Raw genomic sequence first — 144179 nt, 5'->3', positions numbered from 1 at the left:
GGTTACCCGGGTGGAGGCCGAAATTGCTGAATTGGAGGGTGATTTAGAGGGCGGAGTGACGGATGCTGCACTACATGTCCTACAACTTAAGCAGGCGGCCTACAGGGCCCTCGTTACGGAGGCGGCCAGGGGCCTCAGTAGGGAGCAACAGGGGCGACTGTATGATGTGGGTGATAAGGCGGGCAAACTGATAGCGTGGTTGGATAAAAAGGAGAGAGTGAATCGTGTGGTCCCGCTGATTGAGAGGACGGATGGTGTGAGTGTCACCGAGCCAGAAGAAATTGTCTCCTGTTTTGCGGATTATTTCCGCGAGGTGTATTCTCCGGTCTCCCCTTGCTCGGAGGAGGACTCCCATTCCCTGCTTAGGGATCTCGCGCTGCCCTCCCTCTCGGAGGAGGACAGGGTGTCGCTGGATGCCGCTCCTACATCCGACGAAATTGCCCTCGCCATACGTTCGGTTGCCTCTGGCAAGGCCATGGGCCCGAATGGCATCCCTATCGAGTTATATAAGTTGCGACCAGATGTACTGGCACCCCACCTCCGCGCGATGTTCCTGGCGGCCCACTCGTTGGGCTCCCTCCCGCCGGACCAGCGTCTGGCTACTATCGTGGTGATCCACAAGGAGGGGAGGCCTCGGGACCGGGTCACATCCTATCGGCCTATCTCGCTCTTGAATGCGGAGCCCAAAATTCTCGCCAGGGTGCTGGCCAATCGGCTGGTCGGCGTGGTGGGCGACCTGGTCCACCAAGACCAGTCCGGCTTTATCCCCCATCGCAACACGGCCCTTAATCTGCGGCGCTTGCACGGGGTGCTCGCACGTGTCCCATTCGTGCGGGAGCCGGCCATTTTGGCGTCCTTAGACGCCACCATGGCGTTTGACACGCTTGAGTGGCCATACATTTGGGCGATGCTGGCGAAGTTTGGATTCGGCCCGGGCTTCATCAGTTGGGTCAAATTGTTGTATTCGGGCCCATTGGCGCAGGTGGTGGTGAATGGAAGAGTTTCGGCCCCATTCGAGCTGGGCCGGGGCACGCGACAGGGCTGCCCCTTGTCGCCGCTCCTGTTTGCGCTTGCCTTGGAGCCCCTGGCGGAGTGGCTGCGGTGGCACCCCTCCATCCGTGGTCTCCGTTGGACCCCCGAGTATGAGGACCGTGTGTCCCTATACGCTGACGACATCCTTTTGTACCTAGCCTCCCCACGTAAGTCACTCATAGTCCTGGTTGATGTTTTACGTTCATTCGGCCGGAACTCAGGCCTTGTCATCAACTGGGCTAAATCATGCGTGTATGTGCTCTCTGGGGAGGCTCCTGTCCTTCCGCGGGGTTGTCCGATTCAGATTGCCTCTCAGGGGTTTCGATACCTGGGTTTCTACATCACTCTGGACCCAGAGGCCCGCTACGAGCGGAACTTGCTTCCCCCTCTCCAGCGCTTGAAGGAGGACGTCGTGCGCTGGCGGCGCCTGCCGCTTTCGCCGCTCGGCCGGGCGGCGTTGTTTAAGATGATGTCGTTGCCACGTTTCTTATACGCTCTCCAGAACACTATGGACCCAGTCCCGGCGCGCTACTTCCGTGAGGTGGAGAGTTTACAGCGCCGCCTGTTCTGGGACGGGAGGCCGCGCATTGCCCTGGCGAAGTTGACGCTCCCATGGTATGACGGGGGGATTGCCCTCCCGGATAATAAACGGTATTACTGGGCCTCCCAGCTAGCTGCAATTAACCATGGCCTCTATGGGCCCGCCTTGAACCCGGCATTTGAGATGGACAAGATGCTACTGCCCGGTGGCGACTACAATCGAGCGCTCTACTCTGGCGCGCCCGACGCTCGCTTGACGGGACCTACGCGTGTCATGGTCAGAGTATGGCATGCGGCTAATGCAGCTATGGGGTGGAAGGACCGTTTGACCCGGGCGTCACCGCTGTATGCGTCTGAGAAGTTGGGCTCTCTCTGGACCTCGAAGGGCTTCGAGAAATGGGACATGATAGGCATCAGTAAAGTGGGGGATCTCTGGTCGAGGGGAGGATTTAAAACATTCGAGATGCTGCAGACGGAGTTTCAGTTGCAGGGCAGTGAATACTTTCGATACCTGCAGATCCGTCATGCACTGGGCTCCGTCTTCCCAGACGTCGCCTCCATCCCGGAGTCTTCCCCCCTGGAGGATAGAGTGCTAGATGGCCACGTCCCAGACAGTACGATCTCCCTTATTTATAAAAAACTGATTAATGATCGATCGGGCTTGCTGATTGGCCTTCGCGAGGCTTGGGTTGCCGACGGTCTGGAATTGGACGATGAGGACTGGACCTCTGCGGTGGCCTCTCCGAAGGAGGTGGCTATACCGGCTCGCCTTCGCTTCGTCCAGCTCAAGATACTCCACCGGGTCTACATGACGGGGCCAAGGCTTCAGCGTATGGGCTATACTGAGGATGGATTGTGTAAGCGTGGTTGTGGTGCCGTGGCGACCTTCCTGCATATTTTATGGGAATGCCCGAAGGTGGAGCGATTCTGGCGCGGTGTGCACGAGGTCCTGCGAGTGGTTACGCGTGTTGCGCTGCTGCCGGAAGCGAGGAGATGCCTGTTGAATGTGTGGGAACCAACTGACTACTCGGCTCCGCAAACGTGGTGGGTGACTCTGGGATATTGCGCAACTGTGGGGATCCCAGAACCCCCCCGCGGTGTCGGCCTGGAAAGAGCACATGGACTGGTGCATGTTTCGAGAAAAGGTGGTGTATGTGGCGAGGGGTAGGCCTGGGACATGGGTGAAAGTGTGGGGCCCCTGGAACGCCTACCGTGGGAGTATTTGCGCGCCACCGTTGCTGCCTGCTGCCTCACCAGCCCCGTCCCCTTAGCTGACTCCTTCCCCTAGCCCCGGGCACAGGGTTCCCCCAGTCCTCGCTCTGTTTCCCTTCCCCTCCTTGGACTCCTCTGATAGTTGGGGTCCCCCATTGGGGAGCACGTGCTGCTACTTTCGACTGTGGGTAGCCTTGTGGGTGTTGTTTTCTTGTTGTTTGTATAAAATGAAACCGTACTGTGGGGTATTATGGCTGTGGCCCACGATGTTGATAACTCCTGCTTATGCTCCTTTGTAACGCCAAGTGTTCTATGAACGTATGCCATATGTTTCTGCCATTCCTAGCGGCCGGCCGGAAGGTTGTGGGCCCATATTTGTATATTCTTGAGATTTGTAATAAACGGTTTCAAAAAAAAAAAAAAAAAAAAAAGAAATACATACACATCTATCACTTATAGATTTTTGTGGTTAACGTATTCTAGCACAGAAACATGATGGAGTGTCGATTGGCCTGGTCTAAATCTATCATGTATGGTTGTAATTAGTTGGTTGTCGCTAGCCCATTCTTCAAACACCTTCACTAGTAGACGGGCAAATATTTTTGATGACACATCTGTTAAAAAGATGCAGGGTCTTTTACAACACTTCATAAAGATTGGTTTAATCAAAGAACTTTTTCAACTAAACAGAAGTACACCTATGCTCTTTATGAAATTATAATACCGACACAAGTGCATCCCAAAGTGCAGGTCACATTTAACATATCATCAGGTCTTGTCACTCTACTTGATTTCAATCTTTTGATCAATGTTGCTATTCCTTTACAATTAAATTAAGTTGTCAATCCACTGTTTCTCCTTAATTAGGCTAGTAGATGCATGTTGGTCTTTCTCACAAGCATTTGGTACCCACCACGAAAAGTCTTTTACATTCTTATTCTGCATTATGAAAGCCATGTAGGAACTCATCATCTTAATCATCTCTCTTTTTTCCTTTTGATTAAACACAATAAATCTTTTTTCGAAAAAAAAAAAAAAAAAAAAAAAAAGAATAAATGCTGCGCAATGATGTGCTCAGATTTATTATAACTATAGGAGAAGTGCCACTTCTAGAAGTTAGCCTTTCTGTGAGCTGTGTACCTGTCTGCCTGATGTGGAGTGCATGTCTGGCTTTTGATTGACGGGCGCTGGATAAGGTGGGGAATTCCAGGAGCCAGTGTGAGTCATCCCAGTGGTGAATAGAGAGATCTGCATCTAGATGGGAGGGAGGAGTTGCACCTGGGACCTAAATAGGACTGTGCCTTCCCTCCACAATGCTGGCTCCACCCCCTGTGGTGCGTCTGAGCACCTAGCCCCCACCTGACAAAGGGGAGAGGAGCTGAGCACAACAAAGTGCTCCAAAGCTCCCCCAAACCAGTTGCATCTGTTTTTTTTCCCCAGCCCTGTGCTTACAGACAAGGGGAGATGTGACCCCATGAAAATGTTCTGCTGTGCTTGTGTTCTTGAGGGGACACTCTGCCAGGAGGAACCGCAGCGGGACCCAGCTGCTGTTTCCTGTGGGTCCCTGCGTGGTGGCCTGCCTGGCTATGCCTTGCTGGGGTCTCCCCAGCACCCAAGATCCCCTGATTCTGCCTTCCTGGAGAATTTGTGCTAAAGCACCTGGGAAGCGCTAAATCTTCATTTCCTGAGGAGCACTTTATTGTGTTGTTGCGAGGAGCAGCGCTTCTGGTTTCAACTGCAGCACGAAGCAGCGATCATTTTTTAAAGGAATCCCCGGTGTGGAGATTCCCCTGCAATTCTACTTATTTACAGCATGGGGGCCCACCCCGCATTGCCTGCCGCATTTGTATGCTTGATTCAGTCGGGTGCCTACCCCGCCTTCTATATTTAAGTGATGAGCGGGTGCCCACCCTGCATCGTCGCCAAGACCGAAAAGAAATTCACCGCCGGGCCCGACTATAGGCGGGCCCTGCGGCGTCATTTCCACATCTCCCGCGTTGCCAAGGAAGAAGGCGAGATGCGGGAAGAAGCCTGGGGCAGCCGTCTTGTCCTCGAGGGCTCCACGTCCCAGTCCCAGGAAGAAGGACCGGGCAAAGGGAGACAGGCAGCACTGAGCGGGAAGCGAAGCGGGGTTCCCAGGGGGTGAGGAGAGCCCTGCGTACCGCCTACAGCCGCCAGAGAGCCCCGGTGAATAGGGCTCCATTGAACAGTGCACGCACTAGGAGCAGCGCCGGGGGAGAGTCCCCGCTTCAGTCCGGTGAGTGGGGGCTGCCTCTGGAGGCGAGGCACCTTGTTGGTGCCTGTGGGTGCGGCCAGAGGAGTCTGAGGCTGCATTTGACGAAGTCCCCGTGGGGCTTGGGGGCATTTCTTGGCACCCTCAGTGTTAGTGCCAGTGAAGGCACAGCGCCTGAGCGGTCCCGCAAAGGGAGCGGGCCGCTCCAACGACGGGGGCCATAATTGTGTTAATAAGAGCTCCAGTGGCGCCAGCCCCATTCTTTTCCTCTGGGCCATTGTTCTGCTTGAGTCCCAGGGTAGGGGCTCACATTCTTCTACAGCTGCCCCGCCTGGCAGTGGGCAGCTGCAACGTTGTGCATAATGGTTTAGAGAGCCCCAGGGTGGATTCCTGAGGGCACCGAAGTGCCTGTGCCTATCCTTGGGATTTTACAGCTGCCCAGCAAGTAGTGGGCAGCTGCCACGTTTAGGCCTAAACTCTTGCGCACTCTTCTTGTGCTGCATGCGCAGCCAGCCCTGACACTGTTGCACATAGGGCATTGGAGCCCTGTGAGAGGCCAGTTGGCCTGGGGACAGTTTTCATGCGTTGTGCCACCGCTTGTGGCACACTGTGTGTATGCCTAACTGTGATATCTACTGCGCAATGCCTTTATGCCCTGATCGATGCCTCTAATGATGTTTATGGTTATGAGGTTTGTGCGTAATATGGTTATGCTAAGGGTTTTTAGGCCTAATATGTTTTATGCCTAATGTGATTATTATTGCATAGTGGGTTCCTAACTTTTACCAGTAGTTACTGGTTGTGCTCTACATTTATTATTTGTGCTACATTTACAATTGGTGATTTGTGATTATTCTGACAGTGGCCCAATTGGCCCTGTCAGGTGTATATAGTCTCCTGTAGATACTTCCCAGTGCCACTTGGCACAGTGTATATTATGTGATTATGATCTAATGAATTTATTATAGTACAAAGGCCATTTTATATATATAACCTTGTGTGGAGTTCCTTTTGTGGTGTGCTGGGGTGTGCGTGCGCAAACGCTTTACACATTGCCTCCGGGATAAGCCTGACTGCTCGTGCCAAGCTACCAAGGGAGTGAGCAGGGGTTATCTTTGCCATGTATCTCCCTTGCCCTGACTAGAGTGGTGGTTTCTGCCTGGCTTTGGCACAAGCCTTAGCCAACCAGAGATCCCATTTCTAACATTTATGTATAAATTAAATATCAATATGAATACAAAAGGCAATGGTTATCCAATCACTCCATAATATTCATAAATGCAAGTGAAATGTAAATTAGCATTGGAAATAGGAACTGAGCCCTAATCTAGTCAAAAGTCAATAGTCAGTGTAGAAAAACGGGCCCCACCCATTTAATCCAACTGAATCTTTCACTTTTTGATTACCCAGTATTTTTAATTTTACTCTGCGTGAGTCTCACTACTCCAGTCTCACCCACTGTGATCACATGCTAACTGGGCTGTACATGTTTGCCGTCAGTATCTACATTTTAAGTTAAGGCCAATGTGATGCACCTACAGTAAGGGGCACTGGACTGGTTACACATGGACATAGGTGCACATGTGATTGCACAACTCTGCAGGCTGTGTGTGTGAGACTACTTTTGAGTGCATCCCAGTAATTGTGTGCAAGAAGCCTGATGCAAAAGGGACTCTGCAGGGATAGATGTTGACCTGGGATAGGCCTTATAATACTAGTGGGCACTCATAGATAGGTCAGTAGGGTTTACTGCATATCTGTAGTATCACTGAATTATACACTTTGGGGGCAATCTGCCTTAAAATTCAGTTTCGCTCCACCTAGGCATACACAGTCCAGTGAGGTATCAAACTGGGGTGAATTATGCAAGACGAATATGCAGGTTCCAAGAATATACATGTACACATCATGGGTCATCCCAAATTGTCATATATTTCTGGCTCAGCTTGGAATAAAATTTCAGACCTTTTCTCACCCTGCTGGGTCAAATTTATTACTCTGCTTCCCAGCAGAGGAAACAAAGGCCTCCCCACACAAAAGAAGTAATTATCAGTGCTTCACTCAGCTCCTGAGGAGTAAGAGGTGGGGAGGCAAATCTGCATATGGTAATTAGCTGTCACTGCACCAGTGTTGGGACAGCCCAGGCCCACTAAACAAAGAAGGAAGGCCAAACATTTGGAGTCAACCCAGTAAGGGCTCCCTTTTGAAGTTTTGGTGGGAAAGCCCCTGGCAATGATGTCATCAAGTGGTGGAGCTGAGGCCCTCAGAGGAGCTATGTAAATAGACTGTATGACAGCGCACATTGTATTGTCCCAGAATGCTGTGCAGGGGGTTGGGATGGGGTAGAGTGGTGATGTAGAATCCTAGAATTGGCATGGGGTGACTGGCATCTATAACTTTCCACCCGCAGTGATGTCATCTAGGGGTGGACCTGAGGCCCTCAGAGGAGCTATGCACATAGACCGTATGACAGCGCACATTGGATTGTCCCAGAATGCTGTGCAGGTGGCTGGGAAGGGGTATAGTGGTGATGCAGAATCCTAGAATTGGCCTGGGGTGACTGGCATCTATAACTTTCCACCCACACGTATAAACTGTTGCATAAGAAATAGACTGAGAGCTAGACCCTGGACTTGGTGGTGATGGTGACACCACCATGGAGAGCTGAAAGGCTAATCTCTCTAATGCCCTGACGGGCTAAGTATTCTGTCTGTAGCTGACATCAGGACTAGTGGGTATTTCCAGGGCCTCTAAGTCTGGCCCTCTTAAGCCTCATTTGGAACAGCTGGGGGACGTGGATTTCATCAAGATGAGTGGCACACTAGGAGATAGGCAAAGGAGAGAAGCCAGCACAGGGAGCGGCTGAGACCAGCTTGCTGCAAAGTGCATCATTTTCGAGGCCAGGATGGTTAGCCACCAGGAGCAAACTGAGCCCGGGATCAAGGAAATTGGCCCAACAGGGCCTGAAATATTCACGGGAAAAGGATTTGATCTCAAGCTCCATAAACATTTTATTACCAGTCACGTGCCCATGTCTGGGGTGGTGCGTCATGCCATCCTGCCTGTGCTTCTTTTGAGCAGGACAGTGATGCTGCTGCTGGCCAAGGCTGCTGGATGAGAAAGAGTCATAATAATACAGTTAGACTAGTGTGGCTGCCCATGCAATCTTTTTCCTTATGTGTATCATACAGTGATGTTGCAATTAATTCAGTTAAACCACAAAACTCCCTTCACTTTTCCCCAATTGACCCCTTCACGCTTCACCCTTCCCTCTTCCTCATGCTCATCCCATTTCCCAGAGTTGAAGTATTTAAAACGTAGTTTGTGTGTCATCATTGGTCAGACCTATGAATTATTTATTTAAAAACATAATATAAATGCAGGGGCTCAAAAACGTTCTTAGGAGCCTGAACTAATGCTGTTGAATGCTGTGGTCAGTGAGTTCTATGGCTGTGTTCCATGTTCTAGTTTAGGCTTCTTTCTCCAACTATCCTATATTTCCTGTCTCTTTATCTCACTTTTGCAGATTCTTTTTCAGCCCCATTTGTCACTGGTTTTCAGTCTTTCTTTTTCTCTCGCTCAGCGTCAAAGTCTGATAATGAAAAACACGTTTCTGTCTCCAAAAATAAGTGCCGGAGCAGGCCATCTGCAACACCAGCACAAATCAGGCAGTGCCACTGGCTGTTTTTATTTTGTCTGTGTTATTTGTAAGTTGCATTAGTTTCTACTTTTCCTATTTAGTTTAATTATTTATATCTTTGTTGAACTGCATCAGGTGCAAAAGTCATGCCTGGTGACTGTATTTTAATGGATTTGAATTGCCAGAGGTTGCTAGACCATATTTGCTACATGTGGGTGTTTTATTCCCACCTGCAGTGCACATCTTGGACATTAATATTTCACGCGATTTCCTATATGTCTTTCAATGATTTTCTTGCATCATCAATAAGTATATGAAAGTGTACATTTGAAAAACATCTGTTTCTGATCTAATTGCGTTCCTATTTATTTCTGTCCATTCGTATATGTCAGCTTGTGGGCTGCTGTGGCATAATACATTGTTTTTAATATATTCGCATTACTCTAAGGTGTCATTTAATAATTGCAAGAAGTGTCGGCTTGTTTGCCTTCTTTTTTAGAACGCTGAAATCATTTCTGATCTAAAAAGCAGCATTACATATCCCTTTTCTGTACGTGGATAGATTAGTGTAGCTAAATGAAATAAGAAACATTTCAACACAGGGTTAACTGCCTCGCTCTATCGACTGGATACGGTGCCTGGACTAGCCACATTTATTATTGCTCTTGAAATTCAGACGTAGGGAAATTGCAGAAATTTACAATTCAATGTGTGTTTTGTCAGGGAAAAATCCAAAGATTGTTTTGACACTCAGTTAGAAATTCAGTATGAAGATAGACGCCTCATGAAATTTGCAGTTGCTGATTGAATTTCTATATCCACAAAGGCCATCAGCTGTAGCAGCCTGCAGGGGAGGGGAAAAAATGACAACATTGTGAGTCCAGCATTTCTCATTCTCTTTATCGTTTTAAACTGCTTATTTCAAGACCTAAAATGAACCAGCATTTCAAGAACACAGAATATCTAGATGAAATGATTACACGTTTAAATAACAGTAAATTAATATATTTATTTTTGAAATATAACTATATTATGACAATTTACTCCTGGAAAGTGTAAAATGGAAGGCTGCGATTATTACAATGATTTCATTAGGTAAATGTAAATGCTTGCTAACATTTGAAGCAGGTAATTTATACCTGCATTCGAGCTGTCCCTGGGAACCTAAGGCCTGAGGCAGCCTTATAAATGAAAAATGTTCTGGGGGTTGTTGACTGAGGCAGCAGCAGCCTGGCCCCCTTCAATGGATTTAGACTGATGTTCATCATTATCACTTTCAATTTTATTGGGGAAGGCAGCTACAGCCATCACAACTAGAAGGTGTACTATCACCGCCACTTGAGTGATGTCCAGTTTGGTGAAGTCCCTTAAGAAATTAAATTCAATGAAAATAAATCCCACTCGACAGACCACCGTCCTGCTGTGCAAGAATAAGGATAGAAATAATTTTTGCACCACCAACCAGTTCAAGCGTCTTATCTGGAACAATGCTTTCTTCCTCTAGGGTGAGTACTGGCTGATTGTGACTACACAGCACTGGGCACTCACTATTAGGGAAAGGGGAGTGAAACACAGCTTGTGTTTCACTTCACCTGGAACAGATTGCGGAACTTGAGCATGGCAGATACACCCTGGCTGCATGGACTTAGATTCACAAAAATGCCAGGAGTATCGGAAGTGACGTCATACACCCTTTCTTTGGCCATAATGACATCCCAGGAAGGGACCCTGAATTTCCCCAAGAATTGATGTCACATTACCTTAACCCTGAGAATATTACTGTAATTGATGTTGTTGGAGTTCCATATTAACAGCATGATTAAAATAACAGCACGACACAGACAAATGTTTGTTTTAGAGACCACCTATAGTAGGGTGCTGACATGATCTTTGAATGTGCTGGTGTGTTATGTTGCCCTGAACTGTAGCGGTCAAACAAAGTGAATGAGGAAGACCTGTTCCGATGCAGTTTAGTTTGGGGTTCTGCAGCTGAGAACAGCTTGAAAAAGAATGAGTCATATAGTGCAGTTGAAAGCACAATTTTCATTTAAATTTACAAAAAAAATCCATAGGTTCTGAAAGGGCACTCATTAAATATTTAAGTTATTTTGTGGTGTACCAAGCCAATGAAACCTGAAATGCCCCAACAGTTGATCCCATTTCTTTCAAGACGTGCTACGTGTGTCCACATATGTCAAGAAATCCCTTCTTTGTGCCAGCGTAAATTAACATTATTTCTGTGGGACTCTTTTTTTTTGTATATATATCATCATTCTGACTCCCTCTTTTTGTATAGGAAATACTGCTCTCCATTTATTCTCAGACATATAAGATTAAATTTAAAAAAATCAATTAAAGTGCAGATGGTTCAGTGCTCAAAAGTGCAGTGGTGGGCAGTATTTACAATGAAACATATATACACTGAGATGTCTTAAAGTATTTTGTAACCAAGTAACAGTGTAAAATATATATCCACAGATAACTCTACAATTTAATTGAACAACAGACAATCCCCTTTCACATTGTTGACGTGTTGACCCTTCAATCAATTTATAAGAGTCTCCTAAGGACAAAGTGTGCACCTGTCACTTCACTTACCAGGGCAAAAATGAAGAGAGAGGTTCATTTACTGAATGTGCATTAGACTTTTCCGTTCTAATGAAGGTTTTCTGAATAAACTATAAACATGACTCCAAGCAGTGTACTTATTCTTTGCGTTGGGATAATGATCTAATACTAGACATCTGGATCACACTGGAATAAATTAATGAAATGTGTTACTGTCTTGATTTATCCTCCGTGTAGAGATAATCTCCAGATAACCACATTCTATCCATATATGGTTCTGAACAATGGTGTGTCAGCAAACGTGATTATACTGGTCGATTACAAACATAGGGGTCCAAGACCTACAACCCAACGTGAACAAAAGTGAAACTGGTCAATCCCCACCAGCCCCATCATCGCCAATATCAAGGAAAACTGGGAGGAGCCTAGCACGCATCCAAGATGGTCGCGTGAGCACAGGGCTCCCCGGACCCTCGCTGCTCCTCGGAACTTATCCTGACTTTATCCTGACTTGGTTGACGGATTCTGGAAGATGAACGTTGGCTGAACCCTAAACTCTTTTCAGAAACCAAATCGGACCTGGGAGACCTGATCTATGTTGGTTTGAACTTTTGAGGCCCAACTGATGGCTGTGCCCGGTGCGAAGGTGAACTGTGGAGCCGGGGCATAGTTGAACAACAACGGCATCGGGGCTGCGCCGGCGGCCGTCTCATCACTTTCGGTTTCACTTTTGGATCTCTGAGTGGCTGGACAGTGGAGTTGCTTTGTGCGGCTGGGTTTTCACTCGGCCTTCGCTTCGTGCCTTTGCCTCCGCCTGAAACCAGTGTGCCCATTGACTTTGATCCTCTCGCACCGCCACATTGCGGTCCCTGGTACGGCCCGTGTCGGCTTCGCCTGTGCCACTTTGACGATTCCTCGGTGGTCCCCTTCGGCGAGCGTGGTTCAACATGGGAGGCAGAGGGGATCCCGAGAGGCGTAAGACCAAGACATCCCTACGTGGGGGACCGGTCCAGACCAACAACATGGACCGCTACACTCATGGTAAAGGGTCCCCTGGGACGGCCAGTGTTCTCCCGGATGACGCTGGGGGTGTTCCGTCAGCCCCTCCGGATTTGTCACTGCAGGACATCATGGGCGCCATTAATGGCATCAAGGAGACCATCGCTAAGCAGTACGAGGCCTTGGCCCGTAAAATCGACACGGTGGCCATTGATGTTACGCTAATTCGGGCGGATCTCTCTAAGACCAATGAGAGGGTTCAATCGCTGGATTTGAGGACGTCCACCCTTGGTACGGATGTGTCGGACCTGCAGACTGCTCTCGGCGACCTCAAGTCGGCCAACGACCTGATGGCCCGGCGGCTGGAGGACTTCGAGGGACGGGCTCGACGCAATAACATCCGCGTCATAGGTGTTCCAGAGACCTCCAACAATCGCCCGGTGGATCTTGTGGTTGAGGAACTCATCCTCAAACAGCTTGCCCCCGCTGGCCTGAGTAAGTTCTTTGCCATGGAGCGGGCCCATCGAGTCCCCGGCGGTCGGCCGCGACCGGGAGCTCCCCCGAGGCCTATTGTCGCAAAACTTTTTCATTACAGAGACCGCGATGCGATTCTGCAGGCCTCACGGGTACATGGCCCGGTCCGATATGAGAACTCATCCGTTAACTTTTTCCCGGACTTCACCCAACTTGTCCAGAAACAGCGGATGGGTTTCCAGGGGGTGAAGCGCCGTCTCCGGGACCTGGGTCTAAGTACTCAATGCTTTTTCCTGCCAGGCTCCGAGTGGAATACGAAGACCGGACTACCTTTTTTGACTGTCCTGCGACTGTGAGTGACTGGCTGGATTCTCTGCCGGACCGGGGTGACCGGCCTGGGCCTTCTGGTGTTACCGAGAGTGGCGGGCCTCCTTCGGAGTGACTTTTGGTCATTGACTTTGACATTTTGTTTTGTTCGGCTGGGTTCTACTTCTTTTGTACATTTTGTTTAATTATGATCTGTGTTGGGGGCGGGCAGGGACGGGTCCCTTTCCTCCTCCGGAGTCTTTTCGTAGAATGGGGTTTGTAGGGCGACAGGCACACTGCAAGTTGGGGTGGTTTTCTGGACCGCAGGGGTGCAGGGTGGGGGGAGTTGAATTTGGGGGGGGGTTGGTGGGTGGGGGGGTTGTTTGGATTTGTGTTTTTTGTTTTCAAGGCGAGGTATTGGCTCTGCTTCAGTTTCTGGTGTCGCGCTATTTGCAGGGGGACCCTTGATCTACTGGAGGGGATGGGGGGGACGGGTTGAGACTGATGTCTTGGAACGTCAACGGATTGTGGGATCGTATCAAACGGGGTGTTGTGCTGCAGTATTTGCGTCGTTTGACTCCTGATGTGGTATTCTTACAGGAGACGCATCTGGTGGGTAATGTTTGTCATGCCATGAACAGGGGGGGATACCGACTTGTGGCCCATTCCGGTTTCACCACTGGCTCTAGAGGGGTGGGCATTCTCCTACGATCTTCACTTCCGCTAGAGATCACCAGGGTTGTCCTAGACGATAGAGGGCGCTATGTGGCTCTGACTGGGAGGTGGGAGGGACAGTCCCTTTCCTTGGTTTCGGTTTATGTTCCCCCGGGCCTCCAGAACTCCACTTTCTCAGACTTGGGTCGTATGCTGCTTGAGCTTCCTGACAGTCTTTTGCTTATGGGTGGGGATTTTAATTCGGTTGTTTCGGGTGATTTGGATCGCCACTCGCCCAGGGTCCTCCCTGCTGCCCAGGCGTGGCTCGGCGGACTCTTGGATACCTTCGGTCTGGTGGATTGTTGGAGGTTAATGCATCCGACACAGTGTCAGTACACATTTCACTCTGGGGCCCATGGGAGTCTCTCCAGATTGGATTATTTTCTTATGCCAGTGGCCCAGACTGCCCGGATTCGAGAGGTAAAGCACTTGGCCCGGGGTATCTCTGATCATTCCCCACTGTGGTTGCTTTTCGACACCGGGATGCGGTCCGCTGGGCGGATCGCCCCAATTAACCCCTGGTACTTGCGAGACCCCAAGATTCGTGATAGCCTTGTTAAGTCGATTGATCAGTATTTTCTCGAGAATGAGGGGTCGGTGGTGTCCTCAGTGTCCCTGTGGGAAGCCTTCAAAGCAGTGCTCCGCGGGCATGCCCTATCCCAGATAGTGGAGGCTAAGAGGGTTAAGAATGAGGCGGTGGTGAAGCTGGAGACTGAAATATCGGGGCTGGAGGCAGCTTTGGAGACGGGTGTCACTCAGGATGGGCTTCATGCCCTCAGCTTGAAGCAGTTTGAATATAAGTCTCTTGTCACTGATGCTGCCAAGATCATGTATAGGGAGCAACAGGGTAGGTTGTATGATGCCGGGGACAAGGCGGGTAAACTGATTGCTTGGTTGGATAAGAAGGAGAGAGTGAATCGTGTGGTCCCGGAGCTTCGGGTTTCCGATGGAGTGTGTGTGACTGACCCTGGTGAGATTGTGGAGTGTTTTGCTGACCACCTCCGGGCGGTGTACTCCCCGGTGTCTGATAGAGATGAGGACGACTCTCGTCTCTTGCTGCGGGATATTGCCTTGCCCGGCCTATCCGTCGAGGACCGTGAGCAGATGGATGCCTCTCTGTCTGTCGACGAGATTGCTACCGCGATTCGTTCCCTTCGCTCGGGCAAGGCTATGGGCCCCAACAGACTGCCGATTGAACTGTATAAACTACGCCCGGATAAAATCGCGCCCTTCCTCCGTCGTATGTTTCTGGAGTCGCTCGAGCGGGGTTCCCTTCCCGACGACCAGCGTCTGGCTACTATAGTTGTTATTCCCAAGGACGGTAAGCCACGAGACCGCTGTGCCTCATATAGGCCTATTTCCCTACTAAATGCCGAACCGAAAATCCTTGCCAAGGTCCTCGCTAATCGCTTGCTGAGAGTTATATGTGATTTGATACATCCGGATCAATGCGGCTTTATCCCTCATCGTAATACCGCTCTCAACTTGCGGCGTCTACATGGCGTCCTCGCTAGGGCGGAGTACTTCTCTGAACCGGCCATATTGGTTTCCTTAGCCGCCACGATGGCCTTTGATACCATCGAGTGGCCATTCCTTTGGGCCGTATTGGCGAAATTTGGCTTTGGGGAGGGATTTATTAGTTGGGTGAAGCTCCTCTATGCTGGTCCAATGGCTCAGGTTGTTGTTAATGGGCGGGTTTCTCGGCCCTTTGCTCTCGGGAGGGGTACTAGGCAGGGGTCCCGTTGTCCCCTCTGCTCTTTGCTCTCGCCTTGGAACCGCTCGCTGCCTGGCTCCGCTGGGAGCCCTCGATCAGAGGGATCCGGTGGGCCCCGGGCTTCGAGGATCGGGTCTCGTTGTACGCGGATGACATTCTTCTGTACCTCACCTCGCCGCGGGAGTCGCTCAATGTGCTTTTTGATGTCCTTACTTCCTTCGGGAGAAATTCGGGTTTGATAATTAACTGGTCCAAATCTTGCGTGTATCCTCTCTCCGGTGGCCTTCCTCTCCTGCCGCCGCGGCTTCCGATCCAAACATCTCAATCCGGCTTTAAATACTTGGGGGTATACGTTTCGTTGGATCCGGCGGTCCGCTACGAGCAGAATCTCCTGTCTCCCCTCCGGCGTTTGAGGGCGGATACGGCTCGGTGGTGTACGTTGCCCTTGTCCCCACTTGGTCGCGCAGCACTGTTTAAAATGATGTCCCTTCCCAGATTTCTTTACGCACTCCAGAACTCCTTCGATATCATTCCGGCGGCCTACTTTAGGGAAGTGGAGAGTTTGCAGAAGAGACTGGTTTGGGACGGTCGTGCGCGTATCGCTTTGGCAAAGCTGACTCTTCCCTGGTATGACGGGGGGCGTCGCGCTCCCTGACATTAGAAGGTACTATTGGGCCTCCCAGCTGTCTGCCATTAACCATGCTACGTACGCTCCTGGCTCGAACCCGGCTTATGAGATGGATAAATTCCTGCTTCCCGGCGATAACTATAACAGAGCGCTTTACTCTCGATCTGCCGGAAGGACCCTCACGGGCCCTACTAGGATTGCGGTACGTGTGTGGAAGGCGGCGAATGTAGCTGTGGGCTGGAGTGAGCGGTTGACGTGTGCTACTCCTCTGTTCGCCTCAGAGCGCTTGGGAAGCCTCTGGACAACGAAAGGCTTTGAGCACTGGGATACGATCGGCATTAGCAGAGTGGGGGACCTATGGGTTAAAGGCGCGGTTAAATCCTTCGCGGCGCTTCAGAGCGAGTACGAGCTTAGTGAAAGGGAGTTCTTCCGCTATGCCCAGGTTCGGCACGCCCTACTCTCGGTCTTTGGGGAGGGGACCACAGTCCCTGTTTCTTCGCCTCTCGAGGACCGTATACTCGACGGACACGTCCCCGACAGTACTATCTCCCTGATTTATAAAAAACTAATAAATAATCGGGCTGATCTCTTGGTGCGTCTTCGGGAGGCATGGACGGGAGATGGGGTTGAGTTGGACGACGAGGACTGACAGTCCGCGCTGTCATCCCCTAAGGAGGTTGCCATCCCGGCCCGTCTCCGTCTGGTCCAGCTTAAGATTCTCCATCGTGTCTATGTAACGGGTCCCCGTTTGGTCTCAATGGGGTTTTCTGACGACGGGCTCTGTAAGCGTGGCTGCGGGCTCAGTGCCACCTTTCTCCACATCCTCTGGGAGTGCCGCGAGGTGGCGGAATATTGGCGCCAGGTGCATGATGTTATGAAACGAGTCACTGGGGTCGCTCTGCTGCCGGAGGTGCGCCGATGTGTTCTGAATGTGTGGGAGCCCAATGACTATAATGCGGCCCAGGCTCGGTGGGCGGCCCTTGAGAACATGATAGCAAAGAGAGATATTGCGCAGCTTTGGGGTTCCCAACGGCCTCCCACCGTGTCCGTATGGAAGGAGAACATGGACTGGTGCATGTTCAGGGAGAAGACGGTGTATGTGGCTCGTGGTAAACCCGAGGCGTGGGGTAGAATCTGTGGTCAGTGGAATGTGTATCGAGGGACTATCTGTTCTCCCCCCCTGGTGGATACGTCTGATGTTGCCTTGTCCCCCTGATCCTTGACGGTTCCTTGCTTAATTAGTTCATCTGAGTATAGATTTGGTTTGCCCGTGGCCCCCCCCTCCCTCTCAGACCCCCTTTTTATCGACCACCCTTGGGTGGTCCTGTGTGGAGTTCCTCTGCTGTGATTAGACGCCCCTTCAATGTTTCTCGCCTTGCTTTTTGTTTTTTTTCTTTACTTTTGTTGATATTTATGTAAAAAGGGTGTATCCTGACTTCCCTTATGTGCAGCCTGATCTCCTGTCATTTAGCGGAGCCCCTGCCGGCCAGTCATTGTTTTTGAACTGCTTGATCATTTCTGCATACTAGCGGCCGGCCCAGGAGGTTGTAGGCCCGTGCTTGTACCCTTTTTCTCTGCACAATAAAATTTAAAAAAAAAAAAAAAAAATATCAAGGAAAACTGGGACCCAATGTAAATCCGGTGTCCTTCCCTGCGTACCTGCTACTAATGCAGACTCCAATGTTTACATGTGCCCATACAGAATACGTCCCCATCATTGCCCTGGAATGCCAATGCCAGTATAAAGTGAAAATAGGACCCAGTCTAATTCAGGCGTCCTTTCTTTCATACCTGTGTGTCTCTCCACTCTAATCTAACCCCCTCTGCCCCAATCTACCCCACTCCACTTCACTCCAATCTACTGACTCCGGTCTACCCCACCCAACTCCAATCTAACCCACTCCACCCTAACCGACCCCACTAAAAATCTATCCCACTCCACCTCAATCTAACATACTATAATCTACCCCTCCCCAATCTACCCCACTGCAATCTACCCCTATATACTCTACTCTGATCTACCCCACTCCACCCCACCCCACTGCAATCTACCTCACCCCACATTACCCCACTCCAATCTACCCAACTTCACTCCAGTCTATCCCACTCAAATCATCCCTTTTCAATCTCCCCCACTCCAATCTACCCCACTCTATTCCAGTCCACCCTACTCTAATCCACTCTAATCTACCCCACTATACTATGCTCCGATGTACCTCACTACACTCCTCACCAGTCTACCTTACTCCACTGCAATCTCAACTGCACGCCACCCCACTCCAATCCAATCTACCCCACTCCACTCTACCCCTATCAACCCCACTCCAGTCGACCCACTCCAGTCTACTCAACCTACCCCAATCTACCACATTCCATTTCACTCTACCCAATGTACCCCACTCCACTTCACTCCAATCTATCACATGCCACAAATCGACCCCACTTTAGTCCAATCTAACCCACTCCACCCCAACCCACCTCACTGCATCCCACTCTAAAGTACCCTACTCCACTCCACCTCAAACTACACTACTCCAATCTACCCCATTCTACTCCACTTCAATAAGCTCCACCCTAACCCTATCTCCCCCAACCCATCTCACTGCATCCCACTCCAAACTACCCTACTCCACTCCACCCCAAACTACCCTACTCCAACCTACCCCACTCTACTCCACTTCAATATGCTCCACCCTAACCCTATCTACCCCAACCCAATCTACCCCACTCCAATCTAGCCCATCACAATCTACCCCACAGCACTCTATCCAACTCCACTCCAATCTACTCCACTCCAGTCTACCCCTCTTTGCTCCAATCTTCCCTACAATAATCCACCCAACCAATTGCACTCCAATCTACCCCACTCTACACCACTCCACTCAATATACCCCACTCCAGTCTCCTCCTATCTACTCCACTCCAATCTACCCCACTCCACTCCATCTACACCAATCCACTGCACTTCACTCTTCTCTAATTTACCCCATCCCACTCCAGTCTACCCCCACACCACAACATACTAATCTCTACCCTAATCTACCTAAATTCAATCTACCCCACTCCCCCTCTCCAATCTACCCCACTCCAATCTACCCACATCTACTCCACTCCAGTCTGCCCCACTCTGCCCAAATCTATCCCACTCTACCCCAATCTACCCCACTCTACCCCACTCCACTTTACCCCACCCCTTTCCAATATACCTCACCCCACTCCAATTTACCCCACCCCTTTCCAATATACCCCACACCACTCTATCCCACTTCACTCCAATCTATTAAACCCCACCCCAGTCTATCCCACTCTAAACTCCCACAATCTAAACCACTCCATTCCATTCTACCCTATTATAATCCACCCAATCCACACCACCCTAAATTTGAGATCTAATTTCAGTTCTCTCATGCCCTCTTTAGCCAGGTCCTTGACAGTGCACAGCCACATTCGTACGAATTTTGAATGTGTTTACATCTAATATTCAAGGATAGCAGTTTGTGTTTTCAATTTTGTAACACAGTAGCAGCTCACTAATATTACTGCAAATAATCCGTCCCATTTCTCATATGTGAGGTTTTGTTTTTATCTGAACAAAACTTTATTTATGCATGTTGCATGTAATGTAAAGCCAGAACACCTCTTTGGATGTACCCAGCACTCGGGGGGCGTGGCTACGACAGCAATGGCTGCAGACGTGCCCGGGTAGAGCTCCCCTCATCAGGCACAGAACTCTGCTCATAGACATCCGGAGGGCTCCAGAACACGTCTATGCCTGCCGAGACATGACCTGAGGCTCCGCTGGGGATTTTGCCCTGCTGAGACCCTGCACGCCGCATCGGGACTCTCATGGCAGCGGGCTGTCCGGTGGCGGGCCGCTGGGTGGGTGAGATCGACTGCGGGAGCCCGTGGCTGGTCCCCGCCCAAGAGGACGCGAGCAATGGCGTTACCAGCCACGAGCAAGGCCAGAGTCCCACATCGCGGCCCCCCTTGTTGATAACTCGAGGACATTCGTGTGGCTGATGTGGAGCTGCCCGCTCCTCCCCGCTATCCTTCACCACCCGGGCGGGGAGCCTGGTATTGCGGGGGAAAGTGAAAGCAACTCACCAGGACTGCCATTGCCTCTGAATCGGCTGGAGTGTCGAGGTGCTGCTGGTACGTTGCAGCCTCGGCTCTCCTGAGACACCTGCTGCGCTGGCTCGAGCGCTGGTTCTGCTCAGATCTTGACTGAGGACGCCGGGCACTCATAGTGGGTGAGACCTATTGCTGCAGGCAGGGTAGTGAGTGGAACCAACTGGGCGTGCCAGGACCCTGCTTCATTCATGGAGCCGCACACTCTAAAACGCAAGCTACGGGGGAAAACATAAGGAGGGGCCCCTGCCATCACCCAGGAAGACCCCCCATGGTACACGCGCTGCTGATCCCAAGTGAGAGACTGGCCTCTGGACGTTACCCCGGAGCGGCAGTGGGGGTTTTCGCCTGCCTGGGCTCCATTGTGTGGTCTGTGACACGGGGACCTGTGCGCTTTGCGGTGGTGTTGGAGAAGACCGGAGCTACGCAAGCCCGGGGACGGGCCCGCCCAGAAGGCCGCCGAAGATGGCGCGACTGAGGTAGGCGGACAGCAGTGGACATCGGATGCAGCCGCTGCCTCGCCATTGGCTATTGAAAGCCTTGCATGATATCCTAACTCTGTGCCCTGCCCGCCCCTGCTGTTGTGGCCTAGGAATACCTGCTGCCGGACACATCGAGTGCGGTGGACTGAGTGTGGCAGCGACGTCCGACCTCCCCCCTGGGCCCCCCCCCCTGTTTTCCTGAGACTGCCTGATGTACGTTGCTGGGTGGAGCTTCTAGTCCCGGGTGCAACGGGGTGGCCCCTGTGAGAGGCAATGGGGTCTGTGTTGCACTGATGGGCAGTATCTGTGGCCGAACGAGGCGATGAGCCTTCCCTGAGATTTCGGGACTGTGCATGACTGCCTGGGAACTATATGCAAGAACCATAGTGGGGTCCCTGGCAGGAGACGGACGAGGCCAGTTAATTGATTGAGGGGCACGATCTACTATTCGTAGGCCAAAGACTGCAACAGCACGTGAGTTCTGGCGGCACAACGGTGGGACCACCCGAGATGTGAAGCTGCATAGGAGCATTGTCATTGCATCTGATGTCGGGGGGCACCTGGACGCAGACTGGAGTGAGGGGCGCGTAGACCCTACTGCAGCCAACTAAGCCCAAGATGGCAAAGCAGGGGAATCCGGATCAGACGGCAAACAAGCTGGATGCGGTGCTCGCGGCGGTGGAGCGTCTGGAAGCAACTATGAATCAGACCCGCACCTCACTGGAATCTAAAATCGATAAGGTAGCTATTGACCTTACCCATCTACATGCAGACCATCGGAAATTGACGGACTGCACTGCTGCTTTGGAATCAACACTTACTGATGTCAAGCCGCAGGTGGTGCAAACTAATAAACTTGTACAAGACTTGCTAAAACGTGTGGAATTCCTGGAAGGCAGGGCTGAAGACTCCGAAGGCCAGGCGTGACGTAATAATGTACGCGTGGTAGGTGTTCCGGAACACTGCAAGGGGAGAGAGCCTGCCTCGCACGTGGAAACATGGCTCAGAGATCTGCTGCCGGAGGGATCCCTCTCACCACTATTTGTCATAGAACACGCTCATAGGGTTCTGACGAGGCCCCCCCCCGCGGGATCAAACCCGCGACCCCTGCTTCTCCGGATCCTTAATTACAGAGATCGAGACTCTATATTGCAGGAAACCAGGATATCCAAATTGACAATCACAAAATAATGTTTTTTCCGGATTATACCATTCAGGTACAGCGGCAGAGACTCTCATTCATGGCAGTGAAGAGACGCCTCCGGTAAAATGGCTTGAACTACTCTCTGTTGTTCCCTGCCCAACTGCGTGTGGTCGCTAACGACAAGACACACTTTTTTGATACCCCGGAGGGAGCAGAGGACTGGCTGGACACATTCGCAGGTGAGAAGCCTCGGGATGCTGCTGCGGCGGTGGCACTATCAAAGCGGAGAGACCCCTTTTGTCGCTGCCGGAAAGAGCCTAGATCTACAAGACGGAGAGCGCCGCCTTCACCACCGGTGGGCCCCCGCCCGGAGCTGATCCTGAGTGGCCAGCGAGACACCCTGCAGGCGGCAGCAGAGATCAGCAGCTCGCTGGCAACGGGCAGCGCGTCTGGATCCAGTCAGCAGGACCTGTCTAGTGACGATGAACAGATATATGGCCTGCCGGAATCGCAAGACTCCACTGAATACCCGGATGTCACCCCGCAGACGGCAGACCTCCTAATGTGACCGCTGTAGGCTCCTGCATTGGAATGAAACATGAACTAAGGTATTGGGGTGGCTGTATGGGGGGCATGCTAAAGGTAGCAATGTACATGTTCGTGAGGTGAGACGTTGGTGCATTCATTGGTCCATTTACAGAACCAACTGGCAGAGTGTTATGTAGGGGGGCAAGGGGCTCTGATACGTGTACAGTTGAAGTTGTGGGCTTAAATGTACGCATTCCAATCGGAAAGAATCCCTGCCCTGCTATGGACTGCCTGCCCCGTTTGTATAGTAAGACTGCCTGCTTCTGGGGAGCCTCTGGGGGACCAGGCGTGCGTACTGTAGGTAACAGAGAAGAACAACACGCAGCACACCCCCTCGATCATATTGACTGTCATCTCCAATTGGAAGTTTGGACGATTGCTGTTTGCACTTTCGCCCTTTTGGTATTAACTATGTTCATATTTTTGTATTATCGTTTTTTTATGCGATGTCTGAAATAATGAGTGGAACCGTACAATGCCTCATACTGCAAATCAGCGGGCCAGATAGAGTATGCCAAACCAAGTCATATTTTATACGTGTGTTAGAGTGGCTGCTACAGACAAAAGTTAATTGGCAGTGTCACAGGGCCCATGTCTTCCTTTAAGATAGGTACATGGAATGTGAGGGGTATGCATACAACATCGCGGAGATATCAGATCTATTCATACCTTAAACTGCATCATATACAAATAGCGCTGTTGCAGGAGACCCACATGGCCATGGTAGAGACGCCACGATTACACAGCTGCTGGCGAGGTCAACTGTTTGCCACGGGGTTTTCTGCTATTGCGCGAGGTACACTAATATGGGTAAGGTCGGGGATTCCGTTTCAGGTTGCGCAGTCACTGATAGACCCAGAGGGGAGATATATAATACTTAAGGGTACGCAGGATGGCCGAGACATAATACTCGCATCATTATACACCCCAAATACAGAACAGGCTGCATTCTTTGATAGGATGACACATCTCCTGGCGCCGTGGCATGATATTCCAATGTTACTGGGAGGAGACTAAAATAGCGTACTCGACGTCTCACTAGATCGCTCATTTCCACCCCTCCCGGGCACAAGCATATATCAAATACATATGAGAAATTCAAATATACCAGTTAAATTATTACACAAAAATCAAACAGTAACATATTCCGTTATGAACCAGCATAACCGAGAAAACCACATAAGAAGACAGTACACTTTGTCATATATTGCACATCCTCCTGAACATAAATCAGATTATACCACTTATGAGATACTTATATATTCATCTCTATAGGTCGGTACTCATTCCTTGAATTGTGCCTTTTTTGCGTCGACGCGTTTCGATGGGCTCATTTGTTTGCCACTATCTTTTTCAAGACCATTGATGAGGGTTTTCTCAACTCAATGTTCAATATTTCAATCCTTTTTGCACTTTCAATTCCTTCTTATCTTGAGTTGATCTATTCTATGATCATACTCCCTTTCAGGTTTGTGATAGAGAAAATACCGAGGATACGTTTTCGCACGAGTACATCACCTGCACGCCACAGGAGAAGGCGGCCCAGAAAACAGGGAGAGACATTATAGACGTGAATCCGTCTCCCCTGCGCCAATAAAGAAAAATAAATCAGATCAGAAACAAAGAAATCTATGTGCAACAATGAGAGCAACTTGAAGAATACAGCCAATTGAATAGAAAAGTGTGACGATCTATCACAAACCTGAAAGGGAGTATGATCATAGAATAGATCAACTCAAGATAAGAAGGAATTGAAAGTGCAAAAAGGATTGAAATATTGAACATTGAGTTGAGAAAACCCTCATCAATGGTCTTGAAAAAGATAGTGGCAAACAAATGAGCCCATCGAAACGCGTCGACGCAAAAAAGGCACAATTCAAGGAATGAGTACCGACCTATAGAGATGAATATATAAGTATCTCATAAGTGGTATAATCTGATTTATGTTCAGGAGGATGTGCAATATATGACAAAGTGTACTGTCTTCTTATGTGGTTTTCTCGGTTATGCTGGTTCATAACGGAATATGTTACTGTTTGATTTTTGTGTAATAATTTAACTGGTATATTTGAATTTCTCATATGTATTTGTAATAAGTTCCTTCTTGTGCTACTAAGAAAAATTTACTGTTCATAGTAATTGCTAAGTAGGGACTTTTTTAGACTGTGTTTTTTAAAAAGTGATGTATAACATGTTTTTTATATAATAAATGCAAATGATTTCTGTACAAGAGCGGTGGAAAATAATTGTTTAATAACGATAGTACACAAGGGACTGCTAGTTGACACTTTTATGAGTACCCTATTCCCTTGAGTATTACAAGGGGTCTCTCTCTTTTATTTCATATACAAGCATATATCATGCAATGAAAGCGCTAAACAATTGGGCGACACAGTGGCGGCTGAAGGACGCCTGGAGACACCGCCACCCCCAGGACAGGATATACTCCTATTACTCAGGGGCACATGACTAGCATGTGCGGTTCGATCGCTACATGCTTTCGGACGCATTACTCCCCAACGTATCAGCAGTTTATTACCTGGGCAGGACACATTCTGACCATAAACCACATATATTAGAGATGTTATGGGACCATCCTCACCCGCCAGTTCCGACCTAGCGACTACAACCAGACTTGCTATTAGACGCACCTTTTCGAAACTTACTAGCAGCCAACATCACGCGATTTTTTGAGGACAACACTGGCATGGCCATGACCCCGCAGGTAGAGTGGGATGCATTCAAAGTTGTTATAAGGGGGGATTGTCTTGGGGCACAGGCGGGTATGCGGAGACAACTGTATGCTGGTCTGACACGCCTAGAAACTGCATTGTTCCTCACAGGTGGTCGCTCCCCTTCCACTGCTGCTACCCGACGCCTGCCTACCTGACGCCTGCCTGCCTGCCTGCTGTCACCGCTGACCCCCCTGACGCCACTTACCTCTTCCGCCGCTGCTGACCTCTGCCCCGCCACTACCTGACGCCTGCCTGCTCGCCTGCTGTCACCGCTGACCCCCCTGACGCCACTTACCTCATCCACCGCCGCCGACCTCTGCCCCGCAACTTTCAGGTACTGCCCTCCGCTCGCTGCCTGCTCTGCTGCCCTTCTTCCTCGTGCCAGCTCACCGCCGCCGCTGCCCCGGTCACTCGCCTTCCTTTCCCGCCTCCCAGTTCCGGTTTCCCGCCACTGACCCCGCAGTCCCGCCTCCCCTTCCTTCCCATTGGCCACCCAGCCTCCCGCCTCCCAGCTGACCCTCCCTCCCGGCTCACTACTTAAGGGGTCCACTCCGGGCTGGTCACTGTGACCCCCTGTTCCTCACAGGTGGTCGCTCCCCTTCTACTGCTGCTACCCGACGCCTGCCTACCTGACGCCTGCCTGCCTGCCTGCCTGCTGTCACCGCTGACCCCCCTGACGCCACTTACCTCTTCCGCCGCCGCTGACCTCTGCCCCGCCACTACCTGACGCCTGCCTGCTCGCCTGCTGTCACCGCTGACCCCCCTGACGCCACTTACCTCATCCGCCGCCGCCGACCTCTGCCCCGCAACTTCCAGGTACTGCCCTCCGCTCGCTGCCTGCTCTGCTGCCCTTCTTCCTCGTGCCAGCTCACCGCCGCCGCTGCCCTGGTCACTCGCCTTCCTTTCCCGCCTCCCAGTTCTGGTTTCCCGCCACTGACCCCGCAGTCCCGCCTCCCCTTCCTTCCCATTGGCCACCCAGCCTCCCGCCTCCCAGCTGACCCTCCCTCCCGGCTCACTACTTATGACGCCCCCTCAGCGACCGCGCAGCGGACGCGCGCAGCGGGAGTGCCGACTGAGCGCCGAAGGTGCGCCAAAGGTAAGCCCGTCTGCGCCCGTCCATGCCTGGACCGCGCCCAGCGCCAGACCCCCTGGCCCCCGCGCCCGCCAGCCCCCCCGCAGGACCTACGATGCCACCACACTCATCACACTCAACACCGCCCGAACCCCCGGGTGCCACCAAGCATCCCCGCGACACACCCACGGACCCTTCGCCTGCAGATCCTGCAAATTCTCCTGCCTCCGCACCGGCACCGCACCCACCAAGACGGACAACAGCAACCACCTGAAGTGCATCCTGCTCAACACCCGCTCCGTCCACAGACACGCCGTGGAACTCTGGGACCTCCTCGACACCGCTTCTCCAGACGTCGCCTTCCTCACGGAAACCTGGATGAACACCTCCTCAGCCCCCGACATCGCCATCGCCATTCCGGACGGCTACAAGATCATCAGGAAAGATCGCGTCAACCAGACCGGAGGAGGCATCGCCATCGTCCACAAAAGCACCATTCGCATCTCGACTGACTCCACCGACACTCTCAACGCCGCCGAACACCTGCATTTCCAGATCCACCTCAACCCCAAGACCACCCTCAGAGGCACCCTCATCTACAGACCCCCGGGACCACGCACACAATTCAGCAAAGACATCGCCGACTTCATCAGCCCGCACGCCCTCCCCTCCGCCGACTACATCCTCCTCGGGGACCTCAACTTCCACCTGGAGAACAACAACGACCGCAACACCACCACCCTGCTGGACAACCTGGCCAACCTCGGGCTGAAGCAACTGGTCAACACCCCCACCCACTACGCCGGCCACACGCTCGACCCCGTCTTCTCATCCAGCAAGCACGTCACCTTCAGCCACTCCACCGGACTTCACTGGACTGACCACAGCTGCGTCCACTTCAGCTTCAAAAAGAACACGGTCCACCACCACCCGAAGCGGGTTCCCCACAGGAACTGGAGCAAGATCACCGTCGACCAGCTCGCCACCTCCCTCAGTCGGAACCCACCTGTCAGGACATCGGACCCTAACACAGCAGCCCTCAACCTCACTCAGTGGCTGACCTCCTGCGCCGACGACCTCGCCCCACTGAAGAACCCACTCACCAGGCACAGAAGCAAGAAGGCCCCCTGGTTCACCGACGAACTCAAGAACTCCAAGAAGGCCTGCCGCACCCTCGAGAAGGCCTGGCTCCTCGACAAGACCGCCGACAACATGACCGCCCTCAAACTCGCTACCCGCAGACACCACCAGCTCATCCGCACCACCAAGAAGAAATCTCTGAAGGAACGACTGGACAAGAACGCCCATGACAGCAAGGAGCTCTTCAACATCGTCAAGGAGTTCTCTAACCCCAGCACCGGCAACAACGACATCACTCCCTCACAGGAGCTCTGCGACTCCCTCGCCTCGTACTTCCACTGCAAGATCGCCAACATCCACAACAGCTTCGGCGTTTCACCCCCGCACCCATCGGTCGAACCTACGCACCCCGCCGCCATCCTCCAGACGTGGACCAAGGTGTCCCCCGAAGACACAACACGCATGATGAACACCATCCACTCCGGATCGCCGACAGACCCGTGCCCCCACCATGTCTTCAACAAGGCCGCCTCTACCATCGCACCCCACCTCCGAGACATCATCAACACCTCCTTCGACACAGCCACCTTCCCGGAAAGCTGGAAGCACGCCGAGCTCAGCGCTCTGCTGAAGAAACCAACAGCGGACCCGACCGACCTCAAGAACTTCCGCCCCATCTCGCTCCTTCCCTTCCCCGCCAAAGTCATCGAGAAGGTCGTCAACAAGCAACTGGCCGCCTTCCTCGAGTCGAACGGATCCCTCGACCCATCACAGTCCGGATTCAGAGCCAACCACAGCACCGAGACCGCCCTCATCGCAGCCACCGACGACATCCGAGCCCTGCTTGACAACGGTGAAACAGCGGCACTCATCCTCCTAGACCTCTCCGCAGCATTTGACACTGTCTGCCACCGCACCCTAGTCCAACGCCTCAATGACACCGGCATCCAAGGGACGGCCCTGGAATGGATCACCTCATACCTCTCCGGCAGAACACAGAGAGTACGCCACCCTCCGTTCCTCTCTGAGGCCACCGGAGTCATCTGCGGCGTCCCGCAAGGATCATCGCTCAGCCCCACTCTCTTCAACATCTACATGAAACCCCTCGCTGCCATCGCAAGCCAACACAACCTCAACATCATCTCCTACGCCGATGACACCCAGCTGATTCTCTCCCTCACCAGAGACCCCGACACCGCCAAAACCAGCCTACACGAAGGGATGAAAGACGTCACCAAATGGATGGACATCAGCCGCCTGAAATTGAACACGGACAAGACAGAAGTCCTCATCCTGGGACCATCGCCCTCCGCATGGGACGACTCCTGGTGGCCCCCGGCCCTAGGCACCGCACCCAAGCCTACGGACCACGCACGCAACTTGGGCGTCATCCTGGACTCCTCCCTATCTATGACCAGACAAGTCAACGCCGTATCCTCAGCCTGCTTCCACAACCTTCGCATGCTCCGTAAGATCTTCCGCTGGATCCCGACCGAGACCAGGAAGACGGTCACCCAGGCCCTTGTCACCAGCAGACTAGACTACGGAAACACCCTCTACGCCGGTACAACAGCCAAGCTTCAGAAAAGACTTCAACGTATCCAGAACGCCTCCGCCCGACTCATCCTGGACGTCCCCCGACGCAGCCACATCTCGAGCCATCTGAGGGACCTGCACTGGCTCCCCGTCAACAAGAGGATCACGTTCAGACTCCTCACCCACGCACACAAATCCCTCCACGACCTTGGCCCAAGATACCTCAACGACCGCCTGACCTTCTACATGCCCACCCGCCAGCTACAATCCGCAAACCTCGCCCTCGCCGTCATCCCTCGCATCCAGAGAACCACCGCCGGAGGAAGATCCTTCTCCTACCTGGCGGCTAAGACATGGAACTCCCTGCCCGTCCACCTGCGACTGACCCCGGACCACCTCGCCTTCTGGAGACAGCTCAAAACCTGGCTGTTCGAGCAGTAGCAGACCCCCTCCCTCATGCGCCTTGAGACCCTTCCGGGTGAGTAGTGCGCATTACAAATTTCTTGATTGATTGATTGCTCCAGGAGGAGAGCGCAGCGTTGGAAGGCAATGCTGTGCCTCTAGCGAATCTTAGAGAGGAGCACTCTCTAAGCTAGCTTGCTCGAGCAACTCCGCAATTTAAATTATGCAGCACACTCTGCGCGCACGCATCATATGGGAGATAAACCTGGCAGGCTGTTGGAGTGGCTGATACGACAAGATGTGGTCGCCGCGCCCGTGACAACAATACAGACAGTTATCAAAAAAGGAGGGGTTTGGCCCAAAGGATTAGAGGGTAGGTAGGGCCAGTTATACTACATAAGAAAAAAATTACCTATACCTCTAGTGACTTCAACACTTATTCATATGAAGTAAGATAAACGAAAATTAATACGTTTACCTAAGCAGTAATTTCTGCCTTTTATTTATTTTTTAATTTTTTAATTAATATCTTTGATCACAAAAAGAACACATAATGAACTACACACAATACCACATTAGTACTTACACAATGAAAATGAACAACGTGAAAAATATGTTTTGACATACAATTACAAATAAACTCATAATAATCAAACATTGAAGCAACCAAATGAAATGTCACAAAGAACAATCATTATATACACAATCCGAAATACAAAGTTGTCATACAAATTGATGAATTAGACAACTAACACCCTTATATTTGGAATAAATCAAATCCTCTGAAATATCAGGAACACAAGGGGGTATATTTGCAATATTTTACCAAGGAGTTGAGTTCCTTTGTCTGCCGACGCGTTTCGAGTGCCGGTTAAATCAAATGCCGCACTCTCATCAGGGCTGGATTAGTCTTTCTCACGAACAGACTGCAATATGCCGATTAAATGTAACCATCAGCAATATGTAACAAGCAGTGGTTGCCAATCTGGTTTTCAATATTGCGTGGCCAAGACGATTTATAAACAGTAGACAGCAATTGCAGATCTTTACTTTCAGGGAGAGGGGCCCAAAGGCGTGGCCCCACAGAGGAAGTGTTGTAAGAAATGACGGTCCTTCACTCTCTTTAAAAATAGTTCGTGGCTAATAAAGCTTCAGGCTCGAGGTTTCAAGTGGGGATTTGTCTCCATTATTGCTGAAAATCCATGGAGACAAATCCCCACTTGAAACCTCGAGCCTGAAGTGAAGGACCGTCATTTGTTACAACACTTCCTCTGTGGGGCCACGCCTTTGGGCCCCTCTCCCTGAAAGTAAAGATCTGCAATTGCTGTCTACTGTTTATAAATCGTCTTGGCCACGCAATATTGAAAACCAGATTGGCAACCACTGCTTGTTACATATTGCTGATGGTTACATTTAATCGGCATAATGCAGTCTGTTCGTGAGAAAGACTAATCCAGCCCTGATGAGAGTGCGGCAATTGATTTAACCGGCACTCGAAACGCGTCGGCAGACAAAGGAACTCAACTCCTTGGTTAAATATCGCAAATATACCCCCTTGTATCCCTGATATTTCAGAGGATTTGATTTATTCCAAATATAAGGGTGTTAGTTGTCTAATTCATCAATTTGTATGACAACTTTGTATTTCGGATTGTGTATATAATGATTGTTCTTTGTGACATTTCATTTGGTTGCTTCAATGTTTGATTATTATGAGTTTATTTGTAATTGTATGTCAAAACACATGTTTCACGTTGTTCATTTTCATTGTGTAAGTACTAATGTGGTATTTCGTGTAGTTCATTATGTGTTTGTTGGAAACGGCCCTTTTTGCAGGGTTATCCCCAAACTTTTTGCTTCTTCCTCCTTCATTTTTTCTGACCCGTGGTTGTTGGTAATAAGACTCTGGGCACTTTACCACTGCTGATCAGTGCTAAAGTGCATATGCTCTCTGTATAAATTGTGATATTGATTGGTTATCCATGATTGGTATATTTGTTTCACCTGTTAGCCCCTAGTAAAGTGCACTGCGTGTGCCAGGGCTGGTGATTCAAATGCTACTAGTGGGCTGCAGCACTGATTGTGCCACCCACAGGAGTAGCGCTAAAATGATGTCTTAGGCCTGCTTGCAGTGCCTATGTGCAGTCCAGGACTGCCATGTCGACCTGGCCAGTGCACCCACTGACCAGGCCTTATCCTTCCCTTTCTGTACATGTCAGGCATCCCTATGGTGGCCCTAGGTACCCCCCTGGGCTGGGTGCAGTGTATCTGAAAAGTAGGGCATGTACTGAGGTGTGTAACATGCCCTGGTAGTGAATTACAGCCATTTTCGTTTTTCACTGCTGAGAGGCTATCTTGCCCATAGGATAGAATGGGGAAGGCTGTTTACATGCCTATCTTCCCATAAGGGCAAGATAGAAAATCCAAGTTTGGTATCTCTGTGTTCAGAATTTAATTATACATCTTTTTAGCAAGATGGTTTTTAAATTCACTGTGTGAGAATAGCACTTTTTAGAAAGTAGCTATTCTCCTGTTTAACCTTCCTGTGTGCCTGTGTGCTGGTTGGCTGAAGGGTGTCATGTGATGGGCCAGGTGGCTCCAGGAGCCTGGATGAGTCAGCAGCAGGGTGAATAGGGAGATCTGCTTTAGATGGGTGGGAGGAGTAGTCCCTGGGTTTGAATAGGGCTGTCCCTGCCAAACACAAAGCTGGCTCCACCCCCTGCTGGCCAGGCTGAGGACTCTGCCTCTGCTGGCACAAAGAAGGCTCCACCTCCTGCTGAGCGTCTAACGACCCTGCCCCTCACTCTGAAAGGAACCAGGTGCTCCAGAGCAGAGCACACCCAGGAACCGGTTTGAGCAGGGGAATCCCCCCACTGGAACAAAGAGAGACAAAGACTTGGAGGGGTATAAGAAGAGGACCCCAGACACCTAAAACTTTAGATCACTTTGGAACTAAGAAGAAACCTCTGCCAAGGAGAAAGCTGGAAGAAACTGAAGAGGAGAAGACTGCCTGCTTGCTGTTTTGCTTTGCTGCCAAGGAGAGGGGAAGGACTTTGCTGTGTCCCCTTCTTTTGATTCTGATCTCCAAGGGCCTGAGAAGAGCTGGCTCCCTGTTAAGAAGTCCCAGGAACAACAGGACTTCACCACCAGCTCCCCTGGAACTCTGCTGAGAGAGTTCTGACCTGCCTTGGAGTGCTTGCCCAGTCTTGGGGCTTCAGGAGGTCGTTTTGCTGTGTTGAGGGAGCTGGGAAGCAGAAGCGTGAACAAGAGTGACTGGTACCCAACGCATCATCCGATTGCGTGTCGCAAGACGAGAGTGCGTGGAAAATTTCATCGCGGCACCATCGCAACACGCAGGGTCTCCGCATCGCCGAGTGCGTCGAGCATCGTCCCGAAGCGTGAAGCTTCCTGCCATTGCGAGGGTTGTCGCAGAACCAGTTTGCGGGCCGCACCACTGCCGGTGCGTGAAAAGTCTCCAATCGCTGCGTGCGTCGACGCAGAGTCCCGTTCCGTGGCGCATCGAGAGTTGCAGCGCCGGAAGGCAACGCTGCGCCACGCATCGCACCACATCGAAGAGTGTCGCATCGAACCTGTGCGTGAAGCTTCCCCCTAAGAAACCTACGCAACGAAAGCCAAAGGTATCGCATCCTCCCCCTACAGATCGGAGCCGGCGCATCCACCTCTGCTGCGTGAAGCAGGGCTGCTGCAAAGCCTCCCCAGGATCTCAGGAGCATCGCATCGCCTTTGCCATCTTCCTTGTTATAGCTTTTGGGAACCTTATCGCAACTACAGGTACTGTTGGGCACGAAAGTGTCGCATTTTGTGCATTGAGAGTCGCATTGTGCAGGACACTGACTTTGACATCCTGGAGTACTTTCTGCAAACTCTTGAACTATCCTTAAAGTAACCTTTTTGAATTATATGTTGGTTTGTCTGTAATATTTGGTCTTGTGAAGTTTTTAGTAAAGATACCTTATTTTTCTAAAACTGGTGTGGAGTAAATCTGTGGTGTTTTCACTGTGTTACTGTGAGTGTTGGTACAAATACTTTACACATTGCCTTTGATAGCCTAGACTGCTCAGGCCAAGCTACCTAGAGGGTGAGCAGGGGTTATCTTAACAGTGTATCCCCCTTTCCCTGACTAGAAGCAAGGGTCCCTACTTGGACAGTGGTACCTACCCTGCCAACTAGAGACCCCCAGATCTAACAGTGTTCTTTTTGTGATCAAAGATATTAATTAAAAAATTAAAAAATAAATAAAAGGCAGAAATTACTGCTTAGGTAAACTTATTAATTTTCGTTTATCTTACTTCATATGAATAAGTGTTGAAGTCACTAGAGGTATAGGTAATTTTTTTCTTATGTAACAATACTGACAGGGCAGGGAGTTGAGGCACACACCCAGAGTGACATACACCGTGCTTTTGTGGAGCACTACACCACGGTATACAGATCTTACTCGGTAGCTACGGATACCGACATACAAGATTTTTTATCCGCCACAACGCTGCCGCAGTTACCAGACCATCAACGGGAGGAACTGGGCGCCCCTCTCATATTGGAGGAAATCAGAGATAGCATTTATTCGCTTTCAAATGGCAAAATGCCGGGCCCTGACGGGCTGCCGGCTGAATTTTATAAGGCATACTCGGATGTGCTGATACCAGATTTGCTGCGAGTATATGAGGTGGCTCTGGAACGCGCAACTCTCACACCCAGGCAGAATGAGGACACATTGGTTTCACTATTGAAACCTGGCAGAAACCCTGAGAATTTGGGCTCTTATCGTCCGCTAGCTCTGTTAAACACAGACTACAAAATCCTTGACTCTACCCTTGCCAGACGTATAGCTTCATTTGTGCCGACTCTGGTGCACGCAGATCAGAATGGCTTCGTCCCTAACAGAAGTACTTCCTTAAATATCTGCAGGCTGTTTAAACTACAGAGATACGCAGTAGAGACCTGGCCTAGATCTCGCTGCCTGATATTGGACCTGCAAAAAGGCCTTTGACTCGCCGGAATGGCCATATTTAGCGGCAGTTCTGCGCAGGTACGAGCCAGGGGATGACTATTTACGATTGGGGCAATTGCTGTATCAACGCCCAACAGTGAGGGTCCGCACGGGCAAGCTCCTGTCGGACGAAATAAGAGTGAAGCGGGGTACCAGGCAGGGGTGCACCTTGTCACCGCTGCTCTTCTCTCTGGCCATGGAGCCTTTAGCAGCTCTCCTCCGGGAGGGTGGCGCTGATTGGGGCATCCCTTTAAGCGACGGATTGCATGCAGTGTCGCTATATGCAGATGATTTGTTATTATACATAAGAGACTTACACGCTGTCCCACTGGCAATTTCAACATTGTTCCACAGGTTTGAAGTGGTGTCGGGCCTCAGGGTAAACTGGACCAAGTCTGGTGCCTACTCTTTCTGTGAGAATGCGACCGAGGCACATATAGTACTTAACGAGACTGCACTAAACTGGTATCCAACTACGGTCAGATACCTCGGAATATATATATACGAGTCCCCAGGAGATATATTGGAGGGTAATCTGGTTTGAGCCATTTCTTCCATAATGGCACAGATGCAATTCTGGAAAATGCTGCCGCTGAATGTGATGAGCCGCGTCACCTTAACTAAAATGATAGTTCTATCCCGACTCTTGTATTATTTCGCGAACCTTCCGGTATACGTCCCAGTACGATTGTTTAGAGACCTGGAGGGGCTGATCCGAGGTTTGATCTGGAATGCGGGGCGCCCCCGCAATAAATTACAGAAGCTATACGCACCCCCGGAAAGCGGCGGGCTAGCTGTGCTAAACCTGGAGCTCTACTACATTGCTGCGCAACTACAGTGGGTCGCGAAGTGGCTGAGCGGGAAAAACCTGGCGGAAACGGCGATGGAGACAACAGTCTGGACACAGACTCAGATATGCGGATTGTTTCATCCACTAGCAAAAATTCCCCGGCCAACGCAGATACATATCGAACAGATGCTATAAGAGAAGCCTCCACCTCACGAAAGATTCGCTCCTCTATGCACCGACACTACCATTTATAGGAACACCTAGGGGAAGAGATTCTATAACTGATACAACATTGATGCCTTGGACTGAGGCGGGAGTGGATACACTTGGAGATCTATACGTAGATGGCACCTTGTTGTCTTTTGAGGCACTAACGGCAGACACTGGTTTACCACGGGGCTAATTCCTCACATATGCAACCATTAAACGGATGTTCACTCTAGCATGGGGGGAAATAAACGAACCGCCGGCGCATCAAATATTGCAGTATTTACATGTCATGGGGGAGGGGTTGCATGTAATACACTGCCTAGTGCAGGCCCTCCTAAGTCATACACTGCAACCGCGACAGAGGCTCCGCGCTTATTGGACTGAAGATAGAGGCCGTCCTTGGACAGATTAAGACTGGGACCGGGTTTTAGCCAGCGCCACTCATGTACCGTGTAACTCAAGATTCAAACTAATACAAACATATATATTACACAAGGCATATCTTTCACCGGATAAAATTAACAAATACTTTAATATCAATACCTCTGAATGCCCAAGATGCCGCCTCATAGGCGCTAACCTGCTCCATATGCTGTGGGCTTGCCCTAGGCTCCACACTTACTGGTGTGAGATAACGTAAACGCTAACCACCTGCACTAACATAGATGTGCCTGTAAATTGGGAAGTCTGTATCCTGGGGTTCTATAAAAGAAACAAGGTGAACAAAGCGAGCTTCCGATTTCGAGAATTAGGTCTCATAACGGCGAAACGCCTCATAACCAAAAGATGGAAGCACAAGGATCTGCCAGAGGTATCACACTGGAAAAAGTCCCTGGAGGTGTGGGCACAAGCAGAAAGCACCACCCTACACAGGGAAGAAACGTCAGGGTTGAGGAAACACCCCATTGCGCAGACTTGGGACGATATGCTCAGAACGCTCATGCGATGTGATGCCCCACTGCAGCCACCACCTGCAGAGCAGGTGGGGGCCTAGCGCCTGAGCTATCACCAGAGAGTAGACGATGTGCTGCACCTGTCTACTATCCCAACCATAGTGGTTGGATTGGACAAGGCCCCGCATTCCATTCCCTGAAGATGTTGAACGGAAGCAGATGCACCCTGGTGACCACATGCCCGTATGGGTAATGGAAGTAGCAACCCATGCTCAATAATGATGCACTATTCTAGACATGGCAACATCAAATAAGACATACTAGGTACTGGACACATTTTCTCCCCGCACATAGACATCTTTTGTTTGCTTAGGTTTATTAATGGTTAACAGACTAATTTGGTTGAAATGTTAAAAAAACAAAAAAACAGAAAAGAGATATCTAATGCATATATGCGACATTCATTCATACATATGGATCTGTATACTTTAGGCACGTTCTAGGGTAAAATTCAAGAGTTGAGCTCCACAATGAATACCATTTTCGCATAAGTGTTGCTTACCCTTTTTATTTATATTGTTAATTTCTTGCTTCTGTCACACTATGGATTGTTGTCGGGAGTAGGCATACTGAACACATTAATCCTGGCGATAGATTGGAGATGACAGAATATGTGGGCTGTTAGTGCTCAAGACAATAAGCAACTGGATAGGCATCCACACACTGTAGAAACCGATGACATCAAGATCATGAGAAGGACATACGCCGCATTTACTGCACAGTGTCATAGAACAAAAGTTTTAATATTGTAAGTGATGCCTATTGATGTTTGACAAAAAATGTATGCAGAGAATGAAAATACACTAATAAAGATATTCAAACAAAAAAAATTTCATGTACCCAGCACTCAGATGGATCTGGGCCCCCCAGAGCCTTGAGGCCCTCACGGTTGAGTAGCTGCACTTTACAAACCACTGATTGATTGAACATTTCTCTGTAACATGTCTGTAATAGACTCTCACACATCACCCACATTGAAATCAATTAAAAGATAACAGTATTTAAAACAATCTGTTCAGTAATTATTTAAGGTCAACAGGGCAAGACTCTCTGCAGAACAGAGCTGATTCTATGAGGGGGCCCCAAAAAAGATTGGGGACCTGGGCCTAAGCCCACTTTGCCCATGCCTTAAAAAGTATCTGCGTACTGGAAGATTGTATATTTTAAGAGTGCTTGGTCTGCATAAACGCTAGTAACACAGTGGTTGGCATTGGCTTTACTAATAAGAATATATTTCTACCCAAACAAACCCTTTTAGCAACATTAGGATAATTAAAGGCTGGGGGAAAATCATTACATTCTAGCCTATACCACGTAGTGTGTATGCAGCTCTATTATGCCAGTTCATAGCTCACTGTACTATATTAGAATTGTGACTTATGAGCTGCAAGTAACAAAAGGATTTTTGTGATAGAAACAGTAATGCACTAAACTACTTAAAATACAAATCTGTGATTTGCATGGTACATGTTACTTACAGCAGGCATTTTAACCCTCTGCACTACTTTCTTTTGAGCGAAAACTGCCAATAGGCAAAAAGCTATCTCTCTCCATTTGGTACATTAATTGCCAGAGTTATCCTGACATTTTATTGTTGCCTGAAAATTGCTGGACACACAAGGAACTCTGCAGCAGGTGCTTTTAAACAAATAAGATATTTTAAAACACAGCTTCCCTTCAACCCATTGACCCCCTCAACCAGCTCAGGGTCCAGTGCTTGTCATTAAAGCTGGCCTGACACCTGGTACAACAGTGTAGACTGTGTAGACAGTGGAGACTCTTAAAAGTTAAGCCTAGATAATAAAAATCCACAAATTAGCCTGTAGAGGAATACGGCAGAAGAAAAGTACCACATGTAAAAGAATGTGTATTTATTTTTTGCTTATTTATTTATATACAATATTTGTGTAGCACAGACCACTTCCCATTTACTTTAACAACACATGGATGAGAGAAGTGTGAAGGGGGCAAGAAAGGGAGGGAGGGAGAAATAGGATTAGACATTAAGGTACTGCCTGAACAAATGTGTCTTTAAGGCTTTCTGGAAGGGTAGCAAGTTGGTGCTGCGTTGTAGATGATCCGAACGTCGGTTCCAGAGTCTGTGTGTTTGTGATTCATTGTCTTGGAGTTTTCCATTTTTTTGAATTTCTTGCAATATGTAATATTTCCATCCAAAAATGCCTATAGATTGTAATTATCCTTCAAGTATCACCCTATCCCTTCTAAAATGAGTAATTTCTTTGGGCCCATAGGTCCTGAATGAGATTTCAAATTCTGCATGAGGGTGATGGGCAGTTGCTGCTGCTACTCATTCATAAATGAAACAGCCTGAAGCTCTTATAGTACATAGGAGAATAACCCTGAGTGATCACCTTTGACTAACATATTTATCAAGTATCCCTAAAATCCGAATTCCTAGATCACCACTTTGTTGTTGGAAAGGGAGTCCAAATGGTAGAAGGAGCTCCTTCATTTTGAGACCACTGTATTCCAGATATTGAGTGGAAAGATGGAGCCAGGATTCTCTAGGGCGGGTGACTGTGTGTGGTATTGGGATGTACCTAGGTGGTTTGCTTGTAGATGTTGACTCCTGACCATTGCACTGGCAGAGTAGAGGTGCTGCAGCAGAAGCAATGAACTGGTTTCCCCAGCACTGGGCCCATGCATTTTGTAAAGTCTGTGTCCATATAGGCCTGCTTGAGTTCATTGCTTTCCAGGCCTCCTGCTTGTTGTTGTGAGTGACCATGTGGCTGGTGGCCATTTTGTGGTGGCAGTTAGTGCTGCTTTTGCCATAGGTCTGTATGTCTTTCCTTTGTTCCTCTTGGCTTATTGCTTCCATCCATTGACAGCTGCAGCTCCCTGAATACTGCATCCCAAGTGATGCACAATGCCAAACCGGGTCTGTTACATTTGTATTTTTGTTGTTGTTCTTCTTCTTTCCTATCCTTCCTGAGTGTAAAGTAGAGTACACCATGAAAGCCCACCTGTTGTTGTCAGAGTCCCACAAATGGCTACACTATATTGTTATGTTTTTTAATAACTGAGGTAATACATTTAATAATATTAATAACACTAACAAGTGTGACCACACACTAAGGTATATATTATATTATATTTGTTTGTTTGTACTAGTACATAGTAATTAAACCACAACAATGATGAATGCCACTTTTCGCGGATGTTCTTCTTTCTTCTTTGCTTTAAGGTGCACAAAAGAGGAGGATACAACATCACCCATTGTACTGCCAAACGAAAGTCCTGCTGCGCACTACATCACGTGACGTGTGACCATAGACATCTCTACAACTTGTGCCACTGCATGCTGCTGACATCTTCAAGATGGCCCCAAAGAAAGGTACCAGGTCCAGTACCAAGAAAGTTGCCAGTGAGAAGAAGTGACTGCCACTTATCAAGACCGGTATGTCACCCAAGACCTTTTTGGGGAAACCAAAAATTGCACCTGCAGCAGCGGTGACCGTGGAGCAAGCTGGGAGCAGCACCCGCGCATCAGTGGACCCACCCCACCAACTAAGGCCCAAGCCCATGTCTGTCACAGAGGCAGCCAGTCTAATCCCGAGTCCAACGCCGACGAGCAGTGATGTTGAAATTGAGTTATCGTTATCGCAAAATAGTACCCAATCAATGCAGGACACTAAGATAAGCGGGCAACAACAGCCGCAACCACCCCCAATAGTAGTTGTTCCTCTTGAAGTAGGGGCAGTGCAGGAAATTGAGCTTCCTGCAGAGGAAGAAGAACAGCAAGCCACTTTTTCAGAAGATCCATTGTCTTCCAGATACCCAGCAAGGAAAAGGAAGGTTATTCCATCAACTTCTTCTGCAAGCCCCCCTTCTGATGATCTAGACGCCACTTTGAAGCCACCTCAGTCTGAGAGTGTGACAAGCCACGAGACAAGGCTAGGGAAAAGGAAGGTTCCAGAAAGCCTTAGAGTTATGGAGGTAGATGTTGAAGAGGAGGATGATGATGAGCCAGTCATCATGGACATTAGTCCCACCCCAGTGGAGACAGACATTACCCCATCCCAAATAGCTATGAGGGATGTGGCACGGATACCACCAACACAGATGATACCACCAACACCACCTCCAGTTTCCATATTTTGCCAGCAGTGACCTACATCTACCACAACCACCTCAGTAGAAGTAGGTACCGCAGAGCGTCAAATGTCACGCCCACCTACTAGTTCATCCAACATTGCAAGTGGCACAAGCAGCACCAGAAAATTGACCTCCCCAGTTTGGGACTTTTTTTCGGTTAGCAATAAGGAGTTGAACATTGCTATATGCTCCATTTGTGGTCAAGGTGTCGGTACAAACTATGGTACCGGAGGCCAAACAACCCATCTGAGAAAACACCAATTGATCCAGTGGGAGGCACACCTTAGTGGCCAAAAACTGCATGTGTTGTTAGTGGAGAAGATGAAGAAGAAGATCCGATCACAGTGGAAGGTGAACAAAAGGGAGACATTTTCTCTGCTACACAATGCAGTCCTGTCCCCAGCAGTGCAGTGGTACCGCCCACATCATCATCAGCAACATCGCAATGCAAAAGAGTCAGGCTGAGACACCAAGGGGTCCAAGGCAAGAGAGTACCTCAGCGAAAAAACATGCATTGAGCATAACATCTGGCGTCAAGAAGTCCCCTCCATCAGTGGCACCAGAAAAGAAAAAAATCCAGGCTACCATTCTCAGCATGTTTAGGTCGGAGGGGCAGTACGAACACAACCACCCAACAGCACAATTGTACAAGCTAGCTAAAATGTTAGCGCCTGACCTCCTCCCTTCTTCTTTTGTTGAAGGGGTGGATTTTCTTGAATTTGTGGCAGCCATCTGCCCGAAATGGAAGGTTCCCAGCCGGTCCTATTTCACCAGAGTTGCTGTTCCAGCACTACATCACAATGTGCTGGAATTGCTTGGACAAGCTTTGCAGCAGAGTGCTGTTCACACTATCCACCTGGCAACAGACATGTGGACCAGTTGCCAAGCCATTGATTACATGTACATCACTGGACACTGGATCTCTTTTGAAGGGGTTAGAGAAAAGATATCTGCAGGTTTTTACACTGCTGAGATTGTTAATGCCAATCCGAAACATGCAACTGTAGCCATGTTCGCCATGGAGAAATCTCATACTGCTACAAACATTTTGGAAGGCTTTGACAGCAAGGTCTTTGAATGGCTGTGACCAAGAGGGCTTAACATTGGTTTTGTTGTCACAGACAATGGCAGTAATGTAGTTAAGGCCATAGCCGATGGTGGCTATTTCAGTGTCCTGTGTTTGGCGCACTGCATTAACATCATTGTTCAAGACTTTCTGAAAAAGAAGACTGAGTCAGCAACTTACTGACCACCTGCAGAAGAATCTGCACACATTTCAGCCATTCTTTTAAAGCCCGGAAGCAGCTGAGGATCATTTAACGTGATAATAGAATGCCAGTTAAAGCACTCATCCAGGAGGTGCCAACACGTTGGAACTCAACTTATTACATGCTTGAACGTGTTTGTGCAGTCCAGACCAATCAATGGATATGTCATGCAAAGAGGGGATGCTGCTGTGAAAGGCAGGATCATTGAGATGGGCCAATGGGGCCTAGTTAAATGCCTGAAAGCGATGCTAATTCCTTTCGAGGTCTTCACACATGAAGTCAGCAAGGAGGGCTGTACTATAAGACAAGCTATCCCATTGTTTCACATGCTACAGTAACAGCTGACGGGGGTGTCTGCAATGTATGCAGGTGTGGAGGGAAAACAAAAGCATATGAGTTGGTGGAGAGCTTAACCCTTCACTTATCCGAAAATACAAGGGTGTCAAGAGGCATTGTGTCATCCAACCATTACATTTGTGCCACAATTCTTGATCCACGTGCAATTCATTACTGCACACTTTCATTCCTTTTTCAGAAGAGGATGTTGCCAGCTACAAAACTTGGATAGCTGTGCAAGCAAGTCAGCTAGAACAAGAACAGACGGGAATTGGAGGCCCGCTCCTCCAGGGCACAACAAGTACTGCAGGTCAGCCTTAAAATACAACTTCATAGCCTGAGGGCAGTGCGGTTGGCTCCCTACAGCCAAAACCACCAACAATACCAAGAACAACATCAACAACAACAAGAACAGAAGCATCAGCCTCAAAATCGGCAGAGGAACGATTTCTATAGGCAGGCTTAAGTCCAGTGCTGAGGCAAAAGAGGCAGAGCAAAACAGAGCACCCATGAGCATTGAGCGGATGGTCCAGGCCTATTTGGATGACCCAACAGAGGTCTACTTTGATCAAAACCCATTGCTGTAGTGGTATGGGAAATGGCGCCAATGGCCAGTGCTCAGCAGGCTGGCGATAAACTATCTGGCTTGCCCTGTTGCAAGTGTCTCTTCTGAGCATGTTTTCAGTGCTGCTAGCGCCGTTCTAACAGTGAGAAGGTCCAGTCTCTTGCCCCAAAATGTGGAGAGGTTAACCATAATCAAAATGAATCTGCACGGATTACACCATACCTGAAGTAGCACAGCAGGAAGATGATGACGGCAACTCAAGTCATGCAAGTAGTGTGTTGGGTGACCTACTTCTTGGTGAGCAACCAGAGTTTGAGGACAACCTCTACTTCCCTGACAACTAGGCTTTCAAGTTACTTTCTTTCTTCCTTTGATGCCCCAGACTTTAGTTTGTAACTTGTACTAGGCTAGCCCTCCAGGCATTCTGATTTATTTTACTTTAGCGTTGCTTATCATCATCATGGTTTCTTGTTTGGCAGTCTTCTGATTTACTGTACTTCTACTACTCGTTCCCTAGTCTCCCTCAGGTGACTGACTGTCTCATTTTCTTTCTTTGCAAATGCTACTGTCAGTGTCTACTACTACCACCACCACCATGGCACCTTGGGAAACCAAACCATCACCATGCAGCCATCACTTTGCCTAAGTACAAACATCAATCACAGGTAAGAGAAGAAGTTTGGGGGAGAAATAATGTATATACTATGGAAACTAATTAGTTCACACACCTATACCCTTCCAAGTCCATAGGGGTTTTAGTTGCAGACTGCATAGACTAGGAGGAGAGACTGACAGTACTAGTAGGACAAGTCACAGTGAGGGTACCGCATCTATTGGCAAATTTCAATCAAAAACTAGCTGCGGCCCTGCAGCAAAGGAAACAGTGTGAAGTAAAAGAGTAACCCCCCACAAAAGATTTACATCATATGTAAATTATAAATAATGTATTCCCCTGACAAATAAACGAACTAGAATGAAAGAAAACACAACACCTGACCCACCACTCTCCCTAACCCCAATCAATGTCCATCATTAAGAGTCCAATGCCCATAAATTAAAATGTCAATAAAAAAAACAGTTCTCCCTAATGCCCAATTCCCACCCCACCTCCCCCCAAAAAAGGGGCAAGGTGATGGAGGTCTAGAGGCAGGCTCACCAGATCTTTCTCTCTAGCGTGTTTATCCGCTCCTTTATCATCCGGAGGAGCATGCAGCGCTGAAATGTCTTGCAGTTGCATGAACAGGGGTGGGCAGCAGTGTTTAAAGAAGTGCAGCGGGTGACTGCCAGACCATGGTTCTGTACCAGTGGAGGCACTGGGGGGGCCTGGCTGGGGCCCGGGGCATTGGAGGAGGCTGCAGCTGCTGCCACCTCCTCCTCCTCTTCCCCCTCCGACAGAACCACCAGCCACCAATATTCATCACGGATGGCCTCCAGCTTCCGTTGCCAGGCCATGGCTGCTAACTCCTTCCAGTTGGGTTGTTGTTTCGATTGAAAAGGAGTAGCTATATCAAGAAAGCAAAAAGAACATTTTAACCAATACTCTTAGCAAACCAGTACCAAAATTAATTATACACATAAAATTATAGTGGCACAGTAGCACTAACAAGTACAGTACATAATATTTGTGGTATCCTCCACTTCCTCGGCCTCTAACATTTGTGGGCATGTCAGGTATTACTAGGCGCTATGGAGCAGACAAGTCTTCTCCTCTCTCTTGTTTAGCTAAATTAACCTTGTAGGCATGCCATCTCAGTCAGCTTGCGCCCTAGACAGACATACTTGTGTCGCAGTCGCAGTCTCACGTTACTTTACTACTGTCTGCAGTTGGGGCAGCTGTAGTCTACAGCTACACAATTATCTTATTTTTCTATTATGGCCATATTCTGTTAAATCAATGGCAAGTGATGAATTCCACCTTCACCCTGACTAGTACAACAAGGCAGATGATATCTGATATTAATGATTATATATGGGACGACGTGAGATACTACTATTGTTTGATTGTGTAACTATGCAGCCAATAGGCCACTCATGACTGACATGGTCAAAATAACATATATATAGGGAGTGGGCCCCAGAGTTGAAGGGAGGCGATTGATAATGAGTGGTTATGGGTACATACATACACAATATATATATTGTGCTTGCAAACTACTGTCAAGGGAGTATTCTGAAATACAACCTTGAATCAAAAACCTTGAAAAAAACAGTCTTTGTTTCTTCCCAGCGATTTCAACATTTATCATTGCATTGCTCTTCTAGAATTTTTTTTAAAAATTCTACTCTTATTCTTATCTTCACCCTTGGCTTTGCTACTCTGGCACGGTTTATTTTTCTCTTACATTCTCTTCATCCAGTGACAGTCTCCAGCTATGCTATGATTGAAAACCATCCAGGCATCCATCCATTCAAAGTAAACATGGCTATCATTCTTCTTAATCTCTGAGCGAACTGTTCACCAACAACATACATTTGTCTTTTTTTTTTTAAACTACCACCCATGCGTCCTTGCTTGCCTTTGAGTTTGACCAATCAAACCCCCCGGAGGATTCCTATCAACCATACAGTTTTACTCACCCACCCAGGCTGCCATCCTTTCTTTGACTTTCACCCTTCCTTCAACCACTCATGCATCCTATCAGCCACCTAGGCTTTCCGGGCCCCCTTCCTTCACCCACGCATCCTTATCTGCCAGTCATATATTACATGTCACCCATCCTTCCTCCTTCCATCCTTCTTTCCCTTTTCGTTCAACCCATCCATCAAGGTCGTCTGACTCATAGTCTTCTTCATAAAACTTTCCCAGCTGAGTTGAAGTCAGATACAAGAGGCCATTAGTTACTCAACTCCCGCCGCTAATGCTATCGGTAATGCTAAGTAAAGGGTGTCTTCTTCAACCGTTGTTCACAACAACTTAGTCTCTTTCAACAGTACAGTGTATACCCTTGCAGTGAGTGTGTATTGTCAATAAGTAAGGAATATAACTTACCACTGCCCGCCACTGCTGCTGGGTCACCCCCTGCAGCTGCCGCATCTGCTCCCTTCTGGTTGGCATCGCCTTCTCTGCTGGCCCTGGCACTGGTGGTCGGTACACCTAGAAGAAACATTACACATTTTTTATTTGCTATATACGCCCTCTATTTATTTATTTTCACTAGAAATATTGAAAATACAATACATATATACACCACACACATCACTAGTACAAATCAGGTAGTAGAGTAGACAGTATGTCCTATCCTATCAAAAATAATAAAATATCTGGTTGGGCATTTAGTTGGTGCCGATTTTCGAAAAGCCTCTCAAGAAGAGGACAACCCAAAGGACTGGACTCAGTGGCTAGAGCTATTGGTGAATCTGAGATTTAAAACTTTTTAAAAAGAAAAAGAGTGGCTAACTAAGTGGACGATCGGACATGAGGTCTCTCGAGTTCTCTCTCTTGGTTGGAAAATATAACTGTGCCCTCTTACTCCTCATACTTCCTTCCTACCATGGTGCATGGTAATCAGTTGTTCACAATCAAGTGCTGCTAATAATAATAGTACTAGGCCTAGATGAGAAAAAGTAAAAATACACCACGTTGGGGTGTCTAACGTGACCATAATTTTATTTACTGATTGAGAATGAGAAAGAAAGCCTTCTAATCTCAACAAACATGCGTAGAATACCTTAGTTGGGCATGCAATCTGCACAGTAGAGTAGTAGTACTAGTAGTAGTAAAGGTCGTACCAATGTGTTCTCTGAGTCTTACAGTAGTACCACGACTAGGCAGTCCACAAAATATAAGGGGAGAGGGAAATCTGCCAGAAAGATCAGAATAAATTATAAAGCGAGGTACAGACATACTAATAGTAGTACCGAGTCAGAGGCAGTTACAATGATGTAAAATAAAACAGACAATAAAAATATGAATAACTAAGTTGGTAGGTAATGCAGGGATAACTAGAATAAAAAACAGGTAGATCGAAGGAAATTTGGTAAAAAATGGAATAAGGAAACAGAAATAATAGTTCGAAAAAAATAAGCTGCAGTAAAAGTTAAGGAAATATAATTGTTAACATTAACAACAGGAGGACTTACTGGGGCCAGCAGCACAACCATCTGTAGTAGAGGAGCCATCCTGGGAGGCACCTCTACTCCAGATGGTTGTGCACCTGACCCACTCTTCTCCATAACCCCAATCAATGTCCATCATTAAGAGTCCAATGCCCATAAATTAAAATGTTCATTAAAAAAACAGTTCTCCCCAATGCCCAATTCCCACCCACCCCTCCCCCCCCAAAAAAGGGGCAAGGCGATGGAGGTCTAGAGGCAGGCTCACCAGATCTTTCTCTTTAGCGTGTTGATCCGCTCCTTTATCATCCGGAGGAGCATGCAGCGCTAAAATGTCTTGCAGTTGCATGAACAGGGGTGGGCAGCAGTGTTTAAAGAAGTGCGGCGGGTGGCTGCCAGACCATGGTTCCGTACCAGTGGAGGCACTGGGGGGGGCCTGGCTGGGGCCCGGGGCATTGGAGGAGGCTGCAGCTGCAGCCGCCTCCTCCTCCTCCTCCCCCTCCGCCAGAACCACCAGCCACCAATATTCATTACGGATGGCCTCCAGCTTCCATTGCCAGGCCATGGCTGCTAACTCCTTCCAGTTGGGTTGTTGTTTCGGTTGAAAAGGAGTAGCTATATCAAGAAAGAAAAAATACAATTTTAACCAATACTCTTAGCAAACCAGTAACAAAATTAATTAAACACATAAAATTATAGTGCCACAGTAGCACTAACAAACACAGTACATAATATTTGTGGTATCCTCCCACTTCCTCGGTCTCTAACATTTGTGGGCATGTCAGGTATTACTAGGCGCTATGGAGCAGACAAGTTTTCTTCTCCTCTCTCTTGTTTAGCTAAATTAACCTTGTAGGCATGCCATCTCAGTCAGCTTGCGCCCTAGACAGACATACTCGTGTCGGAGTCGCAGACTCACATTACTTTATTACTGTCTGCAGTTGGGGCAGCTGTAGTCTACAGCTACACAATTATCTTATTTTTCTATTATGGCCATACTCTGTTAAATCAATGGCAAGTGATGAATTCCACCTTCACCCTGACTACTACAACAAGGCAGATGATATCTGATATCAATGATTATATATGGGACGACGTGAGGTACTTCTATTGTTTAATTGTGTAACTATGCACCTGACAGGCCACTCATGACTGACATGGTCAAAATAACATATATCTAGGGAGTGGGCCCCAGAGTCAGAGGGAGGCGATTGATAATGAGTGGGTATGGGTACATACGTACACAATATATATATTGTGCTTGCAAACTACTGTCAAGGGAGTATTCTGAAATACAACCTTGAATCAAAAACCTTTAAAAAAAACAGTCTTTGTTTCTTCCCAGTGATTTTAACATTTATCATTGCATTGCTCTTCTAGAATTTTTTTTTTTAATTCTACTCTTATTCTAATCTTCACCCTTGACTTTGCTACTCTGACACGGTTTATTTTTCTTTTACATTCTCTTCATCCAGTGACAGTCTCCACCTATGCTATGATTGAAAACCATTCAGGCATCCATCCATTCAAAGTAAACATGGCTATCATTCTTCTTAATCGCTCAGCAAACTGTTCACCAACAACATACATTTGTCTTTTTTTTTTAAACCACCACCCATGCATCCTTGCTTGCCTTTGAGTTTGACCCATCAAACCCCCCTGAGGATTCCTATCACCCATACAGCTTCACTCACCCACCCAGGCTGCCATCCTTTCTTTGACCTTTCACCCTTCCTTCAACCACTCATGCATCCTATCAGCCACCTATGCTTTCCGGGCCCTCTTCCTTCACCTACGCATCCTTATCTGCCAGTCATATATTACATGTCACCCATCCTTCCTCCTTCCATCCTTATTTCCCTTTTCGTTCAACCCATCCATCAAGGACATCTGACTCATAGTCTTCTTCATAAAACTTTCCCAGCTGAGTTGAAGTCAGATAGAAGAGGCCATTAGTTACTCAACTCCCGCCACTAATTCTATTGCTAATGCTAAGTAAAGGGTGTCTTCTTCAACCGTTGTTCACAACAACTTAGTCTCTTTCAACAGTACAGTGTATACACTTGCAGCGAGTGTGTATTGTCAATAAGTAAGGAATATAACTTACCACTGCCCGCCACTGCTGCTGGCTCACCCCCTGCAGCTGCCGCATCTGCTCCCTCCTGGCTGGCGTCACCTTCTCCGCTGGCCCTGGCACTGGTGGTCGGTACACCTAGAAGAAACATTACACATTTTTTAGTTGCTATATACGCCCCCTATTTATTTATTTTCACTATCAATATTGAAAATACAATAAATATATACACCACACACATCACTAGTACAAATCAGGTAGTAGAGTAGACAGTATGTCCTATCCTATCAAAAATAATAAAATATCTGGTTGGGCATTTTGTTGGTGCCGATTTTCGAAAAGCCTCTCAAGAAGAGGACAACCCAAAGGACTGGACTCAGTGGCTAGAGCTATTGGTGAATCTGAGTTTTAAAACTTTTTAAAAAGAAAAAGAGTGGCTAACTAAGTGGACGATCGGACATGAGGTCTCTCGAGTTCTCTCTCTTGGTTGGAAAATATAATTGTGCCCTCTTACTCCTCATAATTCCTTCCAGCCATGGTGCATGGTAATCAGTTGTTAACAATCAAGTGCTGCTAATAATAATAGTACTAGGCCTAAATGAGAAAAAGTAAAAATACACAACGTTGGGGTGTCCAACGTGACCATAATTTTATTTACTGATTGAGAATGAGAAAGAAAGCCTTCTAATCTCAACAAACATGCGTAGAATACCTTAGTTGGGTATGCAATCTGCACAGTAGAGTAGTAGTTCTAGTAGTAGTAAAGGTCAGACCAATGTGTTCTCTGAGTCTTACAGTAGTATCACCACTAGGCAGTCCACAAAATATAAGGAGAGAGGTAAAGCTGACTGAAAGACCAGAATAAATTATAAAGCAAGGTACAGACATACTAATAGTAGTACCGAGTCAGAGGCCAACCATCTGTAGTAGAGGAGCCATCCTGGGAGGCACCTTCAGCTCTCGCCTCGGCATACCCCGTCATCTTCTTGCCACTGGATGCTGATCATGTAAGACATAATAAAGAGCCAAAATTGATTGGTGTGAAAAAAATAATAAATATTCAAAAATAGCTCCGAAAAGATTTTTTGACAGGAAACGGCAATTACAATAAAATTGACATATCTAATCAGATTGACTAGTAGTAGTAGACTGGTATCATGGTCGCGGAGTGTCCTATCTCTTTATTATTCCACTGTTCCATTCTGATTCCAGAATCCTAAACCTAAGTACCACCTGGCCTGCCTATTCAAAAGACTTTGGAATGAATTGCCAAAAATTATATTTGCTTCTTCCAAGTTCCGATCTCATTTGCAATCGTCAATGAATCACCCCATTTGACGGGCCAATTCATTAAGTCTGCATTTAGTTTAGTCCTCAATAATGCATAGAGTGACAAATGCATATTACATACACCAAATTGTTGGTTGGTTGCTGATGCTGAGTTGTTATATTATTCACTCACAAACATACTACAAAAGGTTCTACTAAGGAGTCAGCAGCAAGTGACAGATGACCAACTAATACTAAGTAACTAACTATAACTACCTACCTACCACTATCTTAGTGACAGGACAAAGGAAAGGAGTCTCTCTAGTCTGCATTACCTAACTTCTCTAATCTCTCTTACATAATCAGCCCAAGCGAGCACAAAGTTGCAAACAAGTAAGATTAGTACCGCCGAGCCCCTGTCTAGAAGAATAATAATCACATAATATAAGATTTTTAAACGCAGCAGCATTCTTGCTATTTGGGATAAAAAGAATATTCGCAATAACACAGAACAGAACACACAATAGTAATAAAAATTAGCTACTCACCAAGCCCTACGACCTGAACACCTAGCAGGTCCTGCAGGTCCTGCTCCCGGTCCAGGATGTCGGACCACCGGTGAATCAGTTGGTTGTGGGTGCACCAGACCTCAGAGCAGTGAAACACTGCCCGGCGCATCCTCGCCCACCGGCGGTGACGCTCCTGGATCCCATAGCCTGAACCAGACCTGCCGCGTGCTGCCAAGGGGAGGTGGTGCTGTACCCAAAAAATTATGGCACCCACCTCTACCTCCGAGAATAAGGCCCGGGGCTGCTCCCCTTCTGGGCGCCACCTTCCGTAAGGAAGGTGGCTCCTGGTCGCTTCTGCTATGTCTTAATACTCTTAGCTATGGTTCGGGTGAGGAGGGGGCAGAAAAGAAAGAGTAGAAGTAAAAAATAAAGTCAGGAGAAGAGGTAGGGAAGTAAAATAAATAAAAAGCAAGGAATAGAAAAACAGTACAATAACGCAGTAAAAATAGAAAATAAACGCAAAATACACACATAGGAGGAGAGAGGGATAGATAATAAATAAAAATGATCAGAAAAAAAGTTTTAGAAACAAAGGGTTGAAAAGATATTGGGAGGATTCAAAACAGGCCCTAGAACCATAGCAAAGAGGAGAAAAACAAGATGGTCATGCCCATTGTCGACCGCGTGGTGAAGTTTGTGCGATATTTCCCCGAACACGCAATCCGCGTAGCCGAACATCAGAAACGTCTCGCGAGCATGCACGAGCATGCGGAACAAGTAACTCCGCATGCTCGTGGAATTCCACGTAGCATTGCAGAGTTTTTTTGCCGCTTCGCGGACTTCTGTGTAGCGTGGCTACGCGAACTCTGCCCAGGCTTAACAAATAGTCACCCCACAATGGTCTGATCATCATGTGACCATTCTTCCATTCCCCAGGTACAAACTGGTACTCCAGAATACTTTCCCATGCTCATGATGAGAAATGATTGCTCATTCTGTCCTCGCAGGCTATTTGACAAAGAGCTTATTTACTTCGTTGCTCTCCATAGATATAGTCCAAAGGCCAAGTTCCCACCATCCATACACAAAGAGGTGCTGTAAGTCTCTTGTTGCTTAAAGAATGATGCTTGAACAAGAACAAACAAAGCAACATTTGAGGAAACGTATCAAAGTCCATTTCACATTAGGCTATGAAAAAAGGCAGCCTAAGGAGAAAATAAATTCAAATGCTTGTTAAAGTTAACATTTCCTATTTAGTAAAATAAACTCATAATAAAGTGCAAGCATTTCAAAATAAATCAAGCTTACTATAAGCATTTTGTAAGGTTGTCAGTGATTGTTACACAAAAATGTCAACTTTCATTGTGGCGTACTACCACAGTTTCAAAACATAGTAACATGTAAACTATTTCTAAAAAATGTTTATATGATTAAAAGATCTTTATAATGTTAGGCACTTATACTGAAAGTTTCAATCATATAGGGCATTTAATGCATGAATTGCACCATTGTCGTGTTTGTTATGTCACTCTACAATGAAATCTTTACTAAGAATGTAAATTAATCGGTTACTAAACAGTTCAAATTTACTATTTGATTGATCCTACTATTTCTACCTAGTCAAGCACACTTTTACAGTGCTGGTACATCAACTTTTCTCAGTTTCAGTGTTGTTTTTCTAGACGGGTGCAAAGTGCACATTGGTGTTTTCTTGTCAACATTGGTTTATGTATTGCGTAAAGCATGATCAGCTTTTACGCTGCATCAGAGGTGAAGTGGTATGCTTGTGTGAATTGAGGACATGTGACATTTTCTGATTCCTGTCCCCCTCACCTCTTCCTTTTAGCAGATAAGGCAGTGGAGCACACATATTTCCTAGCTCTACCCATGGTGGCACTCTGTGATACTTGTTTCGAGTGGCTTCTTAGTCTGATTCCCTGTGAAATCAAGTAAATGGAAGTGTCTGCTGTAAATATCTACCCAAGAACTCCAGGACGGTTGTTTCTTTACATGCGCAGTTATGGGCCACTGGTGTAGTTGTAGTGTTGTAATAGATGAATCAGGCAAGTCTGTGCAAAAGTTCTTGCTTTGATGTCATCTGCCTTTTCTCTTTTCCTGATACTGCTGGAAATATAATACATATCTTGGAACTTTCCGGTGTATGTTTTATCTATTAAACCACTGACTTAGCTAGAGTTTGAAGGAATTTAGTGGATAGCTCAAGCCCCTGAATATTATCGAGTAAGACTATAAGGGGCAGATCTATTATTTTTTGACACAACACAGTGCAGCAACCAAACCATATGTTTTGTACTGGATGCCTATTGCTCTCTTACAACATCGGATGCCTAATCAAACTGTTAAATAATCCTTGTGATGTTTGGAGAAATAAAAACATTTCTCCATACTAGCGCCTACTTCAAGGAGGTGTTATTTTTTACATAAAGCTCGTTCTGACTATTAGTAGAATGAGCTTTGCGTCAAAAACTAAGGGTGCTTATACTGTAACACCCAAGTTCCATCCAAGTAAAGCCGCCTTCTCATAAAGTGGCGTAAAGCATATATACGCTGAAAAAATTGCACACTTCCAGCGCTAAATTTCTTTTGTGCTTGAAAGTAAATTCCCTACCAAGAGTTTGCATCACATAATAAATCTGCCCTGAAGTGGCAGTCACAACTTTTTGCAAATCGATTCTGATTTTGCAAGCCAACCTATGTACTATTGGATGGGTTAGCAAATATCACCATTTGTAGTGGATCGCAATTCAACCTACCTCATTTTTATTCATGAGGCTGGTTGCAACTTGCGACTCACTCTGATGGATGCCGTCATAGGGATAGTGGCCTGCTGTGGTCAGCAGACCTCAATGATTGTGAATATATTTAAAGATTTTCATTGTAATGTAGCTGGTTTTCCTTGACGAAAACAGGGCTACATTGAAAAATTAAATTCCTTTTCACAAAGTTTATTTAAGAGTTGGCAATGGGGCCTTGGACCACTGCCCCCCCCAACAACTCTCTTTACATTCACAAATGGGAAGAGTACCCATGGGGAACCCTTCTTCTTTGTGAATGGGTTACTACCTCCTTTGAGGAGTTGGTAATCTATCAATGGTTTACAACCGCAATGTTGGTCGCAAACCATTGATACATAATTTAACAAATCACTATTTAGATGGGAAGGACTAAACACAACCCTTCCAAAAAGTGATTTGTTATGATTTTCTAAACCCATTTTGTGATTTGGTAAGATAATACTGATTCACAAAATGCGTTTAGTACATTAAAAAAAAATCAATTTAGCCGTTGAAAACCCTGAGATTTAGATAATCACAGGCTTTGCAACATCTAAATAGCTTTGTACATCTGGTCCTTTGTAATTTAAACAGATGATCAACCTTGTGTCAAACTGTATAGAGGGTGAGGTTTGCAACAACTGATCTGAGATTAGTTCCACAACTCTGTACCCAACATTGAAAGAAACTGCCTTCTTTCTGTTCTTTACAGGGCATGACCATGAATTCACTGTCAGAAGACTAGAGACCTGCGCGGAAATAAAGTGTGGATAGAGCTAGGTTCTTTGAATGATGTACAGCCTTATAATTGCTCTTTTGTACACCAAAATGCAATGAAGAGGCCCTTGCTTAAGGTGGATTTTTGACAGCTCCACTAGCTTCCTCTGGATTCCCTCAGCGGCTGCCACTGTCAAGACCTTATTTTCCTTGTTGAACCAAGGTCACATCAAAAGTACCACTGATGAATGCCAGTGTTGTCATGGAAAGGCTTCTGATTCACACCTCCTTTCCTACTGCGCATACTTTCAGTGCCTCAGGGAATGTAGCTTATAAATTACAACATGCCTCTCTATGACCACTGCTTTTAAGTAAGCTCAAATTTTTTGGGGTAATTTTGATAGTGATGTTTGCCGTTCTGTCCATAATGGTGAAAGAGTCTATCCCCTAATTGCACATTCCTTCTTTTTTAATTTTTTGCAAGTTTCTATAGACTAGAGCTGGTATATAGCAGGGCGTTTCACATAGGAACAGCTTACAAATGACATGTTATGTTAATAAGTCTTATAAAGCACACGATGTCACAAGAAACCTCAGTACATAAAACAGAGATACATAGGTTACACCATGACATGACAGTCCAATGGAGTATTGGACGCAGATAAACATGTGTAGATCTTATTTAAATGGGCACTAGCACTATCTTTAGGAACGAGTTTCTGGAATAGTTCTTTTATGGCGCAACGTGATAAACTCCCCATAAAAACAATAAAGATTTGGAAGAATATCGGCCTGTCCTAATGACGAGGGTACATTTCTTTATAACATTCCACCGTCTGTTAAAGCATTTTTTAGAACAACACATTTTTGCGGCCCACCTAGCTTCAACGGACATGGGATGGGGGCTATTCTTAAATGTAATAGTAAACATGCTTTCAAAATGCTGTGAATCACCAAAATAACATACACTTTACATTTATTTGCATTCCTCACTAACAGTAATTGTTTGTAAATGTCACAATCTTGACCAGGCCCTTCAATGTGTCTTAATCACACTTTGACGAAGATACTGATATCCCCATATCAGTGGCAGATGTTGAACTGCACTGGAGATGGAACATAGGGTGCCGACCTATGATGGCATCTTTTCACTAAAATCAAAGGACATTTGAAAAACTTGGGAGCTCATTGATGATAGGCTTGCGCCGCCAGAGCATCACTTTTTCTGATGTTCTGGCAGCTCAAACCTCTCAATCATATCTATGAGGCCGGGGCGTGGCCAAACAACTTGGCCGACAGGACGTGAACCCCGGAGCTTCCGGATAACCCAAGTCGTAATCCTTCATTTATCCTGCAGTTTATCCCGTATCTTTGCCAAACCACTATGTTGAAACCTCCGCAGAGCCCGACAAAGCAGCTGTTGGTGCAATAGCGACATTTATTGCTGCTACTTCAGTGCGGGCATCGGGGGCCTTGGTCGGGCCTGTCCCGGGACGGAGCCCAAATTCACCCGGAGGAGCGACTGGCATCACTGAACCGCCATAGCACTGCTGCAACGGCCCGTGGACAGCAGGGGGAGCTCGGGTCATGCAGTGACCACAGATCACGCTAGCAAAACATAATACCTCTGTCACCATAAATCAACTTTTTTTCTTTTTCAGAAGTAGATTTTTATTTTCTACTACTTGTATTCACTGTACACGTATTGCATTTCATATTCTTACATCAAGACCTGTTGATTCTGTGCAACTGTGACTACATAACACACATATTTCACACACAGATCACAGCATACGCCCAGCAGAGTCCTTAAATTGTGCTGTGGGAGTAGCCGCCATCACGGGGCCTCAATGAAGCATAGGCCGTGGCGTGCGGCTGGGTCTGGCGATGAGCAGCAGTGAGCCCGCACCTACCTTCCTCCTGCTGCGGCTACTGAGAGTAGGTGAAAGTGGGAGTAGCGGTGCCTGACAAAGTTCACCCACTCCATGAACGCAGATCCCCACCAGAGAGGACAACCTGCTCTGACGGTCACTCGACGCCCTTGTAGTGCTGCGGAAATGCCCGGCTGAGTCTTGTCTGAGCAACAACACGTGGCCTTCCAGCGGAGCCCCCTGTGAGTGAGGAGGGCTGTGGGCTCTGCAGTAGTGATAGGAGGACAGGAGTGGGGTCTCCTCCCCGTGGACCCTTGCTTACTTACGCTGTCGGATGCACTCATCAGCCAGCGATTTGAACAGCCTATGAATCTTGGCTGTGGCGGTTCACTGAAGACGTCAGTGGGAAGAAGGGGATGCCCTGGCGCTCCTTGTGGCATTGGGTGAGAGGCTGCTGCACCCATGCCAGTGTGCTGTGTGAATGGTCGCCTGGCCTGAACAGAAGTGAGTGGCACACAGCCACAGCTTTTTGCAGTGCCCTACACCATCTCTGGCAGGAACGGGCCCTACATACACAGCTTATACATCCAGGATACCACACCCGGATCACCGGCTGGATTTCACTGCTGCGCAGGGGGACCTGGGGACCTCCATAACCTAGGAGTTTCCCAGGAGACAGGCATTGGAGCAGATTGGCTCCACATCCATGGAGCATTCCGGAGGGCTCCAACTCAGGGCCTTTGTCATAGCAGGCCGTGAGGGCTCAACTGATCGGTTGGACGCCATGGGGAAAGATCCCATGCTCACACTCAACCGATACAATCAATCAATACACCACACCAAGGCAACAACCTTACAGGCTCACAAGACAAGGGGGACAGAAGACAGAAGAACACTTCCCCAACGTGAGCCCAGACCCATCCCTGTCTGAGTTCCTTGCTGCAATACATGGCTCCCACACGGCACTTGAGAATAAAATTGAGGCAGTCTCAATTGATGTAAATGTTTTACGTCCAATCTGCAGAAAGTAGCACACAATTTAAAAACAGCAGAAGGGAAAATCACTGAACTCCAGGGGGAAGTGGCGGCGTTGAAACAACAGGTTGCCTGAATGACCACCTCTGCAGCGAACCTAGAGTGCAGAGCGGAGGACGCCGAGGGCCGCTCACGTCTGAGAAACATCCGCTTATTGGTATTTCCTGAGAAAGTTGAGGGCATGGCAACCGTATTATTATTGGAAACATGGGTGCGCTCAGACCTACAGCCACAGGGTCTCTTGCAATTCTTTGTGGCGGAAAGAGCCCATAGGGACCTGGCCCCTCCTCTGCCGGTGGGTGCTTCTCCTCGAGCCCTCATTGCCAAGATTCTTATTTATAGGGACAGAAACTGTATACTGCAAGCTGCCCTGGAAATGTCTGCCATTCATGTTTGGTAACAGCTGCATTTCCATTTATCCCAACTACACAAAACAAGTGCAGGAGCAACCCCAGTCCTTCAATGCAGCTAAACAGAAACTCTGCTTCTTAAACAATACATGCTGTTGTACAAGGCACAGCTCGAGGTTCTGTTCCAGGGGAAGTCTCACTTTTTCAACCATCCGGGGGAGGTTTGGGACTGGTTAGATATGAGAGATGTGGTGCCCGCGCCTCGACTCGAGGCGGACCACAGGAAATCCGGCCCCCGTACCAAAGAGAGGGAAAGGAGCGACAATAATATTGCGCCTGGCAACTCCAAAAAGGAACCCCTGAGCCCACAGAGGGTCACGATCAGGGTCACGATCAGTGATGAATGCACTATGCGCATACAGAACTCTCCAGAAACTGACCTAGGGGTTTCAGCGGACGTCCCTCTGATGGATCTCATCTCAGCGGAGGATGTAGTGGACACACAGATAGACTTTGTACCCAACACTGCTGCAGAGGTAGCTTTACCACTGGAATAATTGTAAACCCATAGCCAGCTGCATCCTTATTGATTGGGGTAACTTGGAAGCAGATATGGGGCAGTGCAGGCACAGAGAGAACCCAAGGGTGCGGGGCACGCCATCCTTGGACTGGGTTCTGCAGGGGGTACTGACCCTACAATTGCTGAATTTCATTTGGTGGGGATGCAACCCAAGGGTGGGCCGGGAGCGAATAGTTTGTTTTTAGCTTTTCACGTCCCTGTTGGATGACTGGAGGTAATGTGCAAGTCTTGGCATATGAAGTCGGTGGACGCAGATTGGACGTTAGTTATTCTGTGTGTGTCCATGGGAGGGGGGATAGTTTATTGCAATTGGTATGGTTGCTTTGTTGGGATCTTTGTTTGAAGCCAGTCAAGACGCATGCAGAATCACATGGGATTAGGGAAGATGATACAATAGCACTCAAAAGTTAATGGAAAGTACCTATAGATTTCTGGCCTGGAATGTCAGGGACCCGGGCTCATACAAGCAGTGTTATAGGGTGCTTTCGTTCCTTGGGAGGCATGGGATAAGTATTGCACTCTTACAAGAAACCCACCTGGATGATGCAGGGGCAGCACAGCTAAAAAGGAAGTGACAAGGCCAAATATATCATTCCTCATATTCCACTTACACTCGGGGGACACTGATATGGGTGGCGTGAGGCTTTCCCTTTCGTTGACCTACTCGGACGCAGATGGAGGGAGATATGTACTTCTGCAGGCCTATCTTGGCAGTAAAGCAATCAAACTCCTTAATATATATGCCCCCAATAAGGATGACCCAACATTCTTTCAGACTATCCAGGACTTATTGGTGCAGGAGGCAAAAACTCCTGTTTTATAGATGTTCTGAATGGAGACTTAGACAGGCTGCCCCCCAGAGTAAACACCAAGCCGCTTATGACAGCCACACCACTGGACGTCATGCATAATTTGGGACTTACTGACATATGGAGGCAGAACCACTCATCACAAAGAGTGTATACATGTCATTCCACGACACATAATACCTTTAGTATAGAGTACTGTGCTCTGACCACGTCATGCTGGACAATGTGACAGACCTGGGGCATTCCCTTTCTGACCATTCCCTCATCAGCTGCAAATGGAGTTAGGGTGACCTGCAATGGGGATATAGACATTGGAGGATGCCGGCAGAGGTCCTCACTGACCCAGTAGGGCAGGACACACTAGCCCAGGCCATGACTTCGTATCTGACCATAAACTGGGGGTGCAAAACATGTAGGCATATGGAATGGGATGCCCTAAAAGTAGTACTGAGGGGAACGTGTACAGGGTTATTGTGCGGAGAACACCGCCAACTACAACTAGACTTGCATAATGCGGAAATATAGCTGGCCTCGGTTTAAGCTGGGGATTTAACATCCCCAACCGCACAACGAGCAGAGCAAGACGTACATAGGCATATTGAGGATCTCTGGGTCAGACTTGACAAATACATTATAAAACGGTACAGGCAGTGGCTGCACAGAGCAGGAGACACAACGGGCTGCCTATTAGCATGGATATTACACAGGGTGCATCCCTCCCAAAAAATACCACACCTGCTTACCCGGAGGGCAAGCTCGTAGCTACACAACAGGACATAGCAGACACATTCAGGTCTTACCTACAGACTGTGTACATGGCAGACCCTGCCATTGCCCCAGCCAATTTTAGCAAGTTTCTGGAGAGTTTGACATGCCCACATTTATCAGACGGGGCTAATGCAGATCTCAAAGCCTCCCTATCTCTCAAGGAATTACGAATACTCCTGGGCATGCTGCCACACTTCAAGACCCCTGGAGAGACGGGATTCCAGCCAAATTCTACCAGGCCTACCAGGTGAAGGTGACACCGCACTTGATTGAAGTTTTTAATGAGGCCAGAGAGGCAGGCTTTCTTCCACTGACCATGCGGGAGGGGGAAATCTGTATATTCTTAAAGCCTGGGGGAGATGGGTCAAATCCAGCAGCATATTGGCCAATCGCAATAATAAACTCGGACATTAAAATTTTAAGCAATGCATTAACAAATCTTCTGGCCCCTCATATGTTGAGCCTGATCCACGAGGATCAGTGTGACTTCATTCCAGGCAGACACACAGGCATGAACCTCAGATGGCTTACGCGCATACTACGCAAAACCCAGGGTGAAGAGGCAGAAGTGGCTTTGGAGTCTATTGATTTAGCTAAGGCATTCGACACAGTAGACTAGGGATATCTATTGGAGGTTCTCAGAGTGGTGGGCTGTGGCCCACACTACTGGGAATGGATCAAACTCCTTTACATGAATTCTTTCGCCAGGGTCCGGGTGGCACACATTTGATCGGAACCCTGGACATTAGGAAGAGGCAGACAAAGTTGCCCACTGTCACCACTACTGTTTGCCCTGGCAATTGAACTATTGCCCATTAAAACTAGACAGCAATTGCGGCTGCAAAGTGTACACCTAGGCAACATCCACCATGTCATATTGCTCTATGCGGACGATGCATTATTTTATATCTAATCGCCCCGCACCGCAGCGCCTGAACTCCTGAGTCTCCTTGAGGAATTTGGTAACGTATTGGGCCTTTGAATTAATCACTCCAAATCTCTAATTTTCCCGCTTGCCTCTCTGATTGAAACTCTGGCCACTCACCTCCCCTCCCTGGGTTTACGCTAGAAATTAACATCAGGAAGGTACCTGGGTATACAAATAGCCCATAGTGGGATGTAACAACTGCAAATCAAGATTGTCAGACTTGCGGAGTCTCTTAAGAAATCAGTTTCTCCTTGGAGCACATTACTCCTGTCCTTGATGTGCAGGCTAGCCTTCTCGAATTTCGTTCTCCTACTGAGATGTCTATCTACACTGCACAACTCTCTGTACCCCATTCCGACTTCAATGTTCCGACAATTAAATTCACTCCTTACATCGTTCCTGTGGGTGAGTAATTGCAGTAGAGTAGCATTGACTACATTGTCCAGGCCTTACGCATTGGATGGATTAGAGGTCCCTCTCCCGGACCTCTAATACTATGCTGCCCAGCTACAACCTAGAGCTAGATGGCTTGATACGAGCCCCAACTGGGAAACATGGGTACTGGAGGGAAGGGTGGAGACAGGACAGCTGCCTGAGCTGCTAATGGAGGGAAAGAACACACCAGGAGATACTCTATAAATAGTTAGACAGACGGCCGCAATCTGGCAGCGGTTCATGGTGACATTTCTGGGCTGCGCACCGTCCCATAGAGAGCTTCCAATATAGATTCTCAAGCCTGTTTGATAGATGTCACGTAATATTTCCTTTCAGGCTTGGAGGGTGGCTGTGAAATTGGGGAGTGCTTTACCCCAATGAGCACTTTATCTCCTTTAAGGACGCCCAAGAAGAGTTGCATTGGTCCATGGTCTATTTCTGAAACATGCAGGTTTGGCAGAGATGGCTAAGCATGCGTGGCCATCCTCCCATACTCTTAAGATCCTTCTCATGTGCGGCATGAGCAGACATTTAATCACACTTCTGTACAGAGCTATGCACTCAGACACATTGGATGCTCCTCACCGAGCCCTGGCGGCCTAAAGTCTCGATGCTGAAACTCTGATAGAAGAGGCGGATAGGCGGCAAGCATGCAAATTAATGCATACTGTCTCTAGTAATGCTCACTTTGGGCTAATACATTATAATTTCTTGCAGAGAACATACTTGGCGCCAGTACATCGTCATAGAATGGATGCAACACGCCCAGGTACGTTTCCACGGTGTGATGCCAGAGGTGTGGATTTTATGGGCCTGAAATGGTCTTGCGATGCTGTATATTCCTTCAGGCAGCTGGTAGACGACAAATTGGGGCGTGCTACGTGGCTAAACATTGAATTGCCCCCCAGTGCTGCCTGCTGGGACTGTTTAGTTATTCACGGGGCTGGAAGATGACGTATAAATTCAGCCAGTTGGCGATGGTATTGGCTCATCGTTGAGTTGCTATTACATGGCTATTTCTGTGCGCTCCTACTTTAGAACTATGGCACAAAGATGTGGCGGAGTGGGCCCTAGCGGAGGAAATGCACATACACTTAAGTAGAAGGGACGGTAAAATCGAAGAATTAATAAACGCATGGCGGGTGTTGACAGACAATCTTTTAGCCCCTCCCTCTGACGATACAACAGACACAGACTCAGACAGCAAGACTGACAAGACTATCCATAATGGCACTGGGGAGGTTCAAGCTGCTGTCCCCCAATGAGTCAATAGGGTGCTGTTAGGTTTTGGCTGGAGATTAGAAGCGACCACCAGATTACCTAAAGTTAGGTCCATTTTATTTTAAGCACACAACATTAAGTAATTTGCTCAGAGCCAATGCCAGGATTTGTACCTAGTGTCCCACATCCAAATTCTGGAATTCTGGCTATTCAACCACATCCATATTTCTCAATTTCTGTGTGAAAGTTATACACAAGTGAGAGGATCGTGAATGATTACTTATAGTGCACACATTCTCCATTGAAACAGCTTTGTGAAGGAAAAAGCACAGCAGCAAAAAATACTGGAGAGTTCACCCTGACTCCTGCTTGGGAATACTTACAAGAGTTTGTTTTAAAAGTGGACACAGGGACATTGTTGGACTTGGCCCTTTTTGCAGGGTCATCCCTAAACTCATCACTGACTACTGCCAGTGGCCACTGTGGCTTGCTGTCTGTCTGTTGGGACACACCTGTGAGCAAGTTATGGTTAGGTGCTGCACAGGTGGTGTCCACAGGTGAGGAGAAGGGTTCCACAAGGGTTAGCTTGGTGGGCCCTGAGAGTATGGACAGAGGAATTGAAATGGGTTCAGATTGACGTAGAACTAGAATATGACCCTGCAGTTGCGGGCCAGGTCCAGGTCCTATCGCCCAAAGCAGGGAAGCCAATCAAGGTAGTGGTTAGTCTACCCTGCATTTTGGCTGGAAGAGGGTTGTGTTGGACTTGGCCCTTTTTGCAGGGTCATCCCTAAACTCTTTGTCTTCCTCCTGTATTTTTTCTGACCTGTTGTTAGCTGTTCTTTGACTCTGGGCACTTTGCCACTGTTGATCAGTGCTAGAGTGCATATGCTCTCCCTATGGTAAATTGATGTGCGGATTAGTGATTCCATGATTGGCTGGTTTGGTTTACCTATCAGACCCTAGTACAGTGCACCAGGAGTGCCCAGGGCTGGTAATCCAAATGCTGCAGATGGGCTTGCAGCACTGGTTGTGCCACCCACAGAAGCAGCCTGTAAAAGTGTGTCTAAGGCTTGCCATTGCAGAGCCTGTGTGCAGTCTGGTACTGCCATGCTGACTGGGCAAGTGCACCCACTTGCCAGTCCCTGACCCCTCCCTTTTCTTCATATCAGACACCCCTATGGTAGGCCCAAGGGCAGTGTGCATTGTAAGTATAAGGTAGGACATGCCCTGGTGTGTGTGGCATGTCCTAGTAGTGAATTACAGCCATTTTCGTTTTTCACTATTGCAAGGCTACCTGTTCCCCATAGACCAGAATGGGCAGTTTGATTATTACATCTTATAATCCTAACTGACTTAGGGAACATGGTAGAAATTCGAGTTTAGTATGCCTGAACTCAGGATGATAAAGTACATCTTTTAGTGAAGTTGGTTTTAACATTCTGGTGCCGATTCTGATCCGTTAAAAACATTTACCGTCCGACTCGTATCCGTATTTTTTTACGAACGAATCGTACAAGTCCCGTACAAACGGCGAAGTACGATTCGTACGTGAAAAATACATACGAATGACCTCGGGAAAAGTCTACGAGACGTCCCCGGACTGTTTTACGTACGAGTCGTAAAACTGAAGTCTGAGCGCACAAGTCCGATCCGTACCGGCGTCCCGAATACACAAGCGTATGGAAAACGTCCCGTACGGAGCCAACTTTGCACGACCCCTACCCCGGGTACACCTGTGCCCGGGGTACGAGTCATACGGCCACCCCCAGCCTCCCACCCCTCCCGAGTACGTTCGCACCGTACCCCCCAACCGCCTATGTACGGCGCGTACCCCCAGCCCCCCTGTATGTACGCGCCGTACCCCCAGCCTCGTATGCACGTGCCGTACCCCCAGCCCCCCCGTATGTACACGCCGTACCCCCAGCCCCGTATGTACGTGCCGTACCCCCAGCCCCCGTATGTATGTGCCGTACCCCCAGCCCCGTATGTACGCGACATACCCCCAGCCCCCGTATGTACGCGCCGTACCCCCAGCCCCGTATGTACACTCCGTACCCCCAGCCCCCCGTATGTACGTGCCGTACCCCCCACCCCAGCACCCATGCATGTACGCACCGTACCCCAGCACACCCGTACAACACCATTGCATATGTGATCACTGTACAACAACATAGCTATGGACGCACCTTACATACACGAAAACGACTCGTACTGAACCAGGACACTGTAAAACAGCCCAAGGAGGGTCAATTCGACTCGCACAACACCACAAAACACATCTACAGGACAAAAAACATCTAAAAGACTGACCTGGCACATCCAAACAGGCAAACAGAGGCCCAAACTCACAACCACCTCTTATAACACACCCACCAAAAGTTCAAACCCAGCCACACCCACAAATGGACCAATAAAAAGGGCCCACAATCACAAACCATGAGCCTTTGCAACAGACCCACTGCTGACAGACATCACACACAAACAACTGCATCCATACACCTTAACTTACACACCTTCACACAACCTCCTTCACACAGCCCCCCTCTACACATACACACACACCTAAACATTCACACCCACAACCATCCACACCCACACCCCACACCATGCCCACAGACAAGAATCCAAAGTTCACAAGAGAGGAGCTGGACATCCTTGTCAACAAAGTCATCAGAGTCGAGCCACAGCTCTTTGGAACATTGGTCAGACAGACCAGCATCTCCCAAAAAACTAGCCTGTGGCAGAGGATCGTCGATCGGGTGACTGCTGTTGCGCCCATAAGAAGGACCAGGAATGAATGCCAAGCCAGGTGGTACGATCTGCGGAGGGTAGTCAAGTGCAAAATGAACGAGGACTATGCCCAGAATAACATCACAGGAGGTGGGCTGCCCCGCAGACCGGTACATTACCATCTCTGGGAGGAGAAGGTGATGGCCCTGCTTCCGCCGGTGGGAGTACACGGAGTCGAAGGAGTTCGAGAGCCTGGTTAGTACACAAACAACTTACATAACATGGGGGGAAAGGGATCCACACCCCAACTACAACAAATGCACTCACCTACCCACAAGCCCTCACCTGACACAACCACACTCTAAACAACGCTCATCCCACTAACATGAGTATGCCCCATTCACAAAGCAAGGCCATGCCATGTCCCAGCCTACACAAACCACAAACCCAAGCCAGGATGTCCGGGATGCTGGGAGGGTGGGGATCACTAAACATATTGTACAACTCAGAAACAGACACCATTGCCCTCAGCCCATATGGCCCAGGTACATACCCATGCACCATGTGCAATGCACAGGGACTGGCAAAGTACTGACAAGGTAGCTGACACTTGGCCCTGCTGTAGGCAGCACAAGGCCCTCCTGTGACAACTGCAAACTCTAACACAAACACAACAAACTCAGAAATCTAGGACAGGAACTCACACTCACTGATATGGCAGCATGCGCCATGGTGGGACAGATACATCACCTGGGAGACCCACTGCCAAATCACACCACACCCACCAGCAGGCACCGTCAATCAATCAACAATCGATCAGGGTACTTGTAAGGCGCGCTTCTTACCTGTGAGGGTCTCAAGGCGCTGAGGGGGGGTGGGTTCCACCACTGCTCGAAGAGCCAGGTCTTGAGGAGTCTCCTGAAGGCAAGTAGGTCTTGGGTCAGTCGTAGGTGGGTTGGGAGAGTCTTCCAGGTCTTGGCGGCGAGGTAGGAGAAGGATCTGCCGCAGGCGGGCGTACGTTGGATGCGGGGGACAGCTGCGAGGGTGAGGCAGCCGGAGCGGAGCTGGCTGGTGGGGGTGTAGAAGCTGAGTCTGATGTGCAGGTAGGCTTGTCAGGCAGTGTGGAGTGCTTTGTGTGCATGTGTGAGGAGCTTACAGGTGATCCTCTTGTCGATGTGGAGCCAGTGCAGGTCTCTCAGGAGGGGGGTGATGTGGCTGTGGCGGGGGGCGTTGACGATCAGTTGCGCCGAGGCGTTTCCGAAGCGTTGTAGCAGCTGTTGGTGTGTGGATGGGAGTCCTGCGTAGAGTGCAGTGGCGTAGTACAGTCAGCTGCTGACGAGGGCCTGTGTCACTGTTCTACTTGTTTAGGTCGGGATCCACCAGTAGATCCGGCGGAGCCTGCGTAGGGTGTCGTAGTAGGAGGAGGAGATGCCGTTGACCTGCTTGGACATGGAGAGGGAGGATGCGAGGATCACTCCTAGGTTGCGTGCGTGTTTGGTGGGTGTCGGTGATGTCCCCAGAGCGATCGGCCACCAGGAGTCGTCCCAGGCTGAGGGTGTGGGTCCGAGGATGAGGACCTCCGTCTTGTCCGAGTTCTGTTTCAGATGGCTGCTCCGCATCCAGTCGGCGATGGCCCTCAGACCCTCGTGGATGTTTGTCTTGGTGGTGTGAGGGTCCTTGGTGAGGGAGAGGATGAGCTGGGTGTCGTCAGCGTAGGAGATGTTTTAGAGGTTGTGGCGGCGGGCCACTTGTGTGAGGGGGACCATGTGGATGTTGAACAGCGTTGGGATGATCACTCACCCCTTACACAAGCACACACCCCCGGGGCAGCCAATGGAGTCACACACTCTCACAATGGACATGTGACACAACAAGATCAAGCCACAGCCAAAAAAGCATCCTAGGCCAAATGCGACTTGTCAAAGACCCTGGATAATATTTCAATCAGTCCCCTGCAACATACCCATCCACAAGGGAACATTGATGTGAATGCTAGGCACATACAACTACCTGGAGGAATTGTGGCAACTAGAACATGTATGAAACATGGATGTCGCATGAAACATCATTAACATTGTCTCTCTCTCACACACAGGGCAATGTCATGGATCTCCCCCCAACACTGGGGGGGAACAATCACAGTCCCAGGCTTGGCAGGAAGATGATCCCACCGGCAGCGACGACTCTCAGCACTCTGTGGATGACCCCAACCAACCTGGACCCTCTGGTGCCCAAGCCCCTGCAGTACCTGCGTCAGGTACATCTGTGCCAACCACCACCCCCATTCTTGACACATCCCAGGAGACACCCAGGAGCCCTGCCCGCACAGAACAACTGAGCCAGTCTGACCTGGAGGGACAAGGTTCTCCGGCCACCCAGGAGGAGGCAGACAACCCTGCAAATGCCATCCCTCAGGGGTCCCGTAGACCCGATGTGCCCGCAACGGCAGGCCAGGCTCGTGTGGGCAGGGGTGGTGGGAGTGGGGGCAGGCGGAGGCGCGAACCTGACCAGCCAGCTGAGGGAACCGGTATGTCACACATACGCCACATCTTGGATACATACCGGCATGACAGCAGGGGCATCAGCCAGGTAGTGGCGACCCTCAACGAGATTAAGAACCAGCAGGCCGAACAACACGCCAGTCAACAACAACACCAAGGACGGATGGAGGCAAAACTGGCTGAGCTATTGGCGGTGCAAACGGACATAAGCCGTTCACGCCGTCGGATCGCCGACAACATGGCCAACCCTCCCTGTGCCCCCACGTGAAGACCACCACCAGCCACAGGGAGGGAGGAGGAGGAGGAATCGTCCGACGGAGCATCACAAACATCGTCAAGGCCTGCATCTGAGGGTCCCCCGAGGAAGGTGGGTCATCCACGGAAAAGACTGTGAGAGGCAGCAGACTATCCACATCTCCCAGGTCACCTGGCCTGGCACCTGGCCCTCATGCGCAACAGCAGCACCTCATCCAATGACATTCTCTGCCACATGGACTTGCTGGTCACAGTCTGACCAATGATGACCAACACTGTGGTCTGGACTCTGATGACTCCAAATGACAAGGATCCCATCTCCCCCTGTAAACTTTGGATTCCATGCACACTGTATAGCACCTATTTGTCCAAACTAAACAGGCCCCCCACTGAGAATAAATCTTAATTTCTTCAATTAGATGTTGCATTCATTTAGCATGAGTGCACAACCTACGTGTGGGGAAATGTCAAACTATGCCTGAGTGTTGAACTAACTCCAGCCATCCATACCCTGGAATCCGAGTCTGGTACAGGACACTCATGGGTCACAATGTATCATACAATACAGACATGGAGCACAATACTCACCCGTGATGGCCTCAAGCTGCTGAGGGGGGGCATGCAATACTGTGCGGACAGACCAATTGGGAAGAGTATCATGAAGGCGTAGAGGTCATGGCTCATGTGGATGTTGCCGGGGAGGGAGTAGCAGGTATGTCTTGCCAGGTGGGAGAACTATGTCCTGCATGCTGGAGTATGGTGGATGTGAAGAATGGTGGCCAGGGCAAGGTTGGATGCACAGAGTTGGCACAACGGGGTCTCGGATGACAGACGGGCAAGGTTGGTCTGGGGTTGTGGCCTGCCTCCTGAGTGTGGTTGTGGATTCTGAAGGTCATCCTGCAGCAGACAGTGATCCATTGCAGCTATCTCTGGTGGACAGTGATGTGGCTGGGGCACGGGATGTTGAAGCTGAGGTGTGCACATGCAGCCTGGATGTGGACAAGTTTCCCGGGAGTTTGGATGTACTTGCTCCGTAGAGGGCAGGGCAGTAGTTGACACGGCTGGTGTCGTGGGCCTGGGGGATGGTCTGTCTTTCCTTGGAGTGGATCTATATGTGGATCATGTGCATCATGCAGAGGGTGTTGCACCCTGAGGTACAGATGCTGGTGATTAGCATGGCAAATGTGAGTGACAAATCCATGATGCACACCATCTTGTGTGTGTGGGCACTGGGTGCATGTGCAGGGCTCTTGCGGGTGGGACACAAGCAGTTGACCCAGCTGTAAGGGGACAATCCTCAGATGATTACCTCAGTCCTGTACAAGTCCAGCCTCAGGTGGCTGATGTTCAGCCATTCATCAATGGATCTCATGCCTTCTTGAATGTTGGAACTGGCAATGGCTGCGTCTTTGGTGAGGGTGAGGAGCACCTGGCTGTCAATGGCATACGAGCTGATGATGAGGTGCTGTGCGCATGTGATGCCAGAGAGGGGGACCTGGACACATTGAAGATTGACACGCTGAGAGATGATACCTGGGCCATGTGCCAGATGATGCCACTATACTACATGCTGAAGGCTTGAGTCTCACTCCTATGGCCTTGCTGGTGTACGGAGCCAGTGGGGAGTAGGAGGGACATGACCTGGTTGGTGTGACAGGGCCTGGAAGGCGGGGCAGCGCTGTGTAGGCAGTTGGAGTTGCACACTCATCATGCAAAGGCGTCGTGTGTGCGCCTAGGGTATGCCTGAGAGCAGGCGGTAGATTTTCGGATGGACAATGCTTGGAGGGTGGGTGCAACATCAGACTGTAGTGTGATGTGGGTCATGAGGGTCGTGCAATGTGCACGTTGCATGCGCTGAGGGTCCAGCCTTTGGCACCGCGTTGTCGCAACAGTGGCACAGACAAGCTGATGACAGCCAAATGAATGGGTGGAGGGAGGAAGGGAGGAGCATCTTTGAGGTGTGTGTGTTGCCAAATCCGGAAACTTTGTGGGCCCTTGCTGCAGGGGCCGCAGCAGCAGGCGGCATGTCCTGGAAACTATGCCACAAGTTGCACACAAAGAGAAGGATGTCAGAAAGGACAACTGCAACAGACGTATGTAAAGGAAGGAGTGTCCGGTTTCCCATGGCACACTCAGAGACAATGGATGCACAATCACCAAAGATGACTGACACAGGATCAGGAAACTGAAGGCCGAGCTGCGCACATGATACACACCCTCAGCAGGTGTTGACGGCCCGTTGTGGTGACCAACATGCCCAAATACATACACAACCATGGACATCATGCACAATAGAGATCCTAATCCCTGAAGAACTGCATGCATGTTGCTAAACTACACATAGACTCATATGCACAATCTTTGACAACTATGCCAGAGATGTCGCATGCAAAGTGGCAAGAGACCTGCATTGACAGAGACGAGGCACCTTGGAGGGTGAGGAACACCTTTATTACTCAGGTTCACACCTTGGGAAATGCATCAATATGAACAGACTCACAGGTCATTAGGCTTAACATGTGGGACCTACACTGGACACCCCCTTCACAACACAGATGCTGTAAATCCGTTGAACTGGCACACAAGTGAAGGGTGTGAGCCAAACACCCCCTGCTGCACACGGAGGGGCTGCAATTCCCCATTGATCCTCTCATGGGGATGTCCCACACTATGTCCACCCGTAGCATCCCGTATGTTTCAGAGGGAAGTTGTACACACATTGATGCCTTCATCAGAATCCACAGTCCCATTACAGATTACTGTTACGAAGGGTGACTATCAATTCATGGGAGTCATGCAACATGTCATATGCCCCATGGTGAGTCAACATGTATGTATAGTAACACAACATGCACAGGAGCAGTGCCCACCCATTCCAAACACCTACCAACACCAAAATGCCTTGCAGCAATCCTTAACCAAAAAGACTTTTCACCATGTCCGTGCATGGGACGCTGATTCAGCACACGTTGCAATACTCATGAGGAATAGCGGGAGGCCAAGGATGACATGAGCAGACAGCATGCGCAACTACCTGGGGATGACAGACACACAAGAAGTCAGGGAAAAGATTGTCATCCGCATGCATGGTCATTTACTGTACAGGAATAAGTGTGTCACCATGCTATTTTTAAATTGAGTGTCTAAGCTAAAATGTGTGGAAGGACATCATACCTCGAGTGACACATCTGAACACACCTCTAAGTCACTTAGCATACAGTCAGCTGGACACACACATTGCAACACATGCCACACAAGGCTCCAAGCGTGCACACTCAGACCCATGGACTCACCATTATGAGAAGAAGTTGCGTATGAGCTGACTCCGGATGTCGTCGTCCTCCTCCTCCTCCTCCTCACTTACCTCGTGACCAAGCCCTTCATCCTCCATGGGTGGATGTTCCTGCTCATCCGGATCCAGGATGAGTGGCACAGCCTTTTCCACTGCCATGTTGTGCAGCATGCAGCACACGAGGAAGATTTTGCAGACCTTCACCGGTGCATATGGGAGGGACCCGCCTGTCTTGTGAAGGCACCAGAATCGGCTCTTCAGGAGGCCAAACGTCCTCTCGATCACTCGCCTGGTCTGCCCATGTGCGTTGTTGTAACGGTGATCTGCAGCTGTTCTGGGATTGCGGAGAGGCGTCATCAGCCATGACATGTTGGGATAGCCAGAGTCCCCTACATGAAAACATCATGTAAAGAAGTGGGTCAGGAGATGCCGTAAGATACAAAGATAGCGCTAAACAAAGGACAAACAGAGTATACCCACCAACAAGACATGCTCGTTCGTTGTGCAGCCGCAGCATCATTTCTGGCACCCTGCTATGCCTCATGATGTAGGCATCATGTGCTGACCCTGGAAAACGTGCACAAACATGGGAAATCAGCATGTTAGCAAGACACACCACAAGGGCATTTATAGAGTGGTAATGATTACGGATGTGATAGGCGACCTCCTGTGCCTGTGGTGGTACAAAAGCCACATGCGTCCCATCAATGGACCCAATGACATGGGGCATCCCTCCCAGGGCATAGAAATCACCCTTGACACCTGTCAACTCCTCAGGAGTCGGAAAATGGATGAATTCATCCAGGTGCTCCAACATGGCTTCTAAAACATCATGCAGGACACGGCTGAACATGGTCTGTGACATGCCACCCACATCAGCTATGGTGAATTGAAACGTACCGGTGGGAAAAAAAATGTAGGGCTGCCATCACCTTCATCTTGGGGGTCAGTGCAGTAGGATGCCTGTGTCGCGGTTGGAGGTGTGGTTCCAGCTTTGCGGTCAAGTTCTCAATCAACTGTTGCGAGAAGCGGTAACGTCTTATGCAGTCACGTTCCCTCATGGCACCCAAGTCTGGCATTGGTCGGGGGAGAGGCGGTGCCCTGCAGAAAATTGGAAGGAATAACAAAGAGTGAGTACATAACAACATCAATGTCAATGAACTGAGCACATGCTCAACTGCTACTACACATCTGCTAAATACAGAGTCTGGTGTGTGCAATACATTCAGGACACGTATGCCAGCCAGGTGATACTCCTACGAAAAGCCAGCTACACCCGTTGATTGTCAAGTTCTACATGACATGCCCCGAAACTAGCTGTGGGCCAGTGTAAGTGAACAGCCAGAGACATCACAGGAGTGACATACATCCACACATCTGCATTTGAAAGATGTCATCTCATACAGACAGCTGGCGGCAAGCTAGACGCACAGGTCACATGTCATTGAAAATGAACAGATCACACACATTGCGATGAAGGGGTACACGTGAAAAACAAAAACACAGACATGGATACGGCGCAGATATGTCCTCATGTGAAAAAATCATCTTCGAAGCATCCAGACACACGTAACGTGTGAATCCACATGTAGCATGGTGTGCGTATATGTGTTCCATGCCCATCCTTTTTGGATAGTCACATAAATCAACTTGTAACAGGCATTTACTTTAGCATTGTAGTTGATGTTACACTGTCTTTGTACATTGGTTTTTGTGGTTACCATGTCACTACATTTCTAGGACTTATAATACAAATTCATTTTCATTTTTATTCATTGTAACATAATGGTCAGTTCTCACACATAACAATTTAGATAGTTTTTGAACCTTCGTTATTTACATCAAACGTCAATTCTATAATCTTTTGTATAGTAGGTTATTTCCTACTAGTACTATTCCACTGTTTTTAATCTAGAGTTAATAATACATCTCATCAACTCTTAACATGTGCGTTTTCATTTAATCACGATCGTTTATTAATCACCTCTATTTTTGGTTTCTGCACAGAAGCCACGTTCATATTGAGTATCATTTCATTCCCTGTCACACATGGCGTCTACTAATATAGGTATTTCATTAGTAAACTTTAGTTCATTCATTTTTTAGTTTATGCGCACTCGTGCGGTAACGGATATTATTCTCGGCATAAGCCCTACAGTATATTAAGTAACGTTACTTTAACTTCAGCACTTGTCCTTCGTTATACATTCAACCTTTCAGTGCTTCATTATAACAACAGCGTATACTATAGAATCCGTCCCCTTTCCAATATGGTGTATCACACTATAGGCATTTAGAACAGGTAGTATCAGTCCGCTTTCTATGTTTTTCACATATCCTTAAGTTATTCAGTTTTAAAAGTACGACCCGCGGCTATTTGCCATCCACACTTTTGGCAGAAACCAGTTACTTTGTTCACGCTTCAGTTAACCGGTAAGCAATTTATCGCTACCAGAGCATCACCAACTAATTGATGTAGATCCAAACATCGTTCGCTCATCTTGCGTTGTCTTTCGTTTTTTCAGATTATACATGAACCTCACTTCCTTGAGGTAAGATTGACTCGTTTTCATATACTAGTTCTTTGTTATATTAGTTTCTGATTAACGTCATTCCAATGGTAGCATATTTCTGTTTACTAGCACGTTTTTCGTTTCTATACTCCAGGGCTCTCTTAGCGAACTTACTACCACATTGTGAAGGTAAGCCCAGCATTAACAATCATTTACTTTCCGTTTAGCTAGTAAATGATCAACTACACTATTTTGCTCATCACACCATTGATTCTATGCTTTCTTTTAGAGCGCCATGAATTGGCAAACTGATCTCTGACCATCCAGGTATGATTATTAACATTTAAAGGCAGCAGAAACAAACACACATTAAGAGCCACCATTACACCTAAACTGACAGGAGTGTTTATTTTTATTTCTATTGCAGATTGGCCCCTGAAGAAGGAACCGTTAGGTTCCGAAATGCATTGGGCTTGAAAATTACAGATGCATTTATGTGAATGATCAACATATTGTATAAGATCAGAATTTATGTTAAACCAACGAATGTTGTTTTTTTGAACCATTCAATTTGTAAAACTTTATTTAGCATCAGTGCTTGTCAACAAATAACAGTGAATGCATTATTGAAAAGTAAATGGTATATATTTTTCATGAATGGAATGATTAATTTTAGGTATTTGGTATAATATGAGGTGTTAGCCAAAACACCAGGTGAACAGTGCGCAGCTCTATACAAGCTCACGACTTGTAATTAACTACATCTACACACAGACACATGTTGGATGCAGCAACAGCAGATGCAGTTGACGGAACACCAACAGCAAGCTCATGGGAACACATGACACACACAGGACATAGTCACATCGGGGCACGCTGGTACTTAGATGTCAGGTGTTAGTGTCCCTGTCCCTGGCATCAGGGGACAGTTGCAGGTGTTGGTGACTGTGCCATACCAGTGATGCAGTGCTTGACACGTTTGTACTACATGCACACATGTGCAGAGTGGGAAGGGGAAGTGTGCCACATACTGCCCCATCACACATGACATGTGTACACAGGTCATCACACATCTATTGTGCTAAAACATGAGGAGACATGTGCCATATCACTGCCTGACACACCTAGGCCCTGCACATGAAGGACTGCAATGACAACGACTTGATGTACAGCCGTGCACGAGTCTGACACCTCCATTCCTTTCGTGTGCGCCTCCTATCACCAGTCTAAGCTGTGAAATGCCCCGTACACACGCTCTGAGGGCATGTGAACGGTCCATATCATTATATTGGTGTTGCCGCGGGAGTACGGGTGTGTGTACGGACCGTACACACGTACGTCTACTACCAGTGTGTACACGTATGTGTACTACGGTTGTACACGTACGTGTACAACCAGTGTGTACACGTATGTGTACACACTGGTAGTACACATAGGTGTACACACTGGTCATACACGTATGTGTACGACCATAGTACACGTACGTGTACACACTGGTCGTACACGTACATGTACACACTGGTCGTACACGTACGTGTACGACCGTAGTACACGTAGTACACGTACGTGTACACACTGGTCGTACACGTACATGTACCCACTGGTCGTACACGTACGTGTACGACCGTAGGACACATACGTGTACACACTGGTCGTACACGTACGTGTCAAACGCACTGTGCAACTGGTGCCGTAGGGGTACGTGTGAAACGCACCGTACCTGTGTGTGGATTTCTAAATTACATAGGGACACATGAGGGACAAGTATAAGGGCCTAAATGCATGCTGGTTGTCATGGATACCGAGTTTCCAGTTCAAGTTTTTCCATCAGGTGGCCTGTAAAAGTCAGTTGGCAACTAAATACAATGTTGCAAAGTGGTTGTTGACTTCACATGATGCTCAAATTTTGAACCATGCAAAGGCACTCACTGGTGTATGTTTAAAGGGATTGGAGGAAACGTAGGATGCAAATGAGTCTGACCAATCACTCTGTACTCCTGTAAATGAAACAGCCCAGCAAGGCAGATATAAGTCAGCCAGAACCCATGAGAGGGCACTTGCCTGCACAAGCTTTCAGTCGACACCACTGCTGCTGCCTGTGCTTCCTCTGGCACCATGTCAAGGTCTGTGGAGAGGGCCCAGCCTTTCACACAAGAGGAGAATGAGGCATTGCTAGATGTCATCCTCCCACAGTACCCCAGCCTGTATGGGAGATCAGGGGAGCAGGTGAGTGCTGACTCCACTACATTTGACTGTGCACCTTTTTTGTGACTTCACTTCACTGTCACTTCTGGCATTTTGTCCAGGTGTGACAGACATGCAATGTTGTTTAGAGTGGGTCCCAGATGTGGGAATGGCTTATGTCTCTCATGCAGAGCATGATGTAGTTCATGTGTGCACTCCTCACTTGCATTGTGCTTACTGTGACATTCACTGCATAGTGCATGGCACATTCAGCCTGCCCAATCCTTTGGGCCATTTTTGTATAGTCCTGAGTTGATTCAGTGCCCTCCCCCCGGTGTGACAGGTGACTGTACCCACAGATGTGTGTGAGTTGAGTGGAGCTGTGGTGAGAGTGGTGAGAGTGTCCAAATGATGTGTACGCCACCTGGACATTGAAGTGTGTGAATGTTCCTTGTCATGTGGGTGAGTGTCTATGTGAAGTGTTGCACCACAGCTGCATGGAGGGGGCAACAGCTCTACCCATCTGATGTGAGAAGTAAGCCGTGCTGTGTGTATGACTTGCTGAGCTAGCCCCACACCTGTGACACCCCACAGGCAAGTGGCACATGTGGAGAGTGAGGTTTGTATCCGCTGTTGCCAATGGCATGTGATTGATCTGTGCCTGTGTGTGTCTGTGTACTCTGCTGAGGTTGCGTCAGTGGCATGGGGCATGTGACTGCTTGGAGGTGCTGTCCATCAGCCTGGTGTTGCATGTGATGCACAGTGTGTGCCATGATCAGGAAGTGTGTTGCACCCCTCATGCCACCTGTCTACTTTCAATGCCATGTAGTGCATTGGGGCTTCCACAGAGGCTAATGTCCCTATGACAAAGGTGCTATTTGTTGCCAGCATACTATGCCCTGTTCAACATATCAAAGATGTTCAAATGTGTGTCTCTGTGACATGGAGCAGGTGTAGTGATGTAGTCTCACTTTGTCAACCTCACAGGTAACTGCCTACGAGAAGGGGAAGATCTGGAAGCGGGCCGTCAGGGCCGTGAGATCGGTGGAGGGTCGCAGTCGGCGCCTAGCCCAAGTGAGGAAACGCTGGCAGGACATCCGGTGCTGGACTCGGAGGATCGCCCGGGTCCAGCTGAAGGACTCACCTCCACGCAAGCACGGCAGGCGCCGACGCCTGACCCACCAGATGAAGCGTGTCCTGGCGGTGGTCTTCCCTGACTTGGATAGGCGGTTACAGGAGTTTCAGCAGCAGGAAGGGGGTAGGTACATGTGTGTTTGTTGTGTGTCACCAGCTTTTGGAAGTGCTCAGTCGCCTGGATACACTGCGAGGGTTAATATGTGCAGTGCATATCCTGTTCCCCAAAGTCAACCGGTGCAGTTCTTCCTCCCTTCCCCTCCTTGACATATGTTCCCTGGTCTGTGTGCAATCACTATTGCACATGGTCATCTAGGCTGCCAGTTAATCCAAGTGCACATTGCTTTCTGCATCATGTGGGGGGGGGGGTCTGAGACATGTGTTGTTACCTTGCCTGTGCCCTGTCCTGTTCAGTCATTTTGGGGTTCATATTAGTTGGCACTGATGCAGAGTCTCAACATAGGAGTGTGAGTTTTCAAATGAACAGACTTGCAGCATGCATGACTGATGTTGTGGCCTCAGACATGATGTGAATGAGTGGGAGATATGCATAGTGCCGGGATGGTTGCTCATGTTACAGTCAGATCATTCCAGGACCATGGAGCAGTGTGCCCACTACAGTCCCCTAAGACACCGTTGCCTTGGAATCATGTGTGTCATCCAACACTGTGCCCATTCTCTGTGTGTTCAGCATAGGTTGGCCTCTGTGGCATTGTTCCCTTGCCTCATTTGTATTTATCTGAAGTGTGCTACATGTGCCCATTGTACAGGCTGACCCCATTTGGCTTGTGCATCCTCACACTGGGCAGTGCCTGTGTATCTATGTACAACTATCTGTTGATGGTTGTTTGTCACAAATATGTGTTGGCAGCCTCACGAGGTGATGTGGAGTACATTTAGGAATTCTTGATGCATATTTTTAGTAAACCCAGATTAAGAGGTGTAACTTCTTGATGTGTCTCAATCACATTGTCTCAGGTATGGGGGGTTTGTGCGGGCAAGGCCTACATGTCCAAACCTTATGTCTCCTTGCCAGGTCTGACCTGTGTGTGATAATTGTCTGGACAGACAATCAACATGCAGTGACCCAGTCATGTTGTGCTGGGTTTAATGTTTGTGCTTTGCAGCATGTGTCAAAAGTTAAAATACATGGTTCATGCTTATCCATTTTTGCCACCAGTGTGTGGTCGAGATGCTACATAGTTTGGTCTGTGTGTGCTGACATCTGTGTGGACATTCTTGGTTCCCATGAGGGTGTCTCCTCAGTGCAGGTGCTCTTTATCCCGACACAATTGCAGGAACATTAGCTAATGCATTGTCCTCTGTTTGGACATGTGTGCCACTCCACATGACAGGCAGTGGGTCAGATGTGTTGCCAACTGTGTAATCATGGTACGGATGGCCATGTGACAGGTGGCATGATTCAAGTTGTTAGTCAAGAAGTATTGTACCTTGGTACTCACTACACTAGTCAACATGTCTCAATTTTTCATATGCTTGACTTTGAATTTTTGTTGTGAAGGACAATAATGTGCCTGCATGACAGATGTCTCCCAAGGAAGTGCTAAAGAAAGTACACTTTCCGGGGACACGCTGGCACATTTTAAAGAAAGGCACAGTTCGATTACCACTTGTTTTCTGATTATACATATCCAAGTTCCCACAGCGTGTTTGAATTTGGGTAAGTCCTTGGTTGTTGCTGATACCAACTTACGAGTGTCAAGTCATCCAGACCACCGTGGTGCCATGTATATGTACTTACTGATACCCCATTTCTTCTTTACAGTGGCTCATTTGAAATCGGCTGGCAGCTCATACAATGACTGTGTAAATTTAGTTTTGTGTGCACCTCCTTGTGTGACTTCTGTTATACAGGCACATGTGTGTTCTGTTCACAAAGTGACACATTCACACATTCTGAACATGTACATTGTGTAAAGTGTTGGGAGTCCCAAGGGATCACAATGTTTTTCGTTTGGGTTTCCAAAGTACTCACAGGTCTCTGAGTGTGGGGACACCTTCAGCATTGAAGTCTGTTATTTGGCCTTGGGTGCACCAATACTGTTTCGTTCACAGTGAACAAGAGGTGGCATGCCTTCATAGTGTTGCTGTGCTCAACTGTTCCCAGACACTAGCTTCTCAGTATAATTCGATATCAAGTTATTTGCTGTTGTGTCATAATCTCCATTGTTTCCAAGTGTCATGGTGGGTCAACCAACTTGGGAGTGCAGGGTTACATATGTGCGGAGTATTCTAGATGTTACTCATGATGCATTTCCTGATATGCACTGCGTCATATTTTGTTTGGACTCATGTGTCAGATGTATACAGGTGACTGATTATTTTCTGTATCTTCACCTTGCCCACAGCATCACCGGAGGACACCGAGGGAGACACTTGCACGGACCTGGAGGAGGGATCCAGCACCGCTGCCACCACTGCTGGCGAGTCTGCGGGAGCAAGTGGCACGGAGGGCGAGGGGAGTCAGGCGGAGGACCTGTCTAGTGGCAACACTGACTACGACGCTGACGGGTCCGAGGCTGAACTCCTCGAGGGGGCGGAGGCTGCTACATCACCTGGCAGCAGCACTACATCTGTCACCGCCCACTCCATTCCCATCACCGCCCTCCCAGTTGCTCTGGTCCCTTCTGTCCGTGCAAGGCACCACCGTGTCTCCTTCGTGCCAGGCACCGCACCCCCTGCCCCTGTCCCCCCTGCTGCCCTCACTGCAGAGTCAGTGGACATTCTGCGGCAGTTGCAGGTTGGCCAGACATCGATGCTGAATGTCCTCCATGGCCACACCAGACTGATGACACAGATGGTGTCGTACATGGAGGGCATGTCATCAGCGATGTCTGACCAACGGATGTTGCTGAGGTCCATGGACTCTTCACTGACGGCAGCAGTGAGTCTCCTGCAGCGCTTCGTCCCCCCCTACCCCTGCACCATCCACACTTCCCACTCCCATGCCTGTCCCAAGCACACCCAGACATTCCCAAGCATGCACCCCACCAGACACAGGCAGCACACCACCATGTAAGGGCAAGCGCACACCTCCTTGCACGCACACTCAGGGGGATGAAGGCACACCCACTGGGTCTGGGGCACACAGGCATACACGCAGCCACAGTCCGAGTCCGCATGCCGCACTACCCAGTCCCTCCAATGGCACTCCCCTCGGCTCCCCTACCACACAATCTGACAAGGAGGCCTCCTTGGCTGTGCTGGGCCTCAGCCCCTCTGGCTCACCAGCCCGTAAACGGGAACGGCACTCCACGGGTAGGGGAGTTGAGTCCCCCCCTGTTCCCCCCTCCCCCAGTAGCGCTGCACCCCATCCCTCCGACCCAACCCTCCTTTGAGCCTGTGGTTACTTCGGGTGCAGGGGATACGCTGGGCGACCTGGCAGCAGTGTGCAGCGCCGAGCTGACCTCCACCTTTGGCGCTGCCCCACCCCCTGTGGTGGAGGTGTCCGTCCCTGCACCCACCACACCTACCCTCACACCTCCTGTCCCTGCGGTGCCTGGTCCTTCCCCACATGATGTCCCCCCCCCAGTCGACGAACCTGAGGGTTCTAATGTGCTGGCAAGCTAGGGGAGACGCGTGGCCATGTGTCCCCCGCAAGGACTTCTGATCTGGACTGGCCATGTGCCTTTGTAAATAGTGTCCTTTTATAATTTTGCTTTTAATGCTGAATAAAGCATTTTCTTTTCACTTTGAACACTATTGCATTTCAGGTATTGATGTGGGTGCTGATGCTCCAGGAGTTGGGGTTGTGGTAATGTGTTATGTTTCAGGGAAATGTTGTAGTCTGATGCTCATGGGGTGGACCATGGTATCTGCGTGCCATCACAAGGTCTCTGCAAAGAATCTTTGGTCGTGTGTGCTATTTGTGTTTGGAGACATTGTCCCAAGGAGTGTTCCTTCCTCTGTGGCACCTGACATCTTCCCTGCAGGGAGTTGCACAATTTTTGTGCTGACCTCTGTCTACATTTCCTTTGTTGGTGACGGATCCCTTCAACTATGGCCACGCCTGCTCAGCAATGTCTCTGGCTGCATCGTCTGTGCCATCCTTGCTAGTCACTGTACTTCTGTATTGAGTAGGTTGTAATGCCTTAATGGCGAAATTCTCCATTTTCCGCACTATGCATGTGTGTTATCCCAGCCTAGCTCACAATTGGTACTTGTTCTGCAGGGTATTTGGGCACCTGACTGACAATTGTGGGCATTGTATCTGTGGGAACTCCACCCTATATCTTCCATGAGAGGCAACATCTTGGTGGCTGTCCCAGCACCTGTACATTCCTATCAGTCCTGGGATGTGCGTGACAGTGTGTGTTCCCTTTGGCTCTCTTAGTTTAGTAGGCATTGACATGACTATACAGTCTTGTGGCATGATCTCTGTGTGTGTATTGTGCTGCATCCACCAGGGGTGGGTATGCATGTGTCATTTGTCCTCACACCCACATGTGGTGTGTCATGCAGTGTGGGAAAGACATCCATCCACATGGGAGTGGGACACTGCTGTCAGTGATGTGTTGTTATGGCACTATCAACATAGTCGAACATTAGGGATGCGTACATACACCCATGGAGTTGTGGTCATCTGATCATGACGTACACAACCCCATGTATCTGTCCACTGCTGGTATTCCTCTGCATCCACCCCTCACATGTCCCTGCCCACTGCTGGTATTCCTCTGCACCCACCCCTCACATGTCTCTGTCCACTGATGGTATTCCTCTGCACCCACCCCTCACATGTCTCTGTCCACTGCTGGTATTCCTCTGCACCCACCCCTCACATGTCTCTGTCCACTGCTGGTATTCCTCTGCACCCACCCCTTACATGTCTCTGTCCACTGCTGGGAGTGATAGGCACCCACCCCTCACATGTCTCTGTCCACTGCTGGTATTCCTCTGCACCCACCCCTCACATGTCTCTGTCCACTGCTGGGAGTGATAGGCACCCACCCCTCACATGTCTCTGTCCACTTATGGGAGTGATAGGCACCCACCCCCATGTCTCTGTCCACTGCTGGGAGTGATAGGCACCCACCGCTCACATGTCTCTGTCCACTGCTGGGAGTGATAGGCACCCACCCCTCACATGTCTCTGTCCACTGCTGGGAGTGATAGGCACCCACCCCCATGTCTCTGTCCACTGCTGGGAGTGATAGGCACCCACCCCTCACATGTCTCTGTCCACTGCTGGTATTCCTCTGCACCCACCCCTCACATGTCTCTGTCCACTGCTGGTATTCCTCTGCACCCACCCCTCACATGTCTCTGTCCCCTGCTGGGAGTGATAGGCACCCACCCCTCACATGTCTCTGTCCACTACTGGGAGTGATAGGCACCCACCCCTCACATGTCTCTGTCCACTGCTGGTATTCCTCTGCACCCACCCCTCACATGTCTCTGTCCACTGCTGGTATTCCTCTGCACCCACCCCTCACATGTCTCTGTCCACTGCTGGTATTCCTCCGCAGCCACCCCTCACATGTCTCTGTCCACTGCTGGTATTTATTTGCACCCACCCCTCACATGTCTCTGTCCACTGCTGGGAGTGGTAGGCACCCACCCCTCACATGTCTCTGTCCACTGCTGGGAGTTATAGGCACCCACCCCCATGTCTCTGTACACTGCTGGGAGTGATAGGCACCCACCCCTCACATGTCTCTGTCCACTGCTGGTATTCATCTGCACCCACCCCTCACATGTCTCTGTCCACTGCTGGGAGTGATAGGCACCCACCCCCATGTCTCTGTCCACTGCTGGGAGTGATAGGCACCCACCCCTCACATGTCTCTGTCCACTGCTGGTATTCCTCTGTACCCACCCCTCACATGTCTCTGTCCACTGCTGGGAGTGATAGGCACCCACCCCCATGTCTCTGTCCACTGCTGGGAGTGATAGGCACCCACCCCTCACATGTCTCTGTCCACTGCTGGTATTCCTCTGCACCCACCCCTCACATGTCTCTGTCCACTGCTGGTATTCCTCTGCACCCACCCCTCACATGTCTCTGTCCACTGCTGGGAGTGATAGGCACCCACCCCCATGTCTCTGTCCACTGCTGGTATTCCTCTGCACCCACCCCTCACATGTCTCTGTCCACTCCTGGGAGTGATAGGCACGAACACCTCACATGTCTTTGTCCACTGCTGGGACTCCTAGGCAGACACCTACCCACCCACCCTCACCCTTGGTGCAGTACACTGCTGTCCTGGCCATGAACACACCCCAATATACTGGTTATATGCTGCACCAGGCCCTAAGCCAACATTCGTGGCGTGTGTACGCCTTGTATCACAAATGTACTGGTGCCCTAGGGGTACGGGTGATGCGGTCCGTACCCCCGCATTCATAGGTTGGGTACGGTCCGTACCACGCGTACCCCTACATCACCACTACAATGGTGGTACGGGCCGTACCCACGCCCTCAGAGCGTGGTACAGCCCGTACCAGCATTGTAGTGGTGATGTAGGTGTACGCGTGGTACGGGCCGAACACACGCTTTGATGGCGTGGGTAGGGCCCGTACCACCATTGTAGTGGTGATGTAGGGGTAAGCGTGGTACGGGCCGTACACACACTTTGATGGCGTGGGTACGGCCCGTACCAGCATTGTAGTGGTAATGTAGGTGTACGCGCCGTACCCACGCCCTCAGAGCGTGTGTACGGCCTGTACCACGCGTGCCCCTACATCACCACTGCAATGGTGGTACGGGCCGTACCCACGCTCTGAGGGCGTGTGTATGGCCCGTACCACGCATACCCCTACATCACCACTACAATGGTGGTACGGGCCGTACCCACGCACTCAGAGCGTGTGTACGGCCCGTACCACGCGTACCCCTACATCACCACTACAATGGTGGTACGGGCCGTACCCACGCCCTCAGAGCGTGTGTACGGCCCATACCACGCGTACCCCTACATCAACACTACAATGGTGGTACGGGCCATACCCACGCCCTCAGAGCGTGTGTACGGCCCGTACCACACGTACCCCTCCATCACCACTGCAATGGTGGTACGGGATGACACGTAGGATGGGGTCCATGGCTGTCCGTCGCCTACCGCTGCTCCTTCTTCGCGTCGCCCTCAATTTCCCGGGAGTTTTTGGCTGCCGTAAAATATTTGCCGTGCGGAGTGACGTAGGCACGAATCGTACTTGCTGGTCCGTAAAACGCTGCCTGACTCCGTCCGGACGTCACGTACGCGATGTCCCGGATCGGAATTGTGGGTATTTTTTCGCCGCACGTAGTTTTTTACGATTCGTACGGAAAAGGTATTTCTGTACGAATCGTACTTGCTGCTTTGTAAGGAGGATTTCCCGGGTACGAGTTGTATGGAGAATACGCTCCGTACGACCATTCGTACCCGGGTTTTACAGGATCGGAATCGGCACCTCTGTGTTTGAAAATACCACTTTTAGAAAGTAGGTATTTTTTTGTCTAACCATCCAAACCTGCCTCTGCTAGGTTGTGTATTCCTCGTCTGGAGTTTGAGTGACAGGGGCTGGGGGATTCCAGGAGACAGGGTGAGTCAGCACAGGGCTGAATAGAGAGATCTGTATCTAGATGGGTGGGAGGAGTTGCACCTGGGACCTGAATAGGGCTGTGCCTTCCCTCCACTATGCTGGCTCCACCTCCTATGGTGCGTCTGATGTCATTGTGGAAGCAACTGGCATCGCCAGGGGAGAGGATCGAGATCGTAGCAGACGCTGCCGCATCACTGGGAAGCGTGTCGCAGGGCCTGTCACGGCTCGCATCGTGTGGAAGCATCTCGCATCGCCAAAGAAGAGGATCGACGTCGCAGCAGACACCGCCACATCACTGGGAAGCGTGTTGTATCACGGAGAAAGCGCCATCTTTGTTTCTTTGCACCAGATCTTCAACGCATCACTGTTCTTGCAACACTTTCGTTGTCTTGTGTTACGCATCTTAAGGTACATTGAACTAAGAGTGTCGCATTTACCATCTTAAGAGAACTAAACTAATTCTACCATTTTAAGTACAGTATTGTGGATTTTTGTCGTTTGTGAAAAGTCTATATAAAGAATACTTATTTTTTATATAAAACTTGTGCGGTGTCCATCTGTAGTGTTGTCACTTGATTACTGTATGTGTTCACAAATGCTTTACACACTGCCTCTGAGATAAGCTTGTCTGCTCGTGCCAAGCTACCAAGGGGGTGAGTAGGGGTTATTTTAGGAGTGTACCCCCTTACCCTGACTAGACGCAAGGGTCCCTATTTGTCACAGGTACCTACCTATGCCAACTAGAGACCCCCAAATCTAACAGACATAGTACCAGATGTACATAGGTTTGCGTTTCCAATTACCTGATAAGAATTTTTTTTGATTCGCTATTAGGTAAACGCAAACAGCTATGTACTACACTGTGTTTTACACTGTTTGCTATTCCCAGTGGGTCGCAAATTGACCTACCTCATTAATATTCATGAGGTAGGTCACAATTTTCTGCCCATTGTGAATCGCTAAAATCACAGGGATGAGGGTCGGCTGGAAACAGCTGACCACCATGTCTGTGATTGCTATTAATTTAGGCAATGGGTTTTGTTTCTTGTTTTTTAAAAGCAGCTCTTTTCTTCAAAAGAAAACGGGATTCGTTTCAAAACCAAAACTTTTATGAGTGGGTGTTGGTTTGTGGGACCACTGCCTGCTCTTAAAAAACGTTTTACAACATTCACAAAGGCCCCTTCCCGTTTGTGAATGGGTTACTACCTACTGGAAGTAGGTGGTAAAATGTGAATGTTTTGAGACCACATTTTGATTGCAAAATATTCACACATACCACTGCGAGTCACTATTAGGAGGGAACGCCCTTAACACGCCCCTTCCTAATACCAGATCGCTCATCCATTTTGCGATTCGGTAATAGGTTACTGAATCGCAAAATAGGGTTTGGTACATAGAATTTTTTTTTCCAGCTGCTGTGAATCGGGCCGTTTGCGACCTGAAAAAATCTATGTACATCTGGCCCATAGATCAGCCCCTTTGCAGCTGTGGTGGTTGTACAAGTGTCAGAGTTAGGATGCTGATATCAATCTTACATTGCTGAAGTCATAGGGATTGTGAAAATTCCTAGCTTTAGGCAACATGGAAAGCAGGAGAGTTGTACAATACTAATACGCAGCTGGAGGTGTTTCAGGATACAGTCATAGATATTCTACTAAAGCATTGTGCTGTAGCGCTCTGTCATTTAGAGGCACCGCATTTTACATTGAAACGGCCACTACATTGTCACAGACATACAGTTTTACTGATAAAACTATGTAGCGCACAAATGAAAATGTGTCAAAATTGGGTTTCAGTGAATATTTATTATTTGCATCTCACCAAGTAAAAGTATCTTGATATGTTTTGATCCAATCACTGTTTACATTCAATAATTACCAAAAAAGGTGCTTCATTTTTACTTTCCTAACTAATTAAAATTTCGAAATATGTGTACAGTTCATTTACAGGCATTTAAAATTCATTGTCGGTTACAAAATAATGACAGCCTTTCCTTTCACACTCCATGTACCTCAGCAAGTTTGTCACATGGTTGACTTTAAAAACTCCTCTCAGTTTGCAGTCAGAAAAAAAAGTTGTTAGACCTGTCAGCCCTTTGGGTGGTCCCTCCTCATCATTATTTATTTTGTCCCACTTTTGCCTCAAACCCTGCTAGAATTTTTCCTTTTTGGGAACCACCAGACTTTTTCGTATTGATGCAGATTCAGGGAGCCATTTTATCTACCCCTGGAACTTCTGTCTGAGGGCCTGGAGCACAAAATGGTGGCCACCTGTGACATCATCAGAACCCACTGGAACCTACCAGCACCTTCCAGAACATTCCAGAACCCTGTGACAGTTGGAGGCGGTTTGGAATGTTGAGAAGCTAAAGCCAGAGTTGACAGTTGGCAGTTGGCAGTTGGCACCTGACTAGTGAAGAGAGAGGACAGAGAAACAGAAGGAGGAAGGAGTGAGGCAGCAGGGGTGGAAACCAGTGCTTGGAGTGGGGTCCAGAAACCCACCCTTGATGCTAGTCCCTACTGACCAAGCCCAGCCTAGTGCCCTGTGTGGGATAAAGACCAGAAAATCATCTTAAGGACCTGAACAGCCGGAACAGGCCTTAAAGGAGAAGAACAGCACGTTCCTAACCTGTTTGGTGGAATCCTCCTGGAGACCCGACGTCGAGTAGCCTGGAGACCTGGAGCCCGAGGTGGAGAAGCGGCGCTGACAGAAGGCAGACGTCGTACCCGGAGCCGCTAGAGGTCGAGTGAGGGCGCCGACGGAGGTCGTGTGGAGACACCGGAGGTCAAGTAGAAGTCACCTGAGGTCGAGGTGAGGCGTCGACGGGGGAGTGAAGTCCGCCCTCCGGAGTCGCCGGATGCTGAAGTAAAGCGCGCAGGAGGTCGGGAGTGGAGATCGCACTCCGGAGTCGCCTGAAGTCGAGGCGAAGCGCGCAGGAGGTCGGGAGTGGAGATCGCACTCCGGAGTCGCCGGAACCCGAAGTGGAGCCGACGGAGGTCGGGTGTGGAGGTCGCACACCGGAGTCGCCCGGAAGCGGGGAGGCCGTGACCCTGTGACGCCGGAACCCGACATCGAGCCGAGGCCGCCCAGCGACATCGAACCGGAACCGGCCGACTGCATCGACACGGCGTCAAGTGGAACCGATCGACTCGTCATCGAACCGGAGCCGCCCATCGACGTCGACCCGGTGCCGAGTGGAGCCGAACACCGAGAAAAGGGCAGTAAGTGGTAGAAAGGGCATCTGAGGCCCTGTGGAGCCCTAAAAGACCATTCTAGGGGCTAGAGGGGTGTTAGGACCAACCTGAGAGTGTTAGGGGGGGTAAACTGAGACTGGTGCAGGAACCTGTGTGAGGGACTGTGTAGTTGGTGAGCCAGTACCTTAGGTTTCCCTCATTCTACCTCAGCTTAGGCCCCAGCCTTGACCATACTAGGTGGGACATTCCCAGGCCACCCCAGTGACCACAAGCTGTACTTGGGCATGGTAAAATCAATCTACCTCATAAATGTGATCTGATTTGCAATTGTTATTGATTGCTTATATTATTTATTGAAGGAGTGTTATTTATTGTCTGATTGTATTCATTCCTGCCTGGTATTTATTGTCTGACAGTATTTATTTGCCCTATGTATTTATCACACCTATATTTATTCCTTGTGTATTTATGACCTAATCCTATTTATTGCACCTGTAAAGCGTTATTATTTAATTGACCTGCTATTCCTGAAGAAAATCCTCTTGTATTGTATTTGTGACATAACCCTGCAACTAAGAGAAAATTAAGATAAACACAGAGATATTTTCATAATTTTTAAGGTGTAGTGTCATTTTTGGAACGGATGCACGCATGGTTATTGTATGGGCATTGCGTATGCTTAACACGGTGCCTGACCCCTGACCACTCGAGCCAAGCTACCACTGTGTATGTTTGGAAAGACCCCGTTACCACCACCCTTCATGGTGTGGGAGTGGGGTTTTTCTAACATAATTGGTGTTCAGCGGCGGGATAGAGCTGTGCCTACGCATACTCGACAATAACTGTGGGTAGTCCATAGGCCTACACCTGGAGTTTTCTCAAAGCGGCCTTCCTAATTGTGAGTTTTTGTTTTTTCCAAATTTACTCTGGTGGTGGGAGGAGGTATTATTAAAGGTACCCCCCTGCATTGCTTCTGTAAAAACCTGTCTTCTGACCTGAGTGGGCAAAATGGAATTTGTCTTAGAAGACCTGGAAACCTATACTGTGGCTCAACTCAGGGAGTTTTGTCAGCGGGGGGGGTGTATTGTCCCCCAGGAGCAAAGAAGGGTGCACTCCAAACCAGCTTAAGGGCTTGGGGGGGAGGCACGACGAGAAAGCAAGGCTGAGCAGGAAGACAGGGATGGAGAGCCTGACAGCGAGGGGGCTGGGATGTACCAACCTGAGGTGGGGAACCTAGTAGCGGGGCCCAGAACCATTTCCAGGAAGGGCAGCAGTGCCTCTAGCGGTGGCTTATCTGAGGTGGAGTTAACAGACCGGAGGGAGAAAAGACAGCTCACATGGGACTTAGCAAGGCTGGAGAAAGAGAAGGAGGAAAAGAGGATGGCTCATGAGTTAAGGCTGAAAGAGATAGATCTTCAGATCCTAAGAATCGGGGCACAAACTGTTCCTAATGGTGGCAGCAAAGACCAAGAAAGAGAGTTCACCAGGGAACCCAAACCCTACCTGCCAAAGGACATAGTAGCTAGCTATGGAGTGGGCGACGATATTGCCAAGTGGCTAGCGGCCTATGAGGTCTCGTTAAGGGCCCATGGGGTTCCAGAGAAGTACTGGGGAGCGGGATTGTACAAGTACATGCCTCCAGCTGGTAGGGATGCTTTATTGGCCCTCGAGGAGGATGAGCAGACCCACTACCCCACCATGAAAGTGGCGTTCATAAGAAAGTTTGGACTAACACCCGAAAAGTACAGACAGAAGTTCCGGGATAGTCACAAACTGGGCACACAGAATTGGGTGGACTTCCTGGACTATGCAAAGAAGGCACTAGAGGGTTGGATCCAGGGCAGTGAAGTGAGGAACTACGAGGGGTTGTTTGATTTAGTACTGAAGGAACACCTGCTCGAAAAATGTTTCCCTGAACTGCGTCAACACCTGGTGGATAGCAAGCTGACCAATCCCCGGAAGCTTGCTGAGGAGGCGGACATTTGGGCTAGTACCCGGGTGTCCACAAGGGGGACTGGAGGGGATACTCAAAAGGCCGGACAGGGCGCCCCCCAGAAGAAAGAGGGAGGGGAAAAGAAAAAGGAGTTCTCCAAAGGCCCCCAAAATAACTTCCAAGGGAAGGGAACAGGATTCACCCCTAGGGCTAACCCACCCAGAAACCCTAATCCTGGCCAGAGTCAGCAGCCAAGGGTTGTCCATTGCTACGAGTGCGGTGGCGTTGGACACTACAAGGGAGACGCGAAGTGCCCGAAACGACCACCCCCTCCCATTGGAGGAAAGGCCCCCGGAGTAGCTAGTGTAGTGCTCGGGGAGGAGATGCCTTTAATTAAGGGAAGGGAGTGGGCGGGTGTCACTTTAGTGTCCCTGGGAGAACGGGAGATGGTTCCTAAGATCCAGGTGCCTGCAAATACCGTAAAGTATGGGCAGTGGGTCACCATCAACGGCCAAAGAGGGGAGGCTCTGAGAGACACAGGAGCCAGTATGACTATGGTACGTAGCCAACTGGTGTCTCCAGAGCAGGTAATTCCCGATGTACTCCACCCAGCCGCGATGGCTGACGGCAGAACAGGCCACTATCCGGTGGCCGAGGTTCCCTTTGAATGGGAGGGGGTTGCAGGTTCACTTCGAGTTGCCGTAAGCCCTGCCGTGCCAGTTGATTGTCTGCTGGGGAATGACATGGAGCACAATGCTTGGAAGGAGGTGGAATACCGGACTCATACTGAGATGCTGGGTACACCTGACTGGGCCTGTGTGAGCACTAGGTCCGCGACTACCCGGAGAGGGAGTTCGTTTCGGCTGGAGCCTGGAACAAAGGCCCAGCCAGCTGCCAGTCAAGGGAAGAACCAAGGGCAGGAGGAGCCTGCCTCGGCGTCCGCACCCCGTAGGACGGATAGGCCACCGGAGGTGGTGGACCAGGAGTCTGCGGTGGGGGATGTTACCAAACTGGAGGACCTACCCATCCCGGCCGAGTGGCACGTGGAGGGCGGCCCGGCCAGGGAGGAATTCTGCCAGGGCCAGAGGGAGTGCCCTACCCTTGAGGGGCTAAGGCGACAGGCCGAAGCCCAGGCAGCAGGGAACGTTGAAGGGAACTACAGTGTTTACTGGGAGGACGGCCTCCTCTACAGTGAACCCAAGGCACCCCTACATGGATCGTCACGAGCCTTGGTAGTCCCTCAACGTTATCGAGCCTTCCTTCTGGAGTTGGCTCACGAGATCCCCTTGGCAGGACACCTGGGGCAAGACAAGACCTTCGCCCGTCTTGTCCCACACTTTTATTGGCCTCAAATGAAAGTGTCGTCCGATACCTACTGCCGGACATGTGTGTCTTGCCAAGCCAGTGGGAAAACAGGGGTGAAGCTAAAAGCTCCCCTGGAACCACTTCCTGTCATTAGCACCCCCTTTGAAAGGGTGGGCATCGACATTGTGGGTCCGTTAGATCCACCTACTACAGCTGGTCACAGGTTTATCCTGGTTTTGGTGGATCATGCCACACGGTACCCAGAGGCAATACCTCTGAGGACCATAACAGCACCTGTTGTGGCTAGGGCCCTGATGGGAATCTTTACCCGAGTGGGTTTTCCCAAGGAAGTTGTGTCCGACAGGGGGACCAACTTCATGTCAGCGTACATGCGGGCCATGTGGAAGGAGTGTGGAGTGACATACCGGTTCACCACTCCTTACCACCCCCAGACCAATGGTCTGGTGGAGAGGTTTAACAAAACCTTGAAGGGCATGATCAGAAGTCTGCCTGAAAGCCTGAGGAGGAAATGGGACGTCCTCCTACCCTGTTTACTCTTTTCTTACAGGGAAGTGCCACAGAAGGGAGTGGGCTTCAGCCCCTTTGAGCTTTTGTATGGGCACCCTGTACGTGGACCTCTCAACCTGGTGAGAGACGGATGGGAAAGAACTCCCAGAAAGCTTCCCCAGGACGTGGTGAGCTACATGCTGGCCTTCCGGAGCCAAATGGCTAAGTTGTGGAAGCAAGCTTCTGACAACTTGGAAGCCAGCCAAGCAGTAATGAAGGCGTGGTATGACCACAACGCTCACCCGGTGGAGTTGGAGCCTGGCCAGAAGGTGTGGGTGATCGAACCAGGAGAGCTTAGTGCCCTCCAGGATCGCTGGTCAGGACCCTTTGAGGTGTTGGAGAAGAAGGGAAAGGCTACCTACTTGGTGGACCTGAAGACCCCTCGTCAGCCCCTACGGGTGCTGCACGCCAACCGCCTCAAACCCCACCACGAGAGGCCCGAAGTCATCTTGATGATGGTGACTGACGGAGCAGAGGACGCGGAAAGCGAGCCTCTCCCCGATTTGTTTGCGTCTCAAGAAAAGGATGGGTCGGTGGAGGGAGTGATTCTCTCCCCATCTCTAACTCCTGAACAGCAGGAGGACTGCCGCCAGGTCCTGGGGCAGTACTCTTCGTTGTTCTCCCTTGTCCCGGGTAGGACTCACCTGTGCGTCCATGACGTGGACACAGGAGACAGCCCACCTGTGAAGTCCAAGATCTACCGGATGTCAGACAAGGTGAAGGCCAGCATTAACGGTGAAGTCACTAAGATGCTGGAGCTAGGAGTGATTGAACCTTCTAGCAGCCCCTGGTCCAGTCCGGTGGTGTTAGTACCAAAAGCTGCACCACCGGGTGCCCAACCGGAACTGAGGTTCTGTGTGGACTACCGGGGACTGAATTCAGTAACCAAAACTGATGCTCATCCGATCCCTAGGGCGGATGAATTAATTGACCGGCTGGGAGCTGCCCAATATCTAAGTACCTTTGACCTTACTTCTGGGTACTGGCAGATCTCTTTGACTGATGGAGCAAGGGAAAGGTCAGCCTTCTCCACGCCCCATGGCCACTACCAGTTCTGTGTGATGCCCTTTGGGCTCAAGAACGCACCTGCCACGTTTCAGCGCCTGGTAAACCAGATCCTCACCGGAATGGAGAGTTTCTCTGCTGCTTATCTGGATGACATAGCCGTCTTCAGTAACAGCTGGGAGGATCACTTGCGTCACCTGCAAGCTGTTCTCCAGGCCCTGAGACAAGCTGGATTGACGATCAAGGCCAGCAAGTGCCAGATCGGGCAGGGGTCGGTAGTGTACCTTGGACACTTGGTGGGTAGGGGAGCGGTGCAACCCCTCCAGGCGAAGATCGAGGCCATCATGGCCTGGGAACCCCCCAAGACACAGACTGAGGTCCGAGCTTTTCTGGGCCTCACGGGATACTACCGCCGCTTCGTGAAGGGGTACGGTACCATCGTAGCCCCCCTCATGGAGCTCACGTCCAAGAAACAACCTCGACGGGTAGTCTGGACGGAGGCTTGTCAGCAGGCCTTTGTGAAGCTGAAGCAAGCCATGTGCGAGGCCCCGGTCTTAAGGGCCCCAGACTTTTCCAAGGAGTTCATTGTCCAGACAGATGCATCAGAACATGGCATTGGGGCAGTGTTATCGCAACTCAATGAAGAGGGTCTGGATCAACCCGTGGTCTTCCTATCCCGGAGACTACTTCCCAGGGAACAGAAGTGGAGTGCCATAGAGCGTGAAGCCTTTGCAGTGGTATGGGCTCTGAAGAAGTTGCGGCCATACCTGTTTGGCTCGCACTTCCTGGTTCAGACCGACCACATACCCCTTCGTTGGCTGATGCAAATGAAGGAGGAGAATCCCAAGTTGTTGAGGTGGTCTATTTCCCTACAGGGAATGGACTTTCAGGTGGAACATCGGCCTGGAGTGGACCACGCCAATGCAGACGGTCTCTCAAGGTATTTCCGCCTTAGTGATGAGAACTCCCAAGGGGTTGGGTAGCTCTCCCCACTTTCAGCTGGGGGGGACGCGTGTTAGACCTGTCAGCCCTTTGGGTGGTCCCTCCTCATCATTATTTATTTTGTCCCACTTTTGCCTCAAACCCTGCTAGAATTTTTCCTTTTTGGGAACCACCAGACTTTTTCGTATTGATGCAGATTCAGGGAGCCATTTTATCTACCCCTGGAACTTCTGTCTGAGGGCCTGGAGCACAAAATGGTGGCCACCTGTGACATCATCAGAACCCACTGGAACCTACCAGCACCTTCCAGAACATTCCAGAACCCTGTGACAGTTGGAGGCGGTTTGGAATGTTGAGAAGCTAAAGCCAGAGTTGACAGTTGGCAGTTGGCAGTTGGCACCTGACTAGTGAAGAGAGAGGACAGAGAAACAGAAGGAGGAAGGAGTGAGGCAGCAGGGGTGGAAACCAGTGCTTGGAGTGGGGTCCAGAAACCCACCCTTGATGCTAGTCCCTACTGACCAAGCCCAGCCTAGTGCCCTGTGTGGGATAAAGACCAGAAAATCATCTTAAGGACCTGAACAGCCGGAACAGGCCTTAAAGGAGAAGAACAGCACGTTCCTAACCTGTTTGGTGGAATCCTCCTGGAGACCCGACGTCGAGTAGCCTGGAGACCTGGAGCCCGAGGTGGAGAAGCGGCGCTGACAGAAGGCAGACGTCGTACCCGGAGCCGCTAGAGGTCGAGTGAGGGCGCCGACGGAGGTCGTGTGGAGACACCGGAGGTCAAGTAGAAGTCACCTGAGGTCGAGGTGAGGCGTCGACGGGGGAGTGAAGTCCGCCCTCCGGAGTCGCCGGAAGCTGAAGTAAAGCGCGCAGGAGGTCGGGAGTGGAGATCGCACTCCGGAGTCGCCTGAAGTCGAGGCGAAGGGCGCAGGAGGTCGGGAGTGGAGATCGCACTCCGGAGTCGCCGGAACCCGAAGTGGAGCCGACGGAGGTCGGGTGTGGAGGTCGCACACCGGAGTCACCTGGAAGCGGGGAGGCCGTGACCCTGTGACGCCGGAACCCGACATCGAGCCGAGGCCGCCCAGCGACATCGAACCGGAACCGGCCGACGGCATCGACACGGCGTCAAGTGGAACCGATCGACTCGTCATCGAACCGGAGCCGCCCATCAACGTCGACCCGGCGCCGAGTGGAGCCGAACACCGAGAAAAGGGCAGTAAGTGGTAGAAAGGGCATCTGAGGCCCTGTGGAGCCCTAAAAGACCATTCTAGGGGCTAGAGGGGTGTTAGGACCAACCTGAGAGTGTTAGGGGGGGTAAACTGAGACTGGTGCAGGAACCTGTGTGAGGGACTGTGTAGTTGGTGAGCCAGTACCTTAGGTTTCCCTCATTCTACCTCAGCTTAGGCCCCAGCCTTGACCATACTAGGTGGGACATTCCCAGGCCACCCCAGTGACCACAAGCTGTACTTGGGCATGGTAAAATCAATCTACCTCATAAATGTGATCTGATTTGCAATTGTTATTGATTGCTTATATTATTTATTGAAGGAGTGTTATTTATTGTCTGATTGTATTTATTCCTGCCTGGTATTTATTGTCTGACAGTATTTATTTGCCCTATGTATTTATCACACCTATATTTATTCCTTGTGTATTTATGACCTAATCCTATTTATTGCACCTGTAAAGCGTTATTATTTAATTGACCTGCTATTCCTGAAGAAAATCCTCTTGTAATGTATTTGTGACATAACCCTGCAACTAAGAGAAAATTAAGATAAACACAGAGATATTTTCATAATTTTTAAGGTGTAGTGTCGTTTTTGGAACGGATGCACGCATGGTTATTGTATGGGTATTGCGTATGCTTAACACTGTGCCTGACCCCTGACCACTCGAGCCAAGCTACCACTGTGTATGTTTGGAAAGACCCCGTTACCACCACCCTTCATGGTGTGGGAGTGGGGTTTTTCTAACAAAAGTAAACAGCAGTCCTCATGTTAAAAGAATATGCAGCAATTTGTCAGAAAACATAGCCTAACATTCGACCTCTCCCTTTAAAGCACAGCAAATGTGACAAGATAAATACAAAATGTAGAGGTATCTTTATGTATTGCTCTGTCACAATCATTCAGGGGCTTGCGACCCACAGTTTGGGAAACATTGGCCTAGAGGATTATTTACACACAGTCCAAACTGTCACCTACCTCGTATGTTTAAAGAGCGCAATGGAAACCTTTCAGTGCTCCACATTAATTGAAGTTGTGCAGGGGAAGTAAGGGAGGGGTGTCTCACTATGTCTTCAGAATATTACTGAACCATAGCAGTCATGTGTACACTTCCAGGATGCTGCCATGTGACTCGAGGGATACTTTGCATTCATTAGTTGTCTCTACAGATAAAGTGCATTGAGCCAATCCACAGAATTGCATACTCATAAACATTAGTTATTACAAATGTTACTGTAAGAAACTCACAGCTCATCATTTGTTTGTTCACAGGATTCATTATTTTAGTCTGTCTCTTGTTGCGATTCGACCTTGGACCGCCACTCTGCGGCTAACCTGATTTCCGCCTTGGAATTAGACTGCACGTTATTGCTCGTTTACAGCAAATCATTGTTCTCCGTCCCACATGATTATTGCATCTAAATTCCCTGTTTACAGCCACTGAGATATTTCGTTGTGCACAGTTTTATTATTCCATTGCTACAAATTATAGTTTATTTGGCAAGGAAATTGCATGGTGGAAGATGCAGTGACAGGGGGCTCGACAAGCCTCTGGGGGTACCGTTTTTACACATCCTTAATTCTATCTGGGACTTGCACCGGGCTTGAACGCAGATAAAATATGCTGTGGGTTGTAATGTAGCCTCGGAATGTCCCAGTGGCCGGTGCATTCTACAGACTCCATCCCATTAGACCCCGGTGAGCACAGAAAAGACCATTTGGGTTGAATATCTCGCATTTTCATGTTTATATCATTTTGTCTCATTAGGGTTATGCTTGTTCAACACTATGCATGTGTGGAAATCTATGGAGGATAAATTAATTCTAATAATAACCCAGTAAGGCGCAGTCTACCTTACAGAATGGGACCCCATTAAGGCTGCGATGACAAAGGCAAGCCTTTCTTAACGAGGCAGCAGCCTGGACAGTGAGAATTTGTTTACTGAACTGAAGTGGTTTTACATTTCCCAGTACTTTTAAATACCCTGATTTATTTTGACTTAGAAATGTTATCACTTGCTCTGACAACAGGTGTGTTGTCGATGGACTGCAGACGGGAAGACATTGTTCCTCTTTCCAGTTGTGTGATCAGGTTGGGGGGTGGTGGTGTCCTCACACCTGTAAGCCTTGTTTATAGCGTACAGAAGAGGAAAGGAAAACCTTTGGAGGGATGATTAGTGGATCACAGAACTGCTGGCACCAAGGTGTCCCCCAGATTTCTATGACTGTGACTCAAGAACTAGATCAAAGGAGAGAATTGGATGTTATCTAGTGGGATGTCAGCAAGACTTCCTCCACTGTTCCTCACTGAGTACATGCAGTCCAGTATAGTTGCTTCAGGGGGACTGATGAGATTAGAGCTGAGCAGCTTGTAGCACAGTATAAAACCCATGTGTATACATGAACAAAGAGTAGACAAAGGAAGTTGATCATGTACTTATATACGCGTTTGTTTTACATGTTTCTATAGTTCACTCTACCAGAGGGTGTCAGAGCTCTTTATAGTGAAACAATCTGTGGGAACAGAAGTCTTTATTACACATGGATACAGCAGAGGAAACATACAATGAAACAAGCAATGAATAGGTATTGACTCACTAGAATGTGGTAGAGGAGATACAGAGGATAGAGGAATAAGGTGAGCTAGAAGGGGAGAGAAACAGGGGGAGAGGGCACAAGAGAGATGCACAGCAGGCAAAAGGAGAGAGCGCAGGAAGGGTATTGGGGTGGAGGAAGACACAGGCAGAGGGGGTAGCGATGCAAACACAGGTGGGGAGAAGACAAGAAAGGGGAGGCGAGATTGAGCGGCCAAGATAGCGAGGAGGATAGGACATGGACCGAAGAAAAATAGGAGAATGAGTGAGTGAGAATAGCAGTCAATTGGAAAACTCTAAGCCTTGATTGGGTCACATTTCTGCTTACATTTAAAAAAGAAAATTGTAAAATGAAAGCATCCTTCTTGGTATCTCGCTTCAGGTGGGAGGGAGTTACAGAAAGACCGGACAGTTCCTGATAAGGACTGCTTAGTGGCCAATAATTTTATAGTGTATCGAAGATAATTGAATTTGTGAAAAAGTGGATGGCTTTGACTGTGATGCATGCAACCTGAAACTTAATTCTGGCTTTGGTGTTGAACCAGTGCAGTTCCTTTAGTACCAGAGTCAGAAGGCAAGTAAGAAGGTAAGAGGGAAAGGTAGAAAGGAAAAAATGAAGGAAGGCAGATACAAAAGAAAGAATGCAGACAAAAAAGAAAGGAAGATGGCAAAAACGGAAAGAGGAAGGCAAAAAGGAAGGAAGGAAGGAAGGGAGGCAAAAAGGAAGAAATGAAGGAAGATGGAAAGAAGGCAAAAAGAAGGCATAAAGAAAGAAAAAATTCATGAAAAGGAGAAAGGGAAGAAATAAGGCAAAAAAGAAAGAAGACAAGAGGGCAAAAAAGAAAGAAGGAAAGAAAAAGGAAAGAAAGCAAAAGAAGGAAAGGGAGGAAAAAAGAAAGAAACAAGGAAAGGAAGGATGAAAATAAAAGAAAGAAGAAAAAAGAAAGGAAAGAAGGAACAATGAAGAAAGAAGGAAAGGAATAAAGATGGCAAAAAGGAAAGAAAGAAGAAAAAAGGCAAAAAAGAAGGAAAGAAACAAGAGAGAAATAAAGGAAGGCAAAAGAGAAAGAAGAAAAGACAGAAAGGAAGAAGATAAAAAAGAAGGAAAGAAAACAAAAACTAAAGAAGGAAACAGTAATAAGGAAAAAGGATAGAAGGAAAGAAAAGGGAAAGAAGCCAGACAGAAAAAAGGAAAATGTAAAGAAAGAAAAGAAGAATGAAAGATGGATAGAAAGGAAAATGGAAAAAGGCAAAAAAAGCAGGGGCAAAAGAAGGAAAGAAGGCAAAAAGAAAGAAAGAAGGAAAAAAGGCAAACAAGAAAGAAAGAAGTAAAGAAAGAAAAACTGAAAAAAGAAAGGAGGAAAGAAAAAAGGTGGAAAGAAGTATAGATAGAGGGTTCACAGTGTAAATTATTGGATGCTAAAACCCAAATTACACATCTCCTTTGTTTAAATAAATCTGTGTGCTGCAAATTAAACACCAGAAAGTTTTTTGTTTTTTTCTGGGCAAAGTTTAGCTAAGAACCCCTGGAAAAACATGCACTGTGTGGCAGACACCATGGGGAGCCCGCGACAGGGTGCAAGGTTTTCAGCAGACACCCCTTTTGACCATAGGAACCTGTGTTGTCGGTCGGAACACAGGCTCCCATGGAAGTCAATAGGAATGCTTCTGACCAGTGTTCGGTAGCATCTTAACCGGTCATGCAGGAACCGCCAATCACGAGTCAGAACATTTCCGCACAACATCGTAATCTGCCCCCAAATGTTGGAAAGTGGATTATTAGTAGTGGTGAATATTTATCTACCACTGGCAATAAGGCCACTGACACAATATAGGGCTCAGAATAGGTCTTTGAAAATTATTTCCATGCTTCACCCTTGGTAGCTTGGCTACGAGCAGACCGGCTTAACTTCAAAGACAAGTATGTAATGCATTTATACACACCAATTCAGTAACTCACAATAAAAATCCAACGCCAATTTATAAAAATAGGAAATATTTTTATCTTTAAAATGACACCAAAATCCGAAATAGGGAACTGGAGATGTGAATTTTTAAAGATTTAGCACGGATGCGCGTGAGTGAGCGGCTGCCTGGCAAATCTCACCGAACTTTTAAAAAATAAGAATCATTGTGTTTTAACGTGTTACATTGTTATATTTTGCGATTTGTGCACCCTTAAGACAATATTTACATTCACCCAGCACCGCACATGCTTTATTCTTGGGGGCACTTCGGCAAATAGAGTTGCCAATTAACCTTATATTTCCTGGTTTTACTCTGTTGGTAGCCCTCCCCCGTCCAACGCGGGATTATCCCGTTTGAGTGGAGGGAGTCCTAGGCTACTTCTGGTTGGCAGCGAGGTTAGCTGTCTAGTCGGCCGGCCTCCCCTACAAAACCGGATGCAGAGCGGAACATGCAGCGGGCACGCCAGCAGCGCGCCAAAGGCAAGCCCGTCCGCGCCCATCCACGCCCCTGCCTTTTTTACCCCAGAGCAAGAATTAGGTGCAAAGATATTATATACCAGCAGGGATCTACTAAAGCTAAGAGGGCACTTACAATTTGGGTGAAATTTACACAAACAAGTGGAGAGTCATAGCTCTCTAGAGGGTCCTTTTGCATGTAGATCCTGCAGGTTTCAGAGCATTGACATGGATCAAGAGGCAATTAATCCGGGTGGTTGCTTCTCACTCGGCCACTTCGGTCTCGTTACGGAAACCACCCCCGTCCTTAAAGAGATAGGGCAGAAGATAGGTAAAGTCCACACATATCCCAGACAAGAGTGGAAAGGCTTTCTCGGTAATGTCAGATCACTTCAAAAACATGCAATAGAGATATGGGATCTGCTCGATTTGGAGAAACCGGATTTAGGCTTCCTGACTGAGACATGGTTAAAACCTGGTTCTACCCCCGTAATCACCATAGCACTCCCAGAGGGCTATAAGATTCAAAGACTGGATAGACAGCACTGTATAAAACCCATGTATATACATGAACAAAGAGTAGACAAAGGAAGTTGATCATGTACTTATATACGCGTTTGTTTTACATGTTTCTATAGTTCACTCTACCAGAGGGTGTCAGAGCTCTTTATAGTGAAACAATCTGTGGGAACAGAAGTCTTTATTACACATGGATACAGCAGAGGAAACATACAATGAAACAAGCAATGAATAGGTATTGACTCACTAGAATGTGGTAGAGGAGATACAGAGGATAGAGGAATAAGGTGAGCTAGAAGGGGAGAGAAACAGGGGGAGAGGGCACAAGAGAGATGCACAGCAGGCAAAAGGAGAGAGCGCAGGAAGGGTATTGGGGTGGAGTAAGACACAGGCAGAGGGGGTAGCGATGCAAACACAGGTGGGGAGAAGACAAGAAAGGGGAGGCGAGATTGAGCGGCCAAGATAGCGAGGAGGATAGGACATGGACCGAAGAAAAATAGGAGAATGAGTGAGTGAGAATAGCAGTCAATTGGAAAACTCTAAGCCTTGATTGGGTCACATTTCTGCTTACATTTAAAAAAGAAAATTGTAAAATGAAAGCATCCTTCTTGGTATCTCGCTTCAGGTGGGAGGGAGTTACAGAAAGACCGGACAGTTCCTGATAAGGACTGCTTAGTGGCCAATAATTTTATAGTGTATCGAAGATAATTGAATTTGTGAAAAAGTGGATGGCTTTGACTGTGATGCATGCAACCTGAAACTTAATTCTGGCTTTGGTGTTGAACCAGTGCAGTTCCTTTAGTACCAGAGTGATGTGAACAAACCGTCTGATGCCTAACACCAGTTTACCCCCCCCCCCCCCCCCCGGTCTTCTACCTGGAAGACAGAAAGACTGACGGGGTAGTTATGGAATTGAAGCATGGCCCGATAACTGGGGGGGGGGGAGCAGCTCTAGCACTTCTTTAGGTCGACCCTACAGCCCTTGCACTGCAGGATGGTCTGTTGTATGTACTTTGTGGGGCTAGACTACTCCCATCTCTTTGGATTTGTCTAATTGATTGTCTTTTAAAAATCCTGCCTTAACAGTGGGTAATTGGGCTTCCTAGTCCTCCTCTTTTTGAAGTTGTTCACTCCCCTGGAGTATTGCCACCAGACCCATTTCTCTATTACTTACTGTTCAGGGACTTTTATGGTACATTTGAATAGTTTTGTATGTGTTTCGTTGTGTAAGTGAAGTGATATTATTTTAATTGGTATTTACATTGAGCACTTTTTAGAAGTGCCTGCTCCTTTACATCCTGGCTTGCGTGCAGCTGCTGTACTTTTGCCCCTCCCTCTTCCTCTCTCCCATGCTGGATTTGTCCAGGCCCCCGGAAGCAGCACCTCCTTATCCTCCCTGCAGCCAATGATCATGGAGGACTACTGTGAGCCAGAGCACCCTATTGAATAAGTATTTGCATCAGGTTTTTGTTTCTGTCTCTTCTCTTGCTAGTTTTATAACCTTCCACAGTCTAAAACACAGAACAGGCAGTGTTCCTGGCACTTCTCCCTGTTAAAATAAATTGCATGCGAGTGTATTTGTGGGGTGGGAGAATCATGCTGATATTCCATCCAGCTTGTTTTGAGATGCCAATGTTTGATTTAAAATGGCATCACCAAAGTGCAAAGGTCAGCAGCCCCTGTCTTCAAGCAGGCTCAATATGGAAGCTGCTTTGTGTACATTGGGAGTGAGAAAAGTTTTTTGTTTATACAGTTCTACAGATGCTGGCCTTTCACTGATGAGACCACTAAATTCTGCTTGATTTTCAACATATGTCCTTTTTAGGTCGAGCATTCAAGACCTCTTGTATATACTTTAGTATATACTTATATGTGTATGTACTTTGTAGGGCTCTGGAGATCAACCCTAGGACGTTTTTTTCTGTTCAACTGCCTCTATTTAAAATGACCAGTCGAGGTCAGTAAAATACCAGAATTGCTTTCTGCTTGTTCAACTGCCTCTATTTAACTGTCTTGATAGAAAACGACCAGTAGAGGTCAGTAAAATAACAGAATTACTTTCTGCTGAGGGACTTTCTTTTTTTAATTTTTCTGGCAACTGCCTCTATTTAACTTTCTTGAAAGAAAACGAGCAGCAGAGGTCAGTAACATACCAGAATCACTTTAGCATTCTCTAGATTCCAGTCCATAGAAATTGTCTTCCACGAGCACCCAGAGACAATAATATTTTTTTCAAATCTTGTATTTTCAGTGATATGACCCCCGAAGGCCCTGATTTTATATTAAAAACAGAGCTTTGGACTATACCATTGCCCGATGAAAGGGAATATTTCTCTCCATGTGTTCCCATACCTGGCATATCATTGAGACAAGGTAGGTGCAGTTCATCCCTGTACCCATTGGCAGGCGCGACAAGGTTCCTGCCACGAGGTGCAGGGATCAACAGCCTCCAAAGGGGGCCCTGCTGGGGGCCACCCAAACATGCTTTCCGACATGGTTTCCAAGTCATACAGGCTTGCATGGAAACCATGTCAGAAACTGTGCATCGTAATCTCAAGGGCGGAAAGGCCCGCCTTTGAGATTACTGGGCGGCTTTTGACTGACTGACGGGCTCTCCAACACTGTCGGAAGCCAGCCAGAATAACCGGCCGTTTCACTTTCCGAATGCCTCCATCATAATGAGGCGGTTGGAAAGGAAACCACGTGGCCCATTACGTTGCGGCACTGAAGGCTACGACCGCAGGGCGGAGTTTTATGAGCTACATCGTAATCGACCCCTAAATACTTTTTAGCTACATGTTCTTTTATGGTGTTGATTTATGAGGGATAAGCAATTGATAATACTTGCAAGATCTCTATATTATGTGTAATATTAACTTCCTTCTCTCATAGGGTATTTTCAGGAGATGTAATATCATAAACAGTGTATTAAATGACAGGAGGAGAATAGGAAAGTATACCCATGAATACAGAAACTTCATAATATCAATATTAATAGACTTTATTTCATTGTATGCATAAATAGTTTTATAGGTCCATTTTCTCTATTTAAACAACAGTTCTATCAATGAACCACCTGATGGTAGAGCATCCCTGAGTATAGAGAAGTGAAGCTGACCAGACTGCAGCTTGGTGTGTGACTTTTCGAATGAGATATTTTTATATCCAGGCGCTCACAACTGATAGTTCTTAATGGTGGGGCTTCTTTAAAGAGGTTTTTTTTATATTCATCCTTTAAAAATCAGCAGCAAAATCTACATGTTTTCGGCTTTCCATGCCAACATGTGTCTCAAGGCCACAACTTGCCTTTCCTGAAAGATTTTTGACTGTGTTTGATCTACTGCAACCCCTTGAGACCATCACAGTGCTACAATGACATCTATGAACCATCCACGCACAGGGGGATCAGTCATAGAGGACTAAACTCCAAAGCCCTCACTCTAAAGGATAACTTTCTTCTACGCTATAATCCCGACAATAAATACATAATAACAAGCATTGGCAAAGTCAATAGGTTTGCAGTTGGCTGCCAGCCTTTTGGCAATTCTTGTTTTGTCATGGCTGCTGGGCCCTTATTAAATCTAAAAAAAACAATGACTAAATGCAAAAAAACAGTACACAACACCATGCTACAAGCACCACTGAAGGGAACTACCTTGTGTGTGGATGTGCTCCTTGTGAAAGGGCAGCATGCCATAGTTCATAGTGAAGTCAGTCAAATGCTGAATTAGGTTAACATTGCCCCTTGATGCTGGATTGGGTGGAAGAAAATTTTAATGACGCATTTACAGACTAATGGATGAAGTCTGGCTGAAAACCCCTATAAATAACGATGTTATACATACTTTTCATAAAATCAAAAGTTTGGCTAACATAAACATAAAAAAGCCATAGTTCTAGCATTGGCTGCTATCCTCACCTTTGAAAAAGAAGGTAAGAGGGAAAGGTAGAAAGGAAAAAATGAAGGAAGGCAGATACAAAAGAAAGAATGCAGACAAAAAAGAAAGGAAGATGGCAAAAAAGGAAAGAGGAAGGCAAAAATGAAGGAAGGAAGGGAGGCAAAAAGGAAGAAATGAAGGAAGATGGAAAGAAGGCAAAAAGAAGGCATAAAGAAAGAAAAAATTCATGAAAAGGAGAAAGGGAAGAAATAAGGCAAAAAAGAAAGAAGACAAGAGGGCAAAAAAGAAAGAAGGAAAGAAAAAGGAAAGAAAGCAAAAGAAGGAAAGGGAGGAAAAAAGAAAGAAACAAGGAAAGGAAGGATGAAAATAAAACAAAGAAGAAAAAAGAAAGGAAAGAAGGAACAATGAAGAAAGAAGGAAAGGAATAAAGATGGCAAAAAGGAAAGAAAGAAGAAAAAAGGCAAAAAAGAAGGAAAGAAACAATAGAGAAATAAAGGAAGGCAAAAAAGAAAGAAGAAAAGACAGAAAGGAAGAAGATAAAAAAGAAGGAAAGAAAACAAAAAACTAAAGAAGGAAACAGTAATAAGGAAAAAGGATAGAAGGAAAGAAAAGGGAAAGAAGCCAGACAGAAAAAAGGAAAAGGTAAAGAAAGAAAAGAAGAATGAAAGATGGATAGAAAGGAAAATGGAAAAAGGCAAAAAAAGCAGGGGCAAAAGAAGGAAAGAAGGCAAAAAGAAAGAAAGAAGGAAAAAGGCAAACAAGAAAGAAAGAAGTAAAGAAAGAAAAACTGAAAAAAGAAAGGAGGAAAGAAAAAAGGTGGAAAGAAGTATAGATAGAGGGTTCACAGTGTAAATTATTGGATACGAAAACCCAAATTACACATCTCCTTTGTTTAAATAAATCTGTGTGCTGCAAATTAAACACCAGAAAGTTTTTTGTTTTTTTCTGGGCAAAGTTTAGCTAAGAACCCCTGGAAAAACATGCACTGTGTGGCAGACACCATGGGGAGCCCGCGACAGGGTGCAAGGTTTTCAGCAGACACCCCTTTTGACCATAGGAACCTGTGTTGTCGGTCGGAACACAGGCTCCCATGGAAGTCAATAGGAATGCTTCTGACCAGTGTTCGGTAGCAACTTAACCGGTCATGCGGGAACCGCCAATCACGAGTCAGAACATTTCCGCACAACATCGTAATTGGCCCCCAAATGTTGGAAAGTGGATTATTAGTAGTGGTGAATATTTATCTACCACTGGCAATAAGGCCACTTATGGTTATGACCCCTCCCCCAGCTCTGTCATTCCTATGTAGCAGAACCCTGCCCTCCAAGAATGGCTCTCTAAAACTAGGGGCTACTTATCACCACATCAAAACAGCCTGGCTAATTCACTTAACTCTGACTAATCAGGACAGACCACTGGAAGGCTGAATATTGTCTCACAGACAGGAAAGTCTTATAACTTCTTGTCTGTACATTTTAAGATAAATTCAACAATAGCATGTTGTTGGATTTATCAATACCATTCTAGGATGTCCTTGAATTATACTTTATGACATCCTCGACGTTACGTATTATTTAGCAACTTCTTGTCATGTTATCCTATGTGGCTGGGGATTTGCAATGGGAAAAATTACTTAGGCAACTTTTCCAACATCAGGGCTTATAAAACATCTTTTTATAAGGACCTTGCCTATCTCTACAGGACCCCACATCCCTAGGAAACCTAGAAGAGACTTTAGGGGTTCTGAATATGTACAAATATTGCACATGCTCTCTCCACTGTGCTCTTAGCACAAATGTCAATTTTAGGAAGCACTTAACTACAAAGTGGGGAGTGAAATGTGCAATTTCCCTAAACCCAAAGCATATAAAACTTATTTTACAAGGGTCCTCTTTATACATACCTGATCCTCCACCACTGGGACACCTAGGGGAGATACTGGAGTACTTAATATGCCAAAACATTGTCATTAATTAATTTGTAAGTGCCCCAAACACCAAAGTCGGGTTTGGGCACAATTTGCATTTTAAAAGCAGTCCTGCAAAACAGGGCTCCTTTTAAACTGACCTCAGGCCTCAACAGTGCACACATGCAATTGCAGAAAGGGCTGCTGGCCTCTAAACTGCCATGCCCTAAGATATACCAGGGACTTAAATGTAGTTTTGATGCCCCTGCCCTATTATGTGCTAGGGCCTTATAAGGGAGGTTGTGCTAATCATAGGGGTACCCTAACCCATAGTGTACCCCAGTGTAAGTAGGTGTTTACACTGTATTCTGAGTGTCTTTTCAGCATAGCACTGGCCCTAGGCCTTGTTAAGCAGAACCCTGGGACAGTCAGAGTCAGTTTCCACCAGTACATGTCAGCAAACAATGGGGGGTGCCCAGGGCACAAGGATGACTTTGCAACAAGGCTTCAATATTTTATAAATCAATAACCTTGTGAATCTTCTTTCATTCTAGGTCAAGTCATATTTGTTTGAATACATCTAAGGAGAAAAAAGAAAAAGTGAAAGAGAAAATATATTAAAAAAATTAACCAGGGTAATGCATGATAAAAATTAAAAAACTGAAAACCAGAAACATTATGATATAGAGACAGCAATCATATTAATCACCTAAATTCACTGAAAAAAACATAGTTTTCAGGCATGTTATAATTAGAAATTAGCATTTAAAAAACCTTAGAAATTCACTGAAAAAGCCATAGGTTTCATTGACGCTATAGTTAGTTGGACATTTTACTCATACAAAACCAGAGAAATTCACCATTGACATCACTTACTGGAGGTACCTGGTGGGCTAGTTGGACCCAAGGGACCCTCGGGATTCAAGGGAACTTAATCCCCCAACTAACAGAGGCCCCGTGGCGTGTTTTATGGCCCCGGGGACCCCATCCCTCAGGGCCGGCCTTTCCTTTTTTATTTAATTTTTATTGTTTTTTTAGGGGCGGGGGGCCGCGTGGCCTCCCTCCTGGGCCACTTCTAGCCCCGGCCCCAGGGCCTGGCCACTCCATTGGGGACCGTGGGGGGAGCCCCAATGCCCCCACGGTCCCTGCCGGCTCCCTGTCTCATGCAGGAGCCGGCATTGCTTTTCCACTAACATGCAGCTCCCCTTGTGGAAAAGCAATCTGCTTTGGATTTTGGAAGCGAGAGCAGGAAATATGCTCTCGCTTCCAAAATCCAAACCAGTGTTTGCGATGACAGGGTGGGAGTCGCACGGCTCCCGCCCTGCCATAGCAAACAGCAGTGTCCCAGGGGTGGGCACCCCAGGACACTGCAGGAGATGGCCCAGGGGGGTGGCGGTGCCCGGGGCCATCGAGGGCTCCTGGAGGGGGGCCGCGCGTCCCCCCCCCTAATTTAGAGGTGGTGGTCCCTGGGCTGGGGGTCCTTAAAGGACCCACAAAATTGAAAAAGAGTGCCCCAGGGAGGTGGTGATCCCCAGGGCGTGTGGGGGCTTGTGGGGGCTCTTACCCCCACACTTCTTTTTTTAATTTTTTTAAACAGTGCCCCGGGGAGGTGGTGGTCCCCGGGGCTGTGAGGGCACCGCGTGCCCCCCCACATACAATTAAAAAAGCCCCAGGGGGAGAGCGCGCAGCGCAAGATGGCCGCTTCTTGAGAAGCTCCGTTCGGTCGAGCTACGTTCGCGGGAGAAGGGACCTCTATCCGGCGGCGTTGCTGCACGGCATCGGCAGGCTCTTTCGTCGGAAATGACCTGGCAAGTTTTTGGACCTAAATACGGTCCTTTTGACATGTTATGCGGCTCATTCTGCTTCTGCCTAATTGCGGCCGCCATTTTGGTTCTTTTTCTCCTACGCAGCGTTTTTTTTATTGCTGCAATGTCATATTGACTGTTGTTTCTTTCGTCTCTGAGGCAGCTTTTTGGCCCTGCTATCAGTGCTGTTTTTTTTGCTCTTCTATTTTCCATCAGTATGTATGCTTAATAAGCATTGGCAATAGCAAATAATCAAGGAGGAGAGAGGTGGAATTATACTTTTCTTCACACAACATTCTCAGTTTGCGCAGGATATATGGTCTAGCTATTGCAGTATTTTTTTTTTCTCACTGATGTGTAGTTGTACTTCTACGTCTGCTTCCTCAGTGACCCACATTTGCATGTCTTTTTATTGCTGCATTTTGCGGACCACTTGCTATCTCCTCGATACATAGACTACTGGTGCTCCTCAATATTTTTGCACCTTCTCCACGTTAATACCAGTTTTGTCTCTCCTCCCACCTTCAACTTGGCTCTTGGCTGTAACTTTCCTGTGGTAATATCTTCACTATGGATCCCTCACATTCAAGCAAATCTCATGGGATTTCCTCTGGTGGTCGTAAGGAGCCAGCTGCTTCTACTGGTAAACGTTCCAAAAAGGATCCACCTTCTCCTTCGAAGTCGCCACTTTCTCTCACGTTGGAAGACATCATGGAAGAACTGTGCCTTATTCGTCCTTTCATGTCTAACACCGCCGCTACTCTTCAACGGCTGGACGACAAGTGGTGTGGCCTTGATATGAGACTTACAGATGTAGACCAAAATCTCAGTGATGCTCGGGATGTTGTCGCCAGAGTTGATAGCCTTACTAAAGAAGTCAGCCAGCTTAAAAAAACCACAGAGTATTTGGAAAATCGCAACAGGCGTAACAACCTTCGTAATTATGGTATTCCGGAAGGTTCGGAAGGGTCCGATATGATTCAATTTTTGAAAACCCAAGTCCTTCAGCTCGTCGGCCTCTCAAAATCCATGGACTTCAAAATCCAAAGAGATCATCGTCTGGGGCCAAAGAGTACATCTTCTGCATCCAAACCTAGAGGTATAATTGCTTATTTTCTCTTATACTCTGACCTCATGACGATTCTTCATGCTGCCAAGCAACATAAGCAGTTGCTTTGGTCTGGCCACAGAGTTTTCTTCACCCAAGATGTCTCCAAGCCAACTGCTACCCGACGAAAGGAATTCCTAGACCTTAGACCTGCGTTGAGATCCATGAACGCACGCTACGGTTTAATACATCCTTGCGTTTTCAAAGTAACTTATAAGAACAGAACTTTCAGCTTTGAAGATCCTGCTGACCTTCGCAAGTTCATTCATACTCACAAGGGAGAACTTATGGAACTGAGCAAACCCTAATTGTTTCGTTATTGACTCCCTGTTTGGTTTAGTTAAACTTTTACTTTAATGTGTAATTTTTAAACTTTAACTGCTTTTTTTGTTTGTCCTTCCCCTTGTTTTTTAGGCTTTCCCTCTGCAGTTTCGTTGTATGCCTTTTCCATCCATGTTGCCCTGATGTCTGTAATTTGCGACTCATTCCGCTGCCATCTTCCCTAAATGTTTTGGTAAGCTCCCTTCATCTTGTCTCATTTGATCACATTTAGTCTTCGGACTTCTTTTCTTTTTTTTTAACTGTTATTTATTATTGGCTGGTGACCTGTCTTTATTTGGAGTCTCTCTTTGTGCGATTGTCTTGCTTCTCGTTGCCCCCCTCCCACACTAATGTTTTTTGGTGTATTGCTCTTCATGACTAAAGCCTTTTGGTTTTTTGTCATCCTCGCTTTGATGTCTTCTTTTGGCGGTCTTTGCCCCCCTCCCTCCTCTCCTTCTCTCTTTTTTCTGTCTTTCTCTTTTTCTCTTTCTTTTCTTTTCTTCTTTTCATTGCTCTCTCTTTTCTTACCTCTGTAATAATCTCCTCAAATTCAATGCTAAAATGTAAGATGGTAGAAACAAAGCAGGCAAATCCCTTGCAAATTATCTCAAAATCAAAAAGCAAAAATCCCAAATCACAGCTATTACTGATGCCCATGGCGTTCGTCAGTTCACTGATGCTAAAATCCTTGATTGTTTCGTCCAATATTATTCCTCCCTTTACACTCCAGAATCTAGTCCTTCTTCAGCACAAATTGACTCTTTCTTTCAATCCATTCCCAAATCCCCTGATAATCTCACAGATCTCTCATCCCTGGACATTCCTATCTCAGAAAAGGAAATATTCAATGCCTTTACCCTCCTTCCCAAAGACAAAACACCCGGTCCGGATGGCTTCACTGTTCGTTTTTATCTCCACTTTAAGAACATTTTAATACCACACCTACTTTCATTGATTAACCATTTTCTTGCCGAAGGAGAATCTAGGGGATCCTTTACACAGGCAATGCTCTGTTTAATCCCAAAAAAAGATAAGGACACCTCCCTTTGCAAAAATTACAGACCCATTTCCTTAATCAATACAGATTGTAAAATCTAGGCCAAAATTTTAACCGTTCGTATCTACGCCAAAATCTTAGCCATTCATATCAACAAAGTCATTCCTGATCTTGTTAATATTTATCAATCTGGTTTTGTCAAAGGCAGATCCATTACTGATAATTCTAGAACTCTTCTTAACATCATTCACCTTGCTTCTAAAATGGACTCTCCAGTTGCATCAATTACATTAAATGCTGAAAAAGTGTTTGATAGGGTTAGCTGGGACTTTATGTTTGGAGCGCTGAGATGGCATGGTTTTAGCCCCCCGATTATTCAATATATTCAATTGTTATACTCTGCTCCCTCTACTTCTATTTGGGCTAATGGTTCTCAATCTAACTATTTTTCTCTCCGTAGAGGAACCAGACAAGGTTGTCCCCTTTCCCCTCTTCTTTTTATTCTCGCTTTAGAACCTTTCTTAGAAAAAATTCGTTGTTCACCATCCTATACTGGCTTCACATTTCAGAATATTGATATCAAATTTACTGCCTATGCAGATGATATCCTACTTTATATTTCTAATCCGTCCACCTCGTTACCCTCACTTTTTTCCTTATTACGAGAATACTCCTTTGCCTCTGGATATAAATTGAACATAGATAAATCTGAAGTCCTACCTCTAAACAAATTTTGCCTTCCCCATATGTTTCATGGTTCTGGCTTTGAATGGAATCCTAGGTATATTAAGTGCTTAGGCGTCCTTTATGCCAACACAATCAGAGAAACTATTAAGCTCAATCACACCGACATACTTAAAAAGATCTCTGCACTTATTGACGGCTGGTCTCCTCTTTTGTCATCCTGGAGGGGGAGGCTAGCCACTATCAAAATGATGCTTCTTCCTATCATCAACTTTTATCTTTCTATGCTTCCTATTTCTCTTCCACTCTTTTTCTTCAAAACCACTAATCGCCTCCTAACAAAATTCCTCTGGAATAATCGCAAAGCTAGGATTTCTCTCTCTCGTCTCCAACAACCCAAACATTTAGGTGGTGTCAACTTTCCTAACCTTACCCGATTTCACTCTGCTTTCACTTTAAAACAAATGTGGCCCTTTTTATCAAATTTGTTTTCTTCTCCCCTAACAGCTTGGAGTTCAATTGAGCTCGCGCAACTTTCTCCTTTTTCTTTTCTTACTGCTACTCGCTTATCTCAGCCTCCGAAACGATTTCTCACCCCCATATTTAAGCATTTCAAAGCACTTGCTATTTCATTGACCCGTTCCTTTCTCTCGCAGGCTGATTCCCACTTCCTAACTCCGATTTGGTATAATAAATTCTTAAAAATTAATAACAAAGCGCTTTTCTGGAAGGAATGGATTGACAAAGGCATCATTATTTATGCTCATTTACTTAAAGTTAACTCCCTAAGGGACTTCTCAGACATTCGTGACTCATTTGGCCTCTCCAACACACACTCTACCCAATACCCCTTGCTTAAAAATGCCCTAACCTCTATTATTTCTCAACATAGTTCCCTTTCCAATTCCACCTCGATCCTTTCCCCTTCACCAGACTTCTCCACTCCCCTCAAAGCTGCTGCCATATATAAACTACTTTCCCATCCCACTATGGATAGGCTTAAGTCTAAAATTGAACTCCTATGGGAAAGTGATCTAGCTCAGGAACTCTCCATCCAGGTCTGGGACTCTTTATGGTCTAAAATACACACCGTTTCCCGCTCTGCTAGTACCACACAGACTTTATATTTCTTTTATAATAGACTTTTTTTTACCCCTTCTGATTAGCATAAATTTAAGCTACTCAAATCCAAAAAATGTTGGTCCTGTCCGTATGTTGACAGTGATTTTCTTCATATGTTTTTCCATTGCCCGTTAGTTAAAGCCCTTTGGTCTCGCATCTGGTTAAAACTAAATGACATTCTCGCCACCGACTAGCCTTTTGAGATTGTTCACATTTTTTTAGGTGGTTCCTAACCAATATGGAATTTTCAATGTAATGTACGTAAATTTATAAATCTTTATAGAGCCATTTCTTTTCAGATAATTACTATCAACTGGAAAGATACCTCAAAGATTTCGTATAGTGCCTGGTGGAACCTGTTATGTCATCATCATAGGCTTGATCTTGCCTTTGCTACCTCAGTTCCTTTATTGATCAAAAAAGATTTGTTATGGTCTCCTTTAACTGACTTTCTTTCTAGACATGTTTCTTGAACTTTATCTTTTTTCCCTTACCTTTTTCTTTTTGGTTGCTAATTATATTTCACTTTTATTTGTGTTTGATATTTTATAATATTCATTTTGCATTATAGGTTGCCTCTCTTTTCTCTCCTCCCTCTCCCCCTTTCTCTTTCTTTCTTTTTCTCTCTTTCCCTCCCACAAAACAAAATACCTTTAAAAGCTTTTTTCCTATGTATAGGTTTTATATCCCTATTTGGGATTGTATTTTATATTGTTACTTTTATCCTTTCTTTACCTTCTTATAATGCCATATGTTATCGTACTGATGTTTTACTATGTTGATCTTATTCAATAAAGCTTTCTAAACTAAAAAAAAATAAAAAGCCCCAGGGAGCTGGCGGTCCCCGGGGCAGCGTGGGGGGGTGGGACCCTCCACACATTTTTTATCCAAAAGAGAGGTGGCAGTCCCCAGGGCTGTGGGGGCACCGTGTGCCCCCCCACAAACAATCTGCATAGCCCGGGAAGGTGGCGCTATTATTAATTGGGCAATGCCCCCGGGACCTGGCCCACCGGGGGCCTCATTTAAATGAAGCGCAGGAGCCCGCGCTTCATTATTTTTATAATTCCACCGGGATTCACGACCCCAGCACCAATTCCGCTGAAATTATTTTTTAAAAATGCTTTTTTTGACCCTGGGGGTCCTTGTCAGGGTGTTTCTACCCTGCCCCCTTTTCTTGTTTTTAAAATAAATGTTCACTGTTTTCTTGTGACTTGGTTCTACCGAGTCACACAATGGCTGCCAACACTTCCTGGTTTGGAGTGTTGGCAGCCAATCACAGTGAAGCTCATGCTCTGGAGGGTTTGCAAACCCACCTCTGCCCTGATATCAAAACTTTTCTTTTTCAAATTTCTCAGGAACTACTGAACGGATTTACACCATTTAACAAAAAGGGCTCTTTCTGAACCAAGACCTACCTTTTTGCCAACTTTGGTGTAATTCCGTTCAGCAGTTTGGGATGTAGCTTTGTCTAAAGTTTCCTATGGAAAATAACATGGGGAAAACGCGTTTTGGACCCCCCTTTTTTTCTCGGCCCCCGCTTGACAAATCACCCCGAAACTTTCAAGACAGGAGCTGACCGGAGCGGGTCACTCGTTTTGAAAATTTTGCGACGATTCCTCAACCGGCGCTAAAGTTATTGGGAAAACAAAAAACGCTTTTCCTATGAAAACTAGGTCCTAACTATAACTACCTACTGGCGACCGCCAGTAGATAATATACGTAAAGTTCCTTCTTCATGTTGAGTCCCATCGGCTCCAAGGAAGTCATTTCTATGATGTATTTCGGATCTACGCTTTGCAGTATGGATTCCTTGTTGCAAAATCTTTCACTGTATGGTATCGTGTCAATTAGAAAATCTCTAATATGAGTATGAGAGATCTGTATTGCTGATGGCTTGTAAATGCTGCAAAATTATTTTATGAATAGTTAATTTAGTAACACCTACCTAAAACTTAGAGCAAGGAAGTTTGATGACAGGGACCACATAACTAGATTTACATGACAGAGATTCCTTTATATAGACTTTCCTGCCACTATAAGGATTTCTGAAAGAGTCAATAGCTCATCCATACCTACGTGTCTTACATTCATTGCAGGCATCAAAACTCTTCTTCGTAGGGTTGAATATATTTTGTTTATCAGAAAGTAATGCACTCCTTACCAAATTATCTTCTAGGAACGTAACTTTTCTGAATGTTAGTAGTAGTCTTCTGGGTAAACATTTACCTAATATAGGATCAGGCTTGATTGTCTGCCAGTGTTTATTTATATTAGCTCAAACTTTCAGAGGTTAAGTACTGTATGTTGTTATGAACATAACATAATTGGTTTTTACATATTTTGTACTCCTATTACTCCTTTTAGTTGAGCCAAAGACAAGATCTTTTGATAGTACTGTCCAAAACGTCTTAAGGATAAGCCCTTCCTCTAAATCTATTCATGATTGTATTTGTTTCTGCATCAAATTTTTGTTTTGGGACACAATTATGTTTCTCTCTTGGTAACGTACTATGTGTTATTTTCCATTTTTGTGGACCTGGGTATAAACTCTGAATGCGTAAATCATTATGAACTGTAGCGGGCTTTTTATAAAGGGAAGTTATGGTTTGATTGTCTTCTCCCTCAACACTGATGACCAAACAGATTACTTGCTGCTTGCTCCTGTAGTAAGTGAATTCCAAATTGAAGTTATTGTCACTAAGCAAGTCTACGAATGTTTGTTACTCATTCTCCTGTCCTTTCCAGATAAATGTATCTGACATAACTTGTGTCTCGGTGGTTTCATCGGGGGCAGATTGGTCAGAGTTGATCTCCTGATCTTTTTTAAAATTGAGGATTTTATCATTGCTATTTTGCACATGCGCTCATTTTAACCTCAGTTTGTTTGTTGGCACTTTGCACGAGGGAACCTACCACCCAGTAAGAGCTGTGTTCAATGCTCCTGGGGGTAGGAAGGTCCCGTGCACCACTTCTGCATTCCGAGCACTTCAGACGCAAGGGGCAGTGGTCTAGTTGCTGCTCCCGGCGTCAGAGGAAGTTGCTTAAATTTAGCCCATGACGCGTCCGCGCAGCGGACGCACCAGAGCGCGTCTAAGGCAAGCCCGTCTGCGCCCGTCCCTGCCCGAACAGGCCCAGGGGCCAGGACCCCTGCATCTTTCTCCCCAGCACGCCACAGCTACTCAAGCGCGCAATTGCACCAGCGAAATAGCGTACCCAGGGCTAACTGTCTCCACCTTATGCGGGATGAAACTTCCATTTTAAAGTGTTCATATTGCCCATTCACATTCTCCCACCAATTTTGGCCCTCCTCTCCTTCCAGGGTCTCAAATAAATTCCTGCTTTTAAACTGCAGATCCCTGCCCAAGCATTCTACAGAAATTTCGATCCTGCTACAAGATCTCGCCCAGGAGGTTTTATTTTTAACAGAAACTTGGCTCAACTCGAGCTTTGAGCCTGACATTGTGCAAACTCTTCCACAGGGGAATTTAATGCAAAGGGTGGACAGAACTACAGGCAAAGGCGGGGGAATCGCGATTCTTTACAAGGACCACCTTACCTGCCGCTTACTTGGGAGTCCTCTCCCTGACTGCGAGAATGTGTGCTTCTCTATAGAATTTACCCCTCTCCTCTCGCTTTCAGGCATCTTGATCTACCGCCCCCCGGGTGCGGCCGGTGCCTTCTGTAAATCGCTTTTAGAAACAGCCATCAATTTAGCCAGTATTTCTGCCAATTTCATGCTCCTTTGTGATTTTAACTTACACTTTTACGATCCTGGAGCTACCTCAGCATTTGAACCAGCAAACGACCTCGCAACACTCCAGCTGGCTCAAAAAGTCCTACTACCCACTCATGATCAGGGACACTGCCTTGACTCGGTGTCTTCCAATTTGCAGAATCTCCAAGGAAATGACCCTATCCCCATTCCCTGGTCCGACCATTTTCTTGTGCCCTTATCATGGTGCCCGCAGGTATCCGTTCCCCCCGCCCATCCCTCACGGACCCTTAATCGACCTTGGTCTAAACTCCCCCAGGATAAATGGATCCAAGAGCTGGAAAAGAACAGACCCCAGACTGCTCCCAGCCGTGTCATAGCGTACAATAACCTCTGCAATTGGATAGAAGACTCGCTGAACCAGGTTCTTCCCAAAGCCCTGATCAAAAAAGAGAACGGTTCCCATGGATCCCCCTGGTACTCCTCGGAACTAAGCACCCTTAAACAGGGCTGTAAAATATTAGAAAGACACTGGAGGAAAGACTTCTCATCTGGCAGCAAGCTCCCTTACAGAAGAGCGGTATGCAAGTACAGAGGAGAAATCAAAAAGCCCAGGCGTCCTTCTACGAGGAAAAAATCCGGCTAGCCGCCAACTCCCCCAGAGAGACTTTCCTGATCATAAAAAGACTCCTCAAAAGCCCAGCCCCTTTAGCTGCCCCTGATATCTCTGGTACACGCTGCAAAAATTAGGCTGAGTTTTTTTACTCAAAAATTCAGAACATCCTTAAAATGCTTTCCCGAATCGACTCCGCAAGCGTGTGCGCTGGTCAAGATCCTCCCCCCACCGGTCACCGATTGGAGTCCTTCCCTCCTCTCCCCCAGGAAACGCTCCTGACTCTAATGTCCTCAGTAAAAAGCAGATCGTCGAGAGACCCAGCTCCCATAAACATTCTAAAAAAGGTAGCATCCATAATTGGTCCCACTATCACAGACGTTATCAATGCCTCGCTTAATACAGGAGTAGTCCCCCCTCTCTGGAAAGGGGCAATGGTCAAAACTCTTCTGAAGAAGCCCCAACTTGATCCCACGGACCTTGGCAAGAATCGTCCCATCTCCCTTCTTTCGGGGATCGCTAAAATCACCAAAAAATATGCCAATCACATCCTTTCCAATTTTCTGGAAACCTTTAACCTGCTGCACCCCTCCCAGACAGGTTTCCAGCCACGGCAGAGCATGGAAACTGCCCTGTTAGCGGTTGTGGAGGAAAGCAGGAAGATCCTTGATATAGGAGGTTCTGCTGCCATTATACTGTTAGACCTGAGTGCGGCATTCGACACAGTGAACCACCAAGTTCTGATCCATTGTCTCAGCAACTTGGGAGTAGCCGGGACCGCACTGAGTTGGCTGCGCTCCTTCCTGGAAGGACGCTCCTTCCAGGTTTTTGAAGAAGGCGTGAGCTCCAAACCCAGGCCTCTTCTGTGTGGTGTGCCGCAGGGTTCATCATTGAGCCCCATGCTTTTTAACGCTTATATGGCCCCTTTGGCCTTGATCGTGGCCCCTTTCGGGATCCATATGGTTACCTACGCTGACGACACCCAACTGGTCGTAGCTCTGAACCAAACCACACAATACCCTGTGACCCTGAAGGCGTGCCTAACGGAAGTCATAAAATGGATGGGGGCATCCCATTTGAAACTAAATGGAGAAAAGACAGAGGTTATGATTCTGGGTAACTTCGACAATACGACACTCAGGACCATCTGGCCAGCATGCATGGGTCCAGTCCCTGCACCTAAGCCGGAAATAAACAGTCTGGGCATCTGGCTCGACCAGAATCTGACATTCAAGGCGCAAGCGAGGAAGACGGTCGCAACCTGTTTTGGCTTGATTAGAATGGCCAGAAAAGTGCTTCCCCCCAAACCAAGAAAATTACGGTCCAATCCCTCATACTCTCAAGGCTAGATTACGGAAACGCGCTCTACTTAGGAGCCCCGATTTCAGTAATTAACAAATTGCAGACTGTCCAAAATTGCGCAGCTAGACTACTGTCAGGAACATCCAAGTTCCTCTCCGCAAAACCGGCCCTCCGCTCCCTACATTGGCTGCCAGTGAAAGAACAAATTACCTTCAAATCCCTCTGCATCGTCCATCGATCCTTGCAGGGGATGGGCCCTACCCTTATCTCAGCCATAATTCACCCCTATAAAGCAAGGAGAAAGCTCCGTTCGGACGAACTTCACTTAATTGATATCCCCAGAATTAAACGGTCCAGAAGCAGCGGCAGACGTTTCTCCCTGAATGCCGGAGAGTTGTGGAATACACTGCCACTCCACCTCCAGAAAGAGCCTAGCCATCCTGCCTTCCGAAAACAACTAAAAACCCTTCTGTTCCCCTAAATAATCTCCTCCGCCTGATCACCGGTCATGCCTAGTGCTGGGAGGCCTCCTGGTAGCCATGCGCTTTCCAAATGCTCTTTTCATTTCATTTCATAAATTATATTTTCTTCTTATAGTACTCCAGGTCCGCACTATGGAGTACCTGCTTCTCCCGCTAGCCTATAGGCAGATTTACATAATTGGGTTTCGAAACTGGTACCCATAGCAGTCCCCCTCAGTGGTCTATACAGTATGCCTTTGAAAAGAAAGGGGTTCTCTCCCAGACACCAACATATCACTTTGAGAAGCATTATAGAGTGATCAAAAAGTCTGATTGGTCTGATCGAACTTTTAGAAGTGTTGACAGGCCCTCAGGTTATTTTCATGAGAATACTGGTGTACAATGAGGTGGCAACCATAGTTACCATAATAAAGTCAGATTCTCATCTTGTATCAAAGATTCTATGTTAAAAATAAGTCAGATCCTTGATATATGAGGGCAATGTCTCCATGTACTGGAGTAACAAGTAATCAATATAGGAAGATGTAGAGGGGCGTGGCCAACACCACTAGAAAATGGCCACAAACTAGCGGAGCTCTTGGGGACCCAAACTCGTTAACCCCAAAATCCGAACAAATATCTGAATGCACAGTGCCTATACCGCAGAACTGAAATCCGCTCACCCGGTACTCAATTCGGCTGGCCGATGAGATGGTTTCCCGGGACTCTAGACTGGCAGAACCAGTGAGGGCCTGCGACGTGGAGAGACCAGGAGCCACAGTTGCAGCCCAGCGCACGCTGATCACGAAGGATCACGGCGTAGCACGAGAACAAGGACCTCACCACAGCGACCGAGTCAACGTGCAGAGAATGCCCCAGTGCTTCCTCGTTCAGGGTCCCAGGCAGCAACGGAAACACACCCTAGCGGATTCCATGTGGATGAGGGAACACCCACCCGGGCACCAGAGTAGCGATACAGAGGACACCTGAAATAGGTCTTCAGAGGCCAAAACCAGTAGAGAGGCCCTGGCCCAGGAAGCAATCTCCTGCCTCTGTAAGCTGAGCACGAAGAGACCAGAAGCAGGGGAAAACAACGTGAATGGCATAACTGGCGGAAGCAGCACTTCTCAGATTGCATCTAAAGGAGCAGCAAAGTGTGGAGAGTGGTGTGGCCGGGGCGAACCCCTCTTAGCAACAAAGGCAAGGAGTCAACTCAGTGAAGAAATCCCCTGCGAGAAATAGTGTCAAGATCGCTACAAGGGGGAGGAAGTGGGGGGAGCACCTCCTACCCATAGTTGCACAGAATAACACCCGGCCCTGATAGATAAACAGTGCTCCTTAGCGGGCCCCCTCAGGGAACAGGAGGAGACTGGTGGGGCGCTGAGTGAACTTTGTCTTCCAACGTGGTACCAAAATATCCATTGGACCCGGCCTACAGCACACCAATCCAAACGGGCATCCAGTGAGCCATACGAGTTAGCACACACCTACAGTGCGCATAAATCGGCGAGCAGCATCATTGAAGGGGACAACCGACAGGCTTAAGGTGGAATACTCACTGAGCAGGCAGCAGGGAGTACCCAGACGGTGGCAGATAGGTGGACCACCACTTGTAAAGTTGAAACCATATCGGGCGCCAAGGCAGGGCATGGGACGCACCACACAAAACTCGACAAATACGGACTGCAAAAGGAACCAGAAGATGGAAACAAACTCTTCACCAGGAGGGGATGACTCTACTCTATGCGACATCTTGGTGGCCATTAATAAAGTACAGACCTCGCTGGAAACAAGAATAGATACGGTCTCGACAGAGACAGAGTTCAAGAGGTGGAAGACACGATAAATTCTCTAAAAGCAAGCACCAAGCTCCTGCAAGAACAAGTTACAAACCTACAATCGACAACAAACGCACTTGAAGCAAAGCTGGATGAATATGAAAGGTGCTCAAGGAGGAATAATATACAAATTATGGGAGTGCCAGATCGAGCAGAGGGACATGTGGTAGATTTTTTTGTAGAAGACTTAATCCTCAAGCACCTACAGCCTAGTCGACTATCCAACTACTTCTCTATTGCGAGGGCACATAGAGTCCCAGGGGTACGACCCAGACCCGGGGCGCCACCAAGGCCAATCTTGGCCGCAGTCTTTAACTTTCGTTATTGTGACGTTATATTCAAAACAGCTTGCAGGGCCCGACAGGTCCGGTACGACAATGCTACAGTAAAAAAGATTCCGGACTTCACACTCAATGTACAACAGCAAAGGCAGAGCTTTTTCGAAATCAAAAAGGCGCTCAGAGTGAAAGAACACAAATACTCAATGCTGTTTCCCACCAAACTAAGAGTGGAGGCCCAAGGGAAGACATGGTTATTCACTAACCCAGAGGAGGCCAAGGAATGGCTGGATGGATGGCGAACTGTGAGTAGGGTACACTCCTCCGGCGGAAGAACAGGAAAAGGCGCAAACCTGTTGGAAAATACAGATACAACCAAAGAGAAGAACAAGGAAACAAATGATGAACTGAACAAAGACAATTGAAGGGCGAATGGGGTAATGTCTCGATGCACAATCGTCACTCAGCGCACACGCAGTGGCTAATACAGTGAATACCTAGGGACTATATGCCATAAGAAGATTAATAAGGAGGATATCTTAAAGGCCATAGTCATAAGCTTTGTTATAGTGAATGCAGTCACCTCACTTGGACTAGATGGAATTGAGGTACAGGACAGTCTCAGACAGCTATTCAAGGTTGACACCACGCAGACATAATGTTTAAGAGTCATGGGGAGGTGAGGGTTCCTGGGAGGCCTACACACTTTTAGTTGTTGGGAGACGACAATGGGCACTCTCCAATGTTAGGGTGGCCGACAGTTCTTGAACCGTCATGCAGGGAGGAAGGGAGGGGGGAATGGGGTTTATCATAGTATAGCCAGTATTGTATTTCAGTGTAGTCAATCAAGCCGAGGGAATAGTTATTTGATGTTTAGTTTAATTGTTGAAACGCACTATACACAGTCTCAGTCAATGGACACACAATTGATTCAGTCAATGGAAGTGTTAAGATTCACAGCACACTATCTTCAACAGTACACAACTCCCCAACGGGCTTGAGGGAATGGGAATAGACAAACTACAGAGCATTATTTTAATGAAAATGAAGGTCCGTCACATCCTCACAGGTCCTTTAGGAAGCATATAAAGTAGTAATCAAGGGTCAAGCACTCAACCTGATGACCGGACCTAAATAAGAGAGGAAAAGAGCGCTTACGGACTTAGAAAGTGAGATACTCGAGAAAGAAGCACAGGTAATACAAACAGACAACGTAACGGCCAAACATGCCCTAGATGTCAAACGTCAGGAGTATAAAAACTTAGCGTCAGAGAAGGCGCGTGGCATGCGACAGTCGGTCCTTCACAAAATATACGAATCCGGAGATAAAGTTGGGAAGCTCCTTGCATGGCTAGATAGGCACGATCAGGCAAAAAGATGGGTACCACATCTCAGAAATGCAGAAGGGAAACTGATAAGAGAACTCCAGGAAATTGCTGAAATGTTTGCAACACATCTCGGGCACATACACATCCTCCAACACAGCCACGGAGGAGGATTCAAGAGAATTACTGGCAGAAATGCATCTCCCTTACTAACAAAAGATGACACCGATACACTAGACAGTGACATAACAGATGAGGAAATAGTCAGTGAAATAAACAGTATACAATCTGGGAATGCGATGGGACACAACAGTCTCCCAATCGAAATATAGAAACTCATAGTTTCGAAAATCGCACCATATCTCCGGGCACAAGGAGTGTAAACAGCTGGGATGCCTACCCCACGACCCAATACTGGCTGCCATTGTAGTCATTCCTAAACAAGGCAACCCAATCGAACTCTGCAGCTCGTATCGTCTCATCTTACTCCTTAACTCGGAGGTGAAAATACTTGCCAAACTACTAGGAAATAGGCTAATGACTGTCATCACAGGCCTGGTACATCCAGACCAATCAGGCTTCATACCAGGTAGAAATACGGCCTTAAACCTATGACGCCTTCATGGGGTACTAGGCAGGAGCGACACTGTCAAAGAGGCAACAGCAATATTGTCCCTAGATGCTGGTATAGCATTCAATACCATAAAATGGCCATATTTGTTCGCTGTTCTGGAGCGATTAGGATTTTTCCCAAAGTATATCGTGCGGATCAGGCTGCTATACGTGAGTCCAATGGCTCAAATAGTGGTAAATGGGCACACCTCGCACCTCGCACCCCTTTTCCCTTAAACAGAAATATTCCAGATACCATATCAACTGGACCAAGTCGCTATTATTTATCCTTCAATTACCCAATCCTAAACTGCCAGCTGACTGCACTGTGACGGTGGCTAAGGAAGTATTCCGCTATCTAGAAATCTAAGTCACTAGGGACCCTCAACTTTTCTACACACACAACCAACTCGGCCCACTAAAGCGCTTACAGAACGACATACAATACTGGAAAACATTACCATTGTCTCTCCTGGGCAGAGCTGCCCTTTTCAAAATGATGGCACTGCTGTGATTCCTATATGTCCTTCAAAATATGCCCTTCCGTATCCAAGATACATTCTTTTCGCAGGTGGAGAGCGAGCTGAGATCCTTGCTGTGGGACAATAAACCTCCGCGGATCGCTACAAAGAAACTGGTGAGGGGGTGGTAGGATGATGGCATAGCCCTCCCAGACATAAGACTATATTATTGGGCAGCGCAGCTTCGGTGATTAACCAGTGGGTATACGGCTCACAAACTGATCCAGCATATCAAATGGATACATTTCTCATGGGCCCCAGAAGTTACAAACAAGCCCTTTACATGAACAAACAACAGCAGTCATTGACAGGGCCAACGTGACATTCAGTACATCCCTGGCATGTGGTAACAAAGCAGTTGGGATGGAGCAACAAAGTGACTTAGTATGGGATGCAGAAAGGTTGGGAACACTGATCAAACAGCCAGGGTTCAATAAGTGGGACATGATCGGTATCTCAAAAGTGGGCGACTTGTGGGTGAAGGGTAGGGTCAAAGCGTTCGAGGAGATAAAGAAAGAATATGACATGACAAATTCAGAGACTATAGATACCTACAAATCAGACATGCTTTACAGACGGCCATTCCATCAAGCTCAGACCTCCCAGAGTCGTCCCGGTTAGAGGACAGGCGTATTAATGATCAAATAGACGCCAAAATTATATCTATGACATATAAAAAATTGCTCGATGCTATGCCCAATCTACTCGTACAGCTACAAGAACGATGGCAGGTTAATCAGGGAGACCTAGAGGATGAATTTTAGCTGGAAACCCTGGCCTCTCCCCGAGAAGTAGCCATAACCTCAAGACTAAAATTGATTACATTTAAAATCCTACACAAATCATATTACTCATGTAGCACCATGGTAATAATGAAACAGAAAGAGGACTCCACATGTAGATGACAATGTATGGCAGAAGGTACATTCTATCACATACTATGGGAATGTCTGGCCATTCAGAGATATTGGGGAGCAGTGGGGACACAGTTGCGTAAAGTGTCTGGCAAGGAACTTCCACAGACACCTACTCTGTGCCTGCACAATATATGAGGACCGACTGATCTCACTAGTAAGGAGGGCATCTTTGTCACCCTGGGTTTCGCTATCGCTAAGAGAAACATCATTAGGAAGTGGGGATCAGATGAAGCACCCACACTAGCAGACTGGGAGCGGGATGTGGACTGGGTGGTGGTGGCAGAAAAGTCAGTGTATGAGGGGAGAGGATGCCTGAAGAAATGGGGACAAATATGTGCCCCCACCATATCAAAAGTTAATAAGGCCATGGGAAGAGAAGTAAACAAAAGGGACACAGAGAATTTGTAATAAGGACTAAACATATAAAGTAAACTGTTGTTGTTGCTTGTACGATGGTGCTGTGAACTTAAGATGTCGAAAGCTATAATCACTAACTGTGTATTGTTTCGATCAATAAAAAGATATTTAACAAAAAATATATGTAGAAAGATGTATTTTCAACAAGATGCCCATTGGGCAAAAATATAGGTCGGTCAGGTGCTTTTTTGAGAATTTTCATGTTTCATTTGGTAAAAGGTAAAGTGTGGGTAGTCTTGGATAGTCTTTTGAGAAAACAGCACTCATCTATTTCTAAAATACCTCCTTTCTATCAATTGTGCAATTGAGTCTGTTTAACCTTCAAATAAAATGTTTTGGGTACATCAGCGTAACATTCCTTATCAGAAAGGTGAGGTAGAGCTTCTTCCAAGTATGATTCTCTTGGCAGACTGTATTTCATCCCTTATCGGCAGGTCCTATGACCATTGAATTTTTTGACATCAAATATTTAACAGTAGAATGGTAATTGTTAGAGTTAGTGTAATTGTTCATAGATGCAGATACGTGACTTGCATAGTGTCCCACATGAAACGGAACCGAAAAACAAACCATGAACAACAGTACAATTATACATTGTGAGAAGCTGGCCTGGTATATGATGTCCACTTATGTAAGTCCAGTCCAGAGAGTTAGAAAGCTCTCTAAGTGGTAGCTGTGTGGAACAGCCTTCAGGCTTAGTCCAGAAGGAGTGTAAAGCAGCTTGTTTTTTTACCAGAATGCAACCTTATATTATAGATTAAGTGAAAGAACCACACCAAGTATTTATAAAAATATTTATTTATTATATAATATTCTCTAGTACGTTCAAATATCTCCTTCACAGAGATAAACACAATGCACAAAATACTTTAGCAAAGAAACATGTTAAATAGCATGAAATACACAGTGGACCGCAGGGGGGGACCAAACCATATACTAAGAAAGTGGTATAAGAACCACGACTCGGATGAAGACGGTTAAGAGGACATAGAAGTGCTTGGGACCCACGGAACAATCCAAGGTGAGTAGATAGGGACACCATGGAGAGCGTGTGCAGTGTGAGAACATGACCACGTGCTCCGTACAACTCTACGTGTAAGTCGTGGTTGGATTTTTAAAGATTAAGGACCCTTCCCAGTGGACCCTGAAGAAACCCTGTGGCAGACAGAAGGTTGGAGATCCACCCTACCCACTCAGGAGTGACCAGGGGACTTGGAAGACGAGTGCACTCCGATGTTGGGTGTTGCAGAATGGGTGACGATGACCTTGACTTTGCAGATGTAAGGACCAGGCGATGCTGAGGCAGACCAGGAGCTGGGCACGAGCTGTCCCACGAAGGATATCGAGTGCTGAGGGGTCGGTGTTCGGCAGGAACACCAACAAGCCTTGGCAAATGCAACCAACGCAGGACCTACGTCGGGACCAGCAAGGTCCAGGGGATTCACCAAAAGCAGGGGAGTCAGGGCAGGCCTGAGCAATCAGGGAACCCAAAAGAAACAAGTGTGACTCTCAAGTGGACCCACAGGCCGGAGGCACTGGAGTCGCGAGAGAACCTCAAGCAGCAGACCAAAAGATGCAGGCCACGATGCAGTGTGACTGAAGATTCTGCTCACTGGAGGTGCTCGAGGTTGGGGCTACTTGGAGCCTGAAGATCTTCTTGGAAGGAAGCCAACAGGCTTTTGCAACTGCAAGTTGACGTGGTGCACTTGTGTTGCAGAACCTTACGGAGTCCGGAGTAGCTCAGGATCAGCAGACTGGTCGACTTAGTTGTGGTGCCTGTGAATGCAGGGGAATGACTCCTTCACTCCAGGGGAGATTCCTTAAAGTGTCTTTGATGCTTCACAGGCCTTGGAAGGTTCTGTATGATGCATAGGCACAGACGATGCAGCAGACTGGAAGGGAGATGAAGTCAGGCCCAAACGAAGTCCAGCGAAGTCCAGAGTGCCCAGACAGTAGAAGAAGAAGTGGTGTCTGATCTGAATCTTATACTACGATGAATCTAGGGACCTACACCCAGGTAAGCCCTTAAGTACCCTAGGGAAAGGGTTGGGAAGATTCAGGGGACCCTCCCAGGGGAGAGTCTGGACAGGGGGAAGGTTACTCCCATGTCCTTTGTCCAGTTTTGCACCAGAGCAGGAGCCAACGGCTCCCAGGACTGGTTTGAACTGGACTATGCACAGGGACACCAAATGTGCCCCTCATGCAGACTGAGTGGTGCTGGTAAGTGCACCCACCCCACCCCAATACACTAAATCCTGTTTGGGAGGTTGTCACACCTCCCTGTGACAGGATATCTATTGTCCTGCCTTTCCCTGCTCAAGCTTGACTTAGCAGCAGGAGGGCAGAAACGTGTCTCTGGTCGGCAGCAACCACTTTGTGCTGTCCGGGTCAAGAAGGCTGGTACCGGGAACAATGAGAGAATAACGGAGGGCTCTTCCAGTGCTTGGAATCATACCTCCCACACCAATTATGGTGTGGGGCTATGATTCCACATGTTTGATACCAAACATGATAGGATTTGTTGCAGCCAGTTTCGAGATGGTCATCGTATAACTACGGCGTGCCCCTCTATATAGTATATGGCTGCTTCACTGACAACCCAGGAGAATGGACTCCGAAGTCGGCAGGGGTGTCCTGCTCATGCAGGGGCACCCTCTCACTTAGAACCAAGCACCCTGTCTTCAGGATTGATAAAGCCTGCTATGGGGTGACTTATAGGTTTTAAGTGCAGTGACCCTAGATTTAGGAAACCTATATCTTTAGTAAGTGGTGCTAGCACCAGCTTACACAGGCTGCAATAGCAGGCCTGTAGTTCCATTTTGAATGGCCTCCTATGGGTGGCATAATGCATGCTTCAGCCCATGGCGGGCCTCTGGGGTACCTTAGTACCATATACTATGGACTTATAAGGGTACCCCAGTATCCAATCTGGGATGTACCTGAGTACTTACCACAAACATTTAAGGGGGAAAGCCGAGAGACTGGGGTCCTGATTAGCAGGATCCCAGCCAGACTAGTCCAAAAACAGCTTAGCACCAGGCATAAAGTGGGGGTAGCCATGCAGAAGGATCCTACCTGCCTACATACATACAATACAAAAAAGAAAGTACCAGTTCCCAAACGGTAGCAAACGACCAAATAGATAAATTATCAATTTCAAGCAAGCCCTTTTGACAGTCAAAGGGGTCGGATAAGTGGTTAGTTTGACTATGTCGACAAAGTTTCGACCCTCTTTGTAGTATGGGGTCTCATCAGGACCGAAAGATACAGGGAAATCCTGTAGGTAAAACATATTTGGAGTGACTACTTAGTATTTGGAGTATCAACAAGATTAAGTAATAATGGTTGCTGGATGTTATTGTACTTGATGGCGCCATAAAATAAACAGAGAAGGTGCACACCACCAAAGTGTAAAGTCAAGTAGAAGGGGCACCCTGATTGTAACATGGTATTGCTTGCAATTGACCATTTATCAATTTGGTCGTTTGCTACAGTTTGGAAACTTGTACCTCCTTTTTTATTTGTCTGTATACTTATACTGTCTTTTATGAATCGTTTTTCGGTTCCGTTTTACGTGGGACACTATGCACGTCAAGCATTTGCATTTATGAAACAGAGTTTAATTTTTTGGCACAACCAATGTATGACTACTTTGTTTCATTTTCCTATCTAAATCCTTGAACAGTCTTATTGTGCGATTGAGCTTATACTTGCATCGAATATCCATTTATAATTCTAATAAGAATCACTGTTTTGCTGACATTGTTTAAATACCCTGGTTCTTATTGAGTAGCCTTTGTGCTTTGTTAATATTACTTATCTGGTCTCAGGGCTCAAATATTGCTCAGGAAATTGGTGTAGAACTCTTTCACAAATGATTTCCAATTTTTCATCTTTTTTCATCAGAAAAGCTGGGGGTCTTCTCTTCACTCCCCCTCAGCATTTTGGGGGATTCTAGGACCAAAGGGGCAACAGCATGGGGGGAATTCTGTTATGGTGAATAGATGACCCAGGAATTTCCTACTTCTTGCTACTGTATGCCATTTCCATTTTTTGTGAAAGACAGAGCTCTCCAGCCTGAGTTGGGAGATATCCGCCCTGGTATTAAGAGCTGCAGATACATAGCAGAAAAAAACAAATCTGCATAGGACTTGATTTACAATATTGAATGGCTAAATGATGTATGTATACATAATTGGATATTGCTTGTGAATGATGACTGTATTAACAATGTGTAAAAAATGGCTGCATGAGTGAGAAAGTGATGTGTTAGTCTATGCAAATTACAATGCGCCTTGCTTGTCCACCATTCATAATTGGCTGGCCACTGTCCAACCATAGTCTTGCAGCAACTGAACTAGCAGCTCAAGTGAAAAAGAAGTCCAATAGTTCATCACACACCTGCAGGCCGTGACCTCTGTTCTGTGCCCTACTTTGGCAACCTCGATTGGTCATAATTCCTGAATTAAGGATACAAAAAGTGAATTCAGGTGTGCTTTGTGTACGTATGTGTGTCCTATTGTACCACTAATTTCACTAAATACGGTGGTATTGGTAATAGGCAATAGGCGCCTGTAGGTAATTCACCAGGTATTTGTGGAGATTATATTAGTGACGGTGCTCAAGGGTTAGAGAGAACCACCTGCCTCCCTCAGTTATTGTGGCAAAAGCAACAAAGAGTCATCATATATGTACCCAAGCACACGCAAAATTTCAGTTTTCAGTTAGCGAATTAGATCACACATGAAACACAATAAATCAATCTTTGGTTTCTTTCTCGTATCTTTCTTCTTTTTAATAATTCCGTTTTTACAGTAGTTCCCAAGCCAACACGTGTTTCGACGCCTTCGTATGATCGTACATGCGACTTGTTCACGGCTAGGTAGAAAGTGATATGATATTTTACATTAGTTTGTTGTTATTATGATTTCTTGAAAACATTTGTTATTGTTACAAACAAATGTGCTCCCAGGGTAATTACAAAGACAATGTGCTAATTAATGTGTTGACACCACATAGTCCAATGTTTGTTCATACAAAAAGTGCCATCCGTGACATGTAATCAGGTGTCGTGTCACACTTTGAGAGAAAGTTATACCGAAATCTTCATTTGTGCTGAATGGTGAGAAGTGCGCGTGATAATGGCTGATTATGTGGTAGGAAATATTTTCTATATGGATTGTTCCATAGGTGTCTTCAATTTAAGTCCTACAGGGGTCTCCCAGTGACACAACCTATAACGCAACAATATAGTCCAAAAGTTAAGTAAGTCAAGATTATTCTTTACCCTACCCAACTTATTCCATCAAGACCCACTGACCTGAACACTTTTTTCGTATTACGGTCTGTAAATATGTATAAGAAGGAGAGAAGGGGGGAAAAACACAAAATACAATCTGTGTTGATCTCTAAGACTTCGAGCTTAAAATAAAAGCTGTCAAGTGATAACACTCTGATTAAACAAACCGTGAGTATATACATACTTATAGTGCGACGATAATTCCAAGCCACACTAATCCTGTGGCGTGAAGGGAATTCCTAATGAGGGCTGCACTTCGATATCACAGTTAAAGTTTGTAGTGATTTTAAAGCGTTTATTATTGGGACCTGTGAAGTCCCAATTTTTTGCTGTTAGCCCATTTACAGGCTGAGCAGTGTCCACATCCATAAAAACCCACCATACGTGTTGATAGCCAATTTTTATTGGTTGTTGGTGTAGGGTAACTGGGGCTTAAAAGATTTCTGATACAAATTCCTCTTCTGTAAGGTATCAAATACATAAACATTAACTGTAGTACTAACTTTGTAGTGTACATCATTGAATGTCGATGCACCAAAAAATATGTGGGGAGCACCATTCGTTCATTACGTGAAAGGATAGGTGAACACATGAGGGCAGTCAAACAGGTTGACCTCAGATACCCTATTGTGACACATATCTCAGAATGCCATACACAGGGTCAACGCAAGGACTTCACATTTTACGGAACAGAGCAGACCATGAGGAACCCGAGGGGTGGCAACAGGGAACTTACGTTACGCAGAAATGAAGCTTCCTGGATTCTAAAATTGCGAACGACTGACATTGGGATGAATGTTGATGATGAGATGCATTACTTCTTAGGAAAATGAGAATCACTGACTTAACGCTTATATACAATAGCACATTCAATTGTTAATTCTTGATGCGATTTGATGCATATGAATTGAAATGGTTTAATAGGGATCTAAACATAAAAAGTGGTGTTTTCTTTCTTTTTTCAATATATGTTATTATGTCTTATGAACAGCTCTGTCACTTATACACAATAGTCACTGATGATAATATCTGGTGAGTATAATATTACAAACACATAGACCGGATTCTATGTTTCCTACTGGTCCATAAATATCACTATGGGAACAGCTTTTTGGTAGTGTTTTGAATTAGAAGTGAAAAAATGTTCTTTTCACTCCCTTAATAATGCTGAGATTCGTTGGGGAAGCACAAACCAAGAGAGTTACAATAGAAACAGAAGATTCATAGACTGGTTACAGTACGTAGATAGTAACCGTATTATTCGTACTATTTTTCATGAAGCTACAATAGAACAGCTAGATATCAGACTAGCATACTTGATCATGAAGAACGCTCATCACCTTTAACGCACGCTCATAATATAATTTACATAATACTTATCTCAGGCATGTCTTTGTCTCGTTTCATGATGGCCGCCACTGAGTATGGATTAACACACTTATGGAACACCGTCACATCTTACGGATCTGTTAACATTTATTTTTCGCATCGCTGCATATTGAAGCCTTGACCACTTTATACAGGGTCTTTTCGGACTATAATATCAGATGTTGATAACTTAGTTACTCTTGTAATTCCTTTCACTTACCACACGGGATAATTCATACTTATAAATACAGACCATGCGAACACTAATAAACCAAACGCTGAATCGCTTTTTAGGCATTTTTTTTTACATACACTCGGCGACTTGTTGACTAATTCAACATGGAGCCTGCCGTTTCACACTCTAACACGTGATCACGCTCCGGCGCTGCGATCACGTGGCACCTCAGGACTAGAAAGTCGCGTATTGACGATATGCCGGTACTCGCATTTGGAGTCCGGCGTGAGGAGGAAGCTGCGTCTTTCGGCAGCGCATTTTATACAGTCCAGAGGTAAGGAGACTTAGCATACTCTGACTTATACATGTTAGAACATGGAATACAAGATTTCCAAAAATACAATGTGTAATCTCGCTTAAACTACGATGCTACAAATTACTAAAGCAAAGACATGCTATATTTGTCTTTCTCTAAAATTATATTGGGGACCACAAGTCAAAAGTTTTTGGAGTCTTCGTGATATCGAAGTGCAGCCCTCATTAGGAATTCCCCTCACGCCACAGGATTAGTGTGGCTTGGAATTATCGTCGCACTACAAGTATGTATATACTCACGGTTTGTTTAAACAGAGTGTTATCACTTGACAGCTTTTATTTTAAGCTTGAAGCCTTAGAGATCAACACAGATTGTATTTTGTGTTTTTCCCCCCTTCTCTCCTTCTTATACATATTTAAAGACCGTAACACGAAAAAAGTGTTCAGGTCAGTGGGTCTTGATGGAATAAGTTGGGTAGGGTAAAGAATAATCTTGACTTACTTAACTTTTGGACTATATTGTTGCGTTTAAGGTTGTGTCACTGGGAGACCCCTGTAGGACTTACATTGAAGACACCTATGGAACAATCCATATAGAAAATATTTCCTACCACATAATCAGCCATTATCACGTGCACTTCTCACCATTGAGCACAAATGAATATTTCGGTATAACTTTCTCTCAAAGTGTGAGGCAACACCTGATTACATGTCACGGATGGCACTTTTTGCATGAACAAACACCGGACTATGTGGTGTCAACACATTAATTAGCACATTGTCTTTGTAATTACCCTGGGAGCACATTTGTTTGTAACAATAACACATGTTTGCAAGAAATCATAATAACAACAAACTAATGTAAAATATCATATCACTTTCTACCTAGCCGTGAACAAGTCGCATGTACATTCATACAAAGGCGTCGAAACACGTGTTGGCTTGGGAACTACTGTAAAAACGGAATTATTAAAAAGAAGAAAGATACGAGAAAGAAACCAAAGATTGATTTATTGTGTTTCATGTGTGATCTAATTCGCTAACTGAAAACTGAAATTTTGCGTGTGCTTGGGTACATATATGATGACTCCTATTGTACCACTGTTGCGACTGTGTATTTGGAAGTCAGAGAGGGATGAAGAGATTGGGAAAGCAGCCATATATGGAATTACCTGTGACTAAGACGTGATACCTGATATTCTCTACATGTATGGTCTGAAACTCAATGCTATGTTTGTCTGTTGTGATGTGGTGAAATAATGAGGGACGATGCTTGTGATGCCATATCCCAGATGCTCATGCAGTGCCAGTGTGATGTAATTTTACTTATTTAAATGCTGACACTGAAATTCCCAGCAACCAACTTGCATGCAAGAGGTGATTTTCGGAATATATAGCTGTTGTGCAGCTGCGGCCCGTGCAGGTAAAAGCAGGGAGGGTGGCGGGGGGGTTTTGAGAGACAACCACTAGGGAAAATTAAATAAATAATACATTTTCCCTCATCGTCGTCTGTCAAAATGACACCCACCCACCCCGACTGCCCCACCGCTCTTACCTGCATGGGCCACGGCTGCTGTTATGTGGTTTTTGTGTCATGTGGTATGTAAAAAGCAAAATACGTAACAGTGAAGCAGTCGCTGGCATCAAAGACAGCTTGCACGTTGATAAAGGGCCAGCGGTGTCTGTTGTGGAAATGATGTTCCCTGGTGCAGGGTGGCTGCAGTGCCATTTTGGTGCAATCTGTGCAACTTAATACTAAAGGGAGATGGGTAATGGTATAGCAATCCCTTGCCATACGCTGTCTTTCCGCCAATGACTGTGGCATTTTAATAAAATGGAGAAACAGTGGTGATGAATCTCAGCACCTGCTGCGAGCAGTGATTTTGGCTTGCCTGTTTGAAGCCACAGTGTCTCAGGTGACAATCAGGAATGACCCAGTACTCAGGAAATGGAATGCATACATTATTTTGACAAGGGTAGCCTTGTAGAGGGTTGTAGGTGAATCAAGCTCCTGTTCCAATCCTGCAGCCACATTATGAATCACGTCTGGGAGAAGCTCTATATGTCAATTACTATCTGCCTAGAAATTCCAAAGATGTTGACCCTTTAAATACCCTCTCACCTCCTCAGATAATTCTTCCCCAAAATGTAAGCCCTTAAGTTGTTGATGGGAATGGTGTTGTCCTGGCTGTTTACTCTCCCCACTCTTACATTCACAGGTTTAATTGCAATTGCATTTGTGAATGTTAAATATGAATGTTGCCTCACAACAAAATACGTTTTATTTTACTTTTGGCAAAGTTTACAATTTATAAATGTTCGATGTAGTTCTGTTTTTAATGATTTTTGTACTTTAAAAAATAATTTATTTTCAATTTTTCAATTTTCACTATATTTTGTTAAGAGTTATTCCTAGCCTCCATTGATTACTATGAGAGTGTGTTGCAGTACCAGTGATTGGTCAAGGGTGGTGCTTGGCTGGAGTAGATTTTAGCCTGTTTTGCCTGAAGTACTACTATAGTAGAAGAAAGTGTGTATTTTTTTAATCTCAATTGTCTTACTCATTTGTGGGAGTGATTTAGTATTTGCATGTCTCTTCCTAAATCCACCATAAATTTCCTAAACCCCTCCTATTTTGGAGTACATGTTCCCCATTTCCCGACCCACTTTGTTCCTCCCACATTCACTACAAAACCATATATCTCGTTGTGTAGATTTCTGCGCATAATAGACAGGAGAGGTCTTATAGAATTATAAAACCAATACAGATTGGACTAACTCATAGCTCCATGTGTCAGGTGTTCAGGGCCCCGATTCTGAAAGCCATATGCCCATCAATGATGGACAAAGGTGCTCAGATGCTTTCGATTATGAATGTACTTTCATGTTTTGTATTTCCAAAAAGTGAATTTACATTGGCAGAGCGATTAATTTACTGTAGGCAAATCTGGGCACAGCTATGGTGAATGAGCATTTCAGTGAGGAATGACTTGCAAAGTAAGTGAACAGCCACAAACTTGGGAGTTTATGAGGATTCACATTTCCACCCTGAACAAACCTTACTCCTTCTAACTGCAGGAGTAAGTCTGCATGCTTAATGGGAATGCAGACAAAAATGAAAAGTTCTTGCCATCGACGGCTCTGTCGCCCAGTTTGGACACGCCAAAGGACACACCAACGACGACTCTGGTGCCTGGTCAGGAGACGCTGAAGGAGCAATCAACTCCGCCGCAACAGATCACCCGCAGATTCACTCCGGGTCGAGGACACAGATGGTGACGACTGGCCAGCTCATCGCCACAAAATGTTGTAAAAGACGCTTTCAATAACTTTTAATTAAAGGTAAGACCTGTATTCTGAGTACCATCTGTAATGACCCGGTCCCTTCCTGGCCAGAAGTAAACTGACCAGAATGGAACCAAGATTTGAAAAGCAGCCGCTTGTGGAACTCAGAGACAAGGAGATTCCACAAGCAACACAAAACAAGCACAAGTTAATTACAACACATTGCTTAAATGTACGCCTGTATGACTTACACGCATAAAAATGTCCTTGTGAGAGACAAAATTTGAGTTCATAAAATAAATTATCTCAAACTCTGGCACAGCTAATGTCACTCTGCTACCGATAAATATTCCTGGGACCCTGTATGAATTACAAAATGTTCCCAGAAATGCACTTCAAACACCTGGATTCCAGTACTAGTTGTTGTAAACCATTGCCACGCTATCTGTTCTGAAGAAATAACTCATTAGTGCAACTCCCAGAAATATTTATTTTCTTAAGGTTTTGAAAGCTAAGGACAAAAAACACCGGAGCATATTTACAAGGAAATGACAGAGCGTGGAGCTGTGTCAAATTTTGCAGCACCACGCTCCGCCATTTCCAAAACACAGGGATGCGCCTTATTTACAATATTGCGCGCCCCTGTGTTTTCCCTTGCGCTGACGCTAAAAATAGCTGCCTAGCGCCAATACAGACACCCTTACGCAATAGTGCAATGGTTGCCTGCACTGCAGGGAATGATTGTTTACGTGGAGGAAGGCGTTCTGAAGCACACATAGAAGTAGCAAATCTCCATTATTTAATTATTGTTTATGTGCAGTAAGGGACAACTTCCTGCACATAAAAATCATTAATGGCATTTTGCTCTTTCTATGTGTGCTGCCGAATGCAGCACACATAGATAATGCAAAAACAAGGCGAAATAAATGTAGTTCTTCTCATTGCGCCATTCTAACGCCCGCTATTGCACCTCTTTATATATCTGGGGCAGCATAAAAAATAATGGGTGTTGCAGAGGAACGCTGACAGCAACAGCCATTGCATGCCCATTTAAGGCAGATATCTGCGTGAAAGCATCGGATAATAATTCCTATTTGTAAAGTGTGAACACATCACCCCTTAAGGGTTTCAAGGCGCTGGGGGCTGATGGGGAGATGAGGTGAGCTATTGCCCAGAGTCACATGATGCTGGACCGAGCTACCACCAGTGATTGAACCCTGAGTCCTGTGCTCCAAAGTCAGACACTCTGGCCTCTGCGCCACACTGTCCCCCACTTTGTAAATGTGGTGCAGGGCATTGCGCCACAGAAACGACAAAAAAAGTGATAGTCCGATGGCACAATCTCCTTGTAAGTATGCCCCTCGGTGTCCTATATACTGGTGGCAACCATAGTCAGGTGTGATCCTAGATAAAATATCTCATTGAGACACTGACTTCCCTGAGGCATAAATAAAATCTTTCCTAAGAAAATCTTTTCTCCATTAAAATATCTCAAATATGCTCTTCACTGGCTGAGAAGATGAAATCTCACCACACAGATTCTTTCCACAATCCAAAGCATTTTAAAAGTATTTCACAAGTTATCAACGCATTTTAACAATCCTTTGACACATTTAATGTAGAATTTCATGTTTACAGGAGATTTATAGAAGCCACTTTATCAGTAATTCTGTTCAGGACATGAAAATGAAGCTTTCGGGAAGATGTAGGAGGCGTGAGTGCACTTTGCAGGTGTTTAGCTTAAGTAGGTAAATTGCTTCTGTCTCGAGATGAAACGCGTTAGTTAAGGGATGTATATTTGCTTCAGTATTTTGCCATAAGTCTCTCATTCAGGTAAAGGAAAAATATTACCTATCCATTAAACTTCATCTACTTCTCTTTCCTACTTTCTCTTTATGAACCAAGCGGAAGAAAAGAGGGCACAACAATATACAGGGTAGAATAACAAGATTGCACAGCATGATGGGGCTGCATTTGGCTACAAGCTCACTTATTAAGCTGAGCACATAGTAATATACACACCTGTTAAGCTAGTGAGGTTTACCTCCTTTAAGAATCATCTGTCTCCACTGTATTCCGCTATCCATTGGATATTCCAAGGTCAATAACCGATAGTGACACACACTGCATCCTGGTACGCAATGACTATGGAGATCTTACTTCCTTGTCTCATCCGTGGCTGGCATCAGCATCTTTCCAAGCTTTAAGGATGAAATTGTGGCGCGAAATAGCAAAAGGGAGTCAATATGGTGCAATCAGAGCACTCAGACGGTATGCACTAAGCACATTTTGGGGGACAGACTCAGAGGTAGGGACCTGCGAGCCAGATGTTGACTCGTCTCGAAGTGAGATTTGTTCCCACCAGAAGCTCCACTCATCAGCAAGAAGCACTTCCAATTTCAAGTGACGCATATGGAAGATGAACTGAGCAGTCTAGAATGAGACAACCTGCAGCATCTGAGGCTGGCAGAAACTAGACTGCTAACCCAGATGTCACAAACCGGCTTTTTAAGACTCTGGAAACAATCCTGTTACCCGCTGGCACATTCCAAGATGGCACTCTCGAAGCTGCCACACATCAACGCAAGGTGTTAATAAGCTGATATCACATGCACACTGAGAAGTGAGCATGCTTTCTGTCTTTCTGTGTAATATATCTGAAGGAGGATGGTAGCAGCCTGACATTTGACATTTCTGAGTAAGGGAGCATGACAACTGAAGACAGAAGGCAACACAAGAAGAAAGAAGACAGACGTTACAGAAGAAAAAGAATGGAATAAAGAGATCCTTATAGCACCCACGAGGGAAGAAGGGAGTACATGGGAGAGGAAGTCAGGCACCAGATCACTGTTGCTTTGTCCCTCACCATCGGGTACCCTGGGCACATGCAGTTAGTTTGTTCGCTTACACCTTCTGTTTCTGTTTTGAATTTCCACTCACGAGAACCCCTAATGCACAGAAAAAGCTTCCTATTGTCTTATTGTTTGTTTTTAGATGCCTGATTTAGTTTTAAAAGTATTCAACAGTACTCTGAGGATGTCAGGCCCAGATTTACACAGAGTTGGTGCAACGCAGACAGCAAACAAAGATGCTGCACTATGTTGCATGAACTGGAGAGAGCAGAACTGCACCATATGAACAAAGAACGGATGCAGTTCTGTACTCTCTCTGCCCTGGTGCACTTTCAGCAGGCATGTGCTAACGCAGGCACCCTTGCACCATAATGAAAGGGTCTGTGTTGTGGTCAACTAGTGGCCATAGTGACTCCTTTCTGCAATACATGCAGAAAGGAGTCACTTCCTTCACAAAAACTTTGCTTTAAAGTATTTTTCCTCTTTAGATGTGTGCTGCAGGACGCAGCACACATACAAAGATGCAAAACCGAATATATGATGTTGCAACGCATACCATTACAACGCATGCTTTTACATCGCATGTTTTTACAATGCATACACTTACAACGCATGTACATTGAGATACATTAAAACAACCATTACAACGCATTGCATTACAATGCATACTATTACTACGCATACCTTTACAATGCATAATATTATTAATCTTTTTTTATTTTTATAAATTTGTATTTTTTTTTTTCTAACCTATCCCCTGGGGTTTTGGGTGGGGGATATTAGTAATACCTAGGTATTAATTGTAATACTCGTGTACTTTTTAAAGTGGCTTTCCATTAAAATACCTGAGTATTCATAAAAAATTCTACAAAAAGGTTCCAAAAGACAGAGAAAAAGAGGCATCCATTTTAAACATTTTACAAAAAATAAACATGCTGCTCTCAGAGCCAAAAATAAATTAACCTCTTGAGTGCCCATGACGAGATGGTCTCGTCATGGGCCGCGGTTGCGCTGTGCCCATGACGAGACTATCTCGTCATGAACCCCGCCCGCTAATGAAAGTGTCGGCACAAGGCGGGGAAAGGGCGGGGCACTCAAGGGGTTAAACATACAATCTTCTTCGAAGAACATAAAACGTAAGTCCTTCAACTATTTTTATTACACTCCCTGTGCCAGCAACTACACAAAATGGCTGACATTTCGAGAAGGAACGTAAAAATTAACATTTTTACACATGACAAAATAAATATACATTCTGTCAGGTTGTGAATCGAGCGAAAATACTGTTTCCAATACATATTTTAAATTATTGTTTACTCTAAAAAACATATAAAAGTAGCCGACACCCATTATGTGCTCAGTGGTTAACTGACTTCCGAGGTGACCGCACACAGCAGGAGCAGCAGGAGAATATTGCCGTTTGACAAATTGAATACTGCCATCTACAGACCGAAGTAAGTGTACGATTACAATAAAACAGCATCAAAATATTGACACATAAATCACAAAAATTCACAATATATTTTTACATTAACTTACAGGATTTACACATTTTTAAAAGCAGCCAGCAATCTAAAGCATATATTCGACAAAATATCTAAACATTAAAAAGTAAGGGGCTCATTACGATAGCGGTGAATCCGCCACCGGCAGCCTGCCACTTGCGGCCATTCTCCACCCGCCAAATTAGGATGGCGGGCGGTTTGCTGGCAGACGGGAAGTCCGTCCGCCACGGGTCCAACACAGGCAATCATTACAACTGCCTGTCGGACCCGGAATGCATACCTAGAATGGTGGCGGTGCCTAGCAGGCACTGTCCCACATATTAGGATGCTTCATCTCTACCAGCCTTGAATGGCGGTTCACCCGCCATTCTAAGGGTGACGGAGATTGACTTCGGGGGCCCTTTGCGGGCCCCCCTTCAGCAGGGGCACTTTCCTTCTGCACTTGGTGCCCCCTACATTTCCCTGCACCATTTGGCAGGCACTGCATGCTGACTGCCAGTTAGTGCAGGGAAATGCGAAACCAGCATTTTTACCATAGCGACGGGTGCTGCAGCCTGCAGCACCCGTGCAATGGTAAACATGCCCAATGCGACCGCCACGGTGACTGTTGCATTGTAATTCCATGGTTGGGACCACTGCCATATATACCGCCATCCCAATTCCTTTGACGATGGCGGACGGACTAAAATCCGTCCGCCATCGTAATGAGCCCCTAAGTGATTAAATGAAAAAAATGTATGTAAATTTAAAAAACCCATAAGGTAGAAGACATTTTTTATTACATTTTACTTCTGATATTAACAGATTTTGGACATACAACAACTCCAAATGCCTAGCAAGAAGAAACAAACCTTTACAGAATCAAATGTAAGTAAAATGTTAACAATAATCTGAACGTAAACAACAAAACTTAACCTCTTCAATGCCCGTGACGAGCTGGTCTCGTCATGGGCCGCGGTTGCGCTGTGCCCATGACGAGACCAGCTCATCACAAACCCCGCCCGCTAATGAAACGGCCGGCACAGGGCGGGGAAAGGGGCGGGCACTGAAGGGGTTAATTGATCCCAGAAATAAAACATTAGCAAACAAAGATCAGAATTATTTTTAAAATATTACTAATTTAACTACTTCATGTTTTTAACTCAGGAAACAGGCTGAGGGACAGAGTTGGATAATGGGGGTGGGGAAATTAACTATTCCTACTCCCACAGGAATTGTCTCAGGGAAAGTGCTGGATGGTGGTGGGGGCAAATTTACTATTCTTACTCCGACCTCTGCTGGACACAGGGAAAGTGCTGGATGGTGGTGGGGCACATCAGATGGGTAGAGCTGTTGCCTCCTCCATGCAGTTGTGGTGCAACACTTCAGATAGACACTCACCCACATGACAAGGAACATTCACACACATCAATGTCCATGAGGTCGTACACATCATTTGGATACTCTCACCACAGGTCCACTCAACTCATACACATCTGTGGGTACAGTCACCTGTCACACCGGGGGGACAACTGAATCACCTCAGGACAATAGGAAAAAAAAACCACCAAGGATTTGCCAGGATGAATGTGTCATGCACTATGCAGTGAATGTCACAGTAAGCACAATGCAAGTGAGGAGTGCACACAGGAACTACATCATGCTCTGCATGAGAGACATAAGCATGTCCCCCCTGGGACCCACTCTAAACAACATTGCATGTCTGTCACACCTGGACACAATATTGACAGTCACACAGCAGGTGCATAGGCAAAGGTAGTGGAGTCAGCACTCACCTGCTCCCCTGGTCTCCCATACAGCTTGGGGTACTGTGGGAGGAGGCAGTCCAGCAACGCCTCATTCTCCTCTAGGGTGAATGGCTGGGCCCTCTCCAAAGTACGCAACATGGTCCAGAGGAAGCAGAGACAGCAGCAGTGTGGTCGACTCAAACGTTGTGCAGGCAAGAGCCCTCTCATGGGTTCTGGCTGCCTTATATCTGTCTTGCTGAGGGGCATTCATTTAGAGGAGTACATAGTGATTGGTCAGACTCATTCGCATCGTACGTTTACTCCAATCCCTTTAAACATACACCAATGACACGCATTGGCATCGTTCAAATTTTGAGCAAGTCAACAACCACTTTACAACATTGTATTTTTTTGCCAACTGACTGTTCCAGGACACCTGATGGACACATTGCAACTGAAAACTCTGTATCCATGACAACCAGCATGCATTTTGGGCCTAATTCTTGTCCCCTATGTGTCCCCTATGTAATTTTGAAATCCACACACATGTACGGTGCGTTTCACACGTACCCGTACGGCACCAGTACGATAGTGATACGGGGCGTACACACGCAATGAATGCGGTGTACGGTGTGTTTCACACATACAGGTACGGCACCAGTACGATAGTGTTATGGGGCGTACACATGCAATGAATGCGGGGGTATGGTGCGTTTCACACGTACCCGTACGGCATCAGTACGATAGTGATACGGGGCATACACACGCAATGAATGCGGGGGTGCGGTGTGTTTCACACGTACCCGTACGGCACCAGTACAATAGTGATACGGGGCGTACACACGCAATGAATGCGGGGTTATGGTGCGTTTCACACGTACCCATACGGCACCAGTACAATAGTGATACGGGGCGTACACACGCAATGAATGTGGGGGTACGGTGCGTTTTACACGTACCCGTACGGCACCTTACGATAGTGATACGGGGCGTACACACGCAATGAATGCGGGGTGCGGTGTGTTTCACACGTACCCGTACGGCACCAGTACAATAGTGATACGGGGCATACACACGCAATGAATGCGGGGTTATGGTGCGTTTCACACGTACCCATACGGCACCAGTACAATAGTGATACGGGTGTACACACGCAATGAATGCGGGGGTACGGTGCGTTTCACACATACCTGTACGGCACCAGTACAATAGTGATACGGGGCGTACACACGCAAAGAATAAGGGGTACAGTGCGTTTCACACGCTTACAATGGTGATACGAGGCGTACACACGCCAGGAGTGGAGGGCTACAAGTCGCACAAGGATATCCATCAAGTACTTTTCATTGCATACTTTCATGTGCAGGCCCTAGGTGTGGCTGTCAGTGATATTGCACAGGTCATCTCATCTAGTTGCACAATTGATGTGTGATGGCCTGTGGACACATGTCATGTGTGATGGGGCAATATGTGGCACACATCACTTTGACACTTGCCACATGTGTGTCTGTAGTCCAACTGTGTCATGCACAGCAGCAGTGGGATGGCACAGTCATCAACACCCGCACCTGTCTCCTGATGCCAGGGACAGGGATACTCTATCAACTGACATGTCACGATCAGCGTGCCCCTATGTGACTATGTCAGGTGTGTGTCATGTGTTCCCATGAGCTTGCTGTTAGTGTTCCGTCAACTGCATCTGCTGTTGGTGCATCCAACATGGGTTTGTGTTGAGATGGGCATGGCACACATCTATGCACACCATGCCACATGTGGATTCCCACGGCTGTAGGGTCTGTGTGCATCAGACATCATATTTTCCCAGGCATACATATCTGCATCGTCTCAATGGCTGTGTTTTTTTGTTGTCACGTGTAACCATTCATCGCAATGTGTTTGATATGTACATTTGACATTCCATGTGACCTGTGCGTGTGCCTTGCAGTCAGCTGTCTGGATGAGATGACATCCTTCCAATGCAGCTATTTGGATGTGTGTCACTCCGGTGATATCTCTGGCTGTTCACTCAGACTGGCCCCCAGCTCATTTCAGGGCATTACATGTAGACTTGACAATCAAGCTGCCATATGTGTCCTGGATGTATTGCACACACCAGACTCCATAGTTACCTGATGTTTAGTAGCAGTTTAGCATGTGCTATGTTCATTGACATTGATGTTGGCAGACTCTCAAGCTTCATTATTCCAAACAATGCCCTGCAGGGCACCGCCTGTCCCAATGCCAGACTTGGCTGCCATGAGGGAACGTGCCTGCATCCAACGTTACAGATTCACTCGACAGTTGATTAAGGACTTGACTAACAAGCTGGCACCACACCTCCAACCATGACACAGGTATCCTACTGCACTGACCCCCAAGATGAAGGTGATATCAGCCCTACATTTTTTTGCCACAGGTACGTGTCAATTGACCATAGCTGATGTTGGTGGGATGTCACAGACAATGTTCAGCCGTGTCCTGCATGATGTTTTGTCAGCAATGTTGGAGCACCTTGATGAATTCATCACATTTCCTACTCCTGAGGAGTTGACAGATGTCAAGGGTGATTTCTATGCCCTGGGAGGGATGCCCCATGTCATTGGGTCCATTGATGGGACACATGTGGCTTTGGTACCACCACAGGCACAGGAGCAAGCCTATCGCAACCGAAAACATTACAACTCAATAAATGCCCTTGTGGTGTGTCTTGCTAACATGCTGATTTCCCATGTCTGTGCACGTTTTCCAGGATCAGCACACGGTGCCTACATCATGAGGCGTAGCAGGGTGCCACAAATAATGCTGCGGCTGCACAACGAACGAGCATGTCTTGTTGGTGGGTATACTCTGTTTGTCCTGTGTGTTGCGGTATCTTTGGCTCTTACGGCATCTCCTGACCCACTTATTTACATGATGTTTCCATGTAGGGGACTCTGGATATCCCGACATTCCATGGCTACTGACACCTCTCCACAACCCAAGAACAGCTGCAGATCACCAGTACAACAATGCACACGGGCAGACCAGGCGAGTGATTGAGAGGACGTTTGGCCTCCTGAAGAGCCGATTCCGGTGCCTTGACAAGACAGGCTGGTCCCTCCCATATGCACCGGAGAAGGTCTGCAAAATCTTCATCGTGTTCTGCATGCTGCACAACGTGGCAGTTGAGAAGGCAGTGCCATTCATCCTGGATCCGGATGAGCAGGAACATCCACCCGTGGAGGATCAAGGGCTTGGTCACGAGGCAAGTGATGAGGAGGAGGAGGAGGATGATATCCGGAGTCAGCTCATACGCAACTTCTTCTCATAATGGTGAGTCACTGGGTATGAGTCTGTAAGCTTGTAGCATTGAGTGGCATGTGTTGCAATGTGTGTGTCCAGCTGACTGAATGCAAAGTGACTTTGATGTGTCATGCCACACAGTTTTGCGGAGAGACTTTCTTCGAAATTTGTATGTGTCCAACATTGATCATGTTTCGTAACTGACCATGTGTGCGGCGAGAATTGTTTCAGGTGACTTCTTGTGTGTCTGTCATTCCCAGGTTTTTGAGCCTGTTGTCTGCTCGTGTCATCTTTGTCCTCCTGCTATTCCTCATGAGGATTGCAACGTGTGCTGATTCAGCGTTCCATGCACGGACATGTGGAAATGTCAGTTTGGGTAAGGATTGCAGCAAGGCTTTTTGGTGGTTGTACGGGTTGGGAATGTGTGGGGACTGCTTCTGTGCATGTTGTGGTACCATGCATACATGTCTTCTCACCATGGAGCATATAACATGTAGCATCACTCCCATGACATGATAGTCACCCTTCTTGACAGTCATCTGTAGTGGAGTGTGGAGTCTGATGAAGGCATCAATGTGTGTAAACCTTGCCTCTGAAACATTGCGGATGCTAGGGGTGGACATAGTGTGGGACATCACAACAACAGGCTCTATGGGGAATTGCAGCCTCTCCATGTGCAGCAGGATGTGTTTCGCTCATCCCCTTAACTTGTGTGCCAATTGGGATTTACAACATCCGTTGTGAAGGGGGGGGGGTCCAGTGTATGTCCCACATGTGT

This window comes from Triturus cristatus, chromosome 2_1 (assembly GCF_964204655.1).
Source record: "Triturus cristatus chromosome 2_1, aTriCri1.1, whole genome shotgun sequence".
Classification (NCBI taxonomy): Eukaryota; Metazoa; Chordata; class Amphibia; order Caudata; family Salamandridae; genus Triturus; species Triturus cristatus.
The sequence above is the reverse complement of the archived record's forward strand: the minus strand, read 5'-3'. Positions refer to the sequence as shown.